This window comes from Danaus plexippus, chromosome 11 (assembly GCF_018135715.1).
Source record: "Danaus plexippus chromosome 11, MEX_DaPlex, whole genome shotgun sequence".
NCBI classification, from domain to species: Eukaryota; Metazoa; Arthropoda; class Insecta; order Lepidoptera; family Nymphalidae; genus Danaus; species Danaus plexippus.
The window spans coordinates 8,384,740-8,513,508 of record NC_083544.1 but is presented as its reverse complement, the minus strand read 5'-3'; the positions used below and the strand labels follow the sequence as shown (position 1 = coordinate 8,513,508).

The 128,769-nt window shown below is 31.2% G+C and overlaps 3 protein-coding genes across 9 annotated transcripts; 1 reads left to right on the top strand and 2 right to left on the bottom strand.

Moving 5' to 3' along the window:
- The first annotated feature begins 15,945 nt into the window (after positions 1-15,945).
- Positions 15,946-101,001, top strand: LOC116765821 (four and a half LIM domains protein 2). 7 transcript variants are annotated; one of them, XM_032655414.2, is made up of 11 exons: positions 15,946-16,115; positions 48,013-48,098; positions 73,081-73,225; positions 73,587-73,800; positions 74,047-74,150; positions 74,267-74,410; positions 87,526-87,726; positions 89,473-89,647; positions 98,968-99,137; positions 99,371-99,557; positions 99,662-101,001. In XM_032655414.2, exons 1-11 carry the CDS (start codon positions 16,068-16,070, stop codon positions 99,817-99,819), a joined length of 1,632 nt encoding a protein of 543 aa, XP_032511305.2. In that variant the 5' UTR covers positions 15,946-16,067; the 3' UTR covers positions 99,820-101,001. The 7 variants fall into 7 exon arrangements, with proteins under 7 accessions (XP_032511305.2, XP_032511306.2, XP_032511304.2 ...); XM_032655415.2 differs by lacking the exon at positions 15,946-16,115 and adding an exon at positions 47,206-47,904; XM_032655413.2 differs by lacking the exons at positions 15,946-16,115; positions 48,013-48,098 and adding exons at positions 54,167-54,392; positions 61,111-61,351.
- On the bottom strand, positions 100,021-104,011 carry LOC116765970 (uracil phosphoribosyltransferase homolog). Its single transcript, XM_061521819.1, has 4 exons — positions 103,801-104,011; positions 103,386-103,578; positions 102,694-102,861; positions 100,021-102,354 (listed from the first exon to the last, which is right to left on the bottom strand). The coding sequence occupies exons 1-4, from the start codon at positions 103,926-103,928 to the stop codon at positions 102,172-102,174; spliced, it is 672 nt and encodes a 223-aa protein (XP_061377803.1). The 5' UTR covers positions 103,929-104,011; the 3' UTR covers positions 100,021-102,171.
- Positions 104,012-104,661: 650 nt separating this feature from the next.
- On the bottom strand, positions 104,662-128,527 carry LOC116765524 (elongation of very long chain fatty acids protein 6). Its single transcript, XM_032655003.2, has 4 exons — positions 127,900-128,527; positions 117,884-118,021; positions 108,313-108,534; positions 104,662-107,628 (listed from the first exon to the last, which is right to left on the bottom strand). Exons 1-4 carry the CDS (start codon positions 128,088-128,090, stop codon positions 107,265-107,267), a joined length of 915 nt encoding a protein of 304 aa, XP_032510894.1. The 5' UTR covers positions 128,091-128,527; the 3' UTR covers positions 104,662-107,264.
- Positions 128,528-128,769: the final 242 nt, after the last annotated feature.

The window sequence follows — 128,769 nt, the reverse complement described above, 5'->3', positions numbered from 1 at the left end:
CGTATAGCAGAGTATTTTTGGATTTATTATATTATCTATGATTTGAAAAGATAGTATCAAAATAAGTTGCAGATTTATTTAAAACTATTTATATTTTGATTTGACTGCATGGAAAAAATATTAAAATATTGAAATAGGGGAGCGTGACATGTTTTAGTGGGTAGAAATTATTTGTAGCACTTGAGACCTTACCCGTTTTGTCAGCAATCAGGAAACTCCGGTGAACTAAACCAAATCAATAAATCACATATTTATCTGTTACTATAATAAACTGTCACAATAGATATGGGTCCAGAAACGGGCTTCAAATATAATATTTTCAGAAGAAGCTTTGTCGTTTACTCGTTTATTTTTGTTTCGTCCTACAAAGTAAGTGTTCATGATAGTCGAGATATAACCGAAAACTATAATCTTATTACCTTTATGATACGGGAAACCTAGCCTTCATGAGAAAAGTCAGCGTCGTCAACAATTCCATATTGTTATAGTCATACAACGGAAGTGCTACGACTATGTTTAAAATTTTTTGAGAACAACTTCGTGTTCGTAAGAAACTACTAAACTAGAAAAATATTTTAACTAGCTCCTTACTTCATATTGCTTAGTGTATGAAGCTACTTACGAGCACTATCAGCGAGGAATAATAAAGAAAATCAGTAATCTTTCGTGAAAAAATCGATGATGTGATAAGGACAAATAAGCGCGTTTTTTTTATTATTACTAAGTCCTCAAACTGTGGTTTAGTTGGGAGTTACACATCAACTGACAAAACCTGAAAAAAAGACAAAAGCCTTTATTCCCTTTCTTTATTTCACAATATAAACGCGAGGTCTTAAAATATCTGTATATTTTTTTTGCAGTAATTTTTCCAAAAAAAAAAATCAATTTCCAGCTTTATGTGTCCTTTTATGTTTATCCTTTTATGTGTAGACTTAGTAGAATAATGTAAATCTTACATATTTCTCCATGGTTCATATACATACATAAATAATTTCAATAACGTTATATTGTCTATGAATACCACCGTTGACTTGGTTCATACCGCTGTAAAGTAATCTTTGTTCACAGCTTTTCAATGTCCAAACGATACGTAATGTCGTCACTTTTATTTTAGATAGAAACATAGAAGATTTTTTATTTTAAATAGAAATATAGAAGTAAGTAGTAGGAAGTACGGAAAATGGGTGTTTCCAACGCATTCTGATACAGTCTTTAATTGTTTTTAATTCGATATCATTATTATAAGTAGCAATAATGATAATAATCACTTTTACGATTTCTTAATGAACAAAATGCAAAATTATTTCTCAATGAACAAAAACCAAAATTATTAGTATATAACACTTACCACAATGCCATGTTATTGAATAAAATACGCATAAAAGATAGTAAAAAAATAGAAATTTGTAGCTCACATAATGAGATCTATTACTTTCTCGAGTATTCATTAAAATAAAACTAATATTTTTCGGATGTACAGAATGACATTCACATCTCGTCTGCCCGTGATCACGGTTGCTGAAAAGTAACCGAAACGTCGGGAGTATGTAGTTTTAACAAAAAAATAAAGCACGCGTAGTATATCCGAAAAATATTAGTTTTATTTTAATTTGTAGTTCCCCAAAAATTTTTGAGGGTTTGTTGAGAATTGAGATCGTGTAATACGTAAATAGCATCACCCAAAAACAACAACAGATAAAGCTTTGAATTGTGTAAACGAGTGTTAATGTCAATTAGTTCAGAACATATTTATTGATACAATTTTTATTGTATGGTTTTGTTGTTAGTTTTATACTATATTTGCCTTTCTCGCGACTCTTAGAAGGCGTTTAAATTATAACCAGATCTCCAAATCCAAATCTGTTACAGGATTTAGAAAGAAATAGGAGTCGGATAATAAGACGTCCGCGTTTAATGCATTTTTTTTAAAGAATCTCCATACAATAATTCCATTTTCCATTGGATATTTTTATTATGTATATTTAATAGATTATCCTTTGAATTTCCACAAAATTGCTAGATATTAGGTAATATTGAAACAGCACATTCTTGGCTAACATATTAATATAACAATGTATTTAGTCTGAAACATTTTTAAATTAAAGGATGCATAGTTTAATTATGCATTGTAAATACAGATACAATCTTATCCAACAAGCGGTCCAAATCAAGTAAAAATTAACAATAACAATCCGTGGTATCCACAAGGTGAAATAATAATCAGAGTAAAGATAAAACGAATAAAAGGTGCGCTTATAAGTTACCATCAAGACGCCAATTCGTTAATTGATATTTAATCAATATATTTATCTGAAATTATACATTATATGGGTTATTGAAATTAAATTTTAAACGAAAGCTACAACCCATCCGTGTGACTTGTATCATGTCCTTTAACAAAGAGTTAACTTCATCAGTATCATACCAAATCCGACGTTTATCTATAAAGGGACTCCACAAATCGTAACTTTTGTTCTGACACTTCCTCTCTTGGTTGTTATCTTTTAATCTTGTTTAAACTTGTATGTTGACTTTTTATGACTTAAGAAACATGTTCGACTCATGGGTTACCAGGTATGTATGTATGTGTGTATGTATAAATAGGTTTTTTAATGAGAAACATTTTCAAATTATAACTCTAATTAGGTTTAAACATGTTAAATATTGTCCACAATTCATTGATTAAATTAAATGAACTTGAATAGTTAATTTTTTTCATTAGTTTCAATTCAATTGAATTTTGTTTCGTCAATTGAAAGCATTCAATCAAGCAAAACGGTACGTGCTCTCTATATCAGGGTGGTTGTGGGCGGACCTTTGATTTTGGACCTTTGATTTTAATCACATAAATATGTCAAAATATCAGACAATGAATTTGAGGACATGGTAGTGCATTTTTTGAGCCAGTTACATCAATAGCATGATCGGTATAACAATGTATTACCCTTTGGGACCAACTTAAAAAACTAGATTTTCGACTGCCCCATTAATAAATTTTTCTTACAGACAAACCCTGTTCAGTTCCAGACGAAGAATTAAGTGATGCTCAACTTCAGATAACATTGTTTTAGACATTAATTCAAACTGTCTGTGGAGATTCAACGATTTTATTTGTATATTTTTTTTTATATGAACGATCCTTTAAATATAATTAAGAGTAAAGGAATAAAGTTATAAAATATTCGGATAGCCATCTAGCTTCCAGCTTTTGTGTCGAAGTTAAAATCATACGGATTACCCGAGGGATTATGCTATATTCGAATGAAAGTCGCATGAGGCGTGAAGGCTATTATGTAGGGATTACGGCTGGATGAAATCCATTCATTCATGAATGGCCCATTAATGAAGGCATCCCCTAAGGTTTGGTGCTGCCGTTTACAATGTCGATCCTGCATATCAACATCATATTGAAGACAGAGTACATGTAGATGTAGATGTACAACTATGTAGATTAGACAACCGCTAGAGTATCAAACAGTTTTTAGAAGTTAAGCTGTGTCTAAAATTTAATACTCCTTGCAAGATAATCCTGAATGGAGTCATTAGTTATGTGTTAGAGAAGTAAAACCGTGAATAAGATTTCAGACATTGATCTCTTTCCTTTCGAAATATAAGCTTACCACTCATTTAGATTAAATATCTTGGGAAGTTTCTAATGGAGAGCGAATACAAAAAAATAATTACAATTAAAGCAACAGTTCAACTATAAAACTGATGAAACTGAATAGAGACCAGCAGTGCCTACCTTACCCAGGACAATGATGTTACAAAGCATAGAGTCCTTCCACATGAATCATTGTTTTTTACTCTAGCCACCTGTTCCTCACTACTAACATCTTTCAGTCTCTATTCTCTATACGAGCAGGTGATATTTTAACCCACGTGTAAAATAATCTACTACCTTCGAGCATGTGGAATGTGGCCTCTCTGTTGGTCCGCGTATCATCCGCACAGGGTGATTTGGAATTCATGCTGTGTGATACCATTACAATTAAGTTTACGCCGTCACACTACAAACTAAGCTTTACCACATTTTCGTTGATGAACCTAACCTAAGTTGATAGTATCATGGGCATAAAACCAGAAACACTGAGAATGTGATAACGCAAACTAGTGAGACTATTGTCGAAGCGCTGGTTTCTCTTCCAGGATATTAAACGCCTCACTGTCCAATTTGCTCATAATGCTTTCGATCTTGATTTGGTAATTATTATTTTTTGATTTTACAAAGAATTTTAACACCAACCCTGAGATTCAGATTTAATTTCCCTGTTTTATAATAATTAAACTGTATAATGTTTTATAACACCGCCATCCGCCAGCGAAAAACTAAAACGACCTTGGTATTACATCACACAACACGCCTCTTTAAAATATGACATCAATGTAAATTATTCCTTGGGATTCAATTAAGGGTTATTTTAAAACATAAACAGCAGACTTAGATACAGCGTCTTTGAAGTTACCGATTGTTAGTTTAACTAAAACGATTTTAAAATAATTGTTACCAAATTCTTAGAAATATGCCAGTAAATAGTAAATTTTGATAACTGAAACGTCAGATGAAAATTGTTTTATTTTAAGTAACGTATTTATTTTGTATTTATTAATTTGTTTGTTAGTCACAACACGTGATACCGACTATGAGCCAAAAGGCAAAATCACGTTCAGCCTATTAAAGAATGATAAAGTAGTCCATGTTTCGTTTCATAGTATGTGGCTACCCTCACCCACAGACACCCGAAGCTACCTAAGATCTACGAAAACACGAAAAGACATTAAAGAGATAGATTAATTGAGAAAATAGTTTTACTAAATTGCGTTTTAAGAACTTTATTTTTTCGATATTTGATTGCCTTTCTTTACTATTACAATAGTAAAATGTATAACAAAAATATGTTCTCATACATTTGTATATAAATTATTAAAAAAATACTTATATGTTTAGTATATCCATTTATTTTTTTCCTAATTTCGAAAAACAAGAAGTTGTTGGCTCTCCTAATAAATATCGTTATGTTTAAAAACAGTCAATATCCGAGCTATATAATAATGCACATAAAAAAAGAATAGTTATAATTAAGTTCGGTCATTCAAGCTTTTAATAATTAAATAAAATGTATATTTTTATATAACCCGCTGTAACTGAGACCACAACCTAACGTTCAGATAGCAACCAATGTCAAGAGTATGATGTAATCACAAAAATCGGTACATTTAGTTCATGTAGTTATGGTTACACCCTACACTCTACACATTTTTATTACTCCACTTCATTTATTATATTACTGTATATTTGATTTATATTAAGAAGTTACTCCTCGTTTAGATAATATTACAAACAAACGTACGCATAGCAAGTAAACATAGTGATGATAAAATTAATGGAATTCCTCAGCGTAACAGTAATGTATGGGCAAAATTTTAAATATAGATGACGTCGGGGGAATCACTTAGTCTTAAATATTGTGACCCTTCTCATAATTTTCCTGGAACATCTGGTTGGCCTTGACATGTATGTAACTAATGCCTACATAACTCACAACTATAAAGGAATATAAATTATGCAAACACTAAGATTATAACAATTGTATTAAGAATCGATACTTAGTTGTTGGTAAAATAATGTTACATAATTTAAATGCACCTGGAAAGAAGTAAAAATTCTTGTCCTAGATTTTTATTTGAATGAGATGATTGATTGATAATTTGATGAAGTGATTCTCAGTGAAGTGTAAGCAGATATGGCAGTGTGATAACATATGCATGCCATGAATAAGTTATTAAAGAAATATGAGGCAAACATAAACGGAGAGCGCAGCAAAAGATGTCTTAAACGGTTTAGCGATAAATAAATAGAAAAATAATTGATTTCCCATTGAGAATCATTTTAACTATACCACGAAAAAAGGACCAAAATAATATATTTATAATATTATATTACGTTTATTACAAAATTGTTGACTTCTATAGTCTTCTATATAATTGGCCCTTTTTTTAGTTTCTTTAAATTGTTGATAACTAACGCCACCTATTGATCACTTTGATATATTATTAAGTTTCCACTACTCGATAATAGATGGCACTAGTAAAGGTGATTGTTTTTTATTTTAATATAAAGATGGCAGTACCGGTACTGTTGATGTTACTATGCTATGATTTATTTTAAATTGCAGGTAACTTTGAACAAATTAAACCACATTAAGTTTTTCCTTATAATATCGACCATTGTTGTAAACAATTTAATTTTGTTTATGTTAAAACTAATATATTATTTTGGATATTTTAAGTGACGGTTACAAACAGTCATATCATGACACACGCGTATTTCAAGGTTCATAAAGGATTTAGATGATACTTTTAATATGAGAACGTGGAAACCAGAGCTATAATACTTAGAGTAAGGTTGATCCTTTTTGTTTTTATACATTTAGTTTAGAGTTATAATAGCGGTATTTATTTATTATTATCTAATCACTTAATGCTTTTGACCTATTAAATTGTTTTTATGCAGACCTTCTATCTTTTGAAATCCATTTTACAGAGAAACAGTAAGCTAGAACATTATATTTCAATAGCTCTGCTAATCGTGTCTTTATTGAGCACTATCAGAAATCTCATCAGTTCAATGTAATCCTTGCTTAATGTAAACAAGGAAGTAAGTCTTCTCTCCGTGTATGTATGTGTAAAACGTCCTCTGATGTAACATTCACCTCTGTGCCTAATGATGTGTGGAGTTTGCACGACTCGTTATGATCCTATGAATAATATGAAGCTGACTCGGCGACCGCTTATTATAATATTTTTATATATAACACAGCACTAACTTGTAACTGGACCACTTCTTATTTTTATAACAAACCTATAATAGTTATTTTGAAATAATTATACTTATTTTTTGAGTACATATTTTGGTTACAATATGTACTTTAACTCGTTTTAAGTCTTTAATTTTGAAACGCTAATAACTCTTTGGAAAAATCTGATAAATTCGTATAGTAATAGAACTTTATAGGTCTTATCTTGAACATTTTTGATCGATTGGAATAGGCTTTTAAAAATAATGTCCATTTCGTTTAATTTAGATATTTTTTATAATTCATTTCAGGTTTGCTTTTAATTATGATACAAAATTTTAAGAGGTACATAAATACTATGAGGTTATTTTATTTCTTTACTCTCACTTCCGAAACGGGTTAAAATTGAAAGTGAATTTCTGAAATGGGTTTAAAATAACCGATCATTGTTATCTAGAGTTTTGACTATAATTAAATAATTGTAGTATTCTGTGAAGATTAGACAATGAATTGAAATTTATAACTCTACATATATTATGAATCTTAGCTAGATTCAATACAGCCACAGTGAACTTACTGGAGACCTTACAAGTTAAGACTAAGTTAAATTAAGTTGGTCCTAAGGTACTTTAACTCGAATTATTACTTTATGTATAGACGGGAACTACATGGTTGGCAGGTGAATTTGCTGTTGATTTATAATATTCAAGACTTTGTTTAATTCCAATCCACTGTAAGAATAAATTTCCTTTAAGTTTAAGTTAGCAGAAATTAATAACAGCTAGCAAAAACACTTAAGGTATATGTAAGATGTGCTTCAACAGCACTCAAAGTCTCGCGTGAACCATAAATATGTACGCTCATGGTGTATTTCCCAAATAGTGATCTGCAAAGATTTAAATTAATACATTTTATATATGACGAAACTATTAAGAAATTTTAATTATTTATATTTAAATTTTTTATTTCAAATTTTTACTATTATACTACATAAACGTTTAGTTTTTGCAAAAGTTGTGCAACTCCTTACCTTCGTTAGTGTGAGCGGGACAGTAGGTTGTCAGCGAATTCCTTCCATTTGAGCGTTATACATTATATACACTATACAGTAATAAAATATAGATAACTTCTATGTCATTATTGTTGTTTTGTAATGTCAGATACGTCATGAAGTTTACTATTTAAATTTCTAGTACGATGAGAACATCTTTACCCATTAAAAATGCTTACATCGAAGTAATTTCCGAAAATATGTAATACTAAAGAAACTTATTGCATAATACAGTCAAAATTATTATGTTATCATAAGATAAAACTGTCCAAGAGATATTTTCTAAATTCTATATCATTGTACTAAAATTATTAATAGGTTTTGCGATTACTATTTTGTATTATGTAAGCTATTCTCATTTATTCCATACATATTTCATGTATGAAGTATGAAACAAATGTTTAAAATGATAATACTAAAATACTAATTCTCTTGCCAGGTATCGTTTACATCATAATGTCGCTCCTTTCTCTAACGTCGCATCCTCACAAAGATTCCTTAATTTTAACTCAAGTGCAAAACACCGAACATGCGAGGTCCCATCCACTCACAATATATTACGCGGCTAGGCGTACATTAATAACAGCATTAATTACTCTATTGACATTGCATGTTGAAGCTTTATTAGTACGAGAAGTCATTGTTGAGAAGCGTTTCCCTAGAGGGATAGGTTATTTTAGTGTACACAAACAGTCATACTATCCGCCACTGATATGTAAAAAGTGACATATTTTATATTTATATAGTTTGAGTTTCTGCAAAATACATACGTGATAATTAAAGTGTTGTTCAAACATATTGCTGGTCATATCAACTCAACGTCCGACACGGTGCGCGTGTTGATGGTGTACATTTTTACGCAGCAGTAGCGAGAGGTGTCATTTTTGTTTGGAAGGCTTTGATCTCAAGATTGGAAACTCTCTATTTTATTGGTGTTGATCATTATGTTGTATCGGCTCTGCTTTTTCGTAGACGATAAACTGCCCTGCGTATCATTCCCAGCGCATACGGGTCGGAGGTCGGCCAGCGCTCTCCAGCGACCTCTGCACATACACAGTTGGAGAGAGGTTAAGAGTTCCCGCTTTTGTTGCGCCACCTCTTTTTAAGACGTCAAATCCTCAACACGAGGTGAAGAAAGACCACCTAATCTGACAGAAAAGTAAGATGTTGGTTTTTTACAACACCCTGTATTATCTATATTATCTGTCTTAAACGTTAATAATAATAACAAGTGAAGAGAGTTCATGATATGTTTTAATAATTAGCAAAAGGTAAAAGTCATTAATTTTAATTAAATGCTTAAGTCTAGTAAGTTGTTGAGGAAAATCGTATTAATTATGACGAAATCCTTTGAAGTGTGAGTCAGGCAGGTCGTTAGAACTTGAGTATTATAGAAATGACCAGAACAAAATTAAAAATGGCGGTCACTCACACCGGTTTTTGTTAGTGTACAGTCTACGGTGTTGGAAAACAAATTTATATGCAGCAAACGATTTAGATATAATATCATCACGAGAAATGGAATAATCATTACTAAAAGCGTTTATGTTTAATACGTTTTAATTGTTTTGTCATTTGGCAAAAGCTTTAGGGATACATTTATTAAGTCACATTGCTAGCCCAGCAGTGGTCAATAGTGAAGTCACTACATCTGTAAATAAATATAAAAAATCTATTACGCTTCAATTCATCGATAAGTAAAATTTTCTCGAACTTGTTTGACTTTTTTTACTTCATTTTAAGTCGTTTTTAAAACAAAAACAACACTTGTAAAAAAAAAGGATCTCAAAGAGCAATATAGAGTTAAGTATAAATTAAATAAGACAATAAAGTGTACAAAAAAGTATTTATTAGTTCTCACCTAAAGTTATAAGAAAAGAAACTGTCATTAGAAATCACACGTCAAAAGACATTATAAGAGTAATTCGTTTTGTATGTTCGTCTGTTAGTTTCAAGGATAGTTTTGTTGTTTGCCGAAGAGTGAACCAGTTCTCGCTTTAACTAAAAAGTTTCCAAAATTTAATAAAGTTTTTGTGACAAAATGGAACTGGTAAAGCATTGTAGAAAATTTATTGAAAAAACATACGGAACTGACAGAGACTGATTTAATTAAAAGTATATATGTTTAAAAAACAGTAAGCTTTTAAAAGCACGCTTCGCTAATGAAAACAGAGATTTGAGAATTTAGAATTCACTGTTTTTGAACTAAAAGTTTAAGCCGTGTTGATTAAATTCGGGTTTTTGACTTTCTTACATCTTCGTTAATATTATTTTAATTATAATCATAGAATTATGTTAATGCAATAATTAAACCATTGTCTGAAACATTTACGTGTATGTTACGTACGCGTAACATATTAAAAAACAAATGAACATCGCCGGGGCAAAATCGTTGTATGGATAAAATATCGTATAACGAGTGACGTCGCTGACTCCACGGGACGAACACCAAGCCGTGTGACCCAGAAGATTCCTGATACGACATAAGCAATGGAATGGCATTGCTATCCTAACATCGGTGCAATCATGTAGTCTTAGTTATAGGTTACAAGTTTTAATATGTAATTCTTATTATAATATACATTATCCATATAAGTAAGTTTCGTAGCTTTCCTGGAACCGCTGGTTGCCACTCTATATAACTTGTATCAGTTTTATATTTTGCATGTTTCTTACGGTTTTCTACAGCTAACTTTACGCAAATTCAATACAAGCATCTGCCATCATCGCATCTTGGCTGGTCAAGCTAACGGTATACCAATGTAGGTATATTACATTAAAATACGTTATCAAGGTTGCCATCTAACAATATTTACAATATAAGGAGATAACTTCGTGTTTATTTTTGCATATCTTTCACTAAAAATATAGTATTGATGTCTTTTGAAGTAAAATATAAAATGATTTATTGTCTGTGATAACATCCAGAAAATGTTTTGAAGTGACAGCCCTGATTTATATATTGAAGTCATAGGCTGAATAACTCTCGGTATTTCTCCCGTATTAATAACCGAATGCCACAGATTAATATTAATTTTCAATAACGTTTCACAACATACAACAAGTTTTTAATCTACTGACACTCGCCACTCATTACGGCTGAGGTTTTCAATATATTTATTATAACTTTGAATTCACTTCGCAACATATTTATAATTACTTGGCGTAAAGTTTGTATACAACGCAGAATGTAGAACATTAATTTTATAAGACGGCTGTTACAAACTCTGTTATAATTATTTTTGCAACAAGCAATTATAAAGTCATAAAATCGAGGTAGGTTTATCATGTTTTAAAAGCAGCGAAGTTATTTATTATAGATAAATAAATCTATGAGATATACCTTTCAGACTGTGAAGCATTCAAAGCGTTTCCGTAACTTTTCTTAAATACATTACGTGTACAACCTTATCATTCAGCTCATACTCTGAATGGCGCCAAGTGATTTTAAGGAATTCGCGTGACTCAATACGAATCATTCGAGACGAGTCATCTCGATGCACGTGCATGTGATTTTATATCGATTATCTTTGACAGAGTAAAAACAATATTGAGTAATTATTACCAAAACAGCGAACAATATTGAACCCCATGTCCAACTAGACAAGATAAAAAGTATAAACAAACTTTATAAACATTATCTATTCGTAAGTCAGGTATACTACGTAAAACTATCGTAACACTATGAAGTATAAATGTGTAAAAATTTAATTGATTTTATACGCTATATACATTTAGGTAAGACTCTCAACAAAATGCTCTCGCTTGCTCACATTCATGACTGTTGCAATCTACTGTAAACATTAAGAACAAAATTTAGATTACTTCAAATAAAGCGAGCTTTTCTAAAAAAAATCTAAGCCTTTGTATCTAATGTCATTTTTTAAATGTCCGATGGTTAGTTCATATTATGTAAGGCTCGAAATATTAAAAAAAAACATATAAGTTCGCACCAAACTGTGAATGGCTACTGTTAGAGAAACTTTGTTTCGGAATTGAAGCGGTCTATCGAAAATGGATAGCAATGCTTTTATGCAAATCTTCCATTACCTAAATCAATACAAGATTATATATATGTATTTATAAAATTTATCGCCTTTCGTTGGACGTGTATTTATGTTACTTGTGATACAAATATTTCATGACTGATGTACATTCGCTATTTGTCTTCTTATTTATAATAACTTTTGCTTATCGTATTATAATTTAAATTATAATGTAATTTTTTTCTCATAATATATTCCTATAAGCAATATTTTGAGAATGTTACTGTTGGACCTCTTCGATTGTAGCTCTTTATTTATAATTTGTTAAGTTATTTTGAAAAGCATGTCCTCTCTGAGATACCCAGTAACATGAAAATCGTTATCTGTAACAAAAAGTATCGTTTCAAAAAAATATATTTACAGAGTTGACTAGTAAATAAGGTGATAATAGATCAAAAAGACTTTCTATAATTCAGAAAGTTGGAAATCTAGATCTGCAAATCCAGCTTGGGATAGATCTTGGAGCACGTAGCGTAAGCTCAAAACAAGTTCTAAGAGAAAGTTAGTCTAAACGCTTTCTCAGTACAGTCAGCCACACATGAAAACTGTGTGAAGGGAATAACTCCTTTATCAGAACCTAGTAGTGAATAAATTTGACTAACGCTTTATTAGGCACTTGTATCATAAAATAGGTATAAATTTCACAGAGATAGTTAAGCTTCGATTAAGTTCATCTGTAAGCTGTTTAGAAATAATATATAAATAGTTCCATTGGCATATAACCGTGTGCTATTCTCTCACATGTTATAATACAATTATACCAACATTACAATAATTTGCTTGTTGCAAATGCTTGCGCAGGGGCCAAGGATGACACGCAAAATCGTGAAGCGTACCACATTTTTGGGAGTATGTAGTTTTTACAAAAATAAAGCACGCGTAGTATATTCGAAAAAAATATTAGTTTCATTTAAATGAATAAAACTCGCGAAATTCTTAGATCTTAACATTACAACGAACTAGTTGCAGTTTACTATTTACTATTACAAAGTAACCAGTCAATAGGCATATATGTTTATTTATTTTTAAACTAATTTTATTTGATAATCCGAACCTTAACGGAACTTACAAGAAAATTAAACGTAGGGATGAATAAATTTCAAACACTCAAAGTTTAACTGGCAACCCTAAGGAATACCAATACATACAGTAAGGGATAAATATAGTATGTGTATTATAAATAAGAACAATTATATATTTATAGCAAATTACACACATGTTTTTAACATATCAACACATAAAAGTATAAGCACACATATAATGTATCAACCAAAGATACAACAATACTCGTTTTGTCAAACTAAACAACAAAATAATAGGAATTGTAATTAAGTTACCGTCATAGTTCCTTCACCTTATAATTTTCTCTCTATTTTACATAGAATAAAAAGACAAACGTTCTGTAAAATATAAACATATAAGTATATGATAAAAATGTATTAAAATAGCTTTCATCTGAACTAATTGAAGATGACACGTGGATATTTAGTCAATAAAAATTATATATATATATTGAAAGTTACGTTTCCTTTACGAACATATACATGAAGGTATTGCATAATATATGATTCATTATATTTCCATAAATAGAACATCTCATAACAGAATTCAGTTTGTAATTATGAGACGTGTTTTTCAAATAACTTAATAAATTTTCACAATATAACTGAGGTAAAATATTAATAATTATCAACCCATATATATTAATAAATTATTTTTGAACTTAAATATTGCGAATCAAAAGGAAAATACGTAAAAAAAACTACACATTTTACATCTGAAATATCAGCCTGTGACCCGACATACCTCATTCAATTTGTTAGAATATACTTAGTCTACTAATTAGTCAGTCAGGTAAATGACGAAGTTGCTTAAAATTTGGACTTTATTACATTGAAATAGCGTTTATATTATATGAGAAATTTTAACTTTATATCGCTTATATAAAATATTATCATTACTGGACATTAAAATTGAACCAAGAGGTGATACTTATTAGTTAATTAATTTCAAATAAATAAAACTTACAACCTTTTCCCTTTCTACCTATTTTCTATGTATAACTTTTTGTATAATAATAATAGGGTTGTCCATTATCGATGGTTATGCTATTTTAATAGTGTATGCATCGTAATCTAGTTCCTCTCCGCTGATTTTATCGTTATACAACCAGCTCACCTCTTACAGGCTAACCTCGGAAATTTTACCTCACCGATCATATAAATATTTATCATACATTTTATGATCACAGACTATAAACTATACCCTCGTAAAACTATCGATGTGATGCCTGAAGTCATCTGCGGCAATGAAACAACGTTTCTTAGTATTACCAACAGCTGTGATAAATATCGGCGTGTTGTTGTCACACAAAATACATACGAGGAAAATTATTTATGTAACAATAATTCAAACTTCGCTGTTTCGTTTATGTGTTTATATTTTAAATCTGGCTCTGCCGGGCGACCTTAATTGTGCGGCTTTGTGATTTACCGGAAAAACCTATAGAGGGTACACATATATTTGTAGCTTTTTTTTTTAAACTTATCCAACTATTCCGACGTGAAGGTGTATTTTGTATGACTTATGTAAAATAATTCTATATTTATTATAACTGGTTATAAAAAATATTCATTACAAATTTTAATTGATTCAAAGCGTACTTAATAAACATGATTTTGAAACAAGCAACGAAACTTATCTCGTGTAATATTTGATGTAATTTAATAAATAAAGTAGTTAAGTGTATAATATTTTACTACATTTTTCCTGTCTTTATAATTATCTGAAAAGCACGTAGAAGCGTGACATACATGCAAGTTGTTACAGTCAGATATATTTTAACATTGTGATGTTGATAATGTTTTTGTTTTTAGAAAATTTAAAATGTCGCCGTTGGAAGCTTTTGTCGTCTTCTCCGTGGCAAAATAAGATTACAGACACAACTGAGACGTATTGGACAATCTATATTTCATATATGCATTTGTATCTCCCAAACATTTTTAACGAATAATCGTTAATTAAAAACATATATATTTTTAAACTTAAAATTATATTGAAAGAAAATTTAGACATGTTCAATTTAAACTATGCTATTTAAACACGTCAAATGGAAAAGTAGAGTCCGGGTATTTGAACGAAGTTCTGTTTGGAAATAACTTTGAAAGTACGATGTGAACTAAAAAACAAAAGAGCATTTTTATTCGTATTTTATTAAATAATGTGAGCATTACAATGAGACTAGCAAGCATTGTGTGAGGAATGCGACGGGACGTGCGAATCCTTTTATGACTCCATTTCTATTGGGAATCGCTTCACGGTCTGATTTCGTTCTGTATTTTAAATAGTAATGAAATTACGTAAAATTCGCACATTGAAGTATATTCTAAAACAATGCATATTCTTTGTTTAGCAAATGTTTTTTTGAACAACGCCATCTGCTTGAAATAGACGCAGTTCACAATGGCAATAGCCTCCTACCCTGGACTACATGTACCGTATTTTTATATAGAAAACTTATGATACAATAATTTATGTTTATTCAGAGGTTGCGATAACGTTACTAGGTCCACAGTAATTGCGATCCTGTATCGGGCTGATAAAATGTCGAGCGAGGTGACGTCATCGGCGCAGGCGCAACACCAGCCGACTACCTAAAAATAGAATGTAAACACTTAAGTGATTCATGAACACGACATAAGTACTATAAACACGCGTCCTGTATTTAATAGATGTGTATACGCTACGAGTGATAGTATATTTAAAAAAGAGCATGTCTCTAAATTAGGGTAAGGGTACAAACATAACCTCCAAACGCGGGGCTATTGTCCGTAAAAAATGCAGGCAGGCATGGCAGGCGGTAGCGGAGCGAGCGAATGCAGACTTTAGTCGCAGCCCGCGGGTCGACGTCGAGCCAGTCACTACCCAGCCGCAAGAGAGACCTCGCGCGCCGGCTCACACACTCCTCAACTTATCAACAAATAAATGCATGAAGTCATCGATTAAATTAAGTGTACCAAAAAACTTGTCAGCGTGTTTTGGACGCCAATGCTCTGTTACGGTCCCGTTAACATAAGTCTGTTCTGTTTGACAGTGAACTCAACAAGTGTCCGTGAAAAAGTTTGGTGCGATCCGATTGGCTGATTTTGTTTTGATTCATTTAGTGCGTTCAGGATGAACGGGACGCCGGCTAGGAGGCCAAAGAGCGCCTTCTCTGATACGGTCAGTTCAAACATATCATAAATATTTTCTATTGTTGTTTATGACGCCATTCTATATCAGTAACATTATAATCATAATAGATTAATAGAGCATTGTTTCTCTGATATAATGCCAGCTACAAACATAATATATTCTTTATAAACATGAGTAAGCAGTGTCAAACTGCGACGAGAGAGAGAGATGGTGTGTGAATAAGACGAAATAAAAGTGATCTGACCGCGTGAAACATATCACTTGCCTCTAACAAGTTTAGGTAATGTGAGGTCAATTTTAGAGCCACTTATTGTAGAGATCGCAAAATACTTTGCTTGTTTTATCACATAATGTTTGAACAGATCTTTCTCAATATTGTTTAAATATGCAAAATAATTAGGTTATTGGATACTATGTCTGTTAAATAATACTTTATATATATTTAATTTCAATGTCACTATTTTTTCAAATCATTTATTACTTTCATAATACAGTAATAAAAATCATTATACATAATTTATATAAAAAATATATCTCATCCGTATCAAACCACATTCCCCATATTTAACAGAACAAAACCAGTTATACTTATTTACCGTGAGATTAGATAGCAAAATAAAGAAGAAATTTGCATACTCTTTAAAATAATCTATAAATAGAGAAAAAATAATATTTATGGCTCTATATTAAATACGTTTAATAAATAGTAAGTATGTAGGTATAATTATTTTTCTGGTGATATTATAATCGCGAGTGCTTAAAGTTAAGCAGAAAAGTTTAAAGCGGTTTACATAAATTCCGTCTGATAATTAAAGTAAATAAAATTTATAATTCAACAATTGTATATACTGAGCACAATAGTCTAATTAGTAAGGAGGTTAAGATACTATATCAAGGAAGTCGTAGGTTCGAATCTCGCTCGTGACGATTTTTCATTCGTTCGATTAAATTCTAGTAAAATACACCATTTAATCACCGAGTTCATTTATTTTCGTTAAAAGGATAACTCAAATGAAGTCTTATTTACTAATTAATATGGTGTAATATAATTCATACGTCTCAATAAAGCCATACGTGTTCCTTACCTTGGTTATACAATCGTAAGTCAAATTAATGCTTTCAATAATAACATCTATATGAAACTGAGGTAATAAATATAATAAAATACTTACAGCGGATTTTCACTTGGATTTGTCGTTAACATTACTCCGGTGACTAATTAAAAATGTAAAAAAAACATGTCTCGATGAAATATTCGCTATTATTACACACAAGCTGTTATTTGCTGTGATTTTGTCCGCAGGGGATCATGCTTCGCGAACTTTTCGTTAGTTTTATTGCGAATATTTTTTCACTTCACGGATAACCAAATCCGTTCTGTTTCTCCAAACACACTTAATTGCTCTAGTGAATGATCTTAACTCACTGAAGTTTAAGTATAGCTTTGGGATCTTAAAGAGATCAAGTGTATGTAAGAAATGCTCTTGATCAGACCGAACACTCATATTCAGCACTTAGTCTAGATTCTTTCGTAATAAAACTCTAGGGAAAAGGAGAAGTCGCGTTATACTCTTTAACCCACACGACTAGATGTTAATCAGTATCCTCTATAATCCTGTCTTCCGAGAGACTTCGTTTTGAATTGTTTAATGAATTTGAAATGTTTTTTTTATCTATAACATTTTTTACAGTCATTGAAAGTGACTTTCATCTCAAACAGATATATGTCATTTATGAAGAAACAGTAATTTCTTTGTCTATCTAAAATTTTTATTCTATTTCTCTTCTGATAAAACCTTAATAACATACCATTACCGAACTAACCTATTAATCTTGTTACTATCACTTTACCTAGTTGGTGTGTTATTTGTGTTTATATATGTATAAATTGCTTATAGGAATCGGTATTTCTGTTGTGTATGTGAATGGTTTTTAAATTAATCCACATATATATATACGTCTTATTCTATAGATCGGTCTTAAATCGGAGGACGTTTACGCAATTGAAAACTATCGCTTAAAAATGAGATATGCTGTAGACATATAAAAGTTACATGAGAGACTACATTGTTATTCGCATTTTCATAAGGAAAGGAATATATCAAAACTAATACTATCTAAAGGCTACACGATCATGTTAATTGTAACAATTTTCAAAGAATGTGAACTTTAGCGTGAGTTATAGAGTGACCTGAACATATTAGCTATTTATTTTTAGTCGAATCAGTCATAGCAGTGGCCTTTTAAGGTGTTGACATTTCAGTGTAACCCCTTTTATCCCTCAGAAGCGCGGTCGTCCATGAATACAGGGCTACAAAAAAAATGTTAGTGTCTTTAGTAACATAATTAATAATGGTCAATACGTGTAAATATGTATTACAGTTAAAGTGCTAAGTTATCATATTAAAATTTATCTTATATAGTTTTCATTCATAGTTTTAATTGTCTGTATCAGTGAAGGTAAAAAAATTAAAACTGTTTTAAATAAAACAGATAATATGGTGTAGGTGTATTATAAACTATGGTTGAAATTGAAATAAATATTAAATCTAACTATATAAACACCAACGATTGAAATCAAAAAAAAATTAAAACAAAAAAAACAAATGATAATTCATAAATGAGCGTATTCTATGTATGTATGTATGTAAGTTTTAGAATCGAACTCGAATCACAAAACACAGCAACATTGTTGGCTTCAAATTCCAATAAACTCGATATTCTTCAAAGATTCCCACGTAAATTCTTTATATTTGAACAAAATAGATCAATAAAAATACAGAAAACATAAAATTTGAGGTGGTTCATCTTAAATTATGTCACATTACTTAATAATAATTTAAACATCAGGATAAAAAATTCTCATTGATAAAAATTTGTCGACAATGATATTGGTTTTGTTTTTGGGATCATTTCCAGCATACGCATGGAACAGAGTAATTACCAAATAAAATATCCCAACTATTTTTGGAAAGCAAACGTATAGAGATCGGTGGTTCACCGTAGGTAAACTAAACTTAATAAATTTTAAATATTTTCATACATACATGTATATGAAATAATATATTTCCTGAGACGAGAGATGAAAGTGAGTTTAAATATTCAGAATGCCTTGAGGTTTATTTTTAGAAATAAGTATCGCATATTTTGTATTTAATATTTTATTGGATGTTTTTCTTTGATAGCATTTTAAGATTGTAAGTTTCATTATTTTATTAAAATCATTACAATTACATTTACTACTAGTAAGGAGTATATATATGACGTTATAAAATCTTCTAAGGATGAACGTAAGGTATATATTTTGTAAGAGATAGCTTTAGCGACATTTCTGTATATGCCACATAGAAAGTTAAAGTTGAAATTTTAATAAAATTTTCCTCACTTTTATGGCAAACGTGAATCAAATATTCTGTCTTAATCTTCTTTCGTACTTCTGCGACATAAATACATTAGTTATATACTATTACAACTCAATTAACTCGTGTTTCGATTCCAAATACGGAGTTCCAATAAGTTGTTAGCTCCTATGGATAGTGCGACAGTTGTAAGGTATCGTATTAAAGTTATTTATATATATATATATATATATATATATATATAAATATATCAAAGTCATGTGACGTGCCAACACTGCAGGCCGTTTAACATATTTTTTGCTGCAGTCGGTTACGTAACTCATTTAACAATCGTTGAATTTTTAAAAGAAAAAAAAATTAAATGTCATATCAATTTTAAGCGAGGATTACATTGAGAACTAAGAAATTTTCTAACATTTAAAAAAAACAAAAAGAAACTTAAATAAAGATAGTATATTATGAGAGATATTTAATTTTCTAGTGCCTGGTTTATCTAAAAGGGAATAGCTATGAGGGCGGGATGAATGTTAGCAATCACTGAAGGCTTCAGCTGTAAAATTAATTATCGAGCTTTCCGATTGTTTTATTTGACAGATACTTTAAAAAACTAGCTCTTGACCGCATTTTTACTTGTTCTCAACTTGTGTGATTTATCTTTGTTCTTTATATAAAATTTATACGGTCGAGTTTAATACTACAAACTCATCATTACAGTATTTAATTCATAATGATTACACTTTATGGGCTGATATTATTTTCGTAGTTTTCATTGTTATATTAAGAGCAAAGATTAAATGGACATATACAAGAAGAAAAAGGAATGCGTAATAAATTCTAGAAATCTTATGAGAATGCATGGGTGAAATTACATAGCTACGTGTAAATGCAACAACAGCATTTATATAAGAAAAAACTTGATTAATATTAAATTTTCTATCTATCCGTTTGTTAGAATATTTAAGATACTTCAACTGAAATAACAACTTGGTGTGAGTATGTCGTATTAATGAACTCAGAGCGACAAAATCGCAACGAGAACATGTTGTAATAGGAATGCAGCCTCGTTGAATCACCTCGCTTTTATGTATTGTAAAGAGACAGAGATCCGTTGTACTTATATACACTGTAAATAGCTGTGCTATAGTGTCCTCTATGTATAACATATAACACAAAGACGCATAATTTAGTTGAATTTAAAGGTAGTTTAAAACGATAATGTCTCTATAATAAATGAACAATGTTTTCATCAGTTAATAATAGGTGCGGTCAACAATAATCGCTTCTTGGGTGGAAGAATTTAATTAATGTTGACAGTATAAATACTGTTGAAATTCAATTCACTATTTTTTAATTGGTTATAATATATTGAAATTAATTATGCAAATAAATATTTTTATTGTATTTGCCTTTACTGTAGGTTAAGAAAATGTTTCGTTCAAAGTTCTCCTCATTAGAAACACTCGAGGAGATTGAATGTCAACAAGTTATTATCAATTTTTTTTTTGCTACAGAAAAAAAATCATTTTTTCATACAATTAAGCCTGTTCTAACGCTTGAGTTGTTTCACGTGGGAAGTCTTTGGGACGCGATGGCTAAGCGTACGAAACTAATCTTGTTTATTACTAGCTTACTGAATTAGAACGTGCTATTAAGGGAATAAGTGGTAGTCACAGATACAAGCCAAATTATTGTCAAGCATCTAAATAGCCTTTACAAGAAGCGAAAGATCTTCGATCTATGTATCTAATAATTAAAAGTTGCAAAGCCATATTCATAATATAAGTTTTAAAATATACGACTTGAATCGTTATGGTATTTCGGTTATTTTTATATACTTATATATCTTAAGACAAATAGACTTATAAATTTTATTATTAATAAAAAAAATCTACATTTGATTCTTGCCACAATTAATAAAATTATTTAAAAATGAACTGTCATGAATTATTCAGCAGATGTCTTACCAATTCAGACAAACTGACAGTTTATTTTATGACACGTGGTTTTGATGGTCTTCTAGAAAAATTTTCAAAATTGGAAGTGGTAACATAAAACCTTTTTTGTATATTTTTATTTGTTAGAAATAATCTGCTTTGAATATTCTATGTTCGTAAGTGTTTTAAGAGACGTTTATGCATCTTGGGACAGTCCGGTACAGTTCACGAAAAGCTAAATCTAATATTTTACACATGAAATAGTGAGAATGATTCAAACTTCATCTTAAATTCTTTCAGATGATTTCAGCTCAACCAATTGAATTTGATTTTTTTTAATGACTCTTTGTTATTGAATTTTTTGGATTCAGAAATAATAAAATTCATTAGATTTTTTTCGAGTGCAATCAAAATAGCTTTAAAATGATTTCTTAATTTTACTTTGTCTTTTGCACATTTTAGCCTACAAAACTCCGATGAGATAACATATATATTTAATTCAATAAAGAAATATCAAACGTATTGTTTAATATCCGTAAGCAGCATATATATTATTTATCCATTTTCTGTATTGGTCCCTGTAACTTTTGGACAAACAAAACTAACAATACCGTCATTTCTCGTGCCAAGTTAGCGCCCGTGAAAAAGATTTTTAAGTTTCATACTGGCGTATAATAGATTACGTATAGAATTGAACTTGATTGTGAAAACGGAAGACGAGGTAGAAATACACTGAAGATGTATTCAATCATAACTACGGCTGGGCATTCCTAGTATTCCTGATATTTTTACAAAATAAATTACAGTTATTTTAATTGTATCGTAGAAAATATTAATAATATAGTTAATAATGCTTTTCTATGAAAACAAGAGATTTATTTACTGAGTAGTTTTTGCCCGCGACTTGGTCCGCATTAGATAGTTTTTTGGATAGTTGTATGAAAAAACCTGAGCTGTACTTTTTCTACGTATGTTTGAATTGTGCCGAGATAGGATGAGGACATACTAAATGTGATCGTCATAGGTTAGGTTAGGTTAATACATTTTAAGAAGAAGATAGCTTACTGCAATACATTTTTATATACGATGTTTTTTGTTTTTCCTTCCTTGGCCACAAAAGTAATTTTTCCCATGGGATTGCACTGTTTTCTCGCGGTGAAAAGTAACACATGTCCTTCCTCAGGTATCAAAATATCTACATATCAAATTTCATGCAAATTGGTTTAGTAGTTTAGGCGTGATTGAGTAACAGACAGACAGAGTTACTTTCGCATTGATAATATTAGTATGTATGAAATAATATATACGTTTGAAGTTAATCTAATATTTTTAAGAATGTAATATAAATATGCTTGTTGATTAATGATATAAAAAAATAATGAAGCAGAAAAATGAATGAGTGCGTTATAACAATGCTTAACACGTTAAGGTCAGTGGCAATGATAAAAGTGTTATGGAACAACGCCAGAGAAATTTAACACAAACCGGATCAAATTTCCGTAAGTAGCGCTTGCTTTCACAGTGTATGTATGAATCGTAAATGACCTGTACGCCTCGCTGATTATATTTTCTATATTATCTATGCTTCATGTTTGACAGATTATAAATATTTTTAATACCGCCATTATTGAAGTATTGAAGTTTAAGTATTTTGTATGTGAGTGTGTTTATGGCTTCGTGAAGCCAACACTCGTAACCTAATTTTGTGGTTGAAATAAAATACAGTTTAATGGAAATTAAAGTACAGTTTTTGTTGTTACATGTAAATAAATATAATAATAATAAGTAGACGAAGATTAGGAGCTCTTTTATAAGGGGTTTTCCAATAGGGACGCTTGAACTTTGACAGCTGATTGCGGCCATGTTGTTTGAGTGACAGCTGTCAAATGCAGTGTGTTATATTCATTCCGTCCTCCCAAACCACTATGGCAGGTTACAGTGTCGAGCAGCACGTGCAAATCATAAAATTGTTTTATGAAAATGGGTCTTCAGTTCGAGCAACGTTCCGCGCACTTCGCCCGTTTTACGGTCGCGATGATCGTCCTGCCGAGTCGACTATCCGTCGATTGGTGGACAAATTCGAGTCAACCGGGTCAGTTAACAATCAGCCGGTTCCCGTGCGTCAACGTAACGCGAGATCTGCCGAGAATATCGCCGCTGTGCGCGACAGTGTCCTCGAAAACCCGCGGCAGTCAATTCCGCGTCGCGCACAGGAACTCGGCCTTTCGCAGACGACAACTTGGCGAATTTTGCGTTGTGACTTGAGCCTGCACCCGTACAAGATCCAGCTGACCCAAGAGCTCAAGGTTAATGACCATAGACAGCGCCGTGTGTTCGCTGACTGGGTATTAGAGCAGTTGGAAGTTGACGCCGATTTTGGCAAAAAAATCATCTTCAGCGACGAGGCGCATTTTTGGATGAATGGCTATGTCAACAAGCAAAATTGCCGTATTTGGGACGAGACCAATCCACACGAGGTTCACCAAGTGGCAATGCACCCGCAGAAAGTGACTGTTTGGTGCGGATTTTGGGCCGGAGGCGTGATTGGTCCGTATTTTTTCGAAAACGATAATGGTGTGGCCGTCACCGTCAATGGTGAGCGATACCGGTCGATGATAACCAACTTCTTTTGGCCTGAAATCGAGAATATGGATCTGGACAACATGTGGTTTCAACAGGACGGCGCTACGTGCCACACAGCACACGCTACGATGGAAGTTCTGCACGATCAAGCGCCCTTAATGGAAAACCCTATAGTTGAGTTTAGATTCAAAGAGCTTTATTTCTCATAAAAACGACAATAGTTCATCTCGTCAAAATGAAATCCATAGGGTCATTACTTATTATAATAGTATTAACATTCGCATCTGGCGAGCAATGGTGGTAACAATATTTCTTACATTGTATGTTCGTAGTTAAGGTCCTATAATAAATTATTGTGTTTATTAAAGGTTAAACGATTAGAATTTGAGTAAGTCCTTTCTTGAAAAAGATTTCATGAAAGCATAGCATAATATTCAGAAAATCCGGAATATTTATGTATATAGTATGAACACTTAAAAAAAAAAGTAACCAATATAATATTATATTAAGCAATAATTTTAATTAAATTTTTTTAATTACATATTACCTATTTTAGTGATTTTCATTTTAATTTTTTATTGACACTCTCTTCCTAATCGCCTTATAATTTTCAACTGCATCCATTTCTATCCTTAGAGTTATATTTTATTCCTAGCAAATAAATAATATTTTTTGTTTATCGATATCCGCTTTCCTCTCTAGTACTAAACAAACAATTACACACGATGTCAACAAATGTAGTTTGTTCAACGGATTTCCACCGATACAATAGGTAGCTAGGTGACGATCGTGTCACAAATATTGACATTATATAAGCGCGAATTGTTTGCATTTTTAATATTTTCTTTCACATACGAACTTAAAATTTATTTGTCGCCGTTTTATTATTGCAAAAATTATTCGATCGTTCTGATTTTAAAACAAGTTTTAATGAGAGTTTTTAATTATAAATAAGGAGATAAAGTGATTTGAAAACATTAATATTGTTATATTCTTTCCTCGAGTTTCAAAAGACCCCTTTCAAAGTGTGACTTGTAATAGGGAAACATCATAAATGACTAGTCTTTAGCCCTAGTATAAATAAATATAGTTTGGAATAATTAATGGAATCACCTCAAGTTCGTCTCATTGTTTCGCACGCTACGTATAGTTAAGTGCAGCTTAGTCTGATGAAGATTAAGTAACCAACAGTAATCATTAATACATACCTTCATTGTACATTAAGCTTAAAAAATTTAATTTGTCTTCCTTATTTTCTCATACTTTTTACGTATAGATGAGTAATATAAAGCTGGTTTAGACAAAATATTTGTACTAGCACAATATATTAAATTCAACATGCTTTTGAAGTTCAGAAATAAGTGTAGAAACTTCTGTCGCTGTATTTTCCACATTTTAAATTTAGCGCGATGGAATCGGCATCCGCACGGAGAATCCATGGAATGCCGAGAAGTTTCGTCCCTTTATATCTCAAACTAATAATAAAGAGTCTCTTAAACAGAAACGATAGATAAATTAATATGATCCGAAAGGTAGCAGTTTTCATTTGTCATATATATGTATAAATCACGCTTTGTTTTTTAAGATCAAATATATTCAATGTTAAATAAAGCTAAAAATTCTTCGCTCCAAACATAAATCACTGCAATTGTCCGATTTATATATTTTTTGCAACCCCTTTACTTAAACAACAACATTGAATGCTAGACACAAATTGCAAATGAATATTTTGAAACTCCTGCAAATTAAAATCCCTTAATTTAAAAACGTGGCATGTTCTTTATTCCTTATAAAACTGTTTGTATAACTTATTGACAATCAACCAATTACTATCTATGACTGGAATGTATGCAAATATTATTGAAATGGTAATAAGGATAATTTTAAAATCTAATAACCTTCTAGAACAATCGATGGAGACGAACCATTATGACCCACTACGCCGCACGTGCCTCCCATACAAAACATTGAACAATTATTGGCGGCCATACTTGTACACCTGTTATGATGTCCTGAACTTCCTAACGACACTTACCAATGTTTTTCGATGGTATTTCGAAACAATAAAATCTTTTTTTAATCCATGTCTGAAACCATTATCTTGTAACGTATTGCAACATATGCTTGTTACAGTGCATATTTATATTCTGTTCTTAAGGATTATACAATTGTAAACCCAAAAAGCACTGCGGTTACTAATTAGTAAGAGATTAAAAAATGTTGTACTTTAAACATATTTGCAGTGACTTCATGCATGAACATATTGGACTGTGGTAGGGGACACATATCGAGTAAATATTCATTTCAAACAAAGATTATTTACTAACAATAAATCATATAACTCAGGTATTATAAAAATTTAAATAATCACGTTTAGTTTTATCAAAAACAAAAGGTATTTTACATACAAAGCAAAAAAACATTTTTTAGTATTAATTATACCAAAAGTAATATTTATTTTATTAAATAGTTATTTATTTATTTTTAATATTAAAATTTAAAGCCACATCGTATAATTGCATGACTTTAGCGAGACTACAAAATTTAGGCAATGGTCCGAGATAGTACAGCCGTTTCATGATAATCGGAACAAAATATTACTGGCATAAAATGTAAAATAGTTTTCCTAAAATGTAATGAAAAATGATTGTGTATTCCAATAAGTATATTACATTCATATAAATGAAAATCATTCAAGTACAACATGAATAAAATATAATCCATTAGGTTATTTACATTTACTTATTGCTTTTAAACGAGGCTTTCTCAAAAATATAAACCAATAATAGAGACATAGATTTGTTTAAGCATTATATATTAAATAAATTAATAGTTTATGTGGTCGGTCTTGGTTATATAGCTTTTGTGTGTAACTTTACAGCGTCATTGAGATAGTTCCGTCTAAATAGGTACACTCCTATATATATGTGATGACAGCCATAGCGTTTGTTGGTCAGATTCTAGGTGTACGCAAATTTTAATGTCTTTAAATTTATTAAACCACAACATTTATGATAATAATTAATAATGTTTGCCTTTTTGTATATAAAATCTATATATACCAACTCCCAAAACAATACCTCAACTCTCGAGACTTAGATATTTGAATTTTTGTTTAAAATATTGTTAATTTTCAGAGATCTACGATGCTTTTACTAGGGAGCGTAAGTCAAATTTATAGCAGAGAGACCAATTCGTTAGGGGTTCAATAGACACTAAACCAAGATTGGAACCTTAAGTTTTATAGAACTGTTAAGTCTAACCTTTAGCCAAGTGACAAGTTTTATTCAAGATTTTAACAAGACTTATTTATTAGAAAACTAAAATTAAGTATCAAATAAAAATTCAACTTAATTATGTTTACAAGTTATCGAATGAATTCAACAGAAAATTTTAACAGATTGTATCAGAAATACTCTCCACCAGATTGTTTATTTATATCGGTAGTGAGTAAAAATAAATAGTGTTGCCCAAATGCAAGAACAAGACGAGACTTGGCCAGTCTTGGTCTTGCATTAATACGCATGGTCTAGGTCTTGGTTTTGGTATTGCACACCCAGCCTTGGTCTTGGTCTTGTTCTTGCAGCAAGTCTTGCAAGTCTTCCAATTGCCTATTAGCCAGTCGCTATTTATTAAACGTTACTTTAGATATTAGACCAACGCAACAGAGTAGATACATTTTGAGCTCGAATTAAAATAGACATGTCTGTTTCTGTCTGTTCTGTGTCTGTTTCTTAATTAACGGTTACATTTTATAATTTTCAATGTACTAAAACATGGTTTAAACACTAAGAAGACAGATTAATGACATTAAATACAGTGATATTTTAAAGTACTTGACTGTATTTTTGATGTACATTAATATAGGGTTTTCCATTAAGGGCGCTTGATCGTGCAGAACTTCCATCGTAGCGTGTGCTGTGTGGCACGTAGCGCCGTCCTGTTGAAACCACATGTTGTCCAGATCCATATTCTCGATTTCAGGCCAAAAGAAGTTGGTTATCATCGACCGGTATCGCTCACCATTGACGGTGACGGCCACACCATTATCGTTTTCGAAAAAATACGGACCAATCACGCCTCCGGCCCAAAATCCGCACCAAACAGTAACTTTCTGCGGGTGCATTGCCACTTGGTGAACCTCGTGTGGATTGGTCTCGTCCCAAATACGGCAATTTTGCTTGTTGACATAGCCATTCATCCAAAAATGCGCCTCGTCGCTGAAGATGATTTTTTTGCCAAAATCAGCGTCAACTTCCAACTGCTCTAATGCCCAGTCAGCGAACACACGGCGCTGTCTATGGTCATTAACCTTGAGCTCTTGGGTCAGCTGGATCTTGTACGGGTGCAGGCTCAAGTCACAACGCAAAATTCGCCAAGTTGTCGTCTGCGAAAGGCCGAGTTCCTGTGCGCGACGCGGAATTGACTGCCGCGGGTTTTCGAGGACACTGTCGCGCACAGCGGCGATATTCTCGGCAGATCTCGCGTTACGTTGACGCACGGGAACCGGCTGATTGTTAACTGACCCGGTTGACTCGAATTTGTCCACCAATCGACGGATAGTCGACTCGGCAGGACGATCATCGCGACCGTAAAACGGGCGAAGTGCGCGGAACGTTGCTCGAACTGAAGACCCATTTTCATAAAACAATTTTATGATTTGCACGTGCTGCTCGACACTGTAACCTGCCATGGTGGTTTGAGAGGACGGAATGAATATAACACACTGCATTTGACAGCTGTCACTCAAACAACATGGCCGCAATCAGCTGTCAAAGTTCAAGCGTCCCTATTGGAAAACCCCTTATTTGCAAAAATATATTGTGATGCAACAGTCAATATATCAAATTATTTATTTAAACAGTTCTCTCATATATTATTATATTCATGCTTCTAAACAGTACATAAATCTTATTGCACGCTTTTTATATTATTCGATTACTTTAGAACACTTGTTCTTTGTAGCGGCAATCAAACGGTGTCAAATATTGTGCGTGCGGCGTGGCGGCAACGATTGTTTGTATGCGCAATAGAAACCGCCGCGCGTGTATCTTGAACTTGTACTTCCAAATAGCTGCAAAATTTCTATAAGAATTCAGTACCTGGCCTATGATGATGCCGACAAGGCACCGCTCACACACAATGCCGATAGTCTAAGCTAGGGATGCACTCTTTTTTCTTTTAATGGATATTTTCATTCGCTATGTACGTTTGTTTATGGTGCCTACTGTTCGCAATATGCATAAGGCCAATTTTCAAAAAAAAAATCATATACTTTTGCGTCTCTAGTCCCTAAGCATTTACCCCGAACTCCTGTACTTACTTCCTGAAACGACCAGCAGTCTTAACTGCGAGACGCAAGAGTCTTGCAGGCTTGGTTTTATTCTTGCTTAAACATTGCACAGTCAGGATCAGTCTTGGTCTTGCTAAAAATATGCGGTCTTGCAAAAATGCAAGAACAAGATCAAGACTGCAAGACCAAGACCGATTTTGGACAACACTAAGAATAATACAATAAAACACGAATAAGGACTACATGCGAACGTATTGCGACGAGTACGACACAATTATATAGTGATTTAAGTGTATTCCGAAATATGTCAAGGATATTTTTTAATGTTTATTTTAAGAAATAAAATAAATTAATTGTAAACTGCTCGACCTTCGACCGCTGAACCCACGCGACTTTTTGCTGAGCCTCTGAAATCATCGTCCGCCCACACACGATGACATAACTTGAAAATTAAACAACGGCATCACTATTCGATGATGATTTATAAACAAAATCATTTCCATACATTGTAATTGTTATACGAATCGCAAATATTTGTAGAAAAATATTGAGTATCAATACCAAACTCTAATCATGTGACGTCTACAATACAGATTGTAGATACAATACAGCATACAGACGCTGTATGTATATAACTGTATATATTCATGCTAAAACAAATTATCTAATAAGAATTTGAGTGACCTCATCATCAACTAATAGGTTGGGGGTGGAAGCACCTGAGTGTTTTTGTCCAATTTAGTACTTTATCAATAGAACGTAACCGTTCGGTGGGCAGCAAGCTTAAATTATAATAGTTGGCTAAAATACTCCTTAATATATTCGAATACACTTGATGCTAATATTAACCTTGCAACAATAATGATAAAGCATGAAATTCTTTATTACAATTGATTATTATCAAAATTTCATATTAAAGTTAAAAAGGACGAAGACATATGTCATTTTATGTACGTCTTGCCGTTGGTTCGCTGTGTTAAAATGTTATGTTTTATGAAAGAGGATAATACATAAAAAAAAAATGATTTATATTTAAAAAAATAAAGATATATATGTATGTATATATGAAATTGTGAGACCAAATAGAGCCTACTGGAATGTCAGTATACTACTTAAGAGGTCTGTAACAAAATATACTATCTAGAGGGAACTTAGACGTCAACTAATTTTTTTTCTACCGTTATTGTTAATATTTTTACATTATTATCATTTAATATTATGTATTTGGGTGTAAGTTATGATTGTATTATTTTTTTTGTCTAAAACTCTTTGAATATCCACCGGTGTTTCATTCAAATAATTGTTCTCTATCTGTGGGTTGTATAGAAGAAATCATCACTAGACGATAAAAACGCCTGATGTGTCAGCTATATTAATACTTCGTTTTTTCTGCATTCTTTTTTATATAAATTGGTATTCAGTAAAGACGATATAATAACCACTAGATATACGAAGCAAATAACTACACATAACTAAATGCAATAATTCACAAAATCCCTTTCTGTACAAATAACTTGGTTGTTATAAATTTATATTTTGTTTGTCTTTACAACGCTTTAAAAGGAACACTTCAGATTTTTATATTTAATAAAATTTTAAGGTTAGATAAATTTGCAAATACATCTAACTCATGAATAAAATAACACACTGATGTATTTAAATAATAATAATAATAATAATATAAATTAAACGCTCAGCTAATTAAAGGTGTGATTATAAGTTGATTAAGTATAGGAGAAAATTAAATTGATATTGAATCGAATCGAATAGAAATAAATAATACATAGCATTAGTAATGTTGTTTAAAAATCAATCTCGCTAATCAGGTAACGGAGGCGATAATTTTGAACAACGCTCTGTTTAAGTTACGCAGTGCTATAATTCCGCTAATAAGGAATCAATTCTGCGAAGTGTGTTCACACAGAAAACAGATCATTGTAACAATAAATCCCATTGACAAAACGTTCTTTTAAATTTAACTATAAATACTAATTCAAAATTCATCTGTTCTATAAACTATTTTATATAAGAAAGTGAACCTGTGTCTCTGCTTTGTTTGAATTTAAATTACACTGATATTGTCAGTGATATCAAAAATCTGTATTTGTTTGAGTTAACGGAGCGCATCGACGGAGCGAAACAGAACGTTACTTGGACGGAAATAATTAAGAAATCACAGCTTTCTCGTTTTCAAATGCACGAATATCTTATAAGTTAATTGCAAGACGATGAGTAGCGTTCATTGTCTGTATCGTGAATTTTATATTTAATGAAAAATACAGTAACTTTCAAAGCCGAAATGATGGTAAATTTTACAAAGAAACTAGTTTATCATCAAGTATGTTGATTAAAATTTTGAAGTTTTTTTCAAGTTGAAAGTATACTAAGAGACTTTGCATCTTATATTTAATGTAGTTTGTTCATAGAAATGAGTTTAGATGTTAGTAGTTAAATCTATTCTTATATTTATATAGAACAGATAAAACAGTTTTATTGATAAAATTAAAGCGACTGCATCTATTAAATACATCCGGACTTAATACACTATGAAAATAATCTAGAATTTAGTGCGTCATTATTAAGAAGAGTGTACTATGAATAATAAAATATATTGAATAAAAGTTAAAATTTAAAAATTATAACAAAATTTTATCCAATACAACAACAAAAAGAGAATGAGCACTTTGTAAGTCTTGGATGAAAGTTACAAGAGTTTGCATTAAAAAACTTAAGAAAAGGAAAATTATTAATGAAAACTTTCACTTGGTTGTATATTAAGGTTGTCTGTATATCTTTTAGCTGTTTATCTTTTACCTACAAGAGTTGTAACTTTGACAACTCATATATCAAAGACGTCTACTTAAGACACGGCTCGCGTTGTCTGTGGATCTAAAACGTCATGCTTATATATAAATGTAGAGTTAATTTCAACATTGCAATATCATACAAAGCTTTACATAAAAATATTTCATTAAAACATTATTTTGATAATATTATTGTGGTGATAGCCATAGCCAGATAGTGAGGGCCTTCAGTGGCTGCGTTTCGTCCGATGAATGAGAGAATCGGTTGAACCTTTCTCCGTTCCCACCCTTCCCTGCCATACCCTTCTCCCACCCTTTCCTCAAAAATCAAGGTTGGCGAAGCATCCGCAACATCTATGTTGGGGATGTCCATGGGCGACGGTCACTACTGCCCATCAAGTAGGCCGTCTGCTCGTTTGCCATAAAAAAATCTTAAATGAATTATTTAAATGTAAGTAGGTATTAATGGAACCAAAATAAATGAATTTTTACGTTTTCATTATAAGAATAAGATAAATTAATAAATTATACTATAAAAAATCCACTACAAAATCGTTATCATTCAGTGATAAGGCTTACATCTTATCAGATATCAAAACCGATAGGACATCGCGTAATCAAATTGAAGTAATCATTAAATAATATTAATAAATAACTAACGAGTCTTGGTTATTCACTTGTTTTATCATTTTCTACGTCTATATGTGTTATGCAAATTAAATACATATATTGAATTAATATATTAAACTATTTATATATAAATAATATTTCCTGAGTAACGTCAAATATTTAATTTATTATTAGGACAACAATTCTTGTTTCTTGATAAAAATCTAAAAAAAATATATATTTTAATATGTTCAAGATTACAATTATTTTAAAATGTATGAGAATTTAAACATAAATCGATGACTATCATTGATAAAATTATATCTAGTAATCGGATTTCAATATTATATATTATTTATTTTTTATTCTACCTACGTTTCGATCACTTGCATCGATTGTATTCTGGATTAAACAAGGTGTAAACTTTAACCTCAGTGTTAAAGTAAAAAGAAATATATAATTTTATTGAATTGCACACTCTCGAAGATCTTAATATCACTAAGATTATCATCCCCGACAGTAGTCGGGATCAGAGAGGGATGTTTAAAAATCTAATCAGCCAACTGGTATAAACTTAAAATAGTTTTAAATTTGCATTTAAAAAGCGATTTGAAACTGTTACCTTACATCTTAAGCACTTCACGTACAAAAGCACTTTAAGGCAAGCGATTTCATTGAGTCCTGTGTTTCGTGATTATGTATTATATAAATAGTAAAGTATTTTGTTACATATATCTATGAATAAATACAATCTCAGTTACGTTTTAACACTTTGTATTAAATTAACTTTGTACATTGCAATAGTAATTGTAAATAATTGTACAGCTTTATAACTAGAATCTTTTTTTTTTTTTCATTTCCTTGAAATTTTCTTAATTAAAACTGCAGATTGTGCACGTTGAAAGAATGTAATTTATATAAATTTTCTTTGAGAAACCTTACACAGGTAGTGAATTTGTAATTAACCTTGAAAAAAAAATAAGAAAATGTATAAATTATTACGTTTCGTAGTGGTTAGAATATAACTGCAAGATACATATGATTTTGTTTTTAAAAAAAAATCATATAACGAACAGATTTTTTTATCTAACCGCTGATTTGGAATAATAATTATAACGACTTCACATTGGATTGCAGGTTTGTTATAAATTGAACTTTAACTGACATATTCAAGTATTATTTAAAAAACATACGTATCATGTAAGCGGCTACGTGTTTCCGTCAAAAGATTCAATCCTTGAACCTAAACTTTAATATATATGTATACTTAAAATCCTATTGAAATTTTTGACACTCCTTATTTATTTTATAAAATCGGTCATGTTAGTTCCTTATGTAGCAAAGCCTTACAATACATCAGTGGAACGAACCGTCACGTCCTGACTCAACTTATTAAGTTTACCTTAAACAATATAATCACATTTTAATTGTCATGCCTGTATTTTATTTATACATTTTACTTTAAATCTTCTACCTAGTTGCTGTTTTAAATAGTCTACGGTTTAATATAAAAATTTATTTATTTATATTTATCTATCTCGAACGAGATTGGCGAGTTGATAATTTGTCGCGTTTTAATACTTATTAAGTTTTAAAACTATGAAAGTTAGCTGGTAAGTGTGAAATTTATTTATAATTATATTTATGAAGTGTAATAAATTAATATACATACCTACTTTTTACTAATTACATTATCTGTATAGTGTTTGAACTGTCAAAGACAAAACTGTATTAGTTGTGATGGTGACGTGGAATTCACGAGGAAATATAAGTTACTAGGCTTCCGACGTTAGATAGCAAGGGAATGTTTGATTATAATCATCCCATTATGGAAAATATGTCGTATCAGAATGTATAACTGCAACTTCATGCTAGCATTTTATTTTTTTCTTATTCAATAAACCGATTACTCTTAGATCCTTACCATAAACAATCTCATTTATGGTTTGCTTCCTGTCAGGTGTTGATGCATCTGTCAATTTTTATTTTGACATTCACTGTTCGCAGGACAGTTATTTATTACGTCTGATAAGTTAATATAAAATTCAAATTGACTGTATAATGCAAACAAAATTTACAAATTAAAAGATAAGAGCAATTAAAAAGTTATACAAAACATAAATAATCGTAACGCTCACGTATTAAGTAATTATTTGGTTTGTGTATATGTCTACGACTTTGATATATATTTTGCTTGCTTGGTATGGAAGTATCTCTAAAATGAATCGATATGCTATGGGTTTCATCAAAATAAATATTTAATCATATCAATATTATGACTGTATGTTAAATTTTATTATTTAGAAATGACGGATGGCCTTTATGATTCCCATTCGTCTACCAGTCTTCATATATATTTTTCTGTACGAACAACGTCCACGATATGAAGTATTGTCTTATGTAAAGCTGCTTCACAGCGAACAAATGGCGACGCCATGTTTGATGCACGGAATCCATCACAGCTAGTGTTACAGACTTCTTTTGACCTTTGAAAAAAATTTTTGGACACTCCATATATTCGTGACAAACATACTGAAACAAATATAATTTTATTAATATCTATAAGAAACTAAATTAACTAACAATATAGATGTAAAATTTTTTGATGTATTTAATTGAAACTTTTATACGGCCCCCATCCAATACTAAGTCATACTGCATTGCGCATCAATGTTAATTTAAAAAGCCTAGAAATATAAGAGTATTTCGAATATTCTTGTCTTGTTGAAGTACTATAATTAATTGGTATTACTCGCAGTATAATGTAAATAGTAAATGTATTTAACTTTTCAATGTAATATATTGCGAACTTTAAGCGAGATCTCATCTCGATGACACGCAATCTCTTTAGTAATCTTCAGTCTAGAACAAAACCACACCTCAGCTCCGGTGCAATTGTCGTTATATAACATTACATGAATGTTCACAAAAACACAAATTGCAGAGTTTAATTTTCATATTTCTATATTAGTATGATGATTAAATCCAATTTTCTTATCGGAAGACATATTAGCAAACACGGGAAGTAGTCTGAGATCTTAATATAGAGTGGCTTGATAGAATTATAAAGTATTCTCGTCACTAAGGACAAATCAAACAGAAACAAGGTAACATAGTACCGACTACCGCGTATGGAATGTCGAACAATATCTTTCCGTGCGCCATATTTGGTACGACGAGTTTGGAGGCAGTTCCAATGGGTATGACCTAACGCTAAACAACGTGTACTCAAGCGAACCTTTTGACGTTATTAATATGACACAGAAATTAATAACGGAAATGTTTATAGTGTTATTTGATATATGTTTGTAGGTAGTTTAAAAAAAATACTGAATTGAATTATATTAAAAATTATCTCGTGCCTAGATTTCTTGTTACAATTGTGTGTTTAACTGTAAGGAAATTCGAAGTAGAACTTACCTGATGATTTTTCTTCCTCTTTAAGATTTATTTAACCGATTCTTCGTTAGTTAAAGTTCGTGTTTTATTTAAAAAGTGAAATTAATTTGAAACACGTATAATAGCAAGTCGAATTGCTTAATATATATTTATATTTTTCTCGCATTTAACGTAAAGTCTAAAATGCGACCAATTTTCTTAACAATCTCTACGAGTGGACAACAAGATATTATACAAGGTCCGAGCACAGCCATTCTTGTTTAAACTTAAATAGAAATAAGCGAAATTACTGAAATTCCGCAGATCACTTGTATATCTCAATATCCGAGTTAAAGCAGCGATGCTATTTACTATTAACAGTAATGACCAGTCTTAGATGAAACTATTATATCAAACTACTCGTTCAACAAAAGCAAAACCAAGGAAATAAAAAAAATGTTCTTTTGTATTCTATATCTATTTCGCTGACATTTTTAGATGCATGTCATTTACTCACTTCGGGAGGATTAATTAAAAAACAAGTGACTAACCAGGTTTAGAGCGATTGATGTAAAGGTCACCTAAGCACATAACATTTAAGCAAAGTAGGAATAAAACATGAGAAGAGCTGTTGACCTACAAAGCTGGAAGCTACGCTATAGCGTAATGTAAAACACCTATGTATATGTAAGCCACGCTACCGATATAATAGCTTGATTGACAAAATAACAAAACGCCAATAAAGTTTTAAAAGTACGTATTTTACGTCACATTAGAGTTCAAAGTGGTGTGTACGGATATTGGACATTAATTTACTCATAGTAATAAAGTATACTGTATTCTAATTTAATATAAATACAGCCAATGACTTAAGGTAATGTGTTCAGAATTAACATCCCAATGTGTATTCGCTCTAAGACAGTTGAAAATTCTTATTAATCTACAATCCTACAAAAGAAAACTTTCATAATACTTCACGCAATCTAACATTAAAAAATTTGAGTGAAACTAAACCGCAGACGTGTTCCATTGCCGTATTTTAAAGAGATAAAATAAAAGTTTATATGTAATGTGCTTCAATGAACTTGGATAACGATTATCACTAGAGTGGATTGTTTCTTGAGTACAGGTTACAATCGTCGAGAAGCTTTCTGAATGTATGCAAAAGGAAAATTCCTTAAGTGTCTAATGCTGGCTTTAAAAAAAATAATACCCATTTCCTGTTTTATAATCTGGGGTGTAGTCAATCTTTTTAATGCTCCGGCTGGTTTAAAGGTATTACTATCCACATTCATAAAAAATGTTCCACGTGTATTGAAACTACACAAGGGTAATATTATTTTTCAATAAATAACATGTCTTATGTTAAATTAAATCAAAACTATTTATAACTAACACGTTATAAGTTTTCCTGCCATAGCATCCTTTTCTATTGGAATGGTTTTGGATCACAGCTATAAGCTATGCAAGCCGATACTTAATAGCAAACAAATCCCCTTTCCTATGAAACAGAAGATTTTTGAGAACATTAATATTAAACTGCAATAACAAAATCTCAAAAGAAATGAATTCAGCACATCGGGACTGAATCCCGGAGGCATTAGCATATTGGAATAACAATGTGATATCTCACCACAATAGAAATCGACCTTACTGCTTACACAATAAAGGTTATCTGATCACCGTTACGTAGGAATCTCACCTTTCACTATTTACGTTGCTAATGACAATAAGATATAGAGTAAGGTTACGTGTGATCTGAACACGTGAGTCCATACTGGTAGTACGTCTTTTAATTATGACTAAATTGACATCGTTAACCCCGATGATGTATGGCAGGTTGCAACCAATTTTGGATTCAATATGAAGCTATTATGAAAAACTAAATTAAAAAATAAAATTATATCTCAATATTAACTATAAACTCTTCTTTGTGTATTTGTTTATATGTATATCATATATGTTGTGGAGGAACGTACTTCTTGCGGTTCGGTAAATAGTCACAAAAAAACTACTAAATGGATTGTAATTTATATACAAAATAATACATATTTTTCAACAGAATGTTTTATTAGTCATAATTTATCTCGAAATTATTACTTGTAGTTCACTCGAGAAGATAGAATTCTAAGCTCACTCTATTCGTTTCTCTCAAAGACCAAATCCCTACTCCACGCGGGCAAATTGAGATCAAAATTAAAAGTATATAGTTTGGATGTATGTACATCAAGATTGTAGTGATCGGTCAAGTTTTCTGAGTGAAAAGTCTGATTACTGTGATTTTTTGGCTTAAAAAACAACCCGGTGCTGTCCTGGTACTCACAAACATTAATTTAGATTGCATATTATATTATGTTAAAAATATACATTAATTAATTGAACTTTAAGTTTTCCGGGATTCATTGATTACCAAAATCCAAATAAGAAAAAGAATATTGAAATTTAACGAATATAATTAAAAATATTGAGACCTACATATATATACATATGTATACAATATACGCTTTGCTTTGTCTTCATGTATTGTACTTAAAGTTTAAAGTTAGTGAAAGCTGTTTTCAATATTACATTCTCCATATATATTTTGTTTAATTTTTGTAAAAAATTTAACCCTCGACCTCTCCATATCTGGTTAACTACATCAAGGTTAAAAATCATTACCATAAGTTATAATTTAAATAGAAAAAAATAAATGTTAAATAAATAAAAAGCTGTTATCAGTTTTATTAATTAACTTAAAAGACTTATGTGTTTCTAAAAACTGATCATAACGCATCTAAAATACTGCTGTTCTATGTACAAAGAGCCAGGAGTTCAGTGAGATGGAATTTCATCCTCAGCTGGTTCAATATATTCATATATTTGGTGAGATCCGCTTGGTGAAGGAAAAGTTATAAGGAAATATAGAGAAAATCTAGATAATGAAAACCACTAATCCGGATTGGATCATTGTGGTTGGTTTAACTACAAACCGTTTATACAGGGTGTAGTTATAATGGTAGGTTTAACTACAATCCGTTTATATACAGGGTGTAGTTATAAATGCTATAACAACGGTCTTAGCTATAGAAGTCATATTGCACACCTTATACTAGTTTTTAAAATCTAGATCCAACACTCAGTTATTAACAGTAAAATGTGAAAATCACCCAACGTGTAAGACCTAGATTATTTAATACCGACCTTAATTATTATCTGGATAGCCTTAATGTTACTTAGGTAATATATAAAAGTTGTATTTTTCTTATAGCATTTATAAATAGAGCATGCAATAAGTGAAGTCGAGTTAAATACTACTGAATTGCGGTTCTGAATTTAATTGCACGACCGGTATTGAGAAAAGCGCGTGTAAACTAAAGTGACGGAGAATAAAAGCGGTCTAGATGAAGACTTACTTATAAATCGTATATTTTCTATTCAATTGGAACACATTAAATTAAATTTTAATTCGTCCTAATGTTTTCTAAATAGTTTTTTTTATTAACCTTGAAAAATTATTTTTATTTTGGTTAAAATATTGAAAAGTTAAAATTGCAATGCTTTATAGTTATTGCAATAGACTATAGACATAATTTCTATTGACTATAAAATTTCCTGTTCACCTCACCACAACGTTTGGAATAAATTTTTGCTACGCTAAAAGTTTAGCTAAAATGCAAATCGTGTCTGACAAAGGATTTCTACAGCGGACGAAGACTTTCTTTGGTTGTTCTTATATTTAGGATATCATGTTTCAAAGATGACTTTCAAAGTTAACCCTTTTGAAAATAAACATAAAAAGCAGTTTAAGTTAAAATACAAGGCTACTGCCGCGTATAAGAACGATATTCAGTCAGACGAGATAACATTTAATTATCAGTTTTAATCATATCACATAAAACATCTCTATTGAAAGTGTACCTACAGATTTGTGATTACTGTTCGATTTAAATTAAGAAATAATTGCAATACACACCAAAATGGGCTTTAAAGCATATTTATTTACGGTTTCATTTAATTGTTTTAAACAATCATTCTCTCAACACAGCGTGTTCACTTCCCACGTACTTGATAATTATGTTTTGTTTATTTCATAATTAATTTCACTCATTCGTTCATTCGCTTAATAACTTCATGAACTCTTTGAGTCAAACCGTGATTGTGAAACCAGAAATTATTCTTATGCCAAACGAATAAGATTACAACAAAATCTATTCAAAGGTCACAGAGACAAAACAAAATACGATATAATAAACTAAAAATCGTATAAAAAGTCCTAACATCGGATTCCAGGAATGTGTCCTCGTAAAATAAAGACAATATTTTAATTTATTTTATATATAATTGCGGAGTTCATTAAGTTTTGCGGTGGCCACACAGCCGGCCATGTGCAACCGGCTTTATTACCAGCCATCTGATTTTATTAAGCTTTAAGGTAAAATGCATAACATATCTCTCATTAACGACACTCGTGACGATTTAAAATAATTTAACTAGTTATTGTCGGAAATAATTCTGATACATGGCGGCAATTATTATGATTGCCTGTGTATTGTGACAAAAGAAATAAAAATTACCGGATGATATTTTGAAAATTATTATTGTTAGTTATAATATATATAGTAGATATAACATATAACGTGATTTTTTTTTTGCATTTTGATCGGGCGCTTAAAACTAGCTGATTCCATTACATATTTTCAATTACACAAGTCTGTATCTATTAACGGATGCTTACTCTGAATTTTAAAGAGAATCCGACTAAAAATAAACTCTTTTGTATTATATAAATGTTAGAGATATAAAAACAATATGTATGGAAACGTATTTAAACATGAATATGAATTTTAATGACCTCCGTTATAAAGTAATCAAACTGTATGTTTGTTCTATGTTTGATGAAAATTTAATTTAACATTGGTATTGTTATTCGTATAAAAGTTTTAATGCAGGCATGATAAGTTATACATAGATAAAATGTTCTGTTTACACTGAAGTTAAAGTGTTGGATGGTGGGGAATTATTAAAAGAAACTCGTTATTTGGTCGAAAATGTAGGAGACAAAAGTTCGTCTGTGGTACTGATTGGAAAACGTATTAAAAAGAAAAGGGCAATACTTAATAATTTAAGGTTGTTTATTAAAAAAATGTGGGGAACTACAGAACTTGACCCTTTTTTCAGATTTATGGGGATGTGCTTATCTAATATGCAAAACAATGAATTTATTATATAAATTTCTATGTTAAGCCAGATAGTGCTTGATTGGAATTTTTATATATATAGTTAGTACACGCTTTAACTAACATTGAGAAAACTTATCGTCCATTATGTTCCACGAGAATAATAACAACGAACTGATCTGATCTAGCCATAAATCTTGGTTTCAGGCAAAAGATTCACACCAACAGTAACACCCACAGATCTGTTGGCGAGTCGGTCACGAATAGACTCCATCCATAGCTCTTCAGATCTTTGATATCGTAGACTGGTTGATAACTTTTTGAAGAACAACCAGTTTCTAAGGTTTTGCAGAGATCTGTTGAACTTCGATCCTCTTAAAGCTGTCAAGAGACTAACCTTTAAAAGCACTTAAGTTGATTCACTAATCTCGAACGCCTAAATCCCTAACGAGAAAGCAGAAATTCTGACGGGACCGTGGTGGTTGTTACGCTCAGGTTTTGGATGCAGCATACGCATGCGAGCTGATGATGAGGTTATTTAGTTAAATAAAAAAACTCAAGATCATTTAACAAATGATTATAATAAACTATTGAATTTGATTGGACGTTCACTTTGACGAATATTTTTATCCGCTAAATACAACAACTTATAATTCAAGTATTTAACGTGATACATAGCGTCAGTACAGATAATGTATCGCCTGTCGCTGCTATGAGGGACGACGGCTTGTCCGGAACAAATTGATGAAGTAACAAGTTATGTATGCACATCTCGCGGCGACGCGCCGATTTATATAGAAACACTGAATTATCTACTTATGCTTTAATTTGCTTAAGTTAGGAAACAGTTTTAATAGACGTTATTATAATGAAGCTGTAATTATTTAAAATGTTGTCATTCTCTTTTTTAATATTAACAAAAATAATGGTCAAATTGTTATATAACCTCGATATTTCATTCAAAACCATGTATGTGAAGTAATAGAGTTTTAGATTCATAGTGTGACGCGATACCGTTCTCGCCATTAAGCAGTTAATCGGCGGAATTAACTGACCTCTGTCACATGATCACAGAAACGATAGACTTCACAATATGAAAAAAAATATATAATTAGTTCAAAAAATATTTTTTTATAAATTATAATCACAATTAAAGAGCCTAAAAAACTTCGTTAATATTCTTTAACTTAAAAAAACTCACAATAAAGTCAACCTCACGTTTCATGAACCGTTAAAAGAAAAACTTAGTGAACGTTAACGTCAAAGTTAAAAGCCTTCGATTGAACTTTAAAGCCATTAGAATAAAACACCTCAAGTAATTACGATAAGTATAATGTTTCGTTATTAAAACTTGCACTTTGTCATTGAACTTACAGGTATTTAAGTTACAAGTGGATTAATTAGTGTTTATGGGATCAGTTTTATAATTAAGAAAAACAAATTTCAATTTCAAATAAATATAGTTTTTTTTATTATAAGATTGTCTACATTCAACCTTATATTAATTATCTGTGTACATCACCCCACTCATGTGTCACGCTCTGTTTGTGGTCACTCCCAAATTATTATTTTTTAATTAAATATAATTGCATATTTATATAAATATATGTGTGTGTGTTTAAATGTAATATATTACTTATACTTTTTTGTAATAAATTACAAAAACTTAATAGGATTGGACCAATTAATCTTTCCAAAACCAAAAATAACAGTGTATTCTGAATTTCTCATCATGACGACAACCAGTTGCTTAGGTTTTTACAATTTATATTATCATATAAATACTATATAAGTTAATGTGAATAATAGAAGACAATTACATAGACACAAACACACGCACACACACAAAGGCATGTACATATATAGTAAAAAAGTTGCAAATAGAGCTTCCAATTTCAAAAAAGTAATGGTAACAAAATTCTTGTAAACTGAAACTGTTTACATAGGTCATAAGCTGACTGGACTTTTAAAAGCCTTATTCGGTAATCTGTTATAAGGGTTCTAGCGTCACGAAAATCGCTTAGTTAATTACAAGGAGTGGAATTCTATATGATTACGTAGTTTTTAGTTTTTTTTAGCTAGGCGTGTCAGATTAATATTAATTAAATTCTCCGGTAAAATATTTAAGGTGTGAAGAAAAGATTTTGTTTCCATTTGAAGCAGTGGAAATTTATAAATAAAATAAAAGTAGTGCGTACCAGCGGCTTCATTATTTTTGTATAATGTTTGACTTCGTATATATATATATATACGAAGAAATATAAAAAGATAGTTATTCTGTTAGCAAGGATCACAGTGCAGTGTAGTTTTGATCCAAATCTATGAAATGTTCTATTTTTACACATTTTCAGCCTTCAATAAATTTCTACATTCTTTCGAAATTATAAATCTTTTATATGCCTTAGAAATTAAAAATACTTCATAGCGACTATTAAGCAGTGAAGTTGAAAGAAATAGCAAAATAAAAAAAAGGAATATATTAAGATAATTATAAAACGGTTTAATATTATATAAAGTATTAAAGGCTGTGTTCCCGATACGTCTTTGTACCAAGCTAGAGCTCTCTATTTACACAAAACTTAGATCCTTTGATGTACTCGAATATTAAATTTCCTCGAACAGTTCAGTTTTAATAGGTTTAAACATCTTGCTTTATATATTTTTACAAGAACTTATATAATACTTCATTTATCTCAATAGATTTAAAATGATTCTTTGGGAAACCAACACCCCCAAAGACCATGGCATCAAGGTCAATAAGTATTACGAGATCACTTACAAGCTGACTAGGAATAACTTCTACGTAGATTTGGGCGCGGTAGAAGTGAGAGCAAGAGGTATAACAGCTAAATCTCTCTATAACCTAGTGAAAGACTCGGGCCTTTCCAGAACTAACATCAATTCATTCTTAGACCGTGCTTTGATGGCAGCCCTAGTAGGTTCTTTTCAAATTTGGTTAGGTAGAGAGAGGAGCTTGGACGGTGGAGGTGAGCGTTTAACGCGCGTTGGAAAGGGGCCCCTTAAACCTACACCTGGGTCGCAAGTCCCAGGCACTGTCAGAGCTCACTCACTCACTCACTGTTACAACTCCCCCGCACAGTGAATCCATGGAGCGCTGAGAAGTTTCTTCTCTATTATAGACGAATCGCATAATTGTGCTATTTATATTTGTCTACAATCAGTATTAACAAACCATAGTTAATACTGTCACAACGTAGGTTTATTAATGATAATCTAAATTAACGGTGAATACTTGCGGTATGAACAGCTAACACACATGGAAGTGAGGGTAGTTAGTAAAATAAACTGAGAAAGTTCTATACAATCAGTTCCAACTCTCCAACGAATTATTTTTACAGAGAAATATTATATCGAATGTCCAGCGTTCTTTTCTGCTCAATCATTAAAAAGTATTTATTGGAAAAACGTGTTATTTTTATTCTGATTTAAATATGAATACGTACTTAACTTTCTTATTTCAGGGAAAAACTCCAGGTATAAACGCATTCAATGTACCGTTTTTTTCACTATTTGATTTTTGAAATAAATTTAATATTTTTCGGATTTACTACGTATTTAATATTATTACGACATGCAAAGTAACCGAAACGACGGGAGTATGTTGTTAAAAATAATTACGAACGCGTAATTAATTCGAAAAAAAATCGTTTTATTTCAATCCAAACCCGAGAAAAACTCAGATGTCACTATTTGATTATTTTTTTTTATCAAAACATCAAAATGTACGCAGATTTCGTTATAGATTTTTCCGAACGGGTTATTTACATAAACTTTTCCCAATAGAAAATGCTTTTTATCAAACTTGTTTTCGTAACAATTCCAAACATAACCGATTACCCGAATTATGAGTAATTCTGTTCGTGATGATTGGAAAAACGTACGGCTGTGTTTTCAAAGGGACCGACCTCGCGCTCCTTGCGCCACACACTCATTGTTTCAACAATACTATTTAATATCCACTGATATTATTATTCATAGATTTCGTAATTAGTTCGATTATTTCACGGCTCTGCTTGTTTTGTATTAGCCGTTTATATTACGTCAGCTGACATTAAAATTTTATGGAACAAAAAAATTTTATAAAACCATATTAGATACCTAACTTAAAATTTATTTTGTGAGATTTACATAACTTTTATAACTAAACTGTGACTAAAGGAATTGTTTTAAGATATATATTTTACGTAATTTTGACTTTTAATACTGGTTTTTACATAGCAACTTGTGTGCGTCACACCTAAACTATATATTTCACTAACACAAGAACTTATTATTTATTTACCACTCTAAGTAAATAAATCAATCAAAAGACTCATCTCAGACTCATCTCAGTCATCTCAGACTCAGACTCATCTCAGACTCAGACAATCAAAAGACCATCTAGGAAATATATATACTTATTAGTCGATGGATCATGTATTGAGTTGAGAGATAAAATCTATTGTGACAAAAAATAAAATGTCTGATCTATTCCTCTTTCTACAAAATATTGTTTGTCACAGTTTTAGAGCCTTTCGACTCGAGATACTTTCATAGTAATAATATTGAGTATTCAGAACAGTCCAAGGTAAACCAGTCATAGACAATTTATTATGTCAATATTATCTATATATTATGACTGAATATATTCATGTCTTAGTTAGGAATAACTCAACTGGATGTCCAAAATGACGAAACCACAGATTAAAAAAACAGAAAAAACACAAGCAAAGGTTTACGTTAATAAAGACAAAAAAAGATAAGTTTGACTTCTATTTTATATTGCATTTCGTTGAATTTAAATAAAAATCCTTTAGTTGTTTGTAAAATTGGATTATATTTAACCATTTTAATGTAATGTGGACAAATTTAAATATTTTATTACTTAGTAAACTTGTTTTTTGCATTAGAAGAATCCTTTTGTATATATTTTGTAATGGTTAAAGCTATCGTTTTTATTTTATATCAATAAAAAATTGCAACAATGACAAAAAGTTAAATTTTTCGGTTTCGTAAGAAATAAGGAAGCGACATCTGTTCAATAATTGTATCGTTTTTCCTGAACTCTTGAAGATTATCCTTAACCAAAATCACGGCTATTTGACAACAGATGGCGCTGTAATGATACAATGAAATTTCAACTTGAAGAAGTTCTACAATGAAACGATAGATGCCGCTACTGATTCCGAAATGAACTCTCATTATATAGATTATAGGGCACTAAATGGTCGTTGATAAGTGTTAAAGTACTTAGAAAGTTATGGTATGTTGCAGTTACCAGTAATTATCACTATTATTAGAACATTTTTGGGATATTATGTTAGAAACTTAGTATAAAAAGAAGTCGAACTTTATTTGAGACATCAGTATATATAATACCTAGTCATTTGTATTTTATCATTAGTATTCCTGTTAAGGAATATTATAAACTTTATAAATTAATGACATTTGTCAAATTATACTTTTACCGTAACAAGGGGATTTAACAAGCAATTTAGCTAGGGGTGTTGCAATTTGTCGAGTCATTTACGATGGACTCGTATACGTATAGCCTCAATGTTTGCATGATCGTAAAGAGTCCACGCCCTGAGTTCATGTATCTGTCAACCATAGCGACCACTGTAACAAGACCTCTTTTGTATCGAACCTTAGTTATAACAAGTAGAGAAGGTCAGAAACGATCGGAGGCCTGAATATATTGGACTAGAAAAACCTCGTACGCCCACAGGTACCCATTATCACGTCACCCTCGCAATTGAATCGTAACAGTAAAAAGAAAACTAGTTTCCCTCGGTCTCTATTACGTTAACCTGCCCCGAATCAGACAAACCCATTGAATAACAAGTCGTCAATAAAGAAGGGTATTTCACTCCAGTTACTTAATGAATTTAGTAAAATCAGTAACCACTATATGTCAACCTCACAGGATGACTTGACTGAAATGAACTGGTGCAGAAAACAAATTTTTTTAGAACGAATTTATAACAATTTAAAATTTAAAAAAAAGAGAATCATGTACAACTTGAGACGGAGGAGAGAGTCTGTCGCCACAGTTTATAGAAAGACAACAAAATTTTTGACCACCAACACAGCTATACTGTTGAAGAAGATGCCTAACAATAAAAAAAACGATACGCTGCCGAAAGTAGAAGAAGAAAATAAAAATGAGACAACCACAAAAACTGTTGACCCACAAATAGATTCTGATGAAGACCGTCATTCAGGAGACCATGACTTGGATTACTACTTAGGAATAAAACAGAAACACACATTCTGGAGCGATCCAGCAGGTTTGGAACAAATAAGAAAGGATTATCTCATATACCATCGCGGAATATCGGAGGAGGAATACGAGAGTCGGTACAAAAGAAAAGTGTCTAAACCTTCGTGCACGGTTCAACCGAAATTTAAACAGGTGCCGTTCAAAATACACAAAAAAAGTAAGAAAGCGAATAGCATAAGAGAGGGCATGGCTGAGTCGTGGGTCGAAAAAAAGGGGATTTTCAAACTATTCGGTAACAGACGAGAAAGTGAGTCGACATCAGATAGTTACAGCGAATGCGAATCAAACGACGACGCGAAACATTCCGACATTATCAATATTGATTGTGACAGTAGAGATGAAGAGGATGAGATATTGGATATAGCTGACGAGATAAATAAGATCACTACTCAGGATAGATTAAGGAAAATAATGGTAACTTGTACATTGTTGTACGTTAACTGAGTTTAATTCGTTTAGTCTATTAAGAATATACTTATTTCTGTTTGTTTCATGATCTCATTCTAACCTTCTCGTCTCCAGGGCGTTCGGATAAAGGAGGTGTCTGAAGGCAGGCCGTGTGACAACTGTCCCGAACTCTGTCACGGATTCGCACCACACCCTTGGAGGTAAGTCAGACATATTTTATTACAAATACCAAACAAAATATTTATTACTTAAAATATAACAACACTTTTAAATATTATAAGTTTTAAAGAATACTAAAATTAATATAACGTTGAAAACAATAACACAGCAGTTCGCGCTATAAATAAACAGAACGTAATAGCCGATATCATTAGGTTAACAAGAACAACAAACATTGGACAGAGATCGCACTAATGACAGTCTCGTTATCATTGGTCAGTCATTTGGGCCGTCTTCATCCGGGTCGACGATAACTTATCTGTTTACTTTCATTCATTTCTCAAACGTAACAATATTCGAACGTGTTTCAAATAAATAATTGAAAAAAAAATTCAACCTTCGCGAGGAGGTCGCAGGCGCATCGAGTCCGCTCAGACCTCATTGTCATCACAACGTTGAAAGCGTTCACACGTGTCCCAGTACGTGATAAAATGTGTCTGTCGTTGAAACAACTGGAATGGGCGGAGATCTACCGCCGGGTGATCAAAGGTGACAAGGAAGAGGTCACAGAGAGGAAGATACAGAAGTTCCCATCAAGAGAGAGGAACCACGCGGTCAGGAGACGAAGCAACAATAATTTCCGTTCGCACATAAACTGTCAGACTTGTGCGAGGGTCGCCGAAGACGAGAACAGATGAAATTGAATTATAAAAAAGTGAAGTGGCATAAATGAGACTGTATTATTTGCTCAAGGTTACATCGGCCTGTGACGATCACATTACTAGCGATAAGTAAACAACAGTTTTGAAGTTGCCAAAGCGAATAAAAATAAATACGTTCTACAATTGTCCGTATGAGTTATCAAAGTTTATAAACGGGAAAGTAAGTCTTTGGCAGATTGCTATATAATACGATATGCCATGGGAAATTGTAGTTCAAAAACGGTCCATGCAATTTTAACTCTTATCGCCGAATCATACCTGTTATACTCGTGTGTTAAAATTGCCATTTCCATGTTTATAGAATTTAATGTTTACGAAATCGTCAAGGTATACGTAATTATGTATAACCTGCATAACACGTATGAAGTGTTCAGTTACCGTAGAGAGTGTTGTCAGTTAATGAATTTGTAATATTCGATCATATCACTAGTTATTGTTCCAATTCAGTAATCATATATCAGGTTAAGTTGCCAATTATTAAGTCTTTATATTATATGAATAATACTATTATAAATATTAAATTGATATTACGATTCAAATATTACAATAAATGAATTAATTATTGGGTCAAATAAAGTTTGCTAGTTTCGCCATAACATACATTGCTTATCTTCTTGAACAACATTCGTAATTGTTGAATTTAATTATTATTATAATGATGAATTTGTATTGTTGTCGTTTTAGAATTGTATCAAAATGTGTCTATTATTTTGATGCCAAAAAGTTTATAAATAAAGTAATATAATCCCTGGCAACATTAAAATATGTCTTAGTAAAGTAGGCTCAAAAGTACTCGTATCCAGAGCCGTAAAAGCATTTACAAAAAAAAAAAACTTAGTGATATAAAGAATTTTAAAGAAATAACAAATATTTAATATTTATTTGTTTATTATTTTTCCTTGTCACTAAGTAATTAATTAGTATGCGTTATTTATCACAAGGATATATCCTACAACAACAACATACCAATGGTTTATGGAAAATATACGCTATAAATGCATATGGCCGTGCAAGCTTGTCGTCTATAGACTATTAGTGAATTGTACAATTTATGACAGCTGCAGCTTGACATCATTGTAAGGCCAGAAGCACATTGATCCGTTGCGTGATGTAATGACAGATTCAGCCAATCAACGATATACCAACTATATATAAAAGCTATTACAAATGGCACTGGTAGCCTTCTCTCTTAATGAAATACAATGAATATTCTCGTCTCTAAATTTGTTTGATGCTTTGTAAAGAAGTAGGTAAATGTTTTAATATGTCAACAATTACTTTTAACATAATGCTTTGATGCTTTCATTGCCTAAATAAAAAAAAACACTTTTGTAGTTTTAATTGAATATATAATATAATAATGTCTTAATTAACCTTTGTTAATACGGTGGCATAATAAAATGGACATGGATCTAGTTACGAAAACAAAAACAGTTCCTCACACGGACATAATATGTATAATTTAAATTGATGTATTAACGCAACTTTGCTTCGCCATACTACATACATACGAACCATTTCTCATTTAATAAGCTAAATTAATACTAAAATGTATGAATATCTATGACTTAAAAAAACTCGAAAAACTCCGTATTTAGTGCGACGGAAACTCGGAGTAAACAAACAGATTTAAATTTTTGTTTTAAAAGGCGTTTCCAACATTCACATTGTAGATAAACTGTCAAAGTATAAAGTTCGTTTGCAACGAACTTTGAACTGACGGATAACGAGTTTGGTTATTGTGAGAGATAAATAAACAGAATAACATTATATGATATATCATTTTAACTTTGTTATGAAAGGCATATAGCTGTAACTATATGTCATTATTTTGGTGAAAATTTGTTAACATATTTTCTTTAATATAAATTTAAATATGAAAAGAAAAAACACAGATGTTTTAATGTTGTTTTATTGCTTTTGAAGTTTTACAAAGCCTCTAATCGATCTATTTGTGTCTGTTTGTCTTCTTGTTCACGCAGCCTCAAGGGTATCCTAAATAGTTACACCAAGTTTAATGCGACTTCAAATTAATTTATCCGACTACAAAGGATAACAGTTCAACTCCCATACATTCCAGAGAAACCTCCGATGAAGTCAGTGACCTAATAAACTGTGAAGTGAACTCCGTTATCTTAATAATAAATTTAATAACAACACAGGGATGAATCTAAAAATGTCACAGGTCCACACATACACGGGTCGCAAAGCGTATAAATAAACGTATGTAAAGTTTAAATCGGAACATCATTTTAACTCTAAATCGTTTGACAAACAAATTTGAATAACTAGTAATGCGTTTTGTATCAAGGTTTGTTTAATAAGATAATATTTATTCAAGGATGGCGTTATATATTTTTTCTTCGGTATAGTTAGAATAAGGGCCGCCCACCTTTTTAATACTGAGCCCATTAACAAGACCTATTGTACAATACGTAGGCTGAAACATATATACAAAATAAACTCTCAAATTTATAGTTTAATGGAAATGTTTATTGGGTTTCATTGTTTCCAATCTTCTCCAATTAAACTTTATTTTATAAATTAAATAAGAAAATAAAATAAAACACATAATATATCCGTCCAAAAGTGGGATTTATTGTTGTTCTTTTGTTGGTGATATAGACTAACTAGTAGCATATCGATATATTTTTTTTTAACAATGCAAGGGCAAAGACAAATTATTTTCGCAAAAAAATTAAATTCGCTCATATAATAGAAGACAAATAACAGACCGAGGTCTATACATGCATACATATAATGCCATTTAGCATATTTATGATAGAAAATACATATACATAAAACTAAAAATTCCTAACTGACGGGATGCTTCGATAGAATAGAATATAGATAACACTATCAGCTGTGCTGTTGAAGGAAGATAATTACCTAAATTCTGTTTGTCGAATAATCTTATATCTTATGCTACCTTTACACTCTCGGCTCGTACCTCGTCTTGTGCTTCGTCTCGCATAACAGCTCGCACCTCGTTCGCTCGTACCTCCGGACGCGAGCGCTGTGAGGCGCGAGACGAGACGCGAGGCGAGTCGCGATCGTCTATTTACACTCTCACCTTCGGCTCGTGCCTCGTCTCGCGACTCTTGCGCTAGTGTAAATCTTCTATTAGAGGTATGGTTAGAAAAAGGTTAGTTAACAAAAACAAATATTAGGATCAACATCAAAAACATCAATTGTCACTATAACATAAACAATTATAGGATATTATTAATATTTGTTCTGCATAAAGACGATGAGTAAGATTTTTAGCCAAAACAAAGGGCTTTGTCACCTACATGAGTCATCTTCTTGAAACAAAGTGACTTATTTTGTTAACCATTTTTCAATTATGTTACAACAAAATTTTACTAAGCATTTTTGATAATATTCTTTCGAATAAAAAATTGTTGGCAGGCTTCTAAGCATAGTTAACTACAATATCTTTGTATTGTGACAGACTAAATCAAACATATTTAGTTTGTAAAGATATATCTAATTATAAAGAAATAAAATAATAAAATTTGCATATGCAAATACAATGCATATACGAATATTTATATTTATTCTAAAAATTAATCTTGAGTTAAAAAACACAGACTACTCAACGTTTTTATAACTTTATAAATCACAATTGAAAAATCCAATTTAGTAATCAAGTTAATCTAATTTTCTTATCGCACCAGACACTGTGTAAATGTAAATTATATTATTAATAAACAAAGTTATGTGGACACTGGCATATAATCTACTAGTCGTTACATCTACTATGCGAGTGTAATAATGGCAACACTGGTTATAAAAAAAAAATAATAGCCCCGCAAACTTGTTTGAAGTAAACAGGCGTACCTGTATTTTATGATTATACATTAGTTTAATGACTGGAAAAAGGTCAAGCGCAAGGACCGCAGGGCTATGTTTTTTCCTTATAATAGGTACAAACGAACTTTCTTGTTTCTATTTTCCTTAATCCCGAACGAAGTTTATAAAAAGTAAAACATTTGGCTTCCTCATACTTTTCTAATAATTTGTGTTTCAGACGTTTGCATGTACAAAATAATTTAAAAGTGACTGAAAATTCTTTCTTTTTTTTGTCATAAAATAAATATAAATTAAACTTTTTATGTCATAAAATAAATAAAAATACATGTATAACATGAAGGCGCCATCTATTATCGAATGGCTTTAATACATAAAACTACACAATCTTAAAATCTTACAATAGATGTCTCTGATTAAATTTTAAGAAATATTATTTTTAAAATTTTAATATGAAAGGCATTTCGTTGGAAGTCTATACTTGATATGTATAATAACTGCTATTTTTTTTATTATTTCATAACATAGCAATAAGCTCGTCTTTATATTATTTTGTGTATAATCTACATATATATGGTCGTGTCGTAAACAAACATCAACGATTTAAACAGATCCTGACTTTAATACTTTCCTTCAATTATACATTTTCTAAATGAACATAAAGCTTATTTCTTTATTTCATGTCTATTAAGTAAAATATATTTAAAAAAGAAATAAAATTGTCTGGAACTAATGAATTAGTCCCTATTTAGCGACACTGGTGAGTGAATATGTTTCATCTAAATAACCATAATCATTCCACTTACACATAATGTCTTCTAATAAATCTTGTACTCCATTAACACACTATCAATATTTTTGTCATTAATAAATACATATATATACTTATTAGACCGTTGTGAGTGATTCTCACATATTATAGAAAAAAAAGAATAATCTGTTACTAAAGTATTTTTACTCATATTTTTTAATTTATATGGAAAAAAATTAGTATATATTAATAATAAATTATTCGTAAAAAAAATATTTACTTAAACAGCTGTTAACAATATAAATTATATCAATGTAGCTACTGTAGTCAGTAGTAATTATAATTGACAGGGAAATTTTTCAATAGTAAAACAAAAGAATCATATGTCAAAATAAAATAAGTGAAGAGGAGGATGCAAGCCTAGTTAAAGAAACAAAAATGAAATTTAAAACTCATTCCAAATACATTCTACATTAATGTATTGCTAAATTATCTGATATCGAAACAGATTAGAGCTATCACTAATTCGTTATGTTTATCAACAATGACATCATCCAGGTGCTCGTAACTACAAAAATATTATAACCATTGAAACTGGAACCCTCATGCTTCCCTTAAGTTAATAACACAATATAATACAACACACTATCGCAGCTCAGGCTTTATTGGTGCTGACGTACCTTTTAGTAATCCCTTGAACTTGAGAGAGCGAAACCGCTAAGGTAAACAAACGAACAACTCGTTGACGCACATTTGTCATTTGTAAGTCGGATAGCAAACGCGTCGCAACGCGCTGGTTAAGTGCGCTCGCGGTATCTTTTGAACGAAACTGTCAATTTCGAATACAATAGTTGAAGTATTTTGCGTGATTTTATTATTTTTAATAGGAATTGATAAATAAGTGGTTATGTTAAAGAAAGCAGTGATTGGATGATTCATTTGTGTGTTAATTTATGAAGGAAATGACCGATAAGAAGATAATGTGGACGGTTTTTCTGCAACGCTTTTAATAATTATAATCTTAATAATTACCAATGGGGTAATGATACGTAAGTTGGCATTCACATAAATAGTAAGAAAATTTTGCCATGGCTACATAATATACTATTGGTTTAAAACGGTAACAGGCAGGTGCAAGTTAGGTACTTTATTTTTTTAATGAAATCCAAATATTTTTTTAATCTAAATACAGCTAGTGTGTTTGTTTTAGTAATAAATTTCATAATATAATTCGTTATAAAAATTATGCTTACATTTTACGTTCTTTACAGTACCTCTTTATAAACAGTAGGTATTGTTAACATCAAATCCTAACAAAAATTTGGTTATCAACAATAAAAACATTTCAAAACCTGTTTTGATCATAAGACTAAGTGTTTTACCCACAATAAATACATTTTATATACATATATTATTTATTTACTTAAAACACTTATCTTCTGATAATATAATTTTATAAAAATTATAAATGTCTAATTTACATGATTCAATAGGTAGTTAAGTTACAATTTTCTGTAATATTCTTAAAGGAGCACCTTTAAACACTTATTTGTTTTTTAAATATTATGGTCTTTTTTTATGCCTTTATTTATGCCTAATTTAGGCGAAACTTCAACCAGGAAAATTATCTTTCCTAATATTGTCATTACAAATGATTCATGGAATTGAAAAAACATCTTTTTAGTTATGAATTTATTTAGTTACAGTCATCACTATGTTTAAGTCATCAATACATGTGTTTTTTTTTATTTCAAAGACTTTAACATCATAATTGCTAAATGATTTGATTTTTATTTGAACAGAATAATAAATTGATTTGGTAGAGCAATCAACAATATTTTTTATAAAAGACCAAACTGAAACAAAGTTAAGCTATTTGCAAACAATGTTATGGCCACATAATTTTAGCTTTTTACTTTTAATCAAGTAAATTTTAAGTTCTTTTCGATGTAATAGTTGTTTATAAAACTAATCAAATATTAAATATGTATATGTTGATATATTTCAACATATCATTTATTTTATTTGATGCAACTTGTATTATTCTTACTTGTTGTGAATAACCATATCTAAAATTTTAATAAAAAACATTTTTTATATCAATCAAAAATAAAATCACAGTAGTAAAGTTTTAATAATTACAAGAATGAGTACAAGCTAGTATTTATTTATAGATCACAATCACAAAGGATGGAATGAATGGAGTATTAAATATAAAATAGTTAAAATGCTCCTGTATCTTTATAGTAGCTGACAGTGTAAACAGTCCCTTACTAAGAGTTTGAGTAGTTTAACTAGACACTGGCAGTTTTTTAGATTTTTCAGATATAAATATCGGTGGTAATCAACGTTGGGAGTTGAATGATAGATTGAGAACGCTCTGTATTTAGTTTGGCAATGCATACTTATAGTAAGGATACCATTTATACTAGAGAACTAGGTATCGGGTTTATTAAACCGTTAATGTTACCGTATACGAATATTTGCGAATTAGGAACTGAAAACGCCGCGTATTTTGTCTGGCGTTACAAACTCGTGGTAGCTACACTGAACTCATTACTAATGACATGTTTGTACACAATGTCAATGTTTAAGTATAAAAAGTCAACATGCAAATGTTTAGTTCCTAGTAATTGGTACATGAATAGTTTAACAGAACAAATACGCTTTTAGACATGATAGTATTGTTTGAACGTGTTCTGAGTGTAAGTTTCCAGTTAATTCTGTTTTAGTTTTATTGTTTGTATTAAATGTCAGTAGTGATATGTTACTTACCATACGGTGCTTATACCACGACCTTGATCTCATTCATATTTTTTTTAGATTAATACCATAAATCATTTCGTACTACTTTTATAAGCACGTGTGTACATTTGTTATATGGGGCATTTTCAATGTTTCAGGGATTCCACAAATCGAGTCCGACCTTCTTGATGCAATTTACTTTATGGTCATTGAAAAAGATCTTACAATCGTTATTAATATTTGTATGTTCTAATATATTAATATACACAGGAAAGTCTACGAATGGCGTAACTGTTTACTGTTTAGAAATATAAAGAATTAACGTGATATCTTCATAAAAATAAGAAGAAAATATCGCAATTAATTCAAGAGCTCGAGAGAAAAGAGTTTTTAAGTAGCAATATTCTTAAAAAAGAAAAGAAAAATTAAACAATGGTCCTAAAAAATAAACAAAATAAAGTGATTTAACTTGCTCGTTTACTCCCGTACTTTGCAATTTGATTCTAGTACACGGATACTTTGAGGTAGTTGATATTGTATAATGTATATGGTTACTCCATGTTAGCATTGTTCAACTGAATACGGATCGTGAAGAGTTTTTCATTTATAAAATTTCGGGCATTATATAAACGAATTATGTTGATAACTCGTGCTTAGCGTACTGGCTAAAATCCAAATGAGAACAAAATGCCTAAGTTAAATCTACAAAAAAAAAATAATCTAGTGTTGGCTAGGTCAAGGCTTCACTATGACATGACTTTTTCAATTTAAATTATAACGGTTTTCCCTTTATTATCGACATCATACCCTTCACTAAACTATTACTTTCAAATTGAAATTCCCGCGTTCTTATCTCATATATGAAGTTATATTATATATTTTTTCGAATATTTTTATCCTGCAGGCGCTCTAAAGTTACAATGTAATTGTTAAAAGAGGTTTTTTTTAAATAAAAACGTATAAATACGCTCCGGATACTGCAATTCAGTTAACAAACAAACAAAATCTCAATAAACAATGATATCATTACGACGTTTGATCAGTTTTTTCCTCTTTCATGTGTGCATGATGAATATGACATTTATTAATACGGAAATCGTGCTTTGAATTAGAATCTTATATGTCTGAAGCTTTAAATGTAATGTGTTTTCTACTGACAGTAGGAAACTTATAAATTATTGTGTATATATAAATATGTAGTGTTTCAGTGTTAGTTTGTATATACAATTGTTTTTCTATATAGAATTCATTTAGGTTAAAAACTAAAACGTTGATAAATGATAGCCTACTCTTAAGTGTTCGTATACAACTATAGTAATTCCCTATATACACTCAGGATCACACATCTAGCATACTAAATAGGTATATGCGATACGTGTATCCTATTATAAATGAATCGAAATATTAATTTTATACAAATAATTTCGAGAGAAGCCGCAGGTGGAAGTTAGTCATCAACTGTTAATAAAAACATAAATCATACGTGCCAAAGAAATTGCTCAGACAGCACTCACGTGATGTGAAACCTTACGTTGCCTTAAGTGCTAAAGATCTCGATGACCTAAATACCTAGATGGAACACTTAAAACTGATAAGAAACAAATAGATTTAAATGAAACTATAATTTTCTAAATTTATTTCTTTAATTTTACATTATTCCCGACGTTTTGAGAGAACATGCGATATCTTTATCTGTAATAAATGTAAGACGACATGAAAATGTCTGAAGAAACATTTTATTTATAGTATGAAATTTGTGTTATTATAAGGAAAAATCCATAGTCGCTTAGATCATGTCACAGATATAAATTCGAATACGACTAATTTTATACCGTCGCTGATTTGTCTACTATAATAAAAGGAGAACGATTCTCATAAATATGTTTTATGGCGTCTTTAGGATATTAGCGAACGCTTTATGTAAAGGTATTATTCTTAGGATTTGATCTCAAATACAGAGGAGGTTTTTAACGTCAGTGACGTCATCGAAATTATTGAGCGAACAAAGAAATGTGACTTGGAATTATTTAAGGATATTATTATTATATTAAGAAAAATCTTCATTAGTCATAAATTTCATTGTAACAATAAAGAGGTTTTACAGTTCATAAAATAATTTTTTTTTCATTCTCCGTCAATTTATTGTTATTTTGTTTTCATGTATCTGTAAAACCTCTTTTAAGCATAATTTTAGTCGGAAATAATAAATATCAACAAGAGATAGGATTATTAATATTTGAAGCATCGAATTTGACTTTTGAATATATACATGTAATGATAAAAATGTATATGTTTCATAATAATTGCGTTCATTTACCAATAATAAATAAATAAGACAGGTCTGTTTATAACATTGTTAGTAAATATATAAAATATCAAAATAAAAATAATAAAACGTACGGATTAAATCACTTTCTTATTGAGTACTTTTTTTTTTAAGAGGTGCACAGTGTATTCTGCCAGTGTCATGTAGAATGGAGGAGACATACTGAGTACGTTAAACCTCAAATAGTATAATGACATGTACGGTAATTGAGGTAGAAGTCAACTAATAGTGTCCTCTGATAAGACTGTACGTTTATGATAACGTCGTTAATTTTAACCGACACCATAATAGGAGCTGTAATGATATCAACGTATGCTTGATAAGGTTTGCGTCTCCCGTTTCTAACTCATTGAAACACTTCAACACTATGATGTGCCACTATTTGTGAATGGACATAAAACCGCCCATATGTAGTGTGATCCAGCAAACCGCTTGTAAGTGTACTGAACATGCATTTGTTGATCAATTGTTTTTTTTTTACACGTTAATAGAGTTGTACTTAACAAAAACGAGACTGCGTTATTATATAAATCTCGTTAAAGCTGAATGAATGATTTTCTTTGATATATTTTTCTCGACATCATTCTATTCATTGTGTTTTTTGTGGTGTTACAGATTACAGCTCTTAATCACTATTACAACAGCAAAAATCAAAGCATGCTGTAATACATAATAATGTATTTTTTTTTATTTTCCATGTAAATATTCTCGTCAGTTCCTAAAGCGTTCACATAATACCGTAATGGGCGCTAATAACTCATTTCATTAATAAATTTGTAGTTATGCCTTATACACATTTATTTAGCCGTACAAGGATCATCTACATGAACGTATCTTGATGCTGAATGATTTTTTGTGTGCGCCAAACCTAATTCGATTTACAAATATATATAATGCAAAATATAATTAACCAAAATTGTATTTATGACTTGATATTGATTAAAGGACATTCTCTCGAAGTAGCTGTATAAGGGAATATTTAATCCTGTCATAAATCAGAAATATATCATGTAAATTTCGTATTCGTAAGCATTAAAATACGTAAATTTTATATATATTTTTTTTATTATAATATATTAATATAATTGCAGGAAAAAGTGTACAAGTCAACATTTTGAATATCCAACTTTGAATAATAGTTGTATTTTATCATGATACGATTATAAATGTGTATCTTTTGCGTAATTCTATTGTTGAGCTAATTTTGTTATAAGTATAATATATATGTTGTTAATGTTATTATATATAAATATACTTAGTGCACCCCATAACTAGCACAAATTCTAAGACTTGGTTCACACGACATTGTCCTACATGGTCGTTGGCATATCGTATTATAGTATCCAAAAAACAATACTATTTGCATTTTAAACCATTGACAACTGAGAATTAATCAGAATTGATCTGTTTACTTTTAAAGTATTCTCTTTTAATGTTTAGTTTAAATGCGATTATCAAGCGTTGTTGTAATGATAGGATCTATCGTGTGAAACAGACTTAAGGCGTCAATTGAATTGTTCAAATTAGAACTTCCGACAGTTACTGTACCGACGTTCGTTTGTCGTATTCTTATTGTACGAATCATAAACACTTCCTTCGTTCAACAATGACCTACTTGTTAAAAATACTAAATAAATATCAGCTTAACAAATATTAATATATAATGTGGACTTGATAAAAGTATCAAGAATTTTCTCGTTCGTTACATAATATGTTTGAAATACTTCACATACCTTCCAAAAAACATTATTTATTGCAATATGTATCCGTGTTGTATAATATAAGGAATATTACATTTACAAATGACCTTTAAAACTTAGTCGTCATTCGATAACATACAAATAAAGGGTAGCAAAAATGTAACAGTTTTATCACAAGTAAAGTGTATTGTTTTAGTGAATACCAAAACAATACATACTAATAATTTATATAAACTTTGTGTCATTTCTTAAGTTTTTCCGTGATCCTAGCTGGTGTTTCAAATAGCTGTCCATATCCTTATATATAATTTCGAAATTTAAAATTTCGTTAAGTATTTTTGGCAGAAAGGACTAAATAATATTTTTCTCTTTATAAATTCATAATAAATATAATTTTATTTTACTTTAAATATTTCATACACTACTGAGTAGTGACATATCAGAACGTCGTTGTAGTTAGGATTAACTATTCAATGTTCATATGCATATAATTTTATTTACAAATCGTGTAAAGTACATAGGAATTATAATATGAATATACGAATAAAATTCATTATATTCAATTCGCTCCGTTACCGTGAGCTTGTGTCGTTAAACTAAACACGGACAGTTAGACGTTTTTATTTATAAGTCGTCGCATTTGATACTGTCAACATTATATGAAGAGGAGTGGCCTCATCAGTAATCCTCCTTTTCGGCAGTCCAAACATAGAGTTGACCTTGTTGTGGCATTGTTACCTTAAAGATAAGCCAATATAACAAATGTAAATTAGTGTCTTGATATTCTCCCGCATAGAATTTTTAAGTTTTACGACTATTAGCTTTTACACTCTGTTTTATCTTAGGAATTCGTTAACGAAAATAATTTAAAAGGTTACTCAAATAAGCGCGTTGTTGGGTTTCGTTTGTTTCTTCGTCATCGATAAATATGTAGCTATGGCAAAAATTTATATTGAGGTCATCCTTCCCTCGATAATAATGAATCACCTCGAACAGTGAAAGGCTGACAAACCAAAAGTTCCTGGAGAAATTCCAAACGTACCAAAGATTAAATGCCTCCAACGGAAACCGCGCACGACGGCATGCTTTGTCTGTCAAGACACGAGCACTGCCCCTGGGATGAGGCTTTGAAGTCCGAGGAGCTGACTTGGACGGGTATAAAGTACACATGTCTTAAGATACTGCACCTGTACTGCAAGGTCTTCAACAGAGAAGATGTCCTCGAGATGGTCCTACGGTGAGTAAACGAAAAGCAACTCTTAAAGTAATATCCCCATGGAGAAGACAAGGAATCTGTGATTCATAGCGGGGTTATTTAAGTTCATGTATTCATTCGTGATTAAAACTTATTTATTGCTTGTTTGTGCTTTGATTTGAGAATTCTTTTCAAACACAAATCATGGCCGTGAAAATTACTGTAACAAAGATGTGATCTCCTTTACCGTGTTCTCAATTATCGTTTCATTGGTATACGTTACACCTACGTGCTACACACTGCATACCTATTTCTACACGTCCACGTAATAAATGACAACACGTAATTCATACGGTACGTAGTTCTTTGCTAGAAATAGATGGCGCTAATTTAGGGACAAACATATACATCGTACAGGCGAAGATGTATGAAATTATAGTATAGAATTATCTATCTACAATTAGCATTGCTCCTTTTCATGTTTACGAATCACCAATATAAAATGCCATGCCGCTCATTAGATCGCCCGTTAACAAAGTAACGACCTACCGATTCTGAATTTAATGCCCCACAAAAACATCTAGTTCGGTCATACCAATAAATTGAATAAGCCAGCGAACGCTGTTGTTGATATTGTTTACAGAGGCTTTTTTATTCGTCTCTTTTATGTTAAAGCGTTAATAGGACATCGTATAGAATTTAATTACAGAAAATTATAACAATAGGAACTTTTTGCAATTATTCTTCTCATAATTCTACTGGATAATTGTTGATATGAAGCCGTAAGTGGTGAATAGATCAGTTTAGAGTTCAGTAATAGCCTATTTATTCTATTGTATCTACATATATCTTCGGATTGTAATTTTCGAATTTATTCCTGTGTAAGTAACTAAGGTGAAAGAAAACATGTTGTTCTAGAAACAATACTAACCCACTAAAAAGAAACTGGGCTGATTATTTCAGATGTAAATAAAAATTCGCAAATTACTTTTTTATTACCTGATTTACCGAGCATTGTTTTAAACATTTCCAGGAATATCATCGTTAGATCGTTGTTGATCGCTGAATATATTGAACTTTGAAGTAAAGAAAGGGCTTTGAATGTAACGCTAATGGTTTGAGTGAAACATAACCGATGTCTTGTATATAATGTTTACTTTCCATTTGAACGCGGCGGCTATCGTAAAGGTATCTCCATACTGCCCGAAACAGATTCGAAGTAAATGGCAGTATGGGCTTGGCATGATTCGTTCCATTAGACGGTGGTCGGCGTGCCAAAGGTCGGAGTCAAGGATGAGTCTAATCTGGAACCGACTTACGCTATTATCCCTTCTTTCCAAATATATTAACCGTGCGTCGAGCCCCGGCTTAAACGTAACGTAAACACCCAAGTGATGTCATTCAATGAATATGTTTAATTTCTTTGTACTTCATAAATAATATATTATTATGTTTTTTATTAGTACTTCTTTAACAACATTTTCACAATTTCCTGACTTAGACAGGTAATCAACGTCTTCGTTTGACGAATGCGACACTGTTTAGCTCCGCAACCTTCTAACATATACCTATATACTAAAAGTATTAATTTCGTTTCCAAATATATTCTGTATCTCATCACGCCGAGATAATACTATGTTTATGTTTTGTCTGTGGTGTATCAATATAAACGTTTCGTTTATATAGAAGATTACTCCTATTTCAGTAGTAATATAGAGACAGGCAATTTGTTGCTTGATAATGCAATTCCTATTTTTAAATGAACTTTTGTTTGTTAAAGTCGAATTTAAAATGTCGTATTGCAACTTTACTGTAGTGTCAAGGGCATGTTGGTAACAGATTGATTGTAGACGTGACAATTATAATTTAGATTAGTGTATTTGGGATCGTGTTTTTTATTGTGAGTAATGGATCATTTAAATCTCTCTGTCGGACATATCAGACAGTACATCTGCAGAGCAGACATCAATGTGATTTCACGAATTTAAATAAATCAAGTCCATATAAAAATAACTTATACAGGATCGCGACTTCACTCGTTTTTTATTTAAGTATTTAATATTACGTTTTTATCAAAGAAAATGATACTTTTACATATACTGGTAAGAGGTTTAAATGTACATAAATGATAGTTATTTAAAGGCGTACTTTTATTTTTAACAAGTAATTTGTCCTAACCATTATGGCCGGTTCTTAAAACGAGTATAAGTATATTCATATAAGTAACTTAATCAATAAAGTGAAAATGTTAGTTTAAATTTTAAATATTTATGTTTACTAGGGCGTGTCTTATTAAGACTCGCTGGATTTATCATCCAAGTCTAGACAGCCTTCGTATGTCAATCTTGACATATTACGGCCGCCAAGCGCTCGTTTAGGACGTGTTATATTTTGTAGTTTCAATTTAATATCACTCAAATAAATCAAATGAAACTTGACGAAATTTAACCAATAGTATTATAATCTAGATATTATTTGAGTCATTCCAAACCGTTCAGTGACGATACAAAGTCTTTAGTCACATCAACAGTGAGTGAAACAATGAATGATTGACTGATAAAAGAATGTGTGTTTATAAATACAAAATTTATTTATATTTACAATTACCTCCGCTTATTATGACGTAGCCTAGCACTTGTTCGCATTGTTAAACTTAACACTGGCGATTTGGAGTTTTTTTTGTTTTTGTTTAATTTGACAGTATAAACTATAAACTCAGGTTAAGAGTATTTTCTAAGTAGATCTTAATGAAACTAATACGTGAAAACATCCAGTTTAATTTTAATATTACACTTAATTTTCCTTATTTTTGTAAACCCAAGTTAAGGATAAGCCACTGGTGATATTTGATTTTTTTTTAATAACATATATAGTTTATTTTTTTTCTTTGTTAATACTGTTCGTTAATGAATTTTTAGTATAAAGTTTTTTTTTTTCTTATAATATCTATTCGTTTTTTTATCAAAATATTTCTGAGCTGCGTTATGTGGCCCGTCTCAAAATAAAATTATAGTTGAGAAGAAATACATCAGCAGTCGCACATTTAATGTGATGTGAAAATAACTTTGTCTTTTTAACAAGAAGTTAAATCGCAATTCGTGAACTTAAGTTAAAGAACTTATTATTAGCGGTAAATAAACATTTTGTTTACCACAGACTTTTACCGAAACATAAAAATAAATTTAGACTTCAAACTGATGGTTTTAGATTATAGAAATACTATTTACAAGCGCCTTTTTCGATTAAGAAGTTTATAGATGTAGTTTATAAATAAATAGTGTGAAGTATAAAGTCAAATTAAAATATTTTTTGTTGTCTATTGATAAAACACCAATATGTGTGTTGTTAAAAAATTGAATGTTCTATAACTTTTCTTAAGATTTTTTTTTTTCATATTAACTCTGTCACCAGCCTGGAATAGATGACGTCCACTAACGACGTGACAAAAAAATATTCCGGACACAAATTTATTAGGACAGTGTATTGCGTATAGTGTGAAACGAGCTTATGTTATTCATAGAATTCAATATTATTTATATAGAGATTATATTTTATTAAATCAACGCAATATATTTCATACTAGTAATTATCTTACCGGACTTATAAGGTTTTTTTTTTTTGTGAACTCAAAAATAGTTTAAGGTTTTGTAGTTTTACGACCGTAAGTCAAATAAAGAATGTATAGGAAGCATTTATTTTTATGAAACTAAAATATTATGAGACCTGAGACTTTAGCAAGCATTCATTTACATAAAACTAATACTTTCGGATTAACTACGCGTTTTTTTACTACGTCCGTGATCACGGTTGCTGCAAAATAACCGAAACGTCGGGAATATGTAGGTTTTTTTATTAAAGTAATCCGAAAATATTAGTTTCATATTAGAATATGTTCATACGGGTCCAGGTATGTTCATATGAGGGAAGGTATGTTTGTTTGGATCGACGCCAAATCGAACGTGTCTTTCATTATTACTATTAATACTAAACATGTTCTCTGTCTATCCCCGTTTGAACTATTCAAATAGTTGACCAGATTCCTTTGCAACTGTCGATTCGATATTTTAAAAACGATATATTGAAGTTAAAATAAAAAAAAATCATTATCGGTCAAAATAAAACTAAAAGATTAAATCATGAAAATACTTACACACATTATATATAAATAAAGACACACACTTTCTGCGCCATTCTTTAATATGTATGAACCTTTATATTTATATAAACTATAACGTTAATACTATAAAAACGTCAGTGTAACTAAAATTGTTGCTTCGGAACATAGAATTGGTAACACATAAACTCGTGTTGGAATGTGTCCCCAATAATTGTTACAGATATAAGTTTGTAAAATACTGGCGCCAAACGAGTATCACGGATTTAAATAGTTCACTAAAAGAACGAACGCTAAAATCAACTATTCAAAGAATCATCAATGAATGAACGAATGATTAAATTAATGAATGAACGGGTTTAATATTTGAAGAACACGTTAACCTTCAAATAATCTACTGAAATGCGAACCTGGTTTAAGTCAGTTAAACAGCGATCGCGTAACACGCGCACAAAAAACAACCATTACATTGTATCAGCAAGCGTTCACGTCATAACAACGGTTTGAAAAATGAAGTACATAATAAATATGAAGCGGGAAGAACAATTAGTTTCATTTCATGTACTGGTGCGAGAGTGGCTGTAAAATGAAAAATTTATTGGTAAAACTGCTGCAACCAAATGTAATACCTTCCGAACAATTTATTAATGAAAAACTTATAAACTGCTCGTATTTAGTTTGACGAGACTTCCTACTTAGAATATTGTATCATACGATTGCACTAAGCATTTTCATTTTTGTGATACAAAATTATTTTTGTAATAATTTTCGTGTATGAATATTTGAAATATGTATGTATGTATGTATGTATGTATGTATGAAATATAATATCGGTTTGAAAAATTACTTCATTCACTACTATGAATGTGTCGGTTAGTACACAATAACAACTAATGAAACGTCAAAATTTCTTTTTTAATTGTAATATATAAAGTAAAGGCAGTCAGGCGAAGACATAAACGATCTCAGCCACCCCCGTCCAAAACAAACATTCATAAATCTATTCTTAATTTATAATGACTGTTACAACCAGAATTGTTCGCGAGATCATTTATCTTCGATATTTATTTATTCATAAAAAAAAAATGTGACAGATGAAGTTTAATGAATTTGGACTTGTGCCAATATACCTTCATAATTAGTTAGGAATATTAAAAAAAAAACCCGGTATTGAAGTTTGTGTCGAAATTTCTATTTACAGTGCCTTTGAAGTTTAAATGTAAAGACAGTATGAAATTTTATTATTTTAGATAACAAGGTTCGCCAATATTTAATAAATCCTTCGTATAAAGTGTTCCCGTGTTTATATTGTATCCGTCTAATATATAACATTGGCTGGTAAAAATACATACAGTTCCTTTGAGTCACATTTAAAAATATTTTATATTGATTGCCTACAACTAACTTTAAACCATAAGGAGCCTATTGTATGATGTAAAATATTAAAGCTATTCCTTTACTCCGCCTGGGAATTGAAGACATGAATATTATTTAGTTATAATATATCATAATATTAATACGTGAAGGAAAAGCTTTGCGGCTCGTTTTAAGAGTATAGAGGGGATGGATGACTTGGACGTCTACCTGTCAAACGTTGTATAAAAAAAGTGCTATAAGCAATATTATAAAAAACGTAAATAAAAAAATTTATTATGGTATGTAAATGCTAATATACTTTTTTGTTTTGGTATAATTTGTTAATTGTTTGTCTTCTGAGTTAGCGTTATAACGTATAAACCGATTAAAATAACACTTTAACCAGGTAACAAGTATTCGTGGGGGAAAATTTAATAGTGGAGCTTCAAAGTGGATGGGACTAGCAAAAATAAGATAATTTTATGACCCTGTTAATGCAGTTTACCTATCTGAAGTGGGTGTTGCTAAAACAGTGATTCGTTTATAAATAAGTGCTCCTCCTGTTATTTAATGTGTAGAGGTACAACAAATATTGTGTTTGACTGAACTTTTGGCAGGCGCTCTCACATAAAAGTGAACCGTCAAACACTATCCATGTGTTTTGCCTTGAACTCACAGACGCGCGAAATATAACAATAACAGACAAATATTATACACGGACGTATTGCTTATTTATATTTATTGTTAAGTTAATCATTTGTTTTTCTAATACAAAAAGTATACAAGCGATCATCATCATCATCATCAGCGTCGTATACATGATGACTTCCTTGGGAAGATAGTTGCAGTGGTTTCCCCTTGCCTTCCGCACCAGCACCTTTGTGGGGCTATGTATTACAAGCGATAATTTTATATAATTAAACGGTTCTATTAAAAGTATAATTATAACCGAAAGGCTAAGATAATATGTATTATGTTCTGTTAAAAATACTATTTTAAGTAGTGGCTTTACTACGTGTATTATATTATATATGTGAACATTAAAACGTTTAATGTTTTATTAAAAAACTACCAATGTTATTGTTATTTTTCTCTTTTGGTCTTGGTAAATTAAGTTCTAATAAATCATAAGAGATAAGTTAACTATTTTGCGTAAATGACCATATATATGCGTAGGCCTTTTTATTTTTTAATTCTCCTATATCTTATTAAGAAATATATTAAGTCAAATAGAAATCATATAAATATTAAAAATGAAGTGAAACAAGAACATTACATGCTCTTAATATTTTTAGACCAGAAGTTGTTGTAACGACAAAATGCTTCATATCTCGCTACTTTTATTAAAAACTTAAATATCTTCTGCAGCGATCTAAATTCTTTTCCATAATTAATCCGTACATCGTGTAACATCATGCATGTAAACAACAGATTCTATTGTAAATTAATTCACCCAATTACATGCGCTAATCGTAGAGGAAAGGAATACACGGGACTATCTTACATATGAGGGTGAATTTAAGGGTGAAATTTCTATAAATTATTATATGATTGATGTGAGAACATAGCTGATATTGTTGACAAGGATTAAGAGAAATGATCCAAGAACACGTACATAGAGCATTGAACTCTCAGATGGCGCCGCTGTAAACTCATCTCGCATACCAATTGAGGGCTTCACAGATGCTATGGGAATTAACAGGACATGTAAATATACTGCACTACACGGCCCTTGATATGAGAGAATTTAATGTTCCACCAAATTCATCTTTAACTCTATTGGCTAAAGTGTTAGATTAGCATACAGGTTTATGATTATTTATAGACGACGTTTTTCATCACTTTAGTAATAGTTAGAATATTTGTTGGTGGATCTCTGTACGTCGTATTATCATTTAAATATTTAAAAAAATTTAATGCAAAAATGATATTTTGAAACATGTACATTAAGCCATCCGTTTTAAGGTTCAAAGTAGATGAAGCAAAGCTTGATATTATTACAATAATTATTGTACGCGTTCTGCCAACATAATAGACAAAATCAGATAGTTTTGGGTCTTTGGACGAAGAAAAATATGTTTTGCTGTAATGGTAACAAGGTTTTAATTCGATTAAACATATGATGTTACAAACAAAAGTTGTTTTAAAAATGTATCACTGAACTTAATTAAGAATGAACAATTTCATTTGGATTAAAGTTCACAATGTCGGTACGAAATACGCTTTAAGTTCCTTTGAGAATTAACCTAACGATGTTCTGTCATGTAGCCGCAAAGATAAGATCGGTTCTTAAATATGCACATTGTTTCTGTATAATAAATCTGTGACTTTAAAACAGCGCTGTAAGATTACACAGCAGAATTCAAGCTGTCACGCTCCAGAAACATTGTAAGACATGTTCATGTAATGCAGTTTAATGACTTACAAGACTTATTTACATTTACAAATGATGTATTATATAAGTAACAAGTTATTATCAAAGTCAAAATGTTTTTTTCTTATGATTCGAGTTATTTAAGTGGCAATTCTTATAATATTCTTTTAATTTACTTCGTCCGAACAGCTCAAGACGCGCCCATATTCCATTATGACGTCACAGCTTGTTCTAACACTTTCCTGTTCAAACATTTTTTATTTCTCGAATCCTCCGTGATTCTTTATAAGTCTATTTATTTGTAAAGCGTCTAATCCCATTCACATTACCTCGACTACCGTCCTCGACATACTGAGATAAATCTAAAGATATGTCTAAGTATTGTTTACAGCAGGGAGTTCCTAATTTGTATATGAATTGAACAGCCCAAAGTTTTTGCATTCAATGCGATGGCTAACACGGTCCCATATAGTTTAATACACTTACAGTTAAATTAAATATTGTGAGGGAATAAATTTGAACGTAAATGTACTAACTGTTACAGTTGCATAGTTTTAATTTATCCTGATAATAGTGGTTTGATAATGTTGAAAGCTTAAAAAATAATAAAAAAGTTTAATTGAATGAACAATGAAATCTAGCTTTAAAACCCAGAACCGCTGTCGGTTCTCTCTTTATAGCGGAAATTGAACATAAAAAGTTTTCATTGCAAACCATTCAATCATTGCTCTTGCAAATTTAATGAGCGATAGATATTTATAAAGGCGGGATCTGTTTTATTTATATTTTATTTAAATGTGATGAAGTTGTCTTCCGCTGTCGATAATTCAATCAATATAAAGAATAATATTTACGTTTTAATTCTTTTATATTTCGATGCAGTGAGGTTGTTGACGTGGTGTTCTGTACGAAAATCTTATAAGTGCAAGGGCTCCAACGGTGAAGCCTTTTAAAATGTTCTTATTTTAAAATAGCATTTTTTTTTATATTCGCATGAGAATTATATTTTTATTCGTTCATTTTAGTTTTAATGCGCACGCAGAACGACGGGTTTTATAAGTTCGACGTAGCCTGTGTGTCTGGGGTTTCGTAATTCTCAAACAGATCGATCGATTTTGATGCGGCTCTTTCATTCGGAAGTCAGCTTAATTCATTCGATGGTTTTTCGTTATGTTTAGTTACTATCGGTCCAGCATTGGCGGAATCAGATCTTTTCCAAAAATTATGCAAGCCATTTTTCCCGTGTAATTACTCGATGATGTCTCTCACACGTGCTGTCAGTGTAATCGTTAAATGTCAATTAATGTGTATAAATTAACTCATTCCATGAATATTTTAATAGCGCTTACTCATCCATGTATATTATTAACATCTTTGTTACTCATAATACACCTTTGCTTAATGTGAAATTCACATTAACGGCTAACCCAATAACAATTAAATTATAAAAAATAAATATAGCATTTATCTAGTATGTCGTTTTCGAATTCCCTTAGTTACTATAAATATTTTTTCCCTATAATATTTGTGGAGTCAACAAGACTGAATGGCTGTGTATAGAGGAGACAAAAGACGTCACCCCTTTACAAACAGACGTGCCATTAGAAGTTGCTGTATGTATGCTTGTATGAATATTACGGGGCTGAAAACAAAGCAGTCTTTTATCGTCAAATCAAGTCAAGTGTATATCGTTGATGGCATATACATTTATTATTGTAGTATGTCTGGTACTGTTTGTTTATTTCTAAATTGGCCAGCATCCTAACTGGACTGTTGTAAATCAAGACGTCTGATCGCTGTATTTTACCTCTAGCAAGATTTATTATGCAAATCGAATATATAATACTGTTATTTCATGTATATATTATGTATATTAGTATTCATAGTTTTATCCAAAAAGGAGCACATAATAAAAAAAATATGTACTTCGGAAACGATGGTTTTTATATTAGAAAGAACAAAACTCTTTAGTTTATTGGCAGAATGTTGTGAAACTTTAATATCATCAGTTAAAAAAATAAGTTTTTTTTTGTATTTTTTCTTTTATTTTAAATTTGGAACTATTAACGGAATTCATTATTTTGCCAGATGTTACAAAAATAAAAATGCGAAACCAAATAGTAGTGTCACATAGGACCTATTATGCTATAATCATACAGGAGTTACATTTAATTCGGGAATTAAATATCCCACATACAATTCTAATACCGAGCCCCGCTTTACTTGAATGTTAAATCAAAATCTGTTTAATATATTTTACAAACTATTATCGCAATGTAAGTCGTATAATTCCATTTTCTTTTTCTATAACTATTGTAAGGCTTTATATCCTGTCATATTTTTGCCTTAAAGTACCTATCACAAGTGTACCGAATAATTTATCACACAGAACACATGTTTCCTACAAACGGGTCACCTATCATTGTTTACATGATGCATTTCCTGCCATTTATCTAAATTCCCCCTCAAACAGACGCTAGTCGGTCAAAAAATAAAAAAATATATATATAACATAATGAAGTTATTTGAATGTATACCTCGTACCATTTATTTAACCGGAATATTTTTGAAATTTAATACGAATCGTTTTATAAAAATATTTCTACTTGAAACTAATACCGTAAAATAAATAAAAACGTTAGTTTGTATATAGAATACAAAATAATAGTTAATATTTATTAAACAATAACATAAATATAACAAGACCTTGCAATCAAGTGTGAACTGATTACATAATATAAGTACGTTTGTGTTAAGTTACAAAAAACAGGATCGTTCCAGCTATTGTTAGTTTTACACAAGCGACGCCATTTGTCGCTCATATAAATATATTCTACACAAAATTTAAATTAATGTTTTCCTAGTATTATAAACGTTTGTATTGATAATTCTTTCTCTTATACAACAAAACTATTTAAGAAATTCTAACGAATGTTCGTTCACATATGTAGGTTATAAAAATAATAATAATATATATAAAAAGGTTATATAGGTGTATAAAAATACTATTTTATCGATATTTCTATAGTATCATTAGTTGGTTTAGTTATTGAATAATATATAATAGTGTTACTGTTTTATCTATTTTAATACTGTCACGACTAGATTTTCCCGCTATTTTAACAGTGACATAAGCTCATATCGTATTATCCATAGCGAGAATTCATTTTGTTATTGTAAATTATAACTGTTTAAATATTCATGGTTAAATCGATAAATTATAATATGAATAAAATACTGACTATAGCATGTATTTCTTCGTTGAAAGGTTTTAAGATTTATTAAGAATAATGTCCGCCATTTTTATTCTGTCAATTTGAACGGTTCGTATTTTTAAATTACTTTTTTACGTAGTGTAATACTTTTGGTTTATATTAATTGCTTCCTCTTGCGTCATGGTCTAGACTTGAAATAATTACTGAACCTGTTAAATTTCCGATTTAAAGCTCTCTTTAATTTCGTCACTGGCAACCTTCATTATATAATACATTTTATTGAAAATTTAAAATTGAACCATAGAGTATACGTATCTATCTCGTGTGCAGTGCCCATAGATTTGATTCATTCATCGTTGATAAAAGCTATGAAATCTATTTTTAAAGTATTTTAGTGCATATTTAGCGTGTAAAGGAAATTGACGTTAACAAATTCTCCACGTGCTATGAATTGTTCTGCACCAGACCTTATAATTGCTTTATTTTATTACTTTACATAAAATTGGTCATGGAATTGTTAAAATTAAAAAAAAAACATGAATAAGTAAAAATTATTACAAAAGAGTTTTCTAATTCATATTTATATTACGAATGCATTAGGTAATTCAATTTCCTGTTTACTTCCATACTGCCAATAAGTCATTATTATTTAATCTGTGCCAATAAGTTATTGTTATATTTACGATTATCATAAACTTTAATATATTTCCAGGAAAACCTGCAAGTCCTGTGGGTGTGATCGTCTCCAGCACTCCGTGTATCATGAGGAATTAGTCTCTGTACGAGACCGTCTCGGTCTGCGGAACAATAGGACTAACTCATACGATAACAGCCTGCCCGGACTCACCGCGAAACAGGTGGGAAAAATATACTATACTATTCATGTAGAGTAACGACTCGACGAAGACGAAAGAGCATTGCCCGTTCTTTGATGAAAACGTCATAACTGTCAACATATTAAATGTTTACACATTTTTGTTTTTCCAGTTGAAATCTAGACAGTGCTATGATTCTGACTTTCCGCGAACGTGTTTACGGCAAACAAAACATAACGATGAATATCTATCTTTATTTAGATTTGGCTTTTCTCAGTTGATATTTCCATCAGTTTCATTAAATTACTTGTATAATAAAAAAAACTAAGTGTATATAAGGTTGGTGCGATTTAGTGCTTTATGGTTTGTACTTCATTTACTTGAGTGTGTTTGTTATTCCCAGACGGAGTTATATTTTTCGTCGCTAGCTGACCGCACCCCGACGCTAGGTGGCGCTACGGGCCAAGCGGCGTGGCGCGCGTGGCGGACTCGGGCCCTCGCGGTACAACTGCCGCAACAGGATCTATCGCTGGCGCACTGCAAACATATTGATGACGCTCACCGCAAGCACTATGAGGACTTCGTGGCCGCTAGGAACGAGATCGCCTTGGACATTGGTATGAGTGACATCTAGTGACCGGTAGCAATAGTTCAAAGAAAAAGTTTGTCAATTGTAGAAATTTGTAAATCGTTTACCACGTATGCTTCACGAATGTTCTACACGAGTCAAAATATTTTCCTTTTTATTTTCATATACCATCTTTTTTTAAACTGTAACAGTTTGCCTTCTATAAAATAATTTATTTTTATTTGAACAGAATCTCGTGTGTCACAATTAAAACGTGAATATGACCCTTTTGCAGGAGTTGCTCTTCAGCACTATGGCCAGCCGTTGGACTGTATGGGGTGCAGCAAGTCGATTCGTAATGGAGGGATGGCGGTACAGGCCCCAAAGATCAGTGAAGAGGTAAGCTAAAATAGCGACATCTATCGTCTTTCGATCAGTATTTACATCAGCACTGCTATTTTCATTGGTTCGCCTTCCTGATAATAGATGGCACTGTAATGTTATTTTGTTTCCAGGCGTACTTCCACCCAGCTTGCTTCACGTGCTCCGAGTGTGATGAACTGCTGGTAGAGTTGGCCTACTGTACTCTTGACGGAAGACTGTTCTGCGTCCGGCACTACTCGGAGCAACTGAAGCCAAGGTGCCATTCGTGTGATGAGGTATGCACATAATACTTTTTAAATACTCGTATGAACATTTTATTTATTTCTAAATCCAATCCAATCTAATATATATATATATATGTACACATACATAAACCCCTCGTAAACAATTTTTCCTGTTCAATATATAGTCCAAAATAAACAAACGCTTTGTATTAGTCATAAATGATTAATTACCATATCAACATATTATAAATATACTTTGAATCAGATTGTCATGTGTTTGATAAACACGTCTCACCTATCCCAATGTCAATCGATTGATTTACCGCCAACAGTTCGAGGAAGATGACTCGCTCGATGACTTAATAATGCAGATACCTTTTAGGTAGAGAATTATTTTATTTGCTTTTAAGTATTAGAAACAAAATTTCGTAGAAATACAGAAATTATAACTTAAGCTTTTTTGTTTAAAAAAAATAAATTTGAAATGCACTTTTTTATGCCTTAATATTATAAATTTTAGGTTCCAACTTTAAATTAAGTAGTATTTTTTTTTATATATGCTAGTCCATCCTTACTATGGCAACACCAGTAATTAGTCGATACAAAAAAGTATGAATCATTATTATTAATAGATATAATCTCATAGAATCTTCAAAACTATTAATATACTATCATGTATATACTGCATGTTATATATATATATACTCATCTTTATTTATCAGTTAGAAAATTCAAGGGACGAATAAACTAAAATATTTATGTGGTAACACAGGTCACTGGAATGTCGTTTTATTTAATACTGGCTTCTGCCCGCAACTTTGATCGCGAAAGTTAGTTCAGTAAAGGGACAATACAGTTGTTTATAACATATTCTTGTATGCAAGCTGTATCCGTATTAAAATAAAAACGACTAATTTATTTTCCTTAAAGAGTGAAACATAGGATAATATTTTGCGGGTAGTTGGACGTTCCTGTAAAATTTTCTTATATATTAAAATTTGCGTGTAGTTCAGAGGCTGGCGCAGTATATACTTGTATAGATTCGTTTATAAGTGGTGTCTTATTTTGGTATCCGTGCCACAAACACTAACCCGGATACATTAACCTGGATCTTTATGAGATGCATTGTCGGATCTATATCTGAGATGCAAATTGCAACTGCAATTATCGTTACAATAATCGCAATTACTGCAATTACGTATTATTTGTTTGAGGGCCTCAAATATACATAAGACATCAACGTCCACTACCAAGAACTATTTTAACTATTTTTAATACAAACTATTTATTATTATTCTCAACCATAAAAAAAAACTGTATTGAAAATATAGATTCGCTCGTCTCATTTCCTGAATCCCCTTTCGATCAATAAGTATGAGGAATCAATGATCGATACGTCCACGCTACATCAATATGTCAGCGTCTCGCGGTGCGCTGTACCGACAGATGTGATCTAAGGCTGACGACTTGTGATGGGACATACTGAGGAACAAGTTACCCGCCAAAAAATAAAATAACCTCGAAATCATTTGTTGATTACTATTTAAGGTCGATGTAATATACGCTCTAAGCCTTATCAAGTGCACTATGATATCCTAGCTGTTTGTAGTTTATATTTTGGCAAAAATGTTTGGTTAATATTGGTCCAGCAGTTTAAGAGTATCAGTTCTTTTCCAAAATGATGTAAGGCATTCTGGTCTATGATTACTCGATATAGTCCGTATACATATATTGTTTTTTTCGTTGAATCGGGAATTAGTACGAAACTGCACGATCAAACACGAAGTTTGATAGTTTCTAAAATATGGATTATATCTAAGGATGTTGCTATCCCAAAAATGTCGTTAGTTCAAAAAGACAATCAATAAAATTAATATTTGTACCACACATACACCTGGTGTAAAATGTCATCTCATTCAGTTACATAGTATTCGTAACTAACAAACATACATAAACTTTTGTGTATAAAAATATGTTTTTTGCTATCAAATATTCAATTTTTAATTTATTTATTTATACGTGCTATTTTTTTATAAAAAAAAAACCTAATTTACATATAAAAAAAAATCGATATCTTAAGTACGTACATAATATTGTAATACATTTCTGTAATCGATTTCGGAAGTTCATATATGTATTGTAATAAATATCTTAATCGCTATCAAAATCCAAGTGTAACGACTAAAAAACACCTTTTACATTATATCAATGACGCAGCCTTTGCCGAGATCGACTTTTAATAATCGTTGGAACTAATTATTCTCAATTAATTCCATGCTCACTAAAAGCGTAATTCATCTCGGTAAGGGTTAATTATCTTATAATCACTTAATAAATACGTGAGCTGTTGTTTCCATTAATTGAAAATCATTTCTTAAATGTTGAGAACTCCTGAAATAATTTCTCATTTTAATGATACAATAAAATACACTATTATATATTTTATTCTGTAGCTTCACAAATAATCAAATCATGTCAAATTTCAATAAACACCATCTAGTTATTTTCATGTTTATTATATTTTTAAACTATGTTTTCTCTGTGGTTTCGTCCGACAAATTGTTTTGTGTTTCACATTAGGGTATTGGTTAATGAGTTTGTTCGTTTAGTTTTTTAATAACTAACAAATGTAAATAATAAAAAAAATATATATACAAGTTATATATAATAGTTTCCTAAGAGACGGGAGAAAATTTTTATCGCACAATTAATTTAATTACTATAGTCTTAAAGTGACAAAGACGATGACATTGTACTAATACCAAATTATTATATGGTGATAGAGAGAAGACAAATACGGTCTAATTTAAACGTCCATTGTTAAAGAATGCATGTAGTTTTAAATTAAACGACGTACAATTTATAAAAATTATCTGTGACACTATTGACGACGAGATTATTCGTGCACATTGACGTGCAACTAATGTTTTCGCAAATGAAATAAAACATCCAAGCTTAAAGATTATTATGTTCTACATTTAGTGTTCACCGCAAATCAATACTCATGCGTTCTCTTATTACACCTAGATTTATAATAAATAAACCGTGTAACAAATATATTATGTAATATAATTATGTAGTTTTAAATGCTCGCCAATCTTCCAGCTGTGTGCTCTTAGCCCAGTTTTGTTTACCTCAAACATAGGGAAATCAAAATAATGTTGAACAGAACAGCACTGTACCGAATTATTCACACCTTAGTTACTTAGTAGACATTGCAACATTTACTCGTTTTTTCGGCTAACCGCCATATTGGAATCGTACTTTTTTAATGTCATTTACTTCACGGCAACGATCATTCGGATACAGCCAGGTAATTTATTGTCTTAATATATGTATCGATAAATAATCAATTTGTTCGTCTCAAGTGGTGTTCTACTTTAAACGTATAACATTACCTTTGTTGCATCTCGTTCGAATCAGGCCGATTGAGTTTAGACATACGATTTGTGTTTACCCTAAAATAAAGCACTTGGCGAAACTAGGTTTGTGTATGAAGCCATCAGTTAAGTATTTTATTTATGATTGATGTTTTATTTAATAGATTTTATGAATATTGATTGTGATTTTGTTATTTACGATCTAAAATATAAAAATGTTACAAAAATAATTTCACCAACATTGCGGAAAAGACATCTGATTTCAATCAAGCGCAGACTAGTTCATCGATCGATCCTCTAAATAGCGATCGATTTCTTTGAAGTGTCGCCGTCCGAGCATGTTTATAGATTCTTGTTCGATGTAATATATATAATTGACGCACACACGCGACAACACTTCTTAACCATACTGCGTTCGCCAACTGTGAACTCAAACCTCTTTCGACATCTACCGAGGACGTATCACTTCCAGCATTGGTTCCAGCTTTTTGAAATAATTTAAAAAGTTGTTGTGTACTAAGTGCTATTCGAAATTTAAAATTACGCGCGAACTTTGAGGTGTTTTATGTGCGTTCGGAAACGGACGAGAAGAAATTAACTGTGAGTGATGTTAAGAAGCATGGGTTATAACTATCCTAATGACTCCATAAGATTTATAAATACATCAAATACGTTTTAGTTTTTTATCCCATATTAACAATACCTATGTAAACTATTTATATCGCTTATATATCTCTGAGTTAAAAAAAATATATGTTATTATTTAAAGATTATGTAGAATCCTTACTCATTAAACGGAAATTAAACCGGCAAATAAGTATGATATAATGGTGTCATCAATATTAATGATCTTACATAATGTTACTGTGTCATTATAAAATTAACTTTTGAATTAGATATGCCACTCGGCGATAGATGGCAGCACTACACACTTCAACTATAATTATCAATGAAACAAAACTTCTCTATTCACACTCGCCTATAACTAATTCTATATCTATAATTAGTCATTTGAATCACGTCATGTTCAATGATAGGCTACTATAATTATAAATGTAATGGCTATATTTAGTATTGTCTGTTATTATTTGCAGACTGCAGAACATTTCTATTAAAATACATTAATTGGGTATTTGAATAAAACGATGCATTTTTCATATTGTTTCCATAAAATCATAGCCGAATATATCAACGACGTCTTAAGTATGTTTTAATTGGTACAATTTCAATGTCACATGTCCCTAATAACGTCTAGCCGCTGACAACACAACCCCGAACTTGTGACTGGCGAGGTTTATTGCATTTCAATCAATCGTCGAATCTAAATTACTTCACGGTCAACAGATGAACTTACTGTGACATTGTTATTATGTACAAAAATAACCGGATCCCAAGCCTATTTATTTTTAATTACTATTATTGTATTTTATTAAAAAAAAAATAACAAAACCTTTTTTTTACCGTCAGTAATTAGGAGATACGGCTTTTTAAGTTCGGTTTATTTTTTACTATGAAATTACTTTTGCATATATTTTTATCTTTGAACTATATAGAACAGCTAGTTGAAAATTTAGTTCATCCGTCCAAGCAATATTACAATGTAGTATGTACATATGTAATTATTGTGAGCGCACGCGCATCCCGCCTGATTAAAAGGTAGAAATGCCAAATGTCATAATTACTTAATGGTAATGTATTAAAAGAGGAAATTTGTAATTAGTACTACAAATGAAAGTCAGTTCTAATAACTTATTTTACATATTTGGAACTCAATAGAGAAATTTTCTAAATACTGCTTCAGTGGGAAATGCTTGGGACATGAAACATAAATATCGTTTCAGTGGTTTTACTATAATAATTTCCGACTATCCCCTCGAGGGCTAAGACCGATTATTTCCTCGGTTAGAATTGCGCAAAGTATATATAGAATATAAAATTCTTCTGTTTACCTAATGAGCTTTAATTAGTCAATTCCTTAACTTCATCCGGCGATGTGTACTTAAAATTGGCTTAAATGAATGCATTAAGTAAACTAGTTTTATCCCACTGGTTCGGTATTTTTGTCGAATGTCCGTCTCCTTATGGTCTAACACCATCCAGTGCGCACGGCCCGTACGCGTCACTCATCTCATGTTTCACGCCCGCCCAACTTTCACTCAAAGGCAAGGTCGCAGCTTTAGCATGCACGCGGCACTTACGTTTACCTTACACGTATGACCATTGACGTCAGTGGTCGCCGAATTTTCGTCAGATATATTAAAATAATTTTATATTGTCTTATTTGGAATGCGTTGTGTTTTAGTTATGACTCTATAGAGTTTATTATAATAGATTTAATATAACATCTTCTTGATCCTGAAATATCTGTACGATATTAGCTTTGGGCCTCATTGCGAATTATCTTCGTCATAGTGACGTTTTTCTTTTAATAGATCAGCCACAATATGACCATATATGTATCTCTGTATATTATTATTTTTTGATTACCATATAATCATTTGTAAAGAATTTCCTCTAATATTATGTTACAAGCTGTTACTAGGCGGGACTTCCCAGAATGTGTATCAATACATTAAATCACTTTACGGTCTTTAAAATTAAAACGCGCCACCTCCACATCGATGTTTGAGCCAAAATTTTTCCTCTTTTCGCTTCTGAGTTCGATGACTCAAAAATTTACGTGAGATCCTGATATAACTATTTTCAGTGTATGCCAAGAATTTTAATAGCAATTTTTGAATGTATTCTTATGAATCAGTCGTACAACGCTTAACAAAAATTACTTGATCCCTTATTAAGTATTAATGAACTAATCGTCATAATTATCTTTTCACATATTCTAACTGGATATAAATTTATATTTTTTAATCACGGTTTTAATAAAAAAACATTTTATACGTTTTGATAGTATATATTTTTGAACAATTAAAACTACACATTTTATGCTAAATATTTTCTAGAGCAACGTTTTAGCAGACATTTCGTAACTTTTGGCCGAGCATTTATTCGCAACTATAAATCGTTTTGCGGTTTCATTAAGCACAATAAACGCTATGATTTGCTGTTAGACATCTGTAAAACCTACAAATGATCTTGTTCTCCTTGACATATAATTTAGTAGTAGTAAACTATTCTCAGGGAATTTAATACATTTTATTAGATAACTTATGAAAATTACATCGAGAAAAGCACAGCAATTTAGAGGCAAGTAGGTACGTCGATAGTATTATTTTATCGTTTTCACTTTAAACCAAATCCAGCCTTGTAACGCGACATCAAACGACATAAACGTAATCATATCTGGCCACAAAGCCAAACTAAATCTAAATGTGGACACAATGTTTGGCAAGTATTGCATTTTTATTTCAGTTGTTCATATCTTGTCCCGGTGTTACATCGCTGCATCCTAACCTCACCCTTATCAATCTGTTACGTCCTCCGTCAGAAAAAGTGACCGCTGAAGGATGGGTATTATGTTATCAGTTCTGATATCGTACGTTGGTATTCACGAAGCCATAGAGTGTCTGAAGCACATTATCAGTGGACTTATACCGGATACGGAACCCAATTTTAATGATCTCGTCGAATATTATACACACCTGCTTCGAAAAACAGCAAATTCTCCCAAAACAAGAGATTGGACCACGGAGTGCGGTCAAGGCTATCTATACTTAAACGAAGATAAGGATGGAAGAATCAAGTCGGCCTCTATTAAGTTTTATAACACTCCTTCAAATTCAACCGCACTCCTGTTCTCCACCAAAATATCCAGTTTCGGTCAAGATTCCGTCGAAGAAAACTCTCAAGCAAATGGAGATTATAGAACAGAAAAGTATCCAGCGACAAAGACGAAAACGATCATCTCAAACACATCAGAATCTTTTAGTGTTGGAAATAAAACTCGACCAGCTGCCGAAAGTATTTCAGATCCGACTTCAAGTCCTATGTCACCTAATTCATTCGACAACAGCGCACGTAGTATGAGTAATGACGCCCAACTGAAACTCACTTGGGAATATACACCAAAAACCCCCCCTTCCACGCCAGTACCCGAAATACACTTCCAGCCTTACGGTGGTGATAATAATGGAGATATAGGTTACAGCGAAGAGTTTTTAAGGTTAATATTGATTATCCTACATCACTGCACGTTATTACAACTCCATAAATCACGTTCACCAGTGAGCAGTAACATCCAAAACACTCATAATTTTGCACCTTGTTTACAAAATACCTAGAGCAAGTATTTATAGTTCATGTAGAACGTAAATAACACATGAACCCATTATTCATTGCGGAAATAATGCATATAAAGTATTAAAATATATTTGTTTAAGATCTCTTGATGGGATTAAGTTCCGTCCTTTACAAAGAAATGATCCAAGTGGCCGCAGACGGTCGTTCAGGAGGCGAACATCTTCTTCGTCGAATTCCTCGAGAGAATCGCGAGCCTCGCGCGAGGAAGAGCTCCGAATTTTTACTTCACTAGAGGAGGACGAATTTAAAAACCTAAATAAAGACGCGAATAACGGTAAATTCGGAAGTGCTCCTAACTTAGCAGCACGTTCTTATTCCAGAAGTCGATCGAGAGAGAAATCTAAAGAAAGAAGAACTGAAAGTCCTATTCCGGAAGTCACCGATGGTAACACGCCCGGTGAAACAAAGCCTCCCCACTCTCTCAAGGATGTGCCCAAATTGAGCACGTTTGAAGAAAAAGACGAAACAAATGATACCGAGGTAGATTTCTGGGCTAACCTGGAAGATTAGTGGCGCTTACTTATCGAAGCACGATCGCACCACGCTTTCAACGAGCATGACTGATACAAATTAAATTGTTATATATCCTACTTTGTTTGTTTTTCTGTCCCCTCATACAGTGACATTCCTTTTAGACGGAATATAGACCCACCTGAGCTTTTGAATGGCTTATTTAGTGATGTAATTATTTTGTACCTAGTAGTTTTTTTCTGCTTAACGTAAATAGCGAAATGTTATGCCAAGGATGAGCATATTTTTTTGTTGTCTATGATACGATTGCGTTTATAATTTATTTGTTATAAGTCAAAGAATCTGTAACAGTTGCACAATATACTAAAATATACGTGCTCTGAATAAACCTCGACCTACTTGCTTTTAATGTGACGCGACGCGACCTTCGTATGTCACCACTACTCATGGTATTGTAGGATGCTATAACAGTTATTTTAATTACAGACTTCTTAACGGTTTCATATTTTTTTGGATATGATACATCACACGTATATTATACCTGTTCTAATAGAATTTTCTCCTTTTCGTCAGATTTCATTCTCGTAAAAGTTATTGAATTCTGTTTGAATAATTACAAAAGATTGACGTAGAAGTGAAAATATTTTTTAATTCTTCTGTGACAGTTTGTCTCAGTTTCATTTTCATTTTCTAAACAGCTGGCTCGGTTTTGAAATTAATTTAATTAAAAAAAAAAAAACAAATATATCGTCATTCTTTTTTTTTTGCGCTTAACTAAACTTTTATTTAAGCCTTTCGATGTTAATGGAAATTATTTAAATTTGTCGATAAATGAATTCAATATTTGAGTAAAAAATCAACAAAAGTATTGTTTGAGTTAACATAAACATTATTTCCAACCGCGTTTCCGTTACAAAATAAATGACTGATGAACTCATTTACGATGTTTAAGATAGTTAACTGGAACATTTGTCTTTAAATGTGGTTACATAGATCCAAAGATAGAGTTACAGCCTCGCCAGCGGTTAGACTGACAATAATCTGTTTAAAGTCGTTGGTTACATTCAATTTATACGTAAATACGTTAAATTTACGACGAACCACGGCCAACTGATTCTAATCGTGATATTTGGCATCTTATTTTATATCTTACACTATAGAATTGTTGTTTTCTTAGTTTCCTGTAACATGAGATAAAAAAAATTAAATATCAGTATTGCTTACATTATATAAGTATTATTTAAATTATTATTAAATTTCTATGAAGACTTCTGTATAACGCTCGTGAGGCGTGCGTGTCATATTGTTTGACAGTATATATTTTCATATCATAAATCAATGCTGATTAATGAGGAACTTGAAATAGTAAAATCGTTTTATAGCCGACAACGGAATCGGTGTCTCTTTTAACGACATCTCGCTTCAAAGGGAATATTTTCGATGTATTTCTTTTTTATGATTTTTTTTTTCTGTTTTCATTGTTATATACATATCTCGTATTTTCGCTGAGTTTCCGCGTTTCTTTCAAACAAATTAAAAACTGAGTGTACAAGATTTTTCTGAATTTCTGGAGCATCTTTCAGGCATTATTCTGTTCGAATAGTGTGAAAATTAAATTTACCTTAAAATATGTTAAATATTTTATGAAAGTAATAGAAAAAAATTAAAAAATATATATTTTTTAATTTTACCTTTAATTTTACTTAAGCGAACTCAACCAATTCAGTCAAATTTATCCTGTGATTGTAATCTTTGAATTTTTTTTTTGTTTCAGTATGTATCAAATTTTTTAAACTGACAAAATTTTAAAACAATGAACGTTTTTCACAAAAAAAAAATTGTAACTCCTTAACCCCCCTGATCCTTATTAAATATATTTTTTCATTTAATTATAGTAAATCACTTTGATAATAATGTTTACTTTTTTAATATTTATTTATTTATAATTCAGACGCCGATAATATTATATGAAATTGTCTAAAATAATCTTATTTTCCTGTCGATTAATTTGGACAAATTTAATTTTTAATGACTTTTAATTTTAAATAAATCTAGTATATATATATTATTTAAAAAGTCTCCCATCGCCTAGCTGATCGCGACAGACGGTGCGTACATGCTGTGACGGTGTATTTATATATTTAAATCGTTTTAATCGTTACGATAAATAACTCAACCGTGATGTTTCGAAGACTTACATAATTATACATCACTGCAACAAGTGACATTATAGGAATACTTCTTGATAACTAGAGTCTTTAAAACCGCATATATAATGGTTGAACGACAGAATTTCTTTACAACTCTATGGATAATTCTTAATTATTTTATATAAGTCTTACCATCGAACTCAATAAAACATTATCCAGTTAGAAAAGCGTTAAATAAATCATTATTAAAATTGACTATAAAATGAATGTAGAGTCGCTTACAAGAACATAAAGTATTTTACATATTTGTGTTATCTGCATTTAGTCGATGTTTTAATTATTTCGTGAGGTAATTAATATTGGAATTAAGTTACCGAACCCCTTCACAATGTATTTTCGCTGCCGGCGGGTGCACGCTATACCCAGTACAGAATTAGATCTAACTCGAAATAATACGGAGCCAAAGTCAATAGTAAAGTCATAAACATGGAGACTTTTCTTTGGATTTATTCTGAGAACGTTTATTTAAGAATTTTCTGAGTGATATATTACCGGACTATCGCAACTTCAAAAGACGTTGCAATTGTAACGTTACTATAATTACAATCATTGTTCAATCTCGTACAAGCATTACTAGTCGTTTTTTATTATTTTTTTTGCAAATTAATTTTATAAACTAATATTAGAATTGAAATAACTTATTATAGTTTCTAAGTGTATTTAATAATTTCTATGAACGCTAGCCGTGAATCAAAATGAAATTGTACATAGTCGTCGCGGGGGCGTCATTGGAAATAACTTGAGGCTTCCCACCTCAGGTGTTTCCTCGGAGCTTAAGCGTAAGCAAACTTAAAAATAAACGGATGAATGAACGTTGACCAAGACCTTGGTACACAGACCTACGTCTAGACTGAAGGCTGCCGCGATATTTGAGGAAACCCGGGAAATTACGCATTCCTTGTTATAAAAACATGTGTTCCTAATGTACGACACGGAACGCTTAGAATGAATAATTATATATTATTTAATATTTTTGTGTTATTCAGATTTCTATTGTCCGTTATATAAGTAGGTATATTGGAAAATTCTCTAAATAATAATACTCTTCGTTGCAGAATTCCTCAGAATAAATACAAATACACAATATATATATATATATATATTCATTTTCAATTTGTATCTAATCCGTTGTATCTATTTTGGCGGAAAAATCTAAGTCTAATAATCTTTTGAATTGATTTTGAAATAAAATGTTACATGACATCACTCCTGGATTAATGACGTCATAGTTTCAATGAGAACAGAAGTAACTACTCTCATTATCTATGCAGTTAGTTAAAGTCAAAGCGCCTACCAAATTCTAAAATCATTTGTTGAATATAATATTGTTTAAAACTTTTTTTATATATAAATACGTTAGTTTAAGATCAAACTGAATATACTAATAATGAGATATAAGACTTTCGCGAGTATTCATTTTAATTAAACTAATATTTTTCGGATTATACTACGCGTATTTTATTATTTAAAAAAACTACATACTCCCGAAGTTTCGGTTACTTTGCAGCAACCGTAAGTGCGGGAAGACGAAATGTGATCACAGTTTTTTTTTTAAATAATAAAATACGCGTAGTATAATCCGAAAAATATTACATTTATTACACTGATTATACAAGTTTCTTTTGTGTCGCAATCATATTTTTCATGACATACAAAGACACGATGAAATCAGCCTATCTTTTTATACTACTGGTTCGCTATTTTTATTAAGAAATCCAAGTGGATGTCTTCATGCATTAAATTTTTCGTGATCTTTTTTTTTCCTTGAAACTTTTTGTGATCGCTTCATATATATCTATATAACGAATATTCATACAGTTACGGAATAATCTCTGCAACCTCCAAATTTCAGAACCACATCCATAATTACAAGTACAAATTCGTAAAGCCAAGCAACTAGCTATTTATTTTTAAACACTATAATCAATCCGTCAATCTATCGATCAGACTCTGATTTGAAGCCAAACAACATAATAGTTGATGACATCTTAAGGCGCCATCTTAAATTTTCCAAGTCCTTTGCACCAAATCGGCCGAAGCCGACACCGAATCTCTTTAAAAGTGGAAGCCGTGAGGTAACTGTCAGGGGTAGGGATATCAGAGGAAACACGCGATTCTCCGGACGTTTGAAAACGCCGCCCGCGCACCTGCCCTCTCCCATCCAAATTTAAATCACAACCTCCCCCCACCGACGCCTGCGCTAAGCATTCTGGAATAACTCCTGCGATTCAGCCACCGGTGTTCGCCATTCGAATTCGGGTCGCGACCGTGTTCAGTGATACCGTTCCTTTTGCAAACCGACACTAGCTCCTACCATGGCTGACGTTGACGTACAAGTTCAGTATACCACCACTGAGAGAAAGACCAGGAAGGTCAAAAAGACATCCAAGCGTAGGGAATCTAAGGATGGAGAGGTTTCCGTCACGGAACTCGAACAGACCAATACCACCAACGACGATGGGTATGTGTAGAGGTGGCCAAGCTTTGACCCTTGTGTCTCAGTGTAATGTGACCCTCGTGTCTGTGTCAAGTGTAAAAATCCAATAATTTTAATTCCATTACTTATTTCGTATAATAAATCTCCTTAAGTAAGATTGGCCACCCTCACATACCCGAAATAATTTAAGGTACATACACATATAGGTTTATACGTTGAAGAATGTTTTAACTAACGTAATTTTTTTCTTACATCGTTAACCGTGTAAGAGAAAATAATTAATTACTCTGTATACAAATACGGCACTAAAAATAAAACTTGAACCTTGCGTGCCCATGAACTTGAAGTTTGGTGTCATTCTATATAAAGCTCATAGTGTATATATCTCATAATGATAATTATTTTTTGCAGCTCATTTTCAGCGGTGAATACACCAAGGCGATGAACAAGGACTGGCACAGCGGTCACTTCTGCTGCTGGAAGTGCGATGAGTCCCTCACCGGACAACGCTACGTCCTGAGAGATGAACAGCCCTATTGCATCAAGTGCTACGAGGGTGTCTTCGCCAACGGATGCGAGGAATGCAACAAGATCATCGGCATCGACTCCAAGGTATGGACTTCATATCAAAATCTGAATTGTTACAACATATTTCCCATACATTTCATTGCTATTCATAACTCCTTCCTGGCCGAAATTATTGGCAAATTGCATTGTTTACACCGGAAAGACTTATTGCATCCATCAATAATGTGCTTAACGTAAATGTAACAGGACGTTCTTGAAATAGATGTGATTAATTTTCTTCGTACCATAATTCGTTATCAAATAGTATAAATTTCGAGTAATATCGAAAATCACCAAAATAAAGCTATGGTAAAACTGGTTTGAGTCTAGATAAGTAACAGGTGTATTTAACATTGTAAACTGTAACCGATACGAGAAGAATATCATTTGCATTGCTTCTTGGTTGCGATCAAATTTAGTTTTGTCACTCCAGCCGGCCCAGATTCTTCGTTCGTACTGCACACGGCCCCAGACCAAACGTTGCCAACATCAAGTATACCTATAACTGTACGTTTATCTCACGAGTGACTTTTCTGGTTAGCACAAACGATTATATGAAAATTGTATTAAAGCTCCATTTCATACATCATCCAAATAAACAAATAATCGCTTTGATGATAAAATACTATTTGTGTTACTTTGGGAGCCAATATCAAATATACTCGGCTGTATATATTGAATATAAAATAATTTTATTTGTAATTTATGATCAGCCTTAGCATTATAATAATTGTTCGTCGTCCAGAGTTTGTAAGCCGATATATGTGGGATATGCACACTGCCCATCCTCAGCTAATTTTGAGTTGGAAACAGTCGTAACGTAATGTTTTTATTGCGTGACCTTGGCCGGCAATGGATGGTTCAAGTAACAAGAATCTTTTCAGCTTCATGTCTTACACAAGATTAAATTATTTTGCAATACCTTGATATAAGTATTCTAGTTTATGAACATTACGACATTTATCTCGTTTTGAGAGCGTTCCTGTTGCTGTGGTTTGTGGATACCGACCGAAAATAGAACTAACACGGGGAGGGCTTTATTTTCAAACGTAGAAACTAAACGCGGCCGTAAACAGACGTAAAGTTAGCGAGTTAACGCGATTACGTTGACATTAATTCGATAAACATTTCCAATACATTGAATATTTTGTTAACATACCACTGTTGTTACATAAATATTATTAACATAAATCCCTCAGATTATTATATCTAGAAACTAAATCCTACGCGTGGTAAATTGATTTTATCTCTCCATGCGAATCAATATAATATAATGAGGTTTTATTGTTGAGTAAATAAATGATCTCCCGTTTAATCGTCGCCTACATACAGAGGATGTAATGAATAGGACTTCATTTGTTACCATCACTAAGCTTATGGGTTTATCTTTAGACTTATTTTTTTGCCATGGGTTTTTCCACTGTATAATATGGACACGTCGAACATAACACGCTATTTACTCAACTTCAAGTGCCTCATTAATCATTCCACTTGCTACGTCCAATATTTTAGTCTTCTGTGTAATTAGCATTGTTTATAATATGATGTAATTTTTCTTGAACATTTAGGACCTATCATATTTCTCGGTTTTGTTTAAAAAAAATACTATCAAATAAAGAGGTTTCTGATTGATGTAGACAGGACGAACAGAATTCATCATCAGGTCAAAAACATTATTCTTAATAGGCCATAAAGCGTGGTTTACGAACCCATTAAGGAATAAATATAACGTTCCTAAATAAGGATCATTTATTATTTGTATCTCACTGTATGACTTTCATAATCTCCCAGGATCTGTCGTACAAAGACAAGCACTGGCACGAGGCCTGTTTCCTCTGCGCTAAGTGTCGCGTCTCTCTGGTGGATAAACAGTTCGGCTCCAAGTTAGACAAGATCTACTGCGGCAACTGTTACGACGCCCAGTTCGCCAGCCGCTGCGATGGATGCGGAGAGGTCTTCCGAGCTGGTGAGTATCAGAATCTACATGAAGTACATTACAAATATAATTAAGTAATTTTATTCACCTATGACGTCATATGACACGATGTAGTTACGATCGATAAAATTATTAAAATTTATGACGAACTATGAAGTGATCTGTATGAACATTTACGTTTAGAAAAAAAAATATTATTAAAAATAAAGATAAAAAAATTAATATTAATCATTCTTCTTTTTATTAAACAAATATAACTAAAGGATATGACAAAAAATATCTATACATTTTAGGGCACTGTAGTTAATTGCTACACCATTTAAAGACCTCGACAATATTTACCGAGTTAATATAAATACAATTTACCATCATCTCCTCCATACGTATTTGTATTGGAACATAACGAAATGCGATTCTCATTTGAAATGTTAAACCTTTAAAATATATGAAGTAAATCATTCATTTATATTGAAAGAATCTTTTAAAACTTTTCCATTCATTCCAAACGATCAGAAAAAGTTATATTTAAATATAAAAATTCTTTTATGTATGAAGAGAAATACATAATCAGAAAGACCTGAATTATGTCAGCAGCGATGTCACAGAAGTCTTTTGAAATCCGCTACAACGTGGGAATAATAACGGAGCTCTAATTAGGAGGCTTTTATAGAACCAGATACAAATTGAAAAGCGTTTCTTATTTCGCCCTTTGAAAAGCAACAAATTTTCCGCTACAGTTAATTTCATAATACTCTGATTGCGTACAGTTCCGGCTGTAGTTAGTCGCAACAGTTTTATCTCTATGAGCTGTGTCATAAACGAGCGAGGTTCCTCAAAGGCTCAGTTTACATGTTATTTACGATGTCAAATCATCTATGTCCTAATAAGGCACAAACGTCGAATATAGACCACAACTGGCCTGGACTTAGCGAACACGAAGCTGTCAATTGACTCATAATGATACACACGGCTCATGCGGAACGATAACTTGCATTATAATTATTGTTAACCGACTCTAAATAAGGATATGCTTTATTTAATTGTGAGTACTTTTAACCCCTCACGCAGACTGTATGTTCATCGGTTTGTAACATCGTAGCTCTCATACGGATGGATCGATTTTGATACGTTTTTATTTTTATTTTGTAAGTCAATTTTCTTGTGTTGCATCTAAGCTATGTTTGGTTTATTTTGATCCAGCAATGTAAGAGTATCAGCCCTTTTCCAAAATGATATAGGATTTTTTTATGTATAGTGTAATGATTTCAAAAAATGTTATAAAATCTAATTTTGTTACGTTTATTCCGTTATGTATGACAAATATTAGTAATAATTTTTTACTTAGATGTGTGGGCCGATAAAATTTTGACGTAATATATATTATTATCAGTTATTTACCTCAAACATCAAAGACGAAAATAAATCAGAAATTTATATTAATGTTCGGGTTTGAAGAATAGATTGTTTTTAATTAAATATTAATTTTATTTTAATGTATTGATTTTTCATCGAATAGTTAATTATATATTAGTTGGTGTAATTATCAGTCCGTGTGTCAGTTTATTCAGTCATCTGTCCGTACATAGTTGGTGCTGTACCCTTGCTGGTTAAGGTGTTGTAAGGTGATTTTATAAAAAAAAACCGGCCATTGTCAATGCCGCAGCCTCAGTGTCTGAGCTTTTGACTTTTAAATCGAAAGTTCTTTATGTTTTTGGTATTTCCGTTTTATCTTTTAACGATTACCTTTTATACTGATAGCTATTAATTAAAGCGAGAAAGGAATTCCATTAAAATAACTATACTTACTTATTTGAATATAATATTCTTTTGGTAATGTTTTATCGTTGCTATTAGTGAGCAAGCTATAAAGTAAATTAAGACAATAATACGGTATAAATTCAGTTGCAAACTACTCTTTTGATATGAGTTCGTCGTGTTTGGAGAAATTAATTTATTGATCTGTACATACAAATTTATTTAAATAAATGTGTACACTGTAGACCTTTCAAGTTACGACGAAATGATAATTTTAATGAGATAAGACCCACATAGAGAAATAAAAATACATTCAACAGAATTTCAGTAAAGTTTTGACCTGGTTTGTAATGAATACTTAGAACTTATTAACAAAAAATATATATAAAGATTAACAAAAAACTTTTTCGTCTCCAACCTCCTTATTACGTTGTATTGTAATAAAAAATATTTTTAAACCAGTTTAAAAATTTTTATTCAGTGAGAGTAATACACTGAGTTGTTCGTGTTTCATGACCATAGAAATTTTTCGCAAAATCGATAGAGGACTTAAAAATAATATATCCGTTGAATCGTAAGCAATTTACAAACTAAATACAAACTCGTAAAATCTAGAACAAAACTTATATTACTTTGATTGAACCTAATTTACTTTGATTGATGTAAAAGTTAGTTTGTTGTTACTATTTAATTTAATACCAAATCTAACTGAATAGATGGGTAAGCATTACTAACTAGTCTAATCTGTCTAGATAACTAGATCCGTAGGACCTCTCTGTGTAAACGCTATTTTGAAATATTACCAAAAACTTCCTGTAGAAGAACATTCGAAAACTTTTCTTACAGATTAAGCATTTTATTTGCTAAATATAACGAAGAAATATTAATTATTTATTTATATAGTAAACTATTTGGACATTATTATTTTATTTATTTATATTTGAAATTTCATTCAAATATTCATCGAACCGCTTCATTCCTGCGTGATGAAATAAACGTGACGAACTATATAGAGATGTAATACTTGTCTCGTTATGATAAGGCACGTCGGTCAAACCAGCAGACAAAAGATATACATCATAACGAAAAAATATTAAACATATAGAATTAAATAATATTATCTACTAATGGGCGAATGTGGTAGATCAATTTGGAAGATTTAACAGATATAAATATAATGTTCGAAATATATAATTCTCGTTATATATGTACCTATGTGTATATATTTTTTATTTACAATTGTTTTTACCTTATAAATTTGATTACATTTTTTTCCATATTACATAAAATGTTTGTTATCTTAGCGAAAATATGAAGCAGTATTAAATTAGAAAGCCCGCTAACAAAATGGTTCTAAACAATTTAGTGTTTCTACTCTAAACTGGCTTTAAATGAAAGTGCTAAATCTAAGAGTTAGGTTCCGAGCAAAGATAAAACAACTCCCAAACAAGTTATACAAGCTTTACATATATAAATCTGAACATTCATATAACGACCAATGTGAGATTATAATAAATTTATTTTTTTCTACTACAGAACTACTGAATGAACTGAGTCATAAAGCGTAGGCGCTAAATATTTAACGTACACATAAATTTAGAATTCTCTTCAATGATCACATTTAACGTATGTAACCGCAATAAATTACAGAGAAAACATCTTAATGGAATAGAGAAATAAAAACTAACGACCGTTTTATGTTTTATGTTAAAAAAAAACAACGTTCGAACTCTTAATAGTAGAGGGATCGCTGCGTTCATTCATGAAAATGGGTCTCGAAAAACTTTCAGCGAAAAATTCGAATGAATGCGGTACTATTAAATTATAAAGGTTTTTTCGTATAATTTAAATATTTTACCCGATTCAACATGACGCTCACACGAACAGAGGTATACGTGTATTGAAAATATAAAACAATAAATCAATAAATCCACTTAAAACTATTGTGTGCCGTAAATGTATTTGTATAATAAAAACAAGGCGGCAGACCGACCTCCGACAAATACACCTTTAATATTTATTGCTCTCATCTCAAGAACATCAGCATCGTTAATATAAACCTCGTTTGTTAAAGATGCTGTCTCAAACTATCACCGGGTACATGACTAGTACTGATACCGCTCACGCATACACCTGAATTTACTGAATGTTGTATGCATCATATCGAAATTACTAATACATACACACATACATTTTCGAATATGAGATAATTATGACATGATATTTAATTAATATCCTTGTTTAAAGTATAAATTTTTTTCTTATAGAAAATATTCAAAACACAAAATCATTAAAAATCCCGTAATGCTTACTCGACATACACTACGTTGATTACAAACAGGCTCCATCAAATTCAAATACGTCTGTAGTTTCCTTAAAGCTTTCCCTCTTTAAATTAAGGCCCCTTCAGGAAACATAACCGTGTCGCCGTAATTAAAAACACACGGGTGTTTTATTTACTTCTATTTAAATCGAAACGACGGTAAATTCACTGGTTTTAAAATGTTAAAAAAGGTTTTATATAAATGATATTTAAATTATTAATGTAATTCAATAATCTGTGGTCGTTGTAGTTCTTAATAAGAAGTGTATAATACGAGTGACATAAAAAATTAAAGAACCTCATTGTTCCCAAAGCATCCGAATATGACATCACCGTATTAATTCGTACTCTTAAGAGTCGAAATCGTATTTGATCAATTAATTTTAATCTACAACCTACATCCTGTGCCGGCGGGCGTCAGTGTCTCACCGTCAGCCGAGAAGCCTACACCGGTCACACGACTCGTCAGCGTTCCCGCGTTTTTATTTTGACAGTACAACTTTTTCATAAGTCAATAACAAAGGTTTCCATCGTAATGTCAGCGGATGTGTTGAGTGATGATTTCAAATCCCGTCTTCATTTGACGACGAAGACTGTTGGACAGGAGAGGATAAGGCGAGCGCTTGAGAACAACGAGGATGTGGCGATACTGTCCATGTTCCTACCGAATGCAACAGCTGAGAGGGAGAATAAAAAATTCTGTTGTGTCATGAAAGACCAATGCCTGCTCGGGGATCCCAAAAAAACTATTGCAGGTTTATAGAACTTTATTTACTCTAAATACAAATACATAACAAATATTGCTAATATAAAAACGGCAAAATTTTTCTTTGTATTTACTAAAAGTGAAGACGCCACACACATTTCACTTTAAATCTTCGCAGGCCGAATCCATTAATTAGCACATGTCAGAAGCTGTTCCGTTTAAGCCGCGCTATTAATTCGTTCGAAACGTAATGGAATGAACTGCTTTCATTCAATTAGTCCCGGCATTACTCCGAAGGACGAATCCTAATTGTGTTCAATGATAGCAAAACGCTAAAAACTTAAACGAATAAAAAAAATACTTATATTAGGAAAAAAAATCTCGTTTCTAAAGTATGATATTGGAGTAAAGCGTTAACGCTGCAAACAATTACCTCATTTAACAAACAAATAAAACCTTCACCTATTTCGTCTTGAATCTAAAATACATTAAAAGTAACTTTAACCGTATTTGTGAACCACTCTTAGTCCGTCGTTTGTTCCACTGCACCGTGCATTAAAGATGCATTAGTTTATAACATTCATTAAAATGTCGTAAAACACAACAATATTTTACCGGCGCCTTCTAAATTGCTCTAAAAGGTGTATTCTAAGAGCTCTCTGTTCAGTTTTTTTTCTTCCGGATGTAGTGTCTCGAGAAAGTGTAGCGAACCACTTTAGGGGTAGGACTGTTTGAGAAGTCTTCAGAATTCTGTACATTACGTAAAATAATACATTTTTATATACAATAATATATAATTTTTTTCACTCCATCTAATAATCTCTTTGAAAACGAATCTCTCAATGAAATCGATATCACTACGAGATGTTACATGTATGTAACTTCTTGGACAGTTGTAATTATTTTATTTTTATATGACCAAACACTTCTATATACATCAATGTAAATATATATGTAATTATGATTACTTAATACATATCACTTCATTAATAACAAAGCGCTAATGCGTCATAGAATTATTCACTTGTTCAATTAATGTACATATATTTTTAATATAATAACTAATTATAATATACTGTATTCGTATTCAACCGAAGTTTGAACGCCGTTTTAATTTTAAGACCAAATCGCAGGTTTCAAGTCATTTGCTACTGGAAACACTGGTATTTGTTTATCGTTATAAATGCTATTTATAAATTGGTATTTCGGTCTCGTGATCAGTAGAAAAGAAGTGTAGAAATAATAGATAAATCATTATTTAAAATGTATATAAGCTTAGTTTTTAATTCGCCATCAATGTTTACCATCTATTTAGACGCTTTTATCTGAATCAATACAACCCGCCTTATGTAATTATTCTATACAGATACGATCAATGTCCGCGCTCCTCTCGCACGCTCCGGTATTGTTACATATAAGAAATATAATTAATTAATCTAACATCAATATACAAATATGTTATCACCATCATGCTATATTGAACCCAAAAAGATCGAGGTAAAGGTGACATTTGAATGCACTTAAATGGTTAATTTGAACATATGGTGGTTAACCTTAGTCTCGCGGTTTTATCATATTTACCAACCCTTGGCCCCGATAGTCTGCAGACGGAGATTTCCTGTTTGAACTCTATATAAATCCATTTACTTCCTGCCAGGTAATATCTCGCAGATTTCTAGACATAGCGGCTTTCTTGTCATTCAGCTATTGCTGATGGAAGTCGTAAAATATTTAAAACGGTACACTGTTCCTTCCATACAAATGTTATTTATAATTGCTGTGTCTAAAGTTACATGTTTTTTATTTCCACATTTCATCTCTTGTATTTCATTATCGACAGCAAAGTATGTTAAAATATTGTTGCTTGGTTACTCTGACGACACACGTTTTAATTTTACGTAAAAACGACTGGATGGTTTCTTATAAACCCCTATTAGGAATATGATTTGAACTTATTTTTAGGGCTGCTTTTAAGTAATCGGTCCACGAGAGATGTTGTGGGAAGTTATATTACAAAATAAAATATAAAAGCCACAATATCTTATTAATTATGGCTGATCTGTATTATTCGATACGCACATATGTGTGTGTGTGTGTGTGTGTGTGTGTGTGTGTGTGTACTTTAAAGTATACGCCGATACGACATTATATAAAACGAAAGAATGTTAAATGTCTAGTTTTCCATGGACCATAGAAAACCGAAAACAATCGATCTCTTATCAGCAAACAATTTCCTCGGCGCGTTAATGTGCACGTGCTTTGTGATAATTTTTATTGCCGTCATATAAACGAAACTTATTTTCAACGTAAGTACGTTTTTAACGTACGTACCAAGTAGGTATATCAAGTAGCGTGAATACTAAACATTAAAAATAAATCTTTTTAAATCGTTTTAAACAATATAACATACTGAATAATAAAACGCGCGTTGTTTTCCGTGAGCACTTTGAATGTTGAAAAGGAGACATGTCAATACATTCCTTCAAATTAAATTTGCATATAAATTTACTTAGATGTCGTTATAAACACTGGGAAACTCGTTTAATTTCCAAATTCCTATTTATTCAGAGAAAAATATAATAATGATCCAGTTCATCTCAATAAATCTTAAGTCGAGAGTGGTCCACAGTCTATACACGCGTCGGTCTCGTAAAAGGCTAGCGAGGCGCCCACTCGCTGACATCACTCCATACTGTCACCGCTAACCTTCATATATAATACGTAGGCGATACAAACGTTATGTGAAAAACATACAAAAAAATAAACAGTAGATTGTAGTTTAGCACGGATGTAACTGTTACTATTAAATTTTAAATCGGTTTAGTTCATACGCAATAAATAAGTATTAAAATTGTCTATAGAATTCTCTCTAATTAAAGATGGCTGTGGGATTTAAATTCGTCTAAAGTTTCGACCATATTCATAGCTGAATAGTAGTCAGTATTCAAATGAGTTGTGATTCTCATACGTTCACTTAATTAGTGTTCTCCGCGAATGTTTGTTAAGGTATCCAGTTAGGGAAAGTCGAGCGAGTTAGTGAAACTCAGAGCTGAACGTATTATGTTACTACAATGGACGCCCTAGTAAACCACCAACCGAAATTATAAACCGTGACGACTGACTTACAAGTATCACATTTAATGTTTAAAATTAAAAACATATAATACAATAACATACATACACAACACTTCGAAATTCACAGACATCTGTCTACCTTAAAAAACAATATTGCACACTAAATAAAATATATTATTATTGTTTTTAGAAATAAACAAAACAAAATAATTAATCTTATCAATACGTTTGAGTTGTACACAAGACAGTAATATCGATTCTCGTTCGCTAATTCGTTTCACACCTTTACATTTACTTTACCCGTTTATAGTAATAATGTCGAGTCCATTTTAGAAGTAAATACTACCGACTCATATAAAGCGGTCGGAGGTTTGACAAAACAAGTGAATCGTGTAGGAGTAGTGTACATTTGCAAACCAAATAGCGCTCCAATTGGGCCACGGTTGGAAACAGGAATGTAAATAAGTCCATTCCGATGGGTTTAAATAATTGCCATTTATATAGTGCAATCTATATAATCTTTCAACATATCTATGTACAGCCATGCACCTACCTGTTATTATAAGCAAATTCATATATATTTTTGTTATAAAACCTTTTTATACAATTCTACTTTTTATAAATAAACGGCATTAATAAATAAAGAAAGAAGATTGTAATATAACAAGATTAATTATTTAAATTAAAACAAATGAAATAAAAGGCGGAATATTAAAACCTGTGCGAACTTGCGCTCGACGTGAACAATACCTTACATGACAAATAACAATAGGATACGTTTAACTCAGCGACGCAGAAGAGGGGTGTCTATACACGCGACTTTATTGTTTCAATGTCGAACGAGGAAGTAGCTGAGCCCTTGCACCGCTCCATACATATTAACTAACGCATCTTATGTATAAAATTTTTAAGAGTATCATAAATAATAATATTATACTTCGAAATATTTACAAAAAAATCACCTAAAACCATCATGAGCAGTAAAACTTGTAAGTCAAAACCGATCGTAAATAACGAGTCAATAATCTATCGAATCAAGTTCAATAAACCTTGAAAGGTGCAGAATTCGCGTGCATCGTCCAAATATCCTGGAGCATGCAAGCTCGTACCAAGGTTTTGAAGGACACTTGTGTTATTGACAACACGCCAACAGTGCAGTGTGCGGACAGATTACCAGCATAAAGCAATCTATGTGAATTGAACTTTAATACCCTCTGAAATGGTTTTTATTGTAAACAACTTAAACTATGGCCATTATGTTTTAATGTGCCCATTGCATCATCGATAGCGTTATTCTATTAAGTCACCGGTTTTTTGCCATCGAGGCAGATTTTATAGTTTTTTTTTTTACCTATGATTGCTATTATTATTCAGACGATGTTATAAAATACTTTATATAATTTATTCTACGAATTGTCTACACCAGCTGTATCATTCAACTTCGAATGTCACTGATCGCTTCCATTTATATGAACGTAATTTCTTATCTAGGCACCAAGAAGATGGAGTACAAGACTCGACAGTGGCACGAGAAGTGTTTCTGCTGCGTGGTGTGCAAGAAAGCCATTGGGACCAAGAGCTTCATCCCTCGGGAACAGGAGATCTACTGCACTGGTTGTTACGAGAATAAGTTCTCTACGCGCTGCGTCAAATGCAATAAGGTGGGAAATGTTTCACTAAGACGTAACTGATTTCGACTAAGATTATTATAGAAAATATCATATCGAGGACATAAACTGATCTTCGAGCTAAGCCACAGGTATAAGTAAAAAATATTCGAAAGAATCAAATAAACTTTACCAGAACAGTTACTAAATCTAAGTCTTGTGTCTTCTTATTTAAAGAAATCGCGAAAGAACAGTCCCTCAGTAACTAAAGATATTAATCGTTTCAGATTATAACGCAAGACGGCGTGACGTACAAGCACGAGCCCTGGCACCGCGAGTGCTTCACCTGCACACACTGCAACAACTCGCTGGCCGGGGAGCGCTTCACCTCCAGAGACGAGAAGCCATACTGCAGCGAATGTTTCGGGGAACTGTTCGCCAAGAGATGCACCGCATGCAGCAAGCCCATCACCGGTCAGTATAAATACGGAGTCCAAGAAATTACTTCATTTAAGGTCTTAATTAAGTATGCGGTAGTTCAGGTCGAAAGGTCTTTTAACTGGTTTCATCCCTGCCAGGTATCGGTGGCACGCGTTTCATCTCGTTCGAGGACCGCCATTGGCACAACAACTGCTTCCAGTGCGCTTACTGCAAGGTGTCTCTCGTCGGGAAGGGATTCATCACTGTGGAACAGGACGTCATTTGCCCCGAGTGCGCCAAGCAGAAGATCGTGTAAATAACCAGCATCCATCCATCTCTCGCTTCATCCGCTCATCCGAACCGATAACACATGAACCGCATGAACCCACGCCACCATATAAAGCTTGTCTTCGCTAGGTGTGACAGCTTGCATGTCTCCAGATGGAGGTGTAGCTTACACACCATGACGTTGTGAGCGTCCTTCACTTTATAGTAAATACAGATTTTGCTCGCAGCGTTAAAACAGCTATACCGTTAGTAGAAAAAGCGAGAGACTGGTGCTTCAGCCGCGACCACTCCGACTTTGATATGAACTCTTTCAAGGTCAATCACTAGCGATATTTTTATACAAAAAAAAAACACGAAAAACTATCAAAAAAAATGTGAATGCACAAATATTTATTCGCTTCCCTTATTACAGACACACGAGGTGTTTATATATTTTGTTTGTTACTAATGTCATTCATATATTTTCTGTGACTGTGTCTGTGCTAATTGCCATATATCTTTGCTTGAGCCGTCGTTGTATTTAATCAGGTAATGATTCTGTCAATTGTTCTAGTGCAATTCACACGATGCCTTAATAACATATCTAAGTCAATTTCGAATATATTTTGTGTTGTAATGTGACTATTATAGTTTGAAAACATTTCATATAGGCCGGTGTTGCCAGACATTTTGTTATTTTAAAAAGCGCTTGTCAGTTTCGATATTAACATATACTGAGCGTATATATGATTTCTTTAATGTATGTTTATGTAACTATTTATTAGATACGCACTGTAAATCTATTATTTAATGATCTTTTTAAGATTTGAGTCGATCAGTGTTGCCATAGCCGATAGTCAAGGCAGATCGCTTTCTAACATAAATGACGTAAGTCGTGTTTACTAATAAAAAAAAAGTAATAATAATATATATTGGTTCTCACGCGAGAATAACTTGTTACGATATAGTAATTGAATGTTATATTTTTAAAGATATTGATACTATTTTTGTAGCTCTAGAGTGTATATTAAGACAGTACCATCGGTAAGACGACCACGTCTGGGAACATTGTAAGGTTTATCGCTAAGGGTTAAATTATTGAAATGTTAATAAATGATTTTTAATTTCTATACATTACGTGCTTAGCTGTGTGATCTGATCTAATATAAACTTGTCGACCCATAGATTGTATAAACAAAGAAAGTTAATTAAATGATAGAAAATATCTTTACCGTTTGTTTCTTTTCACTTTCCCTTCGATCGTGGATTGTAACACTATGGAGACAATTTACAACTGTATTGCATGTACATATATAAGTATATGGAAGTAAAAAAAAATATCTTCCATAATAGATTTCTAGAATTTGTAGAATGATGATGCTTATTGACTAGACGACCTTATAGAATAACATCTATTTCTGTTCTACAAAAACGCTTCGTAAATTTCTATATACTTCAGTGTTTACTAATTTTAGGTAACGCACAGCGAATAAAAAAGAAAATAAGAATGAAAGTAGTAATTAGTAATGTTTTAATATCTCCAGCATGTGCCATTAAAAGTATTAAAATGTCTGCTCTGTTGGATTTTAGTTTAGTTTTAGAACTACGTCGGTACTTAAGTATGTAAAACCTCAGCATTTAAAATTATAAAAACTTCAACGTGTTGTGAAAATATAACACATTTCTATTTGGCAGAACTAAACAGAAAGCGAAAAATTTTAATAAAACATATCTTAATTCCTATTATTTATATTTTACACAGCATACAAGCGTTTAGCTTTGCAAACTTAATTCTTTCTAAAGACTAGGTATTTTTTTTTACAAAATTAAGTATTAAAAACATAAAATAAATTATGAGACCTTACTTATGACTAAGTACATAAAACTGCAAGAAAAAAATACTTTAATATCTAAAAGAAACAGCTTTATATACTTGAGAAAATAAGATTAGTTTCCCTCCAAACACATTCTTACATTCAACATAGACACGTGTCACGTTATATAGCGGATTTACTTGATAATATCTTGAATGATGTCAATAAAATAAATTAAATATCAAATCAATGAATCTAATGTGTTTTTCCTTTAAATGTACTTCTGATAGGTAATAAGTTGTCAAGATTTAACATTACATAGATGTCGCTATAAAAAAAAAAACTTCTCACAGTGTTGCCATATTCAAAAATTATTATATTATATTATAGCTAAGCTAAGGATTGTAAAGCATTACTCATACTCTATTAGTAACTCACTAATTGTATAAAACTTAACTCTTCCAACATATGTCATTTATGATTTGATGTTATCTCAGTTAATTCCGATGAATTAATTTATATGTATATTGTATGAAGTATATATAATCACAATACAATAATAATTAAAATAAAAAGTCATCCTCATATCAGTCAGTGCCGAAATATTTCTGTCCAAAGTGATTCGGTGCTATGGGATGTAGTTCAGAGGTGAGTATTTTCATCTTTGGCACGTAGTCTACTACTGCCTGAGCTGCGGCAGGGGTACAGAACAGGTTTGATAGAATTATACGCTCCTCTTTAACACCGTGCTGCCTCAAGACATTCACGGCCTGGAAATCAATTAAAATGTTCTTTATGATCGACAACTGCTTCATTAATTAAGGAGTTTCAAAACGATACCTAAAACATACTTATTAATAGAGAATGTATTGTTTTATGGAGATTAAATATGTTATCAAATATATATGGTGTCACAACAAATCATCTATTAAAGATTATTTATTGAAATATTATGTAGCAAAAAATTTATATCATACGGATACGGAAATGATAAAAAAAAGCACAATATTGTTTGATTGATAAATTAAAAAAAGATTTTTAACTGTACAGTTAACATATAAAATTGTTACCTATATACTATTCTTTATAAAATATGAACACAAGTTCACCTGTTTCACAGTATTTCCCGTTGACATGATAGGGTACATCAGCAATACTTGTCTCTTAGCTATGTCCTCGGGGAACTTGGCGTACACTACATGAGCTTCATGTGTGTCATTGTCACTTTCAACCAGAATCTTGCCGATGCGGATTGACCGACAACAATCTCTGAGACCCTAGTAGGAAAATACATTCAAATAATACTTAAAAGAGATTTGTTAGTATTTGTAAATATATGCAAAATCACAAGAAAAATGATTATTTTATATAAGTATTATTTTCTCTTACACAAATATATGCACTACAACACACAAATATAAAACATATTACTCTCTTTCATAAGAATACCTTACATACATATATACACTATATAGACTATATATATATATATATAGTCTATGTAATAATAATTTACAGGAACATTACAAGTAGCCAATGTGTCCAAGAATACATTTGTTATGATTGTTTGATATGATGACACTTTCTTAAAAGAACACTGGAAATATTAGTTATATGAAGATAACAGTGCAATCGAGCTGAGATATCAATGTAATTTTTATATTTTTACTGTTCATCAGCTCTTGAAGTATGTGGAGTACTATAAAATGTTCAGAACCAAAGACATGATATGTAATGTACTCCTATGATAAATGTAGAAGAGGCACAGATTGAGCTTCATAGTCTATATCGATCAACATACCTGCTCCATAGCCTCGCCTGACCTCACAATTGACACTCCACAGTTCCCTGACCCATACTTCAAACCTTTGTACAAGGCTCCAGTAGGAGTTACTACTTCACAGTCTGTGAATGGCAGTTTGTTAAGACTTTCTTCAATAACAAGCCTGATGAGTCGATCAGCATAGAATTTGAAGTCGCTGCGAGTAGTATGCCTATAAAATAATTAGCTATTGAATTAATAAACATATTATTTGTTTAGTACTTCTCTGACAAAGATCAACAACATTACATCAATCAATTAAAATTATTTATTTATAAGAGTAGCAATTTAAAGGATAATTTAAATTGATTTTGGTATGGAACTGTATATAATTGGTTCTAAACTAAGGTTAGAAGAAATTGAGAAAAAACATTTTTCCTATAACCTCACTCACTTGTCACGAAGAATAGTTTGTAGCTCCTTAATATTATTGTTGGACGGTAACAGCATAAGGCTGTCGCCAAATTGTTCCTTTATCTCATTTGCGTCCCACTGACGAATGTCGCTATCAATTAGATCCATCTTATTAAAGAAAACCTCTAGGAAGCAACCTAGATTTAAATTTTAACACGGTAATCAAAACACAGTAATGTCACTGTCAAAAGAACTAAAAACTACAGACAGCAACAGAATTCAGAATATACAGATTTTCAAAATAAAATGATTATTTAATACTCTATGATCTCGAACATTTCTTTTAAATGCGATCCCAAAACGCTAACCTCATTCCACAAATCCTGTTTTCATAAAAAAACATATAGTGTATAGAAATTATTATTTAAGATTAGAATAGTATTGCCATATGTTACACGCCCATGTAAGGACGCATTTTTATTTCTTTCAACTTACAGTCAGATTACTTTATATCTTCTCATTCTGAACTACTAGATTATAAGTCTTGATATGATTGCCAATTGTAGTAAAATTAATCTTTTATTTAACTGCTTAAAAATTCTATAAGAATGTTACTATTTATATTAAAAATTTGACTGAAGTAATTGGAAAGAAAAAAAATCTGGCATTAAGGTATGTTATTGCTTTAAGTTGCTACAATTACCAAAGTTAATATTTTTTTCATTTCCGGTTCAAAATCTAACATATGTTTATGAAACTGCCGTACTATGTATGCCGTATACATGTCAATAATGTTTGTTTAGCCATAAGTTTATGGTAACAGCCTCTTAAACTATACATATTAAGATCAGAGAACAGATTATATATTGTTGTTAAGGGTCAGGAAAAGAAATACAAAACGTAATGCATGAATGCTTTATTTGCCCAGAAAATACAAATTAATTATTGCAAGAACAACTCACTTTTAGTCCTGAACAATAAATAAATAGCTTTATTTGTATATATCAGTTACACAGCTCCTGCGATAGATGTTGTCTCAAAATATCTTCAAAAATATATAACTATTATGAAATACTTCGACAAGTTTTGGTAATTAATTTATCTGAAGCTAGAAAAATCTAATAAAAAAAAGTGACAAAGAATATTAAAATAAAATAATAAACGTCAATAGTCCGCTCCTTACATAGAGTAATCAAAAAAAAAATAATGGAGGCTGGCTACGGAAAAAGATTTTGTAATGTGCTTTAATTATAGTAATATATATGAGGCTATCAAAAAGTATACGTGCAAGCGCCAGGCAAACCTTTGTATATAAATTAAAAAATATAAAATTGAAATGTTCTGTAAAATAACCACGCGTTTCTGTGACGGAATTACCTCAAACCCCGACATGTCCTCCACGACTCCAGCAGACGGTCGCTTTATTAACCTATATTTTATGAGGCGACATTTTTACATCCGCATATGAAAATATTTCACTAATTATTTTTTTGTTCTTCGCCATTGCCATATAATTTTTCTGGTAAATCCCAATAGTAAATGATCACCACAAGTGACATAACATTTGGCTTCGATAAAAATATGCATTGAACGACATAAAACATGATAGGTTAATCAATGTGTTAGTACTGACACGTGATGAAAGTTACTTCTACAGTTAAAAGGAAACCCTATCGTGGACCAGTTAGGTCGATTATTGTACTAAATAACAAAGTCTAGACTGAACTAGCTAGTTTTCTTAGTATTCATCTAGTCTGAATTGACTTCGCCTAAACTACATCCTATTTGCCCCAAACCCCAAAAATCCTCGGTGATGGTGGAAGCGACATTAGTTCTTATCTATAATCGAATGTATTAAAAAACATAAATTCCTTCAGCGATGTACATATTTTAAAATCATTTTGCACTATATGTTCACTTTAAATTTTTCATTATGGCGTAATTTGAACTTTTAGTACTACTTAGTATACTAGTACTCTCTCGACTCTCTGTAAACACTAATTTAGGAATAGGATTTAATCGGGTCACTCGAATGAAATACCTACGTTTAATGTTTCTAGCGTTTCAACGTACGGTTAACAAAAAAATATATCCTAAACTAGACTCTATACGTCGACTACAATTCGTAAGTGAATTTATTTATCGGACATTACTCCGCGCTCACGCAGAACGCGTGCACTCAGTTAAATCGCTATATTTTGTACATTATGCCATCATAATTTCAATAGGCTCGCATTATTGCTTCACTTCACACGCCGTCCGTCGGACAAGCGGTTCAATAAATGTATAGAAGCTAACAACCAATGTAAAGTCGCTTACAACTATATGATAAATAAATCTAGTTAACTTTTACACTTTGTGCACTTGTTTGACAAGCGTTCAGAGTATGGACTTTGAACGGTAAGTGTATTCGACTTTAATAGGGCCAACGAAACGAGATAGAAAATGTAAACAAACTATTTTTTTTTAATGTTTTTTCGAAGTTTAACGAAGCGTGGTACTGTGATAGTCGCATAAAATGTTAAATTATTTACATTATTATCATCACTAAGTGTTAACATGGAGAATAAGAATTCTTTGATAGTTGGAAATAAAAAATATATATATATAGATATTTGAAATCATGTGGAACCACAACTTTGAACTTGGTGATCTTAATATTGTAATGAAATTAAAAAAAGCGACTTCTATATCAGATTAGCATTATATTTTATTTATATTTTTTATCTCGTTTCGTTGGCCTCAGTATAAACGTGTATCTGTATATCCTTATACCACGGTTTAAACGAAAATCACAATCTTTTAAACTGTACATTTAAAACTACCCTTTACAAATAAATTACATTAGAAATTCACTATATTTTAAGTAATAAATACGATAACAAAGTTATACGCTCCTACATAGATTGTGGTGACAGAGAATTAGTTTGTATCAGGTTTATAAAGGATCGAACAAAAATAATTTATCTGTATATTAAACGTCCAGACAGGCCCAATAACAATTACTATTAATTTGACTCACACGCTCCTTCCTCTGTATAACCTATGGACACAATATATATAGAAGCAGTGCTGAGGGCGGATCTCCACCGAAGCGTTATAGAAGCCGAAGACACCCCAGCAGAAACCGTTACAAATAAAGCAGGGAATGTAACTCGTGACGACCGCCCTTCAAGCCAGCGACACTGATTTCTAACAATTTTCGATTTCACATAAACAAAAAAAAATAAAAATCTTTAATTTCGTGAACCCCCTGTATAGTGTAGTGACGAACAAAATATCAGTTTCCGGTAACGAACCAGCTTTACAAGGAACTATAAATCCTCGGTAACATGTAATCTATGAAACAACAGTTTAATGTGTAACCAAACAATCGGCCGATGTGGTATAGGCGAGGGAGAGCAGCAACAATAAAGTCCTATGTAACATGTACCTGTTTGTTCATTAGTAAGTGATCGAGAATTGTCAAATCGGCGCCTATACTAAGTTATATCACAATGTCGACTAGTGCACGACACCATTCCTCTGTCTGGGATAACTGTTGGGTTCGACCTTCTTGGACGCCTTGGGCACGTCCTGTATGGGTTCGGTCTTCGCCTTCTTGCCGGATTTCGGCGAGAAGTATGCCTTGTAGAAGAACTGCGAGAACAGCACGAAGTACGAGAAGTACATCGCCGTTGACAGCTTGATGTTGATTTGGCTGATGCCGCACGCTCGAGGCGGCACATTGGACAGGTAGTTGTGAGCCGACACGTTGATAGCACAGCCGACGATCATCTGAGTCAGCTGCAGCACCGTGATCGTCATGGCTAGCATCTTAGGCGGATACTTACCCATACTGACCAACGCGTAGTAGGAGTACATCACACTGTAAAGACGAAATATACTTTATGTATACACGTATATGATCGAGAATTGAATGATTCATGTTTGTTAGGTGTTTTTAAATCCAATGACGTCAGAATTATATGTTATTGGCCTCAGATCGAAAAGAACAGACAGACATTATGAGAGCCGATAATTACACTATACTGTTCGTGGCAAACGATACTCTGCGTATTCATAAGAACAGTATAGATTTCCACTTAGATAATTATATACAAACAATATAATGAGTATTAAATGATACAGTACATTTATTATGTACCAGTGCTACGTTTAAAAACACGCGATTTACAATTTAAATCAATGACTTCTAAACCCTTTAATTATCGCTTTCTTTTCATTGCTAATTGGTTTATATAGAACTGTTTTTAAAACAATAGAATATATATCTATATGTGTAAATTTTTGTATATATATATATATCAATGGTTTTAATGTTCTATTATGCCAGCGTTATAGTTGAAGTTATTATCACAGTACACTCACGATAAAAAAAAAATTTATGTTTTTTGCGTTTATTAATTAACTATTAATGTGATAGAGGTCGTTCTTGTTTCAAACGAGGCTAATTTTATTTCTAATTCGCCCTTGATATTGACCTAGAAGGACTACAGCGTCACCGAGTTGGGGCACGAGTATGATGTGATAGTATAAAAGACGTCATCACCTGTGAACACAGTAGTTCATAACGACGAACCACCTCGCCGATGAAGTGTACTCGGTGAAGGAGAACCAGGTGTAGAGCAGAACTGTGATGTGGTGGTACCAGTGGAGGAAGATGAGCGGCTTCTTCCTGAGCACTATGAACACCGTGTCCCCCAGCTCCGGCAGCTTGGACAGCACGAACATCCACGTCCAGAAACCCGATACCTTGTCTTGTTCGATGAAACTGAAAATTGTGTATTCACTTTTACGTACGCTTCATTGACCATTGTAGTCTAAGATACCAGCTCTATAGTTTAATAGTTTTAATCGTTAGGATAGTTTCTTTGACTCGTTCTGTATCTTATATAATTTTTTCGCATTAGCTCTAAGTCGGTTGAAATGTTTTTTGCTTTTAAGAGATTACAGGTTTGAAACTCATTTAGGTTGCAATATTCATGATATATCAAATATATATGGACATGATATATAGGTAATAAAACATATTGCAATTGTAATAAATAGTTAGTGGATAAGAAATATTTGAGACGTTTATATTACTAAAACGTACGTAAGATTTAAATAAAGAAAAGTTAATTTTATTATAATTATCGCACTAAAATATTATTCCTTAATTGTATTCCATTTTCATCGCCAGTAATCCTTGTGGTTTCTCCTATTAAAACATTTGACTGTCAAATGAGATAAAAAAAAACGTCGGCCTCACAGAACCATCTCATACATAATCATTGGAGTCGATTCATTAATAAAATACTATACACATATATTATTAAAAATATATATCGTCCTTCGTATGATGACGTCGGATTCTGTCAGACCGTTTGTATATATAAGACGTGTGCTATTAAAGTAATTTCAAGTTCAACAAATGTATGCTGTATAAAATGGCTTTAATAACTCGAGTACGTATTTGTATGAATCATGTTTTTTGGCTGCGAAATTTCTTTAAATTCTTAGCTACGTTCAATTCAGAAGCTTATTCCGTTTATAATAGAGTTCAATTTTCCATGTCCGTTTGGAAATGTCAGATTTGTAAATTCCTACATTTCTCTTACAGTTAATGTGTATTACATATGATGTTATATAATCAGTCGCTATTCAGATATATATTTCAATATTGCGTACTTTAAAATGTCTATATTTTATTTTCTCGAGACAAACTTAATATATTCATGTAAAATTATCTTCGGATTAATTATCTTCGGATATTTGACAATTATCATCGGATGTTAATCTTGAATGACTCGTTCCCATAGCAACTGGTTCAGACAATGGAGCCAGTTATAGTGGATGCATCGCTTTTCATTGAATGCTGTTTTCAGTTTTTCTCAGTACTTGTAACACAATAGGTGTAACTTTCTTGTTGGACACGATTAACATATTTTTATATACTAGGTATTAAACTGTACTTTTATAAAATTAATTTTAAAAGTATTTTCGTATTAATTACAATGAAATATCCAATCATTCCCAAAAATTTGGGATATACAAAAAGTATATTTTTCCTAATATTCGTTTTTAATTAATATTTTAAAATCATTTTCTATGAAATCCAATGAAAGTTTGCCGTCATTAGATCTAAGTATTGCTTTGTATAAGTACTAAAAAAATCTTATAACTAGATAGATCGATAGATTTACGTTTTTTTCAAATAATAAAAACAATTTGTTTGGCTTTAAATATAAATACATAGACCTCATAGAAAAAAAGCGATAGAGAAAAACGTAACTTTTGGAAAACAAGTTTTATTAAGAAAAAAAAAAACTTGTTTATTTGAAACGTAAATTACGTGAACGTCGTCCGACTGACCGAATGAAATAGAAAGTACGTTTGTTTGTGTGTTACGTAATACACGTCACTAATTACAGATACCTGTAATTATATCACCGATGGCTGTTGCTGACACCAATAGATTGATGAGTGTTAGGATAATACGTGGTTATGGTCGGCTGGGGTTGACGTTGGCTTTCCCTCAATAACTAACATAAAACACAATTACAGTAATAAAAAAAATACTGATGATTTACTGTAATGAAAAAAATTAATATATAATTTTTATTGAACCTGTTTCTAATGCATGACGAATAACGACTTATTGCACTCTATAACATTTTTTCGCCACATCTCATTAACGACGTTATAAAAATTGTTGTCGATAATAAAATGAAAATGTAATGGAAATAATGTGGAAGAACATTAGGTGTGACGCAAAAAGACGTAACTAATTTATAAACGACAATTAATCATAGGAATAATTGTGATTGATTGATTCAAATTACCTACCGTTTTAAAATTTTAATTAAAAATATGTTATAGAGCGCAGATTTAATCTATTCTAAGGAAAATAGTTATAAAGTTTCACAAGTACACTTCATATTGGTATAAAGAAAATTATTAATTTTTTTAAATTATTCCAAGCTATGCTCATACAAGGGAAAAGCTTCTTCGAGCGGACTTTTTAACTGCAAGAATTCTAAAGCCTGTATTTATTTCAATACGAGATAAGGTTAATTTTTAACTTGGACGTTATGTCACGGCTGGTTTGGCTCTGAGGGTCGGTCATTCTTAAACGAGAAATCTTACTCTTATGTTTATATACACGTGCATATGTAAATAAATACGGTATAACATACTATGTTTCAAGTATATTATGTAATATACTTAAAAATCTAATAAATAAGATTACCTTATTTACATATAAAACATAATTTTTCATATACATTTATATTTTAATTTCACTGTCCAAATACAGAACATCTTTTGAGATAACAAGGTCACTTCACTCAATGACGTCATACGATAGATACAAAGCGGATGTTAAAAATCATCTCAATATATCAAGTTGAAAAGTCAATTTTATTTATAATCGGTTTCCAGACCACGTCACCGACGCTGCCAAAAACGGTCGACCGACTTTGAGTAGGGAAGGTCGGATATAAATCGGATCCAGTGAGATTTGTACACTCTTGAATAGTTTTGGACGGCTCCAATATTCATAATCTCATGAACCGTATCAACGGTATTCCCAAAACGACTTGGACCTTGGCCTTCTTACTTGATATTCGGAGGATGGGCCTTTTTAGATAGCTATTTACATTTATGGTATCAGATGATTAAGTGGATTGAATTTGTTGTTAGAACATGTTCAATAAATAATCTCGCTATACCAAGAAAATGTAACATGCCAAAAATGTTCTATTATATAATATATTCTAGAGAGAACAATTAATTTTATTTCTTTTTTCAAGTAAAGGTTTTTTTGACTTTGAAATAAACTACACTCTACAATATTATTAATTATTATTCCATGGAAAAATTGAGATGATTCTCATTTTTTCATTTACCTAATAAATGTCTAGAGATTTCATACAAGTTATGTGTTTAAAAATTACTTTAATATATATAGTAAGGGTATAATTTTGTTATATAGACCTCTCAATTGTTTGTAATGCTTACATAACGTGTGTCACTCAGATTGGTCGATTTAAACCTCAAATATCATTGTTTTGAAGTGGACTTAAGGTATATCTATAGTTTTTGTACTTCACGGAAAAATCAATAGACCAAATCAAACAAGGAAAACGAATATTAACAAATGTATTCTTAATGTATGGTATTTGTTTAGCAATACAAGTTTAAATGTTTACACATCCAAGTTAAGCTGTGTACGAACTATTTGTACAGTGACGGCCAAGGACACGGTTTTATTATTAATTACGTTATAAGATTGAATATTGTGATGAAAGACGGAAAGCTGCTTGTATTAGGGTGATTTTGTATTGGGGAGTTTAGACATAAAATATCGCCCGACGGTGAACACTAGTCCTAATGAATTCATAATTCGAACATCAATGGTTGAATATATAGATCAGTGTATGTTATTCAGTGATTATATAGTATATACACTTAAAGGAGTTTTTACTGATTGACGTCTTATGTTTGTCGAAGCCATGGTATAGACTATAGTGTTTCGTAAATAATATAATTCTAAATACATTTTATATATAAAAAAAATAATATTCACGCAATCTTTGTCAATATCAGCTTTTTCAATAACACCGTTCTCTTAAAATTTTCACATATACATATGTATGTCAGAAGAAATAAATTAATGCAATAAGTTATTTACAATGATGAAAAAATTTCCTCTTCATCTCGTGACCTGTAAGTACATACACTCGTATATTGGATAGATAATTTTGTGGAAATGTAACTATCACTTGCGGGCACGTGATATTATAGCTATCAATGATAAACATAACCCCGAGCTGTTAATGTGTAACGATAAGCTGTTCAATATAAGTCATACGATCACGGAACTCACAGCTCATTTGTTAACATGACATTTTATATATTATAATGATAATATTGGATAGATTTGGTCATTTATGTCTATATATGTCAATCCATATATATACATATGTCAACGTTCCCTGCCAGGTTTAACACTGGTTTTATAAAATTTTTTGTTGTTTTTTTTTTTTGAACACTACACTACATAATCTATCCTGGCAACAAATTTAGCTTATGTTAGATAGGGTAAATGTAACTTTGTAACGGTGAAAAGTTTTTCATATATATAATATTATTGGATATATATACATACATATTATATGTCTAGTAATTGTATATCTTTTTCACAGCTTTCACAACAATGTGCTGTACGACTGTTTACCTCTATGAAAGGAATCAAAACATAAGGACTACCAGTCAAGTTAGAATTATGAGATACGGTAAAAAACGACGCTATATAGCATATTTATTATGTTTATTATGTATATAATTCACGAAATGTATGGAAACAACTGTATTCCAATGTCAAAGTTATTTTTAAATTTATTAATCACGGTATCTCAATCTTATCGTCACAGTTAAATTCGATAGTGTTCTTTATCTAATACTATAATAACAGAACCATTTCCGCGTACTAGTTTTTTATACGAAATGAAAAAGTATTACGAGAAATCGCAATTCAGACTCAGATTTTCGATGATTTTATTTAAATTGTTATCACTTATCGTAGTGTTCAGGGACTACGGTGGTCTAGTCTTTAAATGGTGTAACAAAACTTATCATACACTGTTTTGCAAATATTATTGCAGAGAAACGTACTAAATATAAAAAATAGTACTTTTAAACTATAAAATAGTAACTAAGCAGCTAAGAACATGGCGATACAAACGTTGTTGCTACGTCCAGTTTAGAAGAGCTCTAGATAATAATATTTCAATATAACAAACGGGTTATTATAAAGTTAATTAGATTATACGTGATTGAAAAAATTATAATATCATTACCACACTGGCATATCAATTAAAACATTGTTTTTATAATTATTGGTTACCGTATTTAATGTCAATAGGTCAACGACCGGGTGATTAAATAATTTGATCATTATAACGATAGTTAAAGATAAGTTGACATCTTTTTGAACGTTATGATAACACGGATATAATGTAATCCGGTCACTGTTCATATTGAAATAAATGTTTTGATTGATTAATTGTTACATGTGTCGTTTGTAACGAATTATCTTTACTTATTAGTTGTTTTTATTAAATCATCTAAAATGTATTTAAACTATATTATCTTATTGCTTCTCCACTATGCGAGGATTCGTAAGACGAATCCGGAAGGACAACGTAGAAAGACCAACATACAAAAGGTTAGGTTAATTTTTTTAAATTCTCGACCTTGTTATTATTTTTTATACCGTTTTTTCAAAAGTAAAAAATTATATAATGTGTTCTATTTATGTCAACTTATTTAAAAAAAAAAATTTAATCGTCCCGTTACTGAACGATAGAAAATTAAATGAAGTCTAAATAGCTATTTTGGAATAACCAGCTTTGGAAAATTCTGATAAAAAAATAAATTCTCTTTTCAAGTATGCACTCTACACTAAATTCTTTATGAATAAAAGTCTTAAACATAAAAGACTTGATCCTCATCAAGGTGAATGCAGCTATTATCTGTTATCATTTAATACTTTCCTTTAACGGACAGTCGATTGGCACAGTGACGGGTTGGTGTGTAGTGAAAACTATAACACATTTTTTATAAAAGAGAAATTAGAACTGTGACATACAGAATTGACACTATGCATAACTATTCTATATTTTTTTATATTTTAGATGTTTTGTGCGTATAATTTTAAAACACATTCCACTAGGGCATATAGTTCAGTTGACAAGTCGTCCCGATGTCATACTGTAATAATAAAAAAATATATATGTTTTACCGATATTTATTATAAGACAAAGACCGGTCGGGTCTAAGTGAAACGATTCCAGTCAGCGATTTTTAACACAACAGAGAAAGCATATTAAAACCAAAAGACAAATTGAAGAGCCCTTTCGCAGAGCACTTTTTGTCCAAGGCGAGGGTCAAGACGTGTTTGAAATTTATCATCAAAGAAGTTATGATTTTTTTATTTTCGTTTAAATTAAAAATTGTAAATCTATGTAGATAAATTGTATCTCATGTAATTTCTAAATGTGTGATTAATTTACATACGAATATAGTTACATCTATTGAACTTCTTAGTTAGAAGTAATGGTTAGATTATTTTGGAAATCTCGTTAAATAACGTCCGATGGTTTACAGACCACAAATAATTAAGATTTCACAGTGAAATCAGAATTGATGACAAAACTGTTTTGATGAAATCGGGTCACGTAATTGTCAAAGTATGATTAGCACAAGTGTGAATTGTCACACTACGTACTACGCATTTCTCGTTTCACACTTAATAATCGATCTTAATTTAATAATTTGTTTAGATTTAAGAATGAAAAAATGTTGACTTGTGGTACACACTTGTTCCTAGCACAATGTTGCTAACACAATAGGGGTTAGAGTTTGTGTTTGCGCAACAATACAATTAGTTTGATAAAAACTACGTTAGAACAATAACATAATTAAATAAAATTTATTACATTATAAAATTACAACAAGTCTTCTATTTCTGTTTTTAAAACGTTCAAAACTTTCTAATTGAACGTCAACTCGATTGATTGTACGATCGTTATGGACAACTACAGGTCACGATAACCTCGAGTCGAAAATTACGCTCGTACATCCGGACTTTTACGTATAAAATTCAATGTCGAAGTGTTTAAAGTTCTGCAATCTTTATGCGCTCGTTATGTCAATTGCTATGAGGACCACTTAGGGTCGGCAAAGAATAAAATATGGAAGTCGCATGTATCGTTAGTAAAAGTTCTGTAACATTAAATACAATTCTTTCTTACTAGCAGTTCGAATCATCAAACAAGACGGACGGTTTAAAGTTTTCGTTGATAAACACATCTGAACGTATCCACGTAGGAGTATGAATAGAACAATTCAAACTGTTTAAATCGCATAGTTTTAATGCAAACACCTAGTAAACGTATTGTTTATAACAATTTGTATGCAGATGTCAAGTGGTAATGAAGTATCGTAATTATAGGACAAATCAATGGAACGTTCGAGAACATAAATTAAGTGTTGATCTATGTATGCAAACTTGTACTAAGGATATAGATAAGACCATATTAATTACTTTTATGGCAGACTACATATTACTCTTAAATATTGTATTTAATGTTGTTAGAAATATATTATGTAAATATTTATCATATTACCAATAACATGTTATATATATACATATATATTTATGTATTTCAAAGTGCGATATTTTTGATATAAGATCTTTGCATGTTAAAAAAATTATTTGATTACATTTTATGTACAATATTTCGTGTTTAATTGCTTTGTTTGTTCCTAGTTCCTTATATTATTCTAAATTTTGAACTATTTTATATAAAAAAAATAGATTACATATTTGTATGTTTTAAAGAATGTATGATTTATTTATTAAATGATTATTGCACATTCTATTTCCCAAAGAAATAAATTAAGAAAAACATACATATAAAGAAATATAATAAAAGGTGGTTTTTCATGGAATTGATTTTAATTAATGATAGCAGTTAAACAATAAATAATAATATGAGTCTAGGGATGCTTATGACACCAAAAAAATATTAAAAAATTTGACTTGTAACGCTTAAAAGGAGTTTTAACAATTATATTTAAAGGACGGTATGATAAACCGAGGTATGAAGAAAAGATATTTCACTGAACAGATAGATATAGAAAAAAGACAAGATTATAATGATCACTTGTCCGGTTTTTATGGCAACATAAAGAGTAATTGTCTGCCACTTAAATGGGCAACCTGGACAATTATGAATTATAACTGATAATAATTTGTTTTTAAAGGAAGCTTGTTTTTCGCGAATAAATACAGAGATGATGAGATCCGGCTGAGGGTCAAAGTCGCCTTCGAGATACTTCCAATGTAAACAAACATCCAATCGAGATTGATTGACGCCACGGTCGCAACGAAAAGTTAATTTCAACGGACGAAATATGAGGGACTTGTTTGAATAAAATATAAACACAGCACACTTTATACGATTCAAATAACAACCTTAGAAAAAATCCTTGAGAAAAAATTATTATGATCGTGTAGTATATAGTAATGACGAGAATTAAACACTGTGTCATGCGAGGTACCGATATTAGACGAGAAGACCCGGTCCCGATGACGTCATTAATGGTAAGTTTAGAAATGTTTTGTTACATCACGGACCGCATCGAAATTCGGCTGAATTTTAATAAATAAAAACGACCGTAATACCTTTGTATAGGGATCATTATCGAAAGAATACAAACACGCGAACGAGACGGAACTTTCGCTTGGGACGGTAAAAGAATAAAGAAATAGGCACGACCATTGTACGTGAGGAGAATAAATACGTGATAAGAGCCTGGAGGTGTACGGAGGTATACTATGATATATCACGCCTACAAACTAACATAATATATTAAAACTGTGACGTATAAACTGACTGTACTGACAACGTGTTAGGTTGTGGGAACTTCAATTTCTCCAGAGGGTACTTGCTGAAGGAGGCATATTAATATTATCTTTTTAATTTTTCATTTACATATATATATATATATATATATATATATATATATATATATATATACTTTAATAAAAGAGGTAGCGTTTAAAATAAATTAAAAATTTTGGGACTGTCTTCATAATTCACTTAGGAGCACAAGCGGACTACCTATGTAATTAGTGGGAGTTTCCATCCTTAACTTCAAACCGATAGTTTCCCTGTTTGTTACTTATAAATCGTAAGAAATGTAAGCTAGTTTTGCACGGTGACGTCACACGCGTTAAGAGTGGATTGGTAGAAAAATATGTTGTGGGCGTACTTTAAACTGATATATATGTAAAACTAATTGAGATATCGATATAACTATCTATATGTATTGAAAGAAAACACGAATCGAAAATGGAAACTTGGAAACTTATAATTTGTCTAACATACGCTAAGGGTAAGGAAAAGGATATTTGTTCTAGCCTTTTAGGATATACTAAACAGTTTTCGATATCGTTACGTTCTAAAATATTGTACGGATACTTTGTTACCATACGTTAAATAGTACCCGATGTCGACTATCCTGTATTGAATAGAAACCTACTCGTGTTCCACTGTTATCGAACTTACCTTGGCACGCAAATGGAGTGGTAGAATCCGTGGTTCCTTAGTACGTGTATGAACTCTGGCAGCGTACGACAAGCTCCCATTATACTGAAGGTAGCGAGCAGGCAGTTCCATATAATCAGCGTTCGACGAAGCTCGAACCTGCAATCAATAACAATGATATAATTATTGAATTTCTCATACAAATTTTTCAATAGCCACTAGAACATGAATTAGTTTCTTTCTAAAATGACTTTAATCATTTTTATTATAATAGCTGCTAAAGCTAATATAAGTTAAGCGTAATTTTATAATTTACATATATCCATTCAACAATATTGTGATCAAAATATAATACAAAGTTACAGTGTATAATTATTATTAGAATTAATTATTTTTATAGACATAGCTGCATTTAAATCAGAGTTAAGTACATTATATACATAAGTAACTGAGTGTTTATAGACAAATAAAAAAATGTCTTTCCGTTTGTCCCGTGTTATCTGTATAAATATTAAAAAAAAAATTAATAAGACTTCCACGAAATCAAAGGAGTTTTTAGGAAAAGAGTATTAAGTCAGGGTTGTACATTTGTAATGTTACGAAATTTATAAAATAAAATTTGCTTTAACTTATATAAAGGCCGTCCCAAGGTCGTCTTTATAATATTCTGCAAAAGGTGAACTTAGTTATGCGATTGATAACTTGATAGTGAGGTTGAGATATGAATAGCTCTAACCTGTTTCCAATGGAAATGTTATGTCTAGGGTCGACATACATAGCACTACGTAATATTTATAATGCTTTATGTACCTACGTGGAAATTATTAAGGTGCGAAAAGCGTTAAACTGAACATGTTTTAAGAAAATAATCAATCAAATACATTATTTTCTACTTTCTGCATTAAAATATAATTCACTAGGAGCCCGTTTTTATAATCTTTTTACACTCCGATAACATTTTTTTTAATTTACACGAGACAAATATTAAATGTTGCAAAAACTTAATTTGTCTAAGGCCAAATTTTTTACATGAATTTATAAGAAACTATTAAAAATCAAATATTCAATGGAGATACTTGATTTAGTTCACATCTTATACACATAAATAAATACTAATAAAGTCCTTATTACTTACTTATATATAGAATAATTTTTAATCAAGATTTATATATAGCTATATATACTTGTATTGCTACACAGGTGTTATTTATCGAAACAATTGTACAGAGCCCAACACCTGTTGTATCATTGTAATATTTAATCAGCATAACGTCATTCCGGGAGATAAGAATAAAGAAATTTTGCAAAATTATTTTTCATAAGGATATTGATGAATGGAAGAGTGGAAGAAAATGTGGATGAAGCTGATACTTAGAATATTTTAAGACTAACGCTTCTAACTTTACTCAGAGGAAATGTGTCTTCCTGTTGTAAATTAGTTTGCATCTATCAACGAGAACTGTTTCGCGAGACACGTTAGCGGCTTATCATCGTCAGCGATACGTCTCGTATCATCGTCACGGACGAATGGATATTTGTTTCGTAAATAATCTATCTGTTACAAGAAGGTATACTATGATTTGTAACTGAAACACGCAATCGTTCTGTTTGTAAGTAACTTGAAACTCATATTAAAGGTACCTACTTACAATATTCTATTAGTAAGAATTTTCTTGATCTACTCTACGAAAATCACAATCGTGATTGGTACTATTTTTCTTTGCCGTCATGACACTAGCAAGCTATTTGTCGTCGGTTTAAAGTACAGCATTGAACTTAATGCGAGTGAAGGCAAGTTTTCCGTTTATGTAATTCGCACGCGTCGACAAACTAGTTATGTCACAGTAAAACCTGAACCTTCCTAGGAATTTCATTGAGGAACTAAATATATATAAGTATACATATGTACATATAATCACACGTAAACATTATATGTTGTGAATTTCGATACAAGTTACATATAAGTTTATAACCATGTATGCAAAGAAAGGATATTATACTTGTATATTAAATTCACACTGGTTTGATTGTTGATGTCATTGATGGAATATCAGACGCTTCATATCGGTTATGGAGTTGATCACTTTAACACACTAGAAGTCTATAATAAATCTATTTTAATCTGTTCGTACATACTTATTGGGTTTTCGTAAACACGTTTATTGGTTAGTACGCATGTATAACTATGTGCAATAATTCATCGAGATTTAAATTGCTATAACTTAGCCTTTCCAACGACTTCGCGCGGTATTCTGAATCGGTATCAATGAAATATTAATGAAGTTTACTTAAATATTAACAAACAGACAACTTTATTTAGCATCTATTTCACGTGACTTCATACAGATTACAATGACTTCTTCATTGTATGTTGTTCTGTCATATGAGCTGTATATGTTACACCAAAAAAAGTAGTTTTTGTGCTAAACAATACCAAACAAACATACATCCATTATTCATACAAACTTTGGCGTTCATAATACTAGCAAAGATTTATTATATTTAAAGTCTTCTCTTATAAATAATATCATTCTCTTCATAAACATAAATACACTAGCATCATCTGTTTTGTTACTATGTTTTATTTTATTAATCTATTGATTGATTTATTTAATATAACACAAGACTTTCTCAACTAACCTTAATATATTAAGAAAACGTTTTAGTAAAGTAATTACAAGTAAAGAAAAGAAGTTTTTATACTTTTAAACACAAAATTTAAGAGGTTAAACAGTTGGATGTTATACACTTGTTAATCGTATTCAATTATAATCTTTATTGTAAGTAATTTTAAAGTTTAATTGCTTTTTATTTTTCTATTGCTTCGAGATTTATTTATTATTCTATTTAAATTGTTTTGGTATTTGCGTGCTTCATTTGATATCAAAAACAACATCAGTCAAACCATAATGAACGCTGATATAAATTACTTTAATAACAAACATATATATATATATATATGTTTATATATAAAGTTACTTGCACAAGACACTGTACGTCCTAATTACAAATCCAAGCTTTGTCTAATAATATTTCAAAAGGTATTAATTAACAAAAAATATTATATTTCTTTTGTAACATAATCATATGTTTAAAGCCGTTATTATATTATTTGTGTATATTTTTTTAAATCGTATTTTCGAACAAATAGATAATCGGATTGTTTGCACCTTAATTGTGAAGGTGACTTCTATGTTTCTGTTACACCAATATCACTGAATACTATAAGAAGCATTGAAACCTGTTCAGTTTTATAAGAAGTTTCCAACGGTCACATAAGTGTATGAAATGACGTCATTCCAATAATTCCAAAATGTATACAATCGATTAATATTTGTTACCTACAAAAAATCTTAATCTTAATCGGATATTAAATTTAAAAAATATATTTAAAATGTAGGTATTCAAATTTTCTGCGTTAATATTTTAAATGATCGCTTAATTTTAATATAATGGCAGGCCTCATATCATAAATTATAGTCTAGTGTCCTCTGAGATTGTAAAAACATATATAACTAAAAAATACACTACAATGTTTGTCTATCTATTTGTTCCTTTAAAATCGTGAATCACATAAGATATTTGCCATAACGGAACAGATTTTAAGCAGGGACCGGATTTGTCATAGTTTCTCATCGCGAACATTTTCAGGGAACTTCAAAATTTACATTTCCAATACATGACAGTTTTCCATTTAACATAAATAACGAATGAAAATTTGCGCATACATTATTGTTGTGTACAAACGGGCGAATGTCTCCCTCCAGTCGTAAATCATTTTGATACTAATGTCAATATTATATTGCTCACAGAATTTGGTTGGATTCAACGTCCACAGTAGTGGAAGAATAACTTTAGGTCCGAAAAAATTAAGCAAATTTTTTTTGTCTATATATCGTTAAAGGAACCTTATTAATTCATAAAGGATTATGAAGACAATAGCCTCTATTCTTGTTTCTCTGTCAAATTTTTTATAAACGTGTAAAAAACAAGGATAAAATAAGGTATAATAAATAACTTTAATAACATTAATATCAAATGTGAATTAAAACACTATTTTATGGTTATGTGTGGTCATAAAACAATCTTATGAAGTTACTTTTTTATAGTATAGCAAATAATTGTGAAATATATAAAATATAATGACATTAATGCTTTAACAACTGAGTTAGTTCAATTGAAGAGTTATAATTTAACATTTGAAGGTCATAATTTCGTCGGCGGTCACTCAACTCGCAGTACCGTAATGAAATGTAAGCTAGTCTGAACTAAAATGATTTATGTTTAGATTAACTTGTCTCTATATATTAAAAGTACTATTAGAAGTTAAATAAAACTAATATTATTCGGATTATATTACGCGTATTTTATTATTTTAAAAAACTACATACACACGACGTTTCTGTTACTTTGCAGCAACCGTGATCACGGTTTAATTAAATAGCCTAGATCTCATTACAATTACAACTTATTTACCGATCACGTTGGACCAATATAGGTCCTGTAATCCCGATCACTATGTATTCAGTATTATCATAAAAGCTGTTTTGTTTGATGATATGATTTAGATCCAAGTAACATACCGATTAGATACAGATAATTAAATCAAGACAACGTTTTATATAAACCGACTTACAAGCTGAGCTCTATACTTACCATTCGTTTTCATATCCACACTACACACGAAGCGTTTGCAGTTCTGTTATTCGCAAGACTAAATTGATACTAACATGAGCGGAGATTTGTTAATGTAAAGTTGGTAACGCTCAGTGTAGTGAGACCATTAGAACATGTAGTAAGTCAACTCATTAATTGTATTACTTTGTGATATCTTTTTATGAGATCACGCACGCAATGTTCATTCGATCGGATTATAATATTATCTAGAATTCAATTAGTCTAGTTATTTATTTTTTTGTAGCAACATTATAGCATTCAATGAGTTTTTCATCATGAGTTTTGTTAACTTTATGCTAGTAAAGTCACTAAGCTGACCGGAATACAATAAGATGTATTTATAACAAAAAACAATAAAACTCCTTAGAGGTTTAATAGAAAAATATAGAGTTTTTGTGCTTTTCTTTAAAAGTATTTTTATGTAACTATTTATTTTATTAAAATCTTAACATGTAAGTATGATCGGAAATAATTTGTAGATACTTATTATGATCGCTTGACATGTAATAACGAATAATGGTTACCCCAAGTTTGTAGTGTCAAACTATATACGTAAAGTTAAGAGTTTTTCGCTCACATATTATCGACGTAGGTCTTTGAATGCAAACTTATCCTTATCACACAGGACTCGTTCCGGACACAATGTAGGTACTTAATTACGCAGACAATATTTCAGGTCCACATATTAAGTTGAGACGCATTGGTTCCGAGAATAAGAGCAATAAGAAAACAATGTCCAGCCTTTGAACACAATATCGAAGAATCATTATCGAGGAAATCCGAGCTAAATGCTAATACCAACGTTTTATTAAAAAACACTCAGTTACGTCAATGCCTTATTTGTTATGACAATATTGATTACGTATACAAAAAAAAAACAACAGTATTTACCATTTGTTGGTTTTCTTAGTTAGTTAGTGTGATGTCAAAAACTTAATGACATCTGGACAAATACTCCGTGAATAGTTTCATATAATCGTAATAGCCGAGGACTGCTTGTTGTGTGTTTTATAAGTTGATATATAGTGCTACAGTCAGTGTGATTCATAGCCGATTCATAGCAGCGTTCGTTGAATCCAGTTCAGAAAGGTTACATCATTGCTCAAAGTTACGTTGCTTTGGCGAAACCAACACATTATTTCATCTGTATAAGATTTTCTCTCCTACATACGTATAAATACGTAGATATACGTGACTTTATCATTCCCTTATCTGATATATTCGTTGAATTGATAAGACATTTAAAGTATTAGCATAGAGAGAATACGAAACTAGTGCTAATGAAATATTTAATTTTAATTCAGCATTTGATTTAAGTGTAAGAAATTTGATAATGATGACTTAGTACTTCATATGAGAAAAGCTGTTACCTACTAATGTTAGAATACTCTATATATAGTTAGGCTAGTTTATAGAAAATGTAATCAAAAAAAAAAATTATTTGATAAAAAAAAAAATTATCGAAGCGTTATGGCAGATTATTTTCACTTATAAATACTTTATTGATAACATTGATAGAAAAATGTACAGTTATCGATTAAATCGATAATAACTTTGTGCCCGAGTTGCATTCAATCTCATTAAAAATAACATATTAATAAAAAAAATACTATACTGTTGAAACCGAACTTTATCTGCGTTTGTATTGCAGATTTTACTATAGCAGCTACAATAATAGTCTTGAAGTAAGAGACCTAGTTGGCATTTGTCATGAAATACCCATGAAAGTAGTTATAGACCAGTCTCCGTGATTAAGCAACTTTAACCTTGAGCTTTTCAGTTGGTGTCAATACATATTTGACGTAATCATATCATGTAAGGAAGCCGTAGGACATGATACCAGAATTACCTCCCGGAACACTCACCAGTCATAATCGCTTAGGATTGAATGCGACCGTTTTTCGCGGTTCCAAATACCGAAGAGCCTCTAGGATCGTTGTACACAATCCATTTCTCAACATAAGTAACAATACAAATTAATCTTCCGCTGTTTCGACGGGGAGTGATGTAACGCAACGCTCAGCGTGGGTGTGCTGAACACAATTCATACGATAATTTGTGGAGCTTTTCTTCTGAAGCAGCTAAAGTGGTTTGAGCTCTAAAAGCATTGCTACCCTTTCCATCATTAATGTTTCGAACTGCTTCCGCAGCTTTTTGTTCAAGCTGGAACTTGAATTGAATTCGGTAACAGCGAGAAAATTTTTGCTTTATATTTCGTTAAAAAAAAAATATAGAGAATAAAGTCCCAACATATTAGAGATCACAAAAACAGTATTTAATTTCTTTCAACTTTGAAGGTATTCCTAGCAAGTTTTAAGTTATTTGACATTAAACAAGTCAGTCCTATGAAACAAACAAAAAAATATTCCTACTTTGCGAACTCATGCCCGAATTCCTAATGAAACCATGAAACTGAGACGTATCTTCAATTTCTATTATTTCAGCCCTAACACTTGTGTGGGTAACCGCGAGCATCCGGATATAAAGTAATTTTAATGGGAATCCCCTTTTTAAAATTATAAATAACAGCAAATTGATATTGTTTTCTTAATTGAAATCAATAATGAAGTACGTATGAGACTTTTATCTAAGATTTTTTTGTAATACAATTCAAATCTTGAATTTTTGAATTTGAATTTTTTTTTATTAGTTTAAATATTTTTACTGACTTAATAACTTAAAGAATTTTGAAAGTTTGAAATTTTTATCTGTCGTTTTATACTCATATTAATTTCATAAAACATTGAACATCACTTAGTAAATGTCTTTAATAGTACACCGGAGGTTGTATTATATGCATTATAAAAAATATTTTCATTTCAGTTAGTAATTGTTAAAATCATTAAGCCAGTTTACATTTTTTATCGTGTTTCGTTGGCATCGTGTATCGAACGTTAAAAATAACTCAAGAAAATGAATTTTCTTGCGAAACAACATATGAGATATATAAATTTGAAGAGTTAGAATAATATAATTTATCGTCAGCCACATCATGACGAGAAATTAACGATCGCACGCTCTTCCTATGAATGATGTGTCCTTAAGGATTCCGTATATATATTTATATATGATAAATATCATAGAAATCTATTATGACAAGCATGGAAATAAAATATACAAGTCTATTATCCCATCGGAGTATACAAAGATGTCTTCTAAGTAACCAGGATGTTTGTTCAACATTAATACACTAAAGAGAACTGCGAATACTTACTCAGTAGCTAACACTTTATTTACATTTCTTCCTATATTGTTAAAACGATCGAGAAGTCAAAAAATATCGACACTATATGCTCACTGTATACCTTAAATATTGCTACCATTTTATTTAAACAAAAAGATGACTTTAATTATAAGAAAAAAAAAATATAGTTCCATATTTAAATTTTCATACAAACGTAAATTAAAAATCCAATTGTAAAAAATATACAAGCTCATTCGCTGATTACGTAACAATGCAGATCTGTCGCAGCATCCGAAACGAAGATAATTAAAATATTAAACAAAATGTCGCTGTACGATTTTAAATAGCGTTAATTTTGTGAATTTACAATTTTTATTATGATATCAAGAGTTATTTAATACGAATTGCAGAATACAGACGATGAGATACAGAGACGTAGTATCCGAGTTCCCCATAGCATACTACTTGTATACGAGATGGATTCCTGTTAAACTATATTCAGAATTCTATGAATTTCATTAGAACTTCAATTATTTCCTTAACATTTATGGAGTAAAGAATATTATAATTATTATATCGATCAATTTAAAACCTTATTGAAAGGATATAGAAGTGTTTATGGAATAGCAAACATTTTATAATAAATATAAGTATGTACAGGAAATTTAAGAAGTAAAATATAAATTACAATTGATAATGAAATCGCCAATGGATTTATTTCACTTCACACAATAATGTGTATTTAACATTTGATAGACATTCAAAAATTAATTCATGTAATAATTTTTATACATATATATATATATATATATATATATATATATATATACACATATATATATTGTTGAGAAGAATGAACATATTAACGCTTAAAAGCTGAAAGTATACTTTGATGTTTAGCCAAAGTTTGATAAGAAGAAATTTCTGATAGACAAATACACACATGATTAGGAATCCATCAAAAATATAGAGCAATTAGTAAATAATAGACATGTTCATTATACATATATGAAACGAAATAATAAAATTATAACTACCTCAAGCAATTGAGTGATGAATTCCAAAATACTGCCAGTTACTATACATCGGAAACAGATTCCGGAGTGTGGAATAGTAATTTTAAAAATTCTTATAATATCTGCTTGTGATTTAGAATTTAGAATAATTAAATGTTATTTAAGTTTTTGAGCAAATCTCTTTAATGTTTTTCCTTGTCTATCCATACATAGCAACTTCTGCTCTTGTTTCTGTTATAACAAGGTTTTCTCTCAGATATCTCTATATATATAAAACTTATAATTTGTCAATTAGATTTCTTCGAAAATATTGCAAGTATTACTAGTCTTTGGGTAACATAAATAAATAAATAATATGTCTTCTAAATATTTGTCAAATAAATCGAATTATATTCTCATGTTTGCCTTTTTTTTTTTAATCACACAACCATCCACAGGTTACGACAATTATGCACTATACTTGGGAGCGTTTCATATATTCGTTATTTTAGAAATAATCCTAGCTGTATACGAACAAGAACCATTTGTCCAAAAAATTAAAAAAAAAAACTTATAAACATTGAAAAGTATCCTCATTATATCAATTATAATATGCTATTCTTAAAAATTGTATAAATATGTAAAAATAAAAATCTATATTTAAAATTATTTTCATGTTTTTATTGAAAATTGATTTTACACAACACTCGTTTACTGTAATCTTAACGGAGAATTTATTTTTATGTATAAAATTATATGTTTTGTGAGAATTGTTTTTGTTAGAAAATATAAAATGAAATGAAAGGTTAATGGAATTGGAAATATTGTTTGGGAATGCTATTGTATTAAATTAATAGATAATTTGGGATATAAGGGATTTTTTTCTATGGACTTAATAAACTTTTTGAATATTTCAACAATTGGGCAAATATGTGAAGAGAGCAAATTTATATCTTCTTTTAGTGTCTGTTCAATATTATGAATAAATGTTTAAATTTAGGTTTTTTTGTCAATTACTATACCATTCAATTCAATTATTTTGTTTATAAACTTGTACAATACATTCTGTGTAGACATTTGCATATTTTAGTGATATTAATAATAATTATGTGTGTAACATTTTGATTGAGCAACTTTCTAATAAGATACCATAAGTTCTGATATAAAATTTGTATACATACCTTGGTCTATTCTGCATGTAATATTGACCACCAAAAATAAAAGCCATGTATACCCCAACATAATAGAAAGCGACAGTCCAGTTCTCAGTCATCCACTTCCTAGAATTTTGATGTATAAACTCGTTTTCAAATTCAAAAATGTACGAATAATTCGGCGTAATGTCCAGGTTATAACTCATAGCGGATTCCATTTTGGATATACAGTTTACAATAAATCACACGGTAACAGGATGAATCTAAGCCTAAATTTAGTAAAACGCCGCACTGGTATCACCGGCAATAGATTAACCTAAAAACTGCTAATAAGATACTAGGGTTGTTATATCACAGATGCCTAAATGTCAATATTCCGACGGGAACGAGGTAAGGCGTTTTGACTTTGAGATACCGATTCCAGTTATGCTCGCGAAATGATTAAACGTGGATTATATATTCACAGCGACGAGGCGTCGGCCAAACCCCGAGTCAATCGTCACAACGACAAGTCGAAACGATGAATGAACACTGGTTTGCAAAGTGGACCTTCCGTTGGCTTCATACCTCCATGCCGCGCTCGCACATGACACTACTCGTATTCTGTATAAAGTATTGTAGCGCTATCTTATTATATGTCCAGCGGTCGCGCCACTCGGTGTCTGTGTCAGCTGAATTAAAACCATTTGACAGTCTTCCGCCCAGGAACACAGATAATGAAAGTAAAAAATGAAATAAAAGACACTTTACATATTTTAAAGAATTTGCACTTTAGAATATTTACTAAAAATAACTTAAACATAGAATAATAAAAGTGTTTCAAATAATTAAAGATAACAGTAATTTTAATAATGAGTGTACTAATATTGGGCAATATTTTGCCTTTAAACTATTTTC

Coding starts and splice junctions, on each gene's coding strand:
- LOC116765970 (XM_061521819.1), bottom strand. CDS start 103,928: ATGGATCTAATTGATAGCGACATTCGTCAGTGGGACGCAAATGAGATA. Junction 103,579..103,800: donor CAAACTATTCTTCGTGACAA/GTGAGTGAGGTT, acceptor ATTATTTTATAG/GCATACTACTCGCAGCGACT. Junction 102,355..102,693: donor CGGGAAATACTGTGAAACAG/GTGAACTTGTGT, acceptor ATTGATTTCCAG/GCCGTGAATGTCTTGAGGCA.
- LOC116765821 (XM_032655415.2), top strand. CDS start 47,221: ATGTACAACTTGAGACGGAGGAGAGAGTCTGTCGCCACAGTTTATAGA. Junction 87,727..89,472: donor TCATCGGCATCGACTCCAAG/GTATGGACTTCA, acceptor ATAATCTCCCAG/GATCTGTCGTACAAAGACAA. Junction 99,558..99,661: donor ATGCAGCAAGCCCATCACCG/GTCAGTATAAAT, acceptor CATCCCTGCCAG/GTATCGGTGGCACGCGTTTC.
- LOC116765524 (XM_032655003.2), bottom strand. CDS start 128,090: ATGGAATCCGCTATGAGTTATAACCTGGACATTACGCCGAATTATTCG. Junction 118,022..127,899: donor TACATGCAGAATAGACCAAG/GTATGTATACAA, acceptor TATTGATTGCAG/GTTCGAGCTTCGTCGAACGC. Junction 107,629..108,312: donor ATGAACTACTGTGTTCACAG/GTGATGACGTCT, acceptor TCGTCTTTACAG/TGTGATGTACTCCTACTACG.